Here is a 144,179-nt window from a genome sequence, read left to right on the forward strand (position 1 = left end):
TGCTGTACTGCTGATTGTCTGACTCTGCTGTGCCTGGGAAGATTCTGATAACAGCAATGGCCTTGCACCTGGGCTGGCAGATGGCCAGGGTATTGCTGGTTTTTCTCCTGTGCTGCTGTACTGAATAGGCTGGAACTCCACTGTGAACTCAAGTCGAAGGGACTGTGACCTGTGGGTGAGTCCATGTGGGAGCAGGACACCCCGAAGCGTCTGTGGCTGTGCATAAGCCCATGACAGAAGCAGGTATATCTCGAAGCATCTGTGGCCATGGTTATGTCTGTGCCGCAGCAGGTATACCTCTGATGGGATTGTGGCACAAGGATAAGTCCACGCTGGAGAAGGTACATCTCGAAGCGTCTGTGGCTGTGGATAAGTCTATGTTGCAGCAGGTGCACCTTGAAGCATTATTGGTTGTGCATGAGGTCATGCTTGGAGCACCTCAAAGTGTGTGGCCATGGAGAAGCCCTGGAGGAACTGGAACTATGGGTAAGGCCACGTTGGAACAGATTTATCTCTGGAGGTAGTGTGGCCTGTGGAGACGGCCGTTTTGGAGCAGGTGCACCTCGAAGTGACTGCAACTGTGGATAAGTCTATGCCACAGCAGATATACCCCTGGAGAGACTGTGGCTCATAGAAGGGACTGCAGTCTGTGGATAAGTCCAAGCTGGAGCAGGGGCAAGGGGAGGAGTTCATTGCAATGTTACACCCTATGGTCCAGTACAAAGGGCCCAGGGGTGGAGATTGTAATGGAAGTACCTTTAAACTGTTATAACCCATGATTTGAGTTGCATGTTATAGGAACTACTATAGCAGGAACCACCTGAATGAATGGAGGACAAGCCTTACAAGAAGCAGTGCCAGTGCAGCAGTGACCTGACCTGAGCTGGTACCCAGTAACTCCACGCAACACCCCACCTCGCCTGTCCTGAGTGACCACCATAAGGGATGGAGCCCAAAGTCATGGACTAAATGAACTCAGCAGACTTTTCAGGGACATTTTGGAGGGAAGTCTATAGACTAAGGGGATGATAATCTGTGTATTATATTAAAGGATGGGAAGGGGGGGGGTGGTTAATGAGGTTATATTGGATAGTGTGGTACCTGAGCATAACGTAAATGGTATGGAATAAGGGGTGGATAATGTCCTGGTTTCAGCTAGGGTAGAGTTAATTTTCTTCATAGAAGCTAGCATGAGGCTATGTTTTGGATTTGGGATGAGAAAATGTTGATAAGGTGCTGATGTTTTGAGTTGTTGCTAAGTAGTCAAGGACAGTCCAGCTTCTCATGCTGGCCTGCAGCGAGCAGGCTGGGGGTGCACGGGAAGCTGGGAGGGGACACAGCTGGGACAGCTGACCCAGGCTGGCCAAAGAGATATTCCATACCATATAGCGTCATGCTCAGTATATAAAGCTGGGACAAAGAAGGAGGAAGGGGGTGGAGGGACGTTCGGAGTTATGGCGTCTGTCTTCCCAAGAAACCATTACGCGTGACGGAGCCCTGCTTCCCTGGAGATGGCTGAACACCTGCCTGCCCATGGGGAGTGGTGAACAAATTCCTTGGTTTGCTTTGCTTGCGTGCACGGCTTTTGCTTTACCTATTAAACTGTCTTTATCTCAAACCATGAGTTTCCTCACTTTTACTCTTCCGATTCTCTCCCCCGTGCCACCGTGGGGGAGTGAGCGAGCGGCTGCGTGGTGCGTAGTTGCTGGCTGGGGCTAAACCACGACAACAGGTTATCCATGAATGTGAAACGTGTGCTGCGATCAAACAAGCCAAGCGGTTAAAGCCTCTCTGGTATGAAGGACGATGGTTGAAATATAAATATGGGGAGGCCTGGCAGATTGACTATATCACACTTCCACAAACTCGCCAAGGCAAGCGCTATGTGCTTACCATGGTGGAAGCAACCACCGGATGGCTGGAAACATACCCTGTGCCCCATGCCACCGCCCGGAACACTATCCTGGGCCTTGAAAAGCAAGTCTTATGGCGACATGGCACCCCCGAAAGAATTGAGTCAGACAATGGGACTCATTTCCGAAACAACCTCATAGACACCTGGGCCAAAGAGCACGGCATTGAGTGGGTGTATCACATCCCCTATCATGCACCAGCTTCCGGAAAAATTGAACGATACAACGGACTGTTAAAGACTACACTGAGAGCAATGGGTGATGGGACATTCAAAAATTGGGATAAACATTTAGCCAAAGCCACCTGGTTAGTCAACACTAGGGGATCTACTAATAGAGCCGGCCCTGCCCAATCAAAACTTCTACGTACTGTAGAAGGGGATAAAGTCCCTGTGGTGCATGTGAGAAACATGCTGGGGAAGACAGTCTGGGTTACTCCTGCATTAGGAAAAGGCAAACCCATTCGTGGGATTGCCTTTGCCCAGGGACCTGGGTGCACTTGGTGGGTAATGCGGAAGGATGGGGAAGTCCGATGTGTACCTCAAGGAGACTTGATTTTGGGTGAAAACAGTCAATGATTTGAATTGTATGATGTTAATTGTTCAGAATGACATTACTACTATGGCTGCTATCTACCATATCAATGGTATTATAGTAAGAATCACCCAGACTGATGAAGAATGAGCTTCACTGAAACCAAGCAACATGCAGCAGTGATGAAACCAGAACTGGCTTCAGCAGCTTGCGCCCAACAAATCCCTCGAGATCGACATCTTCGACCTGCAGATCATGGACATGGACCGTGCCAGATGACAATCCAACACCACATACCATCTCCCCTGCCCTGAGAGACTGCTATGATGGATGAAGCCCAGAGTCATGGACTGACTGAACTCCATAGACATTTTAAGTGATGGCCCATGGACTAAGAGAGTGATATCTGTGTGTATATATTAAAGGACAGGAAGAGTAATAATGAATAATTGGAATGTATTGAAAAGTATAGGACCTGGGCATGACGTAAATGGTATGGAATAAGGGGTGGATACTGTCCTGGTTTCAGCCAGGATAGAGCTGGTTTTCCTCACAGAAGCTAGTGTGAGACTGTGTTTTGGATTTGGGATGAGGAACTGTTGATAATGTGCTGATGTTTTGGGTTGTTGCTGAGCCATCAAGGACAGTCCAGCTTCTTGTGCTGGCCTGCCAGCGAGCAGGCTGGGGGTGCACGGGGAGCTGGGAGGGGACACAGCCGGGACAGCTGACCCAGACTGGCCAAAGAGATATTCCCTACCATACGACGTCATGCCCAGTACATAAACTGGAGTTGGCCGGGGGGGCGGAAATCGCTGCTCGGGGACAGGCTGTCGATCACGGGGTGGTGAGCAATTTCTGTATTGGGCATCACTTGTTCTTATACATTCCTTTGTTGGTATTATCATTATTGTTCCCTTCTTTCTTTCTGTCCTATTAAACCGTGTTTATCTCAACCCACGAGGTTTTTCCTAATTCTCTCCCCCGTCCCGCTGTGGGAGGGAGAGTGAGCGAGCGGCTGCGTGGTGCTTAGTTGCCGGCTGGGGCTAAACCACGACAAGGGTCTAAAGTCCAAGTTCATTTTCTGCATGTCACAGTGCTAAGTATATCAGTGTTTAAGCTGTGCATGCTAAGGGTTGCTCAGATCCTCGGGGTGAGGAATCCTGGCTCCTTTTGGAGGAAGGCCTAGGGGAATGATGGGGCCAGACCCATACCAGATCAGCATCTGATAAACCAGCCCAAATATAACACAACAGTGCCTGTGTCCCTGGGGCATCTGGCTTTTGGGGTGCTCTGGGAGCATTCAGCCCATCCTTGCTTGGAAGCAGCTGCACTTTGCATGGGTTAATTAAGTATTTACCGGAGCAGAGAGGCTTTGTGAGGGCCTGGTTAAATATTCACAGAGAAGGGATGCTGTGATGCCATAATCCATGGACAGAGCGAGGAAAAGGCTAGATCCAGGCTCTGGGTCACCGATGTGCGCCCCTTGGCAAGACTCCTTCTCATCACCCCCGGGGCAGCACTCAGGCTGCCAGCTTGGCCAGCGGATGTTTAACACTTTCATGAGACATAAGCCTTGAAGGGCACGAGTTCACAGCCTCAGAGACTCCCTTACCCTGGCGGGATCCATCCCAGGAATCTCAGTTTCATCCTGCTCTGCCTCCAGGTGTGCCAGTGCCTGCTCAGCCCACCAACCACATCTCCCATGTGGTACCTCTCCTCCGCAAGGGGCAGGTCTGGGGTACCAACATGGTGCAGCACCCCACCACGAAAGAGGGAGGAAACCCCAAAACACCCTGGGGACAGGACAGCTTGGCCCAGGAGCCCTGACTTGCTCATATATTGTCTTTCTAGCACTGATCTTCTGCCCTCGGGGTAAACTGAAGGATTCAAAGCAATTGCCAGGGACAGAAATCACATGTGTGTGCATAGAAATCTGGGAAAGTTCCCGCACATCCTTTATTCTTGTAGGGATTTTGGAGTCCTGATGTCCATGCAGGTTTTTTTTAAGGTGCTATTGTTTAATATTTAAAAAAAGAAAAAAGCAAAAGTCCTGTAAAAACTATTTCCCTCTCCCTTTCCCTTCCCTTTTTTCACTCTGGAAAATGGTGGGGCTCATCTTAAAGGAGAGTCCTGTCTCCAGGCTGGCTGGGAGGGCAGAAGGAGGAGGAAAGCTCCAAGGGCAGTAACCGAGGACCGTCCCAGCACATAAAAACATCTTCAAAGTGAAGAGGTGGTTTTGCAAAAACACCAAGGTTTTGCTGGAAACCACCTGAGCTGGAGCTGCAAAGCCATGTCAGGAGCCAGGCCAGCACTGGGGAGGCTGCCAGTTCTGAACACTTTGCAGCTGGCAGAGCACCCCGAGTGCACATGTAACCCAATCTGCTCCCCAAAACTGTCCCTGTCCCAGATCACCATCTCTTTGGGGCAGCAGAAACCTTCCTTCTCTCACCCCCCACCCCAGCCAGGGCTTGCCCGAAAATGCTTTTCTCCACTCCTCACAGCAAAGCCTCGCTCACCCTGAGAGTGCATTAAAAAAACTAACCGATCAGCTCCTTTGGGTGGTTGGGAGGCTGCTGCGATCAATCCTAAACACGGTGAGCTCTGGTATTTGTAATGGCTCCCTGGGAAGTTTATCATCTCTGTGTACTTAGATACTGATGTTAAGGTGGCATGGGTAAATACGCCTGACGTATTGCTGGGCATGGCTCAGATGAGCAAGCTGGCTCTTTTTCCTCCTCTCCATACAGGCTGCTTCTGCAAATTTTCATCCCATCAGATCTCACAGACCCCTGGGATGGGGCCAGGGAAGCTGGGAGCCTGGCTGCACAGAGCGTGTTTGCCTCGTGCCTCCTGCCTCAGTTTCTCCCACCTGTCGTTTTTGTTGGCAGTGGATGCTCTTTTGGATGCTGCAAACTGCACTGTGCCAGCTAGCTTGGTGACGCTTGATGCGGCTGGGACCTGTGTCCTCTTCTTGTGCATTTCTCAGTAAAACAAGGTTTTCACATGGTCCTGGTCTTGCAACAACTTCAGTTTAACACCCCCCATCCCCAAACTCTGTGCCTAAATATTGTCCATCCCCTGACATTGCACTGTAGCCTCTTGCCTGGCATAAGCCAGATGCATGTCCTGGGAGTTACAGGAACTGAGTTAGGATTTAAAAAAATGGAGAAGTGGATGCAGGGAAATATCCTCTTTTTCTCCTACCAAGGCAAGAGGGGCTGTCCCAGGGTGATAGCTCTGGGATGGGCAGCAGGGCAAGCAGCTGAAGGGCTCTGCTGAGCTGCCCTGGAGCAGCTCAGCACCAGTCATAACATGTATGCGTCCCCATGGCCCCACGTCCCTGTGTCCCCATGGCCCCACATCCCCGCTGCAGCTCAGGGAAGGCGTAAAGTGCAGGGAGATAAAACATCCCTTGCCGGCTGCATCCTGGGGATGTGTGTGGGGAATGGCAGGCAGAGGCTGGACACTTCAGCACAGCATTTCCCTGCCTGCATCCCATGCAAAGAAGTCATGGACAGGTGGGGAAATCTGGCAGGGCATATATTTAATGGAAAAACAGATCAGCTTGTGATGTCCAGCTTGACTGTTCAAGTATCGGTCCCCATTCTCTTCTGGTCTCTGGCCTGACTTTCATCCCCTCACCCTCGTTCAGCAGGACGCAGTGGGGTTACAGCAAGAGATGGTCACGGGAATCCTGGCACAGCCTCGCTCCAAAAAATCTCAGCCCAGCTGCCCATGAACAGGCTGCCACCACACAGAGCAAAGCAAGCCAAAGCTGCAGAGCCAGGGAGGCTGCTGGGCTGCAAATGGGAGGAGAGGAGCTACAACTGCTAGGAAGATTTAATTGGGTTTTTGCTGTTTATAACCCACTGTTTCATAAAATAACACTGCAGGTGTGAGTGGTCAGACTTTGGGAAGGAGACTCTGACCACCTTCATGCAGCATCTTGGATTTTCTGTCCACCAGTTGGAGAAAAAAAATTCAGCAGCAAAGTCTCTAACTAGGCGTTGACGCTTCCAAGGAGCCATGGAAATTCTGATTACTCACCACGCCGGAAAACATGGAAACACTCAAAAGGGGGATGCCAAAGAAACCTGTTTGCCCAAAAATGTCACGCTGGTGAAGCAGAAGCCTTCCAAGGAGCCGAGACCCATGCTCGGGGCAAGCAAGGACTAATCGGACATGGAAATTACGTGACCAAGAGCCAGCAATTATGGGACTATCTTGCTCCACATGGGAGAGACCACAGCTGGAAAGTAGCTTGCTCTCTCCTAGGGGCAGCCTGGGAAAAGCTGTGGAAACAATTTGGAGAAAGTATCCCCACGCATGAGGCTATGCCATGCCATAAGCAAGCCAGTGCACTGCGGAAGAATGGGCTCTAACAGCTACAGAGCAATTTTATATGCAAATACTTTCCTGTATGTATAAGAAATAAGACAAAAGTGGTGTCTTGAAGCCCTAAAAATCTCAGTGGTTGATGTTAAGCTAATTCATTTTGGTCTGTATTGACACATCGCTTTTATACTGACCACTTTTCTCCAGGGCTTAAAAATGGCATCGGTTTCTGGGTTAGGCTCTCCTCAGTCTAGCACTAGCGGGGAGTTCAGTGGCAGCCTGAACATCCTGTATCTCATTAAGGGATTGCCAAAGCCAGAAAAAAGGGATTTCCCATTGGATACAGTGTTACGTTGCATCTTCGGATGGCGCAGATCTCTGGATGGAGCAGACCTCCGGTCCAGCACCCCAAGGGAGGACTCTGTGCTGTGGCACCCCTCATCACCCATGAATCCAGCCGGAGGTGATGGCACCAGACCCAGGGGACAGCTGAGTGGAGCTGCTTCAGGGCACCGTGTTGGAAGGGGAGCATCAGCATATGCCCTCTAGAAGAAAAGTTAGAGACTTTTCCTTCCTTTCCTTCCTTTCCTTAGGGCAAGGAAGCGAGCGTGGCTTAAGAGCAGGTGGAAGAGGTTATTTGAAGCAAGAGGATATCCTTCAAAAAGCTGGAATCACACCCTGGTGAAGGAAACAGAGAGGCCCACCTGTGTCGGCAGGTAAAAGGAAATGTGGAAAAATGAAGTGAACTCAGCTGCATTCCCAGTCAAAGACGTTGAGGGAGACCCTGCACCCTGTGCATGTCTCTCTCTGGGGATTGAGATGCGTGCTAGCGAGCCGCCTTCTTAGCACTTCTTTGAAAGAGTCTAAAAGTATGGGAATATGGATGGTCCAGCTGAAATAGTACACCTGGATTTCCTAAAGGCAGAGTTAAAAAGGCCCCAATGGGAGCAAAGGAGACTCAGAATAAGAGGGAAGGTCCTGGCAAGGTTAAATATCTGCAGAATGAAAGGAAGCAGAGGGGACGAGGACATGATCATTCTCTCCACAGAGGTAACAGGGGCTTGCCCAGGGTGAAATCTGAGCTGCCCATCACACAGAGGTAGGAGATCTGCTAAACACACCAGGACTGGGAAATCATGAGCTGAAAATGGCAGGAAAAAAGATGGGGACACACTATTTTCTTAGTTTTCCCTTGGCATCCTCGGATTCAGACCTGAGGGTATACCTGTGGCCTGACCCGGCACAGTCCTTCCCACACTGATACAGAGACATAACTATAATTTAAACCACTTAGATACTGTCTTTTGTTTATTCTTTAAAAACTCACTTACCAAGATTGGCGCTTGTGATGTCTGTTAAGGGTTAAGCTTATCAGGGACTGGTATTTGTCAAGAACAGACTTACTAAAACAAAGAAAGTGATAACTGGAACTGCAAGGTTAACCTTATCACAAAACTGGCTAGAGCTTGTTAAAAACTGTTGAAATCAACAAGTAAGAAGAGAGCATGTATAAAGGACTAAAGTTCATCTAAAGGACAGAAGAGGAATAGGAAGATAAGACCCCTGAAGAAGTAAACGACCACCAGAGACATATCTGAGCCTGCGTATTGATAACATAAACTGCTAACGCAAGCCTTTTGAACTACTCTGCCTCACTTATGCATATGTATGTTTTATGTTATGTCATCATATGAATATGTATGCTTTTGTGTAATAAATATTTTCCTGCTTGCCGAAACGGTGTGCAAGTTAGGAGGAGCGATCCCCCTTGCACCCGGCACCGTAATAAACATACCTGCTTTATAACTCTTTTGAGTTGTGAAGTTTGATTCCGCACGTCAACACTAAAACTGCAGCAAAGATTCCCAAAAGCCCCCTGCCTGGCAGAAGGACGCCTTCCTGGCACATATAGGGAAAGGCTTTCTGGGTGTTAAAAAACAACCACAATCCAGTGGATTGGGAGAAATCTGGGATTTGGGAGCTCAGAGCCAGCCTTCATGGCTTTGGGAGATCACAGCCTCGGTTTCCCTTGTGTGAAATGGATGGAAGGGCCAGGAGGAGAAACACGGGAGATGTACCAGTTCCCAGGGCTGGAGCAGTAGCATGATCTTCGCTGGATATTTGCTGCAACACTCTCCATCCACTGGGGAGACACCTCCACCCCAAGCTCTTCTCTCTTCTCCTCCTCCTCCTCGGGAGAGACATGCTTGCTCAGCAAACGTGGTGGAGAGCGTTTGCATTTTCAACCCCGGGCATGGGGAGGAGAGTTTAACATCTGTGCTTTTTTAAATTAAAAATGCCTGGTATTTAGTGCAACTTGACACATTCCCATGGGGAAAAGTGACCACTAATCCCAAAGAAACCAGTAACACCAGTTGTGCAGTATTTTTCTCAAGCGCAGCACTACAGCCAGACAGGAGCAACATTGCCAGGGCAAGAACTTACCCCAACCTTCCCTGTTCTTTTGCCATATCTGCATCTGCCTGGAAAGAGGCCGGTCTGGTTCGAAGCCAGATACCCACTCTGAGAGGGGGAAAGCTGGGAGCCATCAGCCCAGGGCTGGGCATGGAGGGAACTGCACCTTTGCAAGGCTCTGGCCTGAGCCCGTGCCCTTGCATGGATGCTGGCACCGCACTATTTTAATTTGACAGCTCGGTCGCTAAACGAAGCAGTTCCCAGCTCTCGAATGACTCCTGGTCTCATGGGTAGAGATGTGACACTGGTGCCATCCAGGACTGGACCCCAAAAGTAAATGTGAAGCCATCTTTTTTATTTGTTTTTATGCAACAGAGTTAATGATTGTATTGGGTTTGCATGGCAAGGTTTTGGTAGTGGGGGGGCTACAGGGGTGCTGGCTTCTGCGAGAAGCTGCTAGAAGCTTCCCCTGTGTCCGATAGAGCAAGTGCTAGCTGGCTCCAAGATGGACCTGCCGCTGGCCAAGGCTGAGCCAATCAGCGACAGTGGTAGCACCTCTGGAATAACATATTTAAGAAGGGGGTGAAACAAGGATCTAAAACAATTATAAGGTCAATTTCTCAATATATATACTTTTTGGAAGGTTATTGATTAGATGTTTAGTTTAACTTTGGAAGGTTATTGATTAGGTGATTAGTTTAACTTTTATATAGATTTTTTTAGCCTAATAACTGTGTGGTTATGTTTAACGGCCTGTTCTCATAGTCCTTAGGCTGTATTTGCCTCAATGCTAACATTGTAACTATGTGTAAACAGTTAATCACGAGGAAAGCAGGCCTCATGAAAATTAAAACACAAGTAGAAACGGAGAAGACAGGTGGAGAGAACCAATAGGAGAAGAGTTAAGAGCAAGGACTGAGAAATTAATGAGTACAGAGAAGATATCTTAACCTTGAGCATAGAATCATCCTAGCAGGAATGCTCTAACAAGGATGATGAGAAGGAACTGCTTGGCTGAACAACACAAGGGGCAAACATCCAAGGAGAAGAAATTATCCTCAAGAGACCCGTGACCATAAAAGGGAAAAAGGAGTAGGGGGCTGTCATGGTTTAGCCCCAGCCAGCAACTAAGCACCACGCAGACGCTCACTCACTCCCCCACAGTGGGATGGGGGAGAGAATCGGAAGAGTAAAAGTGAGGAAATTCATGGTTTGAGATAAAGACAGTTTAATAGGGAAAGCAAAAGCCGCGCATGCAAGCAAAGCAAAACAAGGAATTCATTCACTACTCCCCATGGGCAGGCAGGTGTTCAGCCATCTCCAGGGAAGCAGGGCTCCACCACGCATAATGGTTTCTTGGGAAGACAGACGCCATCACTCCAAATGTCCCTCCACCCCTTCCTTCTTCTTCGTCCCAGCTTTATATACTGAGCATGACGTCATATGGTATGGAATATCTCTTTGGCCAGTCTGGGTCAGCTGTCCTGGCTGTGTCCCCTCCCAACTTCCTGTGCACCCCCAGCCTTCTTGTTAGCAGGCCAGCACGAGAAGCTGGACTGTCCTTGACTGCCTAGCAACAACCCAGAACATCAGCATGTTATCAACATTTTCTCATCCCAAATCCACAACATAGCCTCACATCAGCTTGTATGAAGAAAATTAACTCTACCCTGGCTGAAACCAGGACAGGGACTAACTCCCCAAATGACCACTGACAACCACCTGAGAACCCCGCGCATGCGTAGTGTAGTTTTGCAACGCCAGCATTATGTAAATGTAGTAGATAAGCAAGGAGGTGGTGATTTCTTGGAAAATGTGTGAATATTCATGTCTTTAAGGTATATAAAGGATGAACTTTTGTTTCAGCGCGCACATGTTAGGAGGAGATATCCCCCATGCGTCCAGCGCTGCAATAAAGATGTCTGCTTAATAACATTTTGATGTTATTGAGTTTAAATTTCTTAAGCTTGAATTTCTTTCTTTGATTCATTTGGCACCCCAGATGGGACATCCTCTGTTCGGCTGTGGGACCCGATGAGTCTGAGACTCAATTGGGTACCCCCGGAGATCTTTTCCAGAGAGACTCCCGTTCTCAGTCGGATCGCCACAAGAACAGACAAAGATCCTCTGGTAAGAAGACATCTTTAAATCCTAAATTTGGTAACGATCGATTGATTTGGGACCATCTATAAGATGTGCAGACGTGCACGCAGGTTGGCGTATACTGGGTTGCTAGCACCTTATAGGTATACATTTGGGGGACTTATGTCCCATTTGGTAGGGGATTACATCCCCATTTGGAGGAGCTTAGTCCCATTTGGTAGGGGATTACATCCTCATTTGGAGGGGCTGCATCCCCATTTGGAAACAGGATTGGTAAACTGTTATCTGACTTTTGGCTAATGCATTTCGGGTATTGATTATTGGTTAGTCATTTATTGGATTTTGGTTATTAACGGTAAAATTTACATTAGATATGGGAGGGTCACAGAGTGCTGGAATTCTAAAGAGAAGTCCATTGGGTTGTGTTTTACAGCACTGGAAAGATCTGGGGGGGAGTGCCGGGAGGAAGTGTCGATAGAAAAACCTTAATTAAATATTGTAATCAGTGGTGGTCTCTCTATAAATTAGATGATGGAGAAAAATGGCCCTTTAATGGGACATTAAAATATAATATGTTGTTACAGCTAATGTTGTTCCTTTGGAGAGAAGGAAAATGGATGAAGTGGTTTATGCAGATATGTTTTTCACATTGCGAAATCATCCGGAATGGCAGAAAGATTGTGGAATCAATATAGCCCCTTCAGAGCCCTTTGTCCTGGCTCTGGAGAAGGAAAAAGGGAAAGAACTGGGAAAACTGAAATGCTGTTGTTCAGCGTGTAGTATAGGACAAAGATGCCTTAAGTTAAAAGAAAAGGGAGAGTCAGAGGAAAGACTGGAAGATTATATTACACCACCACCCGCTTCGGCACCAGTTTCTCCCTCCCCCTTAAAGAATGCAGATACTTCTGATGAAGAATCTGCTTCTGCCTCTGGGAGTGCTGCTTCAGGTCCCATAACCCCAAGCAGAGTCTGACCGAGGATACAAGCCCCGCTCAGACAAGCTATGGGTCCGGAAGGACCAACTCGAATTAAGGTCCCTTTTTCAATGAGTGATTTGGACATGTGGAAGGAGATAGTGAGAAATTATAGGGACGACTCAATAGGGGTGGCGAAAAGATTTGAATTGATAGTTAAAAATCAGGATCCTGACTGGAAAGATATAGATTTAATGTTAGATGCAATGACGGAAACAGAGAAACAGCTAGTGGTTAAAACTGCTCGAACACATATAGAAGCCCTTATCACTGCAGGAACATATACTGGTAGATAATCATGTTCCTCTCACTGATCCGAACTGGGATCCTAATGATCGTATGGAATATAAACAATTGAAGTCATATCAAAAGTGGATAAAATTTGGACTCGAAAATGAAATTCCAAAATCAGTACATTGGTCAAAAATTGTATGAGGTAAAACAAAGTCAGGATGAAACCCCCTCAGACTTTTTGGAATGGCTAAGGGAAGCCATGCGTAAAAGTACAACCTTAGATCCTACCTCAGATGTGGGACGACAACAATTAGTTTCGTTGTTTTTAGGACAGTCATCGGAGGATATAAGGAGAAAGCTTCAAAAATTAAAAGAGCCAGATGTAAGGGATTTGGAGAAACTAATAGAGGAAGCTTGGAGAGTATAAAGGAATAGAGAAAATACTGAAAGGCAGAAATTAGGCAAAACAATTGCAACGGCTACCATGGCAGTTTTGAACCATCAGACTCAGGGTAATCAAAGATTCACTAGAGGAAGGGGTCGAGGAGGGTCTAGTAGAGGTCAAGTGGGAAATTTCCGGCAATCTTTGAGAAAGGGTCAGTGTGCTTATTGCAAGGAACAGGGACATTGGAAAGGAGAGTGTCCCAAATTGCTGGGAAATAGGCTATCCACTACGATAGCAGAAATGGAGTGACAGAGACCTGGGGAATCTACCCTGGCGGATCCACTGGTTAGACTGAAGCTAGGGGAACAGAAGAAGGAGGTAGAATTTTTTAGTAGATACAGGAGCCTCATATTCTGTTCTGAATCAGCAACTAATACCCATAGATGAGGAATTTGTAAATGTAGCAAGTGCCACAAGTCAGAAGGAAAAGGCTTTTTTTCCTACAACCACTTAAGTATAAATTAGGAAAGCATATTGGAACACACAGATTTTTGTATATGCCTGGGTGTCCTAAGCCGCTTTTAGGAAGGGATTTGCTAGAACAATTAGAAGCTAAGATTATTTTTGAGAAAGGAAAAATCAATTTTAAAATTAAAGAAGGTCAACTGATAGAAATTTTGAACCTAGCTTTGATTCAAATAGAAGAAAAGAACCAGATACCCCAAGAAATTTTGGACCAGGTTTTTCCAGGGGTATGGGCGTCTGGCGTTCCCGGAAGGGCTAAAAATGCTGCTCCAGTAGAAGTTAAACTAAAGCCCGAGGCAAGACCAGTTCGAATCAATCAGTATCCCCTAAAGAGTGTTATAAATGATTTAGTCCCAAAGAGGATTCCAATTCAAATTTACAATTTATTAAGCGAATAGAGGCAAGCAAACAGCACTGGGTGCGCCGGGAGTCTCCGCTCCACGAAGACGCACGCGGTTCAGTTCCTGTTCCTGGTTTATATCCTGTCCGTTAATACATATTCATGAACAGGCGTGTCTTCTTCGGCGCATGCCCTCTTCTCCTGCTAGAGTCTTCTCAAATCTTCCTCGGCGTGCCCCCAGGATGACCCCAAACCTTATGCATGCACTTTCTTTACACAATACTATGCGGTCAGTGGTCAAACTGGTTTGAGCTGATATACCAGCAAAGTAGTTTAACTTTCTCCTGTAAAATACCCCTTTTTATGGTGCAGGAGAAATCCATAAAAGTACAGGTGGTTACACTTCATCACACGAATCAGATGAACATATTTCACAATCCCCCATCTTTTTCTTTATAGTATTGATTCGTGTTTTCATTTCCAATTGAGTATAACCGAGTAGATTAATCTAGTAACAATTCCCCACATATCCCCAGTACAACTATCCCGATTTTAGTAAGCCAATCACCACCCATAAAATCTCCCCAAAATCCTCCTAGATTGATTCCATTCCAAGTTTATCTCTCAGGAGGCCATTCGTTCCCTAATTTATGGGTAACAAGAAAAAAATAGGTTTTATTGTTGATTACAGGTATGCGCTGTACAATTAGAAAAGGTCCTCAGTTTTTCCATTTTTCTGGGGTAAACCCCAGCTGGACTTGTTCCAATATTGACTACAGTTATTTGCCATAGTCAGAGTCAAGGAACTCACCCCAAGTAGAACTAGAAGAGGTCCGGTCAGGGCCATAGTGATCGGCGGTCACAGCCCAAAGGGGTTGCAGCCCTTGGCAGACCCTTTTTAAGCCGCAACACCAGTTCCCCTCTGGTCTTGCCCTCTTCTTTCCTTTAAGGGGGTGCTTTCTTAGTACCCAAATTAATTGAGCACTGCTTGTGAAGGCCAGAGCTTTGATAGATCAGTGGTTTGTCCAGACCTGAGCAGTTGCCCGAGCCTGGCGATCCTCTTTATTTGCAAGGCTTTATGGCTACAGAAAACTGCCAGTTAGCCTGCAACACTAATCTTACAAATACACACCACCTTCTACACAAAGGACAAATTCTAGTTCCAGCTCCTTTTTCCTGTTCTTCTTTTGCCAACAACTCCTTCCGATTATACTCGTTTGGAGTACCCATTGTTGTTTCCTATTACCCTTTCCCATTGTTTTCCAAACTTGGGGATTACTTATATTGCTCTCCATAGCTTCCCATGGCCATCGTTCACCTTGATTTGTTCCACCACAAACGTAACAATTAGTTATATTCAATGACTTAGCAATGTTTTCAGCAAGATTTACAAATCGATTTTTAGCAACTGTGGGAATTTCATGTTTCACTCCTGTTTCTATTACAGGAGTAGCCGCAATAAAATTCCCACAGCAATTTAGTCAGATGTGACCTTCCACTCCTTCACTGGACCTTTCACTCGTGACACATGTGTCCATCCTTTTTCAGCAGTTCTCACAGCTGTTTCTGTAGTTAATAAAACAAGGAAAGGTCCTTCCCAGAGGGGAGATAGGTTTCCTTCTTTCCATGTTTTTATCAGAATTTTATCTCCTGGTTCTAACTGATGAATTGCAAATCCTAAAGGTGGTGTTTGGGCCACCATCCCAATCTCTCTTAATTCTTTTAATCTTTTTCCAATGGTAATTATATATTGTTGGATACTATGATCCTCAATTACATTGTTCCCCAGAGGCGTTCCTTGAAAATAAGGCATGCCATAGAACATTTCATATGGCGATAATCCAGTCTCACTGTATGGCTTAGTTCTTATGTTTAGAAGTGCCAATGGTAAACATTTCGTCCAGGGCATTTGTGTACTTTATCACTATAATTTTCAAGCCATGGTCTACAATATCCTAATAATCCCAGTATTTGCCTAATTTCCATTTTAGTTTGTGGGGGTCTTAAGGATAGAATCCCAGATACCCTATCAGGATCTAACTTCTTCCTTCCCTTACTCAGCCAATGTCCTAAGTATTTTACTTCTTGTTCTACAAACTGTAGCTTTGATCGGGACACCTTTAATCCCTTTTCCCCTAGAAAATTTAACAATTTAATGGTGGCTTTTCGGATCCCCTCTTCAGTTTCTCCCGCTACTAATAAATCGTCCACATATTGCAATAGTTTTACCTCCTTAGGTATTGTGATAGAGCCCCTGACACCCCTAATCTTCTTTGAACATTTTCTCATCTTGTTCCTGCTTACGGCAGTTCTTCTGAACATGTCCCCTCTTGTTACAGTAGTAACAGACGGGAATTGTAAATCTTTCTCGATAAGGCTGTCCCCGGGGTGTCTGCTCTATTCTTTTTTCCCTTTCCTGTTTCGGGGTCCTCCCACTCAAAGGCAAAATAATCTCTGGATCCCTCATCCAGAGGACAGGCCCAAAAAGCATCTTTCAAATCTATTACACTATACCAAGTATGTTTGGGAGATATACTTTATTGAGTCATATAAGGATTTGCCACCACAGGGAATTTAGTGATTGTTCGCTGATTTACAGCTCTTAAGTACATACATGGTTCTAGGGTTCCTTTTTCCAAAAGTCTGTCAACTACAGGTTTTAATCCTTTTCGACCCTCCATAGGTATAGGGTATTGCTTGATTCTAATTGGGCGGTGCAGATCTATTATTTGAACCCTTATGGGGTCCATTTTTATCTTTCCAGTTTCCCCTTCCTTATACCACACTGAGGGGTTAATAGCTTCTTCATCCTCTTGTGTTCTTTGTTCCTCCTGACATAGACTTTCTGGGCTTCTCTAAGTAACTCCTCTAATCCTCTTTCTTGAAATTTCTTACATCTGTGGTATTTAATGGGACTGCCACAAACCTGATGCCTCCCTGATTGCCTCCGAGGGGTACTTCTCGTAAGGGATATAGAGAAGCTCCCTCAGATACAGCAGTCCTACTTCTCGTACATGCAGCCGGAGGTCGATCTAATTCCGGTGCTGTTGGTGATGGAGATAGGGGCAACGGTGGTACAGATAGAGGTACTACGGCCACCGGAGGGGGAGCCGCCGCCGGAGATGGATTATTAGAATATGGAGGCGGTAGGTTATCCAGTGGCTCCCATTTATCATCTTTTTCCTTTTCACTTTTCTCCTCTTCTTCTTCCTCAAACTTTTTATCTGTTTTTAATGTAAGTATTGAGGCTGGAAAAGGACGTAAAGTTCTGTCCCATAATCCTGCATAATCACTTTCCTCCTGACTAAAAGGTTCCTTTGAATTAACATATATATTTAAGGCCTGGCAGACCCAGTCTTCAAAAGATCCAAAAACAGGCCAAAAGACATGTGGTCTCAAAGGTTCTTTTGGCCATTCTACCATACAATATTGAACTAATTTTAATTTACTTTTTCCTTTTCTGGGGCCCCTATCATTCCAATTTTCAATCATTATTCCTAATGGACTCTCCGGAGGTATTTCTAGTAATTTGCTCCCTTTCTTCTGGTCCTGGGTTCTCGATTTCGTCTGACCCATCTAGGAATTTTTACTGTGGCAATTCCTACAGCCCTTGGCTACCAGTAAGAGTGTCTTGCAGGGGGTTTAGGACCTATCACCCACCCACGAATCGTCTAAGAATCGCTTCGGTCCTTCACCGGCCAAGTCCCTCGCGGGAGATTGGAACTGCGGTTAGAAGACCTCCACAATCGCTTCGGAACTAGGTTCCGTCTCAGTCACACTCTTACACACACAGGCAACCGAATCCTACCCAACTGAATGGTATACACCTTAAATACTTACGACTCTGTCGTCTTCGTTCGGATCTTCGTGCGCAGAATTACGGGCAAAATAAACTGCTGCAGCTGGCAAGGGAGCTCATAAAAAAATCAAATTCTTTGCTTGCCCCTATTCAGGTTCAGGATGGCGTTAGTCCCGACCCGACCCGATCAGGAGCCACCAAATGGTGGGGCGCCCCTCCTAGATCAAGTCAGAATTCAGGAACCAAGACCATCCCAGACGAGCCCCCAATTGTTATAAATGATTTAGTCCCAAACAGGATTCCAATTCAAATTTACAATTTATTAAGCGAATAGAGGCAAGCAAACAGCACTGGGTGCGCCGGGAGTCTCCGCTCCACCAAGACGCACGCGGTACAGTTCCTGTTCGTGGTTTATATCCTGTCCGTTAATACATATTCATGAATAGGCGTGTCTTCTTCGGCGCATGCCCTCTTCTCCTTCTAGAATCTTCTTGAATCTTCCTCAGCGTGATCCTGTTCGCTAATACATATTCATGAATAGGCGTGTCTTCTAATACATATTAATGAACAGGCGTGTCTTCTTCAGCGCATGCCCTCTTCTCCTGCTAGAGTCTTCTCGAATCTTCCTCGGCGTGCCCCCAGGATGACCCCAAACCTTATGCATGCACTTTCTTTACACAATACTATGCGGTCAGTGGTCAAACTGGTTTGAGCTGATATACCAGCAAAGTAGTTTAACTTTCTCCTGTAAAATACCCCTTTTTATGGTGCAGGAGAAATCCATAAAAGTACAGAAGATTACACTTCATCACACGAATCAGATGAACATATTTCACAAGAGGGAAGTCAGAGAAGGAATAAAAGGGATAATTAATGATTTTTTGCAATTCAGGTTATTGGTAGAGTGTGAATCCGAGTATAATACTCCTGTCTTGCCAGTGAAAAAGCCAGATGGGAAGAATTACCATTTTAGTACAAGATTTAAGAGCAATAAATAATATAGTTGAGGATTTGCATGCTGTTGTGGCAAATCCATATACGTTACTAACAAAGCTAAAGGAAAACCAAAACTGGTTTACTGTTTATGATTTAAAGGATGCCTTTTTCTGTTTACTGCTTGCCAAAGAGAGCCAGAAAGTTTTTGCCTTTGAGTGGGAAAATCCCAATACCGGGAGAAGAACCCAGCTAACTTGGACAGTGTTATCCCAAGGGTTCAAAAATAGCCCAACAATTTTTGGGAACCAATTAGCTCGGGAACTTGAAGGATGGATTCCACCATCTCCAAATGGGACATTATTACAATATGTGGATGACTTATTAGTTGCTACAACAACTAAAGAAGAATGTATCCAATGGACTGCTAGTTTGCTGAATTTCCTGGGACTGAGTGGTTACAGAGTATCTCAGCAGAAAGCCCAGTTGATCCAGACACAGGTAACCTACCTTGGATGCAGGATTTCGAAAGGACAACGAGAGCTAGGAACAGAGCAAAAGGAATCCATCTGCCAAACACCAAAGCCAACTACGGCAAAAGAATTGCGGACCTTCCTTGGAATGACAAGTTGGTGCAGATTATGGATTTATAATTATGGGATATTGGTGAAACCCTTGTATGATTTGTTAAAAGGAAGTAACTTGGACTGGGGAAGCAGAAAGAGCCTTTAAATTATTAAAAACTGAATTAATGAAAGCACCAGCCCTCGGACTTCCTGATGCGTCCAAACCATTTTGGCTCTTTTCACATGAAAAACAAGGCATTGCTTTGGGCATATTGGCACAGCGATCAGGGCTATATAAGCAGGCAGTTGCATACTTCTTTAAACAGTTAGATGAAGTAAGCAAAGGTTGGCCCAGTTGTTTGAGAGCCATAGCAGCGGTAGTGCTTAACATTGAAGAAGCTCGCAAATTTGCCATGGGCCAGAAGATAACTGTGTTGGTATCACACACAGTTTCAGCAGTGCTGGAACAGAAGGGAGCACATTGGTTATCACCCTCCTGGTTCCTGGAATATCAGGCCCTTTTAGCTGAACAGGAAGATGTAACAACTAATGTTGTGAATCCAGCATCTTTTCTCAGTGGTGAAGTTACCGAACCAGTAGTCCATGACTGGAGACAATGGAAGTGGTTTATTCCAGTCGACCTGACTTAAAGGAAGAACCACTGGAGGACGCCGAAGATAATCTGTTCACCGATGGAAGCAGTTTTGTGAAGCAAGGACTTCGTAAGGCCAGTTACACAGTAACCACTACTTGTAAGGTAATTGAAGCTAACCCTCTACCTGCAGGAACATCAGCTCAAAAGGCAGAAATTATTGCCTTAATCCGAGCACTGGAAATTTCACAAGGAAAGAGGGTCAACATATGGACAGACTCCAAATATGCCTTTGGAGTGGTACATGCTCATGGAGCTATTTGGAAAGAAAGAGGGCTGCTGACTGCTCAAGGAAAGCAAGTGAAACATGCTAAAGAGATCTTACAGTTGTTGAATGCCATGCAACTACCGAAGAAGGTTGCAACTGTGCATTGTAAAGGACACCAAAAGGGTAACACTGATCCAGAGATTGGGAACAGATTGGCTGATTATGAGGCTAAGCTGGCAGCGGAACGGACAGAAATTGTAAAAACTTTTTCTTTGATCCCAGACTGTAAATTCAGTATAATAGAGAATGAGAAATTAGAATATTCTAAAGAAGATAAAGTTATGATAAATGATCTAGGAGGGAGGAAAGACCAACAAACAGGAATGTATTCAATGCCAGATGGTAGAATAATTGTGCCTTATAACATTTTATGGAAACTCCTACGGGAAGAACATAATAAAACTCATTGGGGAGCAGATGCATTGTATAAATATTTAAATAAAAAATAGTGAGTTGAAATTTATATACTACAGTGAAACAAGTCACCCAAAGATGTGAAACATGTTTGAAAAACAATCCGAATACCACGCATAAGATACAAATTGGGAGTATTGGAAAGGGAGATATGCCTGGACAACAATGGCAAATAGACTTTTCTGAACTGCCAAGAAAAGGGGGGTTTCGGTATTAGTATTAACAGATACCTTTTTGGGCTGGCCAGAAGCTTTCCCTTGTAGGACTAATAAGGCTAGGGAAGTGACACGAGTACTTTTAAATGAGATCATTCCTAGATTTGGAGTACCAGCAGTAATATCTTCTGATAGAGGTACTAATTTTTGTGCGCAGATAGTGCAACACGTTAGTAAGTTTTTACGGATTGACTGGCAACTACATACTCTATACCAACCTCAGGCAAGTGGGCAAGTGGAGAAAATGAATCACTTTTAATTAAACAACAGCTAGCTAAAATTAGTTAAGAAGCAAATCTACATTGGTACCAAGCGCTCCCACTAGCCCTATTATGAATCAGGGTAAAACCGAGAACTAAAGAGAATTTAAGTCCATTTGAAATTTTGTTTGGGAGGCTGTACCAATCCCAAAACCAAGGGGAAGAGCTCACCCAGTTAGGTGAAAATAATCTACAGAAATATATAATAATATTAGGAAAACAACTTAATGAGGTAAACAAGAGAGTTTTAGTAACCAGATCTAGAGGTCTGGATTCTCCTATTCGTCCTTTTAAGCCGGGAGACTGGGTTTATATTAAGGCTTTTACAGGTGAACCCTTGGAAGAGAAGTGGTATGGACCCTTCCAGGTGCTGCTAACAACCTTCACTGCAATCAAGATTAAGGAGCAATCGGCGTGGATTCACTATTCAAGGATTAAGAAGGCTTCCCCTCCATGGGTGATAGAACAACAGGACTCTTTGAAGCTAAAGATAAAACGACAAAATGTATAAATACGTTGTGTTTATTGTAAACTTGATAACCATGAGTCCAATTTGTGAAATGATTTACTGGGATCAGAATACACATCTGACATTGACCCAGAGTGTTACCCAAATTCTAAACAAGAGTGATTGTTGGATATGTACCAAAATGCCTAGAGATTCTAGACAGACACTACCTCTAATAGGAGTTCCAGTTATGGATAATATCTCTCTATTTAATAACTCCCACTAGGGGGTAGGTCATGATAAGAGTATCTGGTAGCCAAATCTTTCAAAAAAATGGGAACAGATTGAATTATCGGTCTCTATCATAAATCTTGACTCCAATTCTTCTGTTTGTATATATGGTCCAGGAAACGATTCCATCCCCTCGCATGATTTAAAGTCAGGAGATGATGAATGTGGTGATTATACATATAAATGAACCACTAGATTTATAGGCTGTTTTCCTGGTTGTAATAGAACAGCATCATACTGGAGACCAACACCGCCCCATGTACCTAATTTTTCCGGACTGCCAGTTCCTGAAGGAACAGGATAATTTTGGCAATGTAATGATACAGCTAGGAAAATTCTACCCCCAGACTGGCAGGGAGCATGTACTTTAGGGGTCTTGGTTCCTAATATGACCATAGAAGATAAATTACATCAACAAAAAGGATGGATCAGAACTTTTCTAAGGAGAACAACCAGGACTCGCAATGGAATTGCAGACAGACCCACAAAATGGTGTAAAGGCTGGCACCCCCTGATTCCAGTATCTGCGATTGCTGGGGGCTCAGAGGAGATGGTGTGGTTCATACCCTCTCACCACGGTTCGCTCCAATGACAGTCTGGCAGGCTGGTTTTCATATGTATGCTTTTTAATATTAATTACGTTACACTACACACAACCATTAACAATGATAAATACTGCAATGGAAATGTTAAAAAAAATTATACGTTTCATGTTTTTCAAAAAAACCCCACATTTTAAATTAATGCATAAAACTGATGGTAGAAAAAAGAAAACCCAAAAGAAACCACAACACAACTGATCTGTTTAAGGAAATACTCTACGCAGATGGGAACAGAAGTACAACAGTGTGCTGCTACATGTTCTGAGCAGGAAAAAAGAAAGACACCCCCCCCTCCCCAAGATGCAGATTGATGCTTTGGGAGTGAAAAAACTCACAAACCTAGATAATAAAACCAATGGCCAAGTTAAGTGCAGCATTAATATACTCTGCATGTCAAATGATTAGCAGGTTCCTAACATGGACTAAGGTCAAGCTACAACAAATTTATCTTCCTAATCAAAAGGTTATTCAGGTCAAACCCTACATTTAACTGTACTTTGCATTTAGCTGTTTCAGCTATGTTTCACTATATGCAAGAACAGCTGGAAATTCATCTCCTCTGAGATTAATGCAAAGGTTGGGAGGTCTCTCCTCCTGAAAGATATTTCCATTAAATACATCCAAAAAGGATCTCACTTTCAGCGTCCCCCAAATACCTCCTGCCATCCCCTCTCCTGGGGTGCCAGGCACCACATGGGGAAAGCAGACCTGGGAAGCATTTGCTTGAGTTGAGTTTTTTCCAAGCTGAGGATACGAAATGGAAGTGAAGATTTGATCCAGACTCTGAGGAGTGCTATTTCCCTGTCTGCCAGAAATGTCTATCTGGAGCCTGCTGAAAGCACTTTGCCAGCACAGGAGAAACCCAGCTCGTATCCAGGCTCTGGATACAGCCACGTTGTTTGCTGTTAAGGTTGGTGTGAAGCTCCATACTTGCCTGGACAGCCAATTAACCCCAGTTATTAATGCAGCCCAGAACTTGGCCACTGGAAGGTGGACAGTAATCATAATGCCAAAAAAATCCCCCTCTCCCTCAAAAAAGAAAAGAAAAGGGACAGTAGCCACTTCCTGCCAGTTTCTCCTGGTGGATCCCCATCAGCTGCCACCTACACAAGTTCGGCAGTGCCAGATCTCACCAGCAGTGACCCAGTACATTCCCAGTAAGGTGCATGTCTGCAAGGTGCTGCCAGGGGGCAAAGAAGCTTCACGGGACATGGTTGGAGCCTCCTGTACTGCCCTGCTAGAGTGCGTGGGGAGGAAGCTATGGTACACAAGGAAAGAAACCTAAGTGGAGTTACTAAAAATTAAGACTTATGATGGCCAACAACTGTCCGGACTGCCTTGGGTTCAGGTAGGAGAGGGGGATGCAGAACTGGACCGAGAGTCACTTTGGTGCAACTGCCTCTGATGCTCATCACTAGTGCGGGGGGGGGGAAGATGATAGCTGCTTTGAGAAGAGAGGAGTGGAAGGAGTACGTGTGCAATATAACAAGGGTTGTGATTCTAGAACTAGCCACTGGACACGGATACCGAAGTTTACCTGTGACAACTAGCTATCCTATTGTCGCTGCTGCTTTCTCCCCTTCCTGGTCTGATGCTTCTTCAGTTTGGGAAGCTGTGGCTGTTTGACATGATGGTCAGTGCTGACTCTCCCATCCCAGTCTCCACAGTGCACATGGTGACTCAACTGCAGGATGTACAATGAGGTCTGGAATTTGCATGTTAGGCACAGACCAGCTCTGCATGTAAGTGGTGCCTGCTTTCAGAACCCTTCAGAAAGCTATTTAATGGTGGCTTATTTCCTTCTTTATTAAACTGAAGGTTCAATAACCCCTGTGGAAGGAGTAAAAATGGTTAAAAATGTGCAAAAAGGGGGGAGAAAAAAACCTTTCTGAATTTTCTCCCCTGCAAAGACTTCATCCTCTGCAAGAGTCTTTCTCCCTGCACAACTACAGCCGTACCAGCATGTCTCACAGCACCCTGCCCCAGCATGGCAAGGGCACAGCCAACAGGCTTCCCACCTGTGCCTCTGCTGTGGGTCTCCAGCCTATTTGCACATGGGCTGGCAGGCGTGGGACCTGGTGCTTGGATCCCAGACCTCCCGCAGCGCTGAGCCCAGGAGGGTGAAGGCAGCTGGCTCAGCTTGCTGGATCACACCAAGGTTTTACACTAGCCTGGCTAACCCTCAGCCCCACTGCCTTCAGGTGGGTGAAGAGAAATCCCAGCCTGCTCTCTGTCTCACCCACACGTGTCACTCTCAGTGACATGTCTGAGACAGTCACATTTTAATGAGGCTTCTTTTGTACCTTCCGCTCCCTGATGCAACCCTACCACCTGTATCACCATTTGTTACTATGGAATGGCTCCACAGGCCAGGCACAACCCAGCAAGATGGGCTCCTTCCAGGAGCAAATCTGTCTTTTGCTGGAGCAGCTTTTTACAGAAAGAGAAAGGCTCGGAGCCACCACCAGTTTCTGCTGGCAACTGGATCTGAGAAGCAGCGGGAAGAGCTACTCTCTACAGGCACCAGGGAAAGCTGCAACCTTTCCTGCTGGTGTCCATGCCGCTCTGCGATGTGGCTTGCTGCACGGTTGCATGGGCCACGGTGCTCTGCTCCATGTACTCTCAATTAGTCCTCAGCCTTTGCCTTCTCAGCAAGCTGTCAGAGGAGTGATCAGCCAGGCAGCATTTAGCTGCTGTGATCCTGGGATTTCCACCAATGTCAAGGGAGCCAAAGGAGGGGATGTAGCTGTAATTTTTTGGAAGCAATGCAGCAGCTCAGCTGCACAATACAGGGATTTAAAATACAGATGCCAGCCCCTGTGAGAAACCTGCACCTGGTTAGTCTGGCATTAATCTTCTGTAGGCAATCCCAGGTCACAACCTCTTCCTCTATGCTAAGTTGCTGGCCCTTCTGCTTCAGGGCTTGTGTGGCTCTGTAACAGAGATGGGTTTGTCTGATGAGATGTGTTTCAAGGTTTTGAGCAATCCCTCACACAGGAAAGCCTTGAAAGGAAGTGACAAGGATGCCATGTTCTCCTAGAGGTGAAAAGCACCTTAAAATGAACACCTTCCCATGCCTTCCCCTTAGGCTCAACCTAGCCCAGCTTGCCCTGTGGCATTGCCCATCTGTGCAGATGTCTCTTTTGAGACATGAGAAGTAGAAATAGGAGGGTGATGTGAAGAGTCAGCTCTGAAGGGTGGTAGAGGTCAAAGCCAGGGTATATTTGCAGTGGCACATGCAGCCTTGTGCTTTCTGAGCCAAGCGGCAGTCAGGTGACAAAGCTTGCTTCATCCTAGGTAAGAGTGGCCATACCCCGTGTGAGCTTTAAGGGAGAATTGTATAGTAAAGGAAGAGTCCAGGCAAAAGTGCCAGTTTATACCCTCAGATCATTACATGGATGCTAAAAGTAAGAGCATGAAACTGCTGTGGGAATATCCCAAAGGAGCCCTTCAATGCTCTCTTCCCTCCCATCAGCACTCACTATCCCAGTTGCACTCCTAAGTTCCTTAACTCCACTAGCAGGGGATGGTGCTGTTGGGCCACCAAATCTTCTTACACATTCTCTGTGGTAGCACACAGATTGAGAAGCCAGTTGTGCAAGAGCCAGCTGCCAAATAGCTGGGAAACACATCCTTGCAAAACATCTGTCTGCAAAGCAGTTTAATCTCTCTACTAACCTCCACCCCGCAGCCTTCTGCACATGCAAGCAATATCAGAAGGTGGCAAACAGAAGGAAAGAAGAGTTGTGATGCTGTTCTTTGTAGTACTTTGAAAATACACGTATGTCCTGGTTTCGGCTGGGATAGAGTTACTTTTCTTCCTGATAGATGGTATAGTGCTGTGTTTTGGATTTGGGATGAAAATAATGTTGATAACACACTGATGTTTTTAGTTGTAGCTAAGCAGCCAAGGACTGTTCAGCTTCTCATGCTGGCCTGCCCGTGAGAAGGCTGGGGGTGCACGGGAAGCTGGGAGGGGACACAGCCAGGACAGCTGACCCAAATTGGCCAAAGGGATATTCTGTACCATACGACGTCATGCTCAGTATATAAACTGGGGGAGTTGGCCGGGGAGGGGCCATGGCTCAGGAACTAACTGGGCATCAGTCAGCAGGTGATGAGCAATTGAGCTGTGCATCACTTGTTTTGTATATTCTTTTGCTATTATTTTCTTTTTCCTGGTTTCATGGTTTTCAATTTTTCCTGGTTTTCACTTTTTTTCAAAATTTCATGGTTTTGTAAGATGGTTCCTCCCATGGCTTGGTGTGAGTGAACTGGAAAAGACTCTAGTGAACATTTCAACAGTAAAAGAAATAATAGAAACAGTACAATAGATGCAATTCAAGCCCTACAGAAAGAGGTTTCCAGCCTATCACAGGTGATACGTCAAAACCAAATTGCATTAGATTTGTTATTGGCTTCACAGGGAGGTGTTTCTACCACCATAAACACTATCTGTTGAACAAAGCAGTCGAGTATCAACAGACTTAGAAGAGATTTGGAAACAAACTAACTAAAGTGTTACATAGAATGGCCTTAGATGACACCTCTTGGGGATTTGAAGAAGTTTGGAACAAATTAACCTCTTGGTTACCAAATTTAAAATGGATCAAAGAGATATTTGTACTCATATTAGTTGGTGGCTTGCTTGTTATATGTACTTGTATAATTCAATGTTCAATATGGTGTTGTCAGAAGAATGTGGACGATTACGTTACCTGGAGAAAGAATAAGATCAGACACAAAGTCGCAACAGGGAGATATTTCAATTGATGGACAAATGATAATAGTATGTTATGAGGGCTTGCGAAAGAATTTGCAAGAGTAATAGAAAAGGGGGGAATGAAACAAGGATCTAAAACAGTTATAAGGTCAATTTCTCCATATATATACTTTTTGGAAGGTTATTGATTAGGTGATTAGTTTAACTTTTATATAGATTTTTTTAGCCTAATAACTGTGTGGTTATGTTTAACGGCCTGTTCTCATAGTCCTTAGGCTGTATTTGCCTCAATGCTAACATTGTAACTATGTGTAAACAGTTAATCACGAGGAAAGCAGGCCTCATGAAAATTAAAACACAAGTAGAAACGGAGAAGACAGGTGGAGAGAACCAATAGGAGAAGAGTTAGGAGCAAGGACTGAGAAATTAATGAGTACAGAGAAGATATCTTAACCTTGAGCATAGAATCATCCTAGCAGGAATGCTCTAACAAGGATGATGAGAAGGAACTGCTTGGCTGAACAACACAAGGGGCAAACATCCAAGGAGAAGAAATTATCCTCAAGAGACCCGTGACCATAAAAGGGAAAAAGGAGTAGGGGGTTAACTCCCCAAACGACCACTGACGACCACTCGAGACCCCCGCGCATGCATAGTGTAGTTTTGCAACGCCAGCATTACGTAAATGTAGTAGATAAGCAAGGAGGTGGTGATTTCTTGGAAAATGTGTGAATATTCATGTCTTTAAGGTATATAAAGGATGAACTTTTGTTTCAGCGCACACATGTTAGGAGGAGATATCCCCCATGCGTCCAGCGCTGCAATAAAGATGTCTGCTTAATAACACTTTGATGTTATTGAGTTTAAATTTCTTAAGTTTGAATTTCTTTGAATCATTGGGAAAAAAACTGCTGCGCAACAACAGCAGTGGAGAGAGAGGAGTGAGAATACGTGAGAGAAACAACTCTGCAGACACCAAGGTCAGTGAAGAAGGAGGGGGAGGAGGTGCTCCATGCGCTGGAGCAGATACCCACCTGCAGCCTGTGGAGGACCCCACGCCGGAACAGGTGGATGTGCCTGAAGGAGGCTGGGATCCCATGGAGAGCCTGCATTGGAGCAGACCCCTGGCAGAACCTGTGAACCCATGGAGAGAGAGGAGCCCGCGCTGGAGCAGGTTTGCTGGCAGGACTTGTGACTCCGTGGGGAACCCACACTGGACCAGTCTGTTCCTGAAGAACTGCAGCCCGTGGGAAGGACCCACGCTGGAGTTGGAGGGACCCCACACTGGAGCAGGGGAAGAGAGTTAGGAGGAAGTAGTGGCAGAGACGACGTGTGATGAACTGACCACAACCTCCATTCCCCATCTCCCTGTGTCGCTCAGGGGGAGGAGGTAGAGAAGCCGTGAGTGAAGTTGAGCCCGGGAAGAAAGGAGGGGTGGGGGAGAAGGTGTTTTAAGGTTTGGTTTTATTTCTCATTACCCTACTCTGATTTTGATTGGCAACAAATTAAATTAATTTTCCCGAGTAGAGTCTGTTTTGTCCGTGACAGTAATTGCTGAGTGATTTCCCTGGCCTTATCTCGACCCATGAGCCTTTCGTTATATTTTCTCTCCCTTGTCCAGCTGAAGAGGGGGAGTGATAGAGCAGCTTTGGTGGGCACCTGGCACCCAGCCGGGGTCAACCCACCACAATGATATATCTGTGTGAGAATGACCCCAGCAAGCAGGTGGAACTGACAAGCGCAGAGAGGATGTGGCTGAATGGGAGCACCTTGCTACTAAAATTATATCTCTGGCTTCCCCTGCTGCTGTTTCACCTTACAGCCTTCGCTGCTGTCCCTTGGGGAGGGATATGTGGGTTTTCCCACTGTGCAGAGCCCGAACTGATGTCTGAAAAAAAACAAATTCGCCCTGAGCGACCCTCAGGGCGAGGGTCTGGGCAGACCTGCAGCAGGACCCCCACAGCCAGCCAGGGAGCTCAGCTCCCCCCTCCATCACCCGCCCCAGCTCTGGCTCCGGGGCCCCGCAGCCAGTTTGCAGGGTTTTATCTCTGCCTGTGGTGGGTTGATCTTGGCTGGACACCAGGTGCCACCAAGCCCCTCTATCGCTCCCCTCCTCAGCAGGACAGTAGGGGGAAAAAAAAACATTTAAAAAAACCCCAAACCCAAACACATGGGTCAAGATAAAGGCATTTTAATAAGCAGAAAGCAAAGGCCGCGTACGGAAGCAAAAGAAAACAAAAGATTTACTCTCTACTCCCCATCAGCAGGCAATGTCCAGCCACTTCCCGGGAAGCAGGGCTTCAGTACGCGTAGCGGTTGCTCCGGAAGACAAACATCGGAAAACGAATACCCCCCTCTCCTCCTCCTTTCTCTTAGCTTTTATTGCTGAGCTGACATCATATGGTATGGAATATCCCTTTGGCCGGTTTGGATAAGCTGTCCTGGCTGTGTCCCCTCCCAAGATCTTGCCCACCCCCAGCCTACTGGTGGGGGGAAATGTTGCAGAGACATCCTTGATGCTGTGGAGTGCAAAGTGCAAAGTGCAGCACTATGAGGGCTGCTGTGGGGAAATTTAACTCCATCTCAGCCAGACCCAATACACTGCTGTGACCTGTGACAGCGCTTAAACTCATCTCGGTGGGGATAATTCTCCCTAAAGAGAAAACGAGCCTGTGACGGCATGGCCAAGTGCAGGGTTTCATCAGATGCATCCCACGCCCCTCCAGGCGCTCCTATGGAACTTTGCCTTTCCTTGCCAGGCCAGCCATGCATCCTCCTCCGCCTCCCAGCCCTGTTGAAGGCAGCCCGCCAGCCTGCTTAGCATTCAGTGCTCATTGCTGGGAGCAACTGCAGCTGCTAAGGAGCCAAGCTTGGTGGCTGCGAGCATCTTGGTCCAGTGTCATCCCCCTCATCTTGGCTCGTCATATGATTTCTCCTAAGGGATAGCCGCTGAGCGGGGACCACATCTCCAAGATGATCCTTTGCGGATAAGCCAGCTGCCAAGTCTCAGGAGCCAAGACAAAAGAGTTTTTCTCTTCCCAGCAGGTTTTTCTGCTGTGAATGACAGAGAAAGGAGGAAAAGCAAGCTGCCTGGCACTCCTCAAGGGCAAAAGGTTTCGGGGCTCCCCTCCGTGCAACAGTCAGCAGGTGATGAGCAATTGAGCTGTGCATCACTTGTTTTGTATATTCTTTTATCTTTTTTTTTTTCCTATTGAAATGTCTTTATCTCAGCTCACGAGTTTTACCTTTTTTTTCCGATTCTCCCCCCCCTCCCGCTGGGGGGGATGGGGGTGAGCGAACGGCTGTGTGGTTGTTTTAGCTACCTGCCGGGTTAAACCACAGCAATGTAAAACTTCCATAGCATGCCTTTTGCATCTTGCTTGCAGAGCTATCCTGTCAGTGGTGCCTGCCACACAGTTGGCAACATCCATGCAGGGTGTTGGTAGCATCTTGGGAAGGCAGCTTTCTCCTCTGTGCTGCAGAAGGGAATGGACATCAAGAGGGGATGTGACTTGCCTGAGGTTAGAGCAAACATGTAGTATGTGCCAACAGCAGCAAGGGACCCCAGATCTCATTTCTGTGGTCTAACAGTGCAGCAGACTCTCCACAGTAGTATCTGGCTGCGGTGCCAGCTCAGGGACATGGTGTTTCTGGTGTGTGCATCTGAAAGTGAGCTTTGCTCCCTGCTGTTATCAGCACTGTACCGAGATAGATTAACTCAGACAACTGGGATCTGCCCTAGGCCAAGACAGCACTTGGCAACCTTTCTAGTTACTGCTTGTTTTCCTTTTCCTGTCGTTCCATCTGGTGCCCAGCTGGGTCCTTCCTTTCTTGAAAAGCATCTTCATGTTTCTGTTGAGTCACATACAGGGCGCTGTACTTTTCAAGCCTCCTGCATGCCATTGTACAGCTTGCAGGCCAGCCTGAGGACACACTCTGCATGGAGAGGAAAGGATACTTCTCAGGATCACGGACCAATGTGTCAGCCAGCACACAGCTGAGCAGAGCGGGTGCCTCCTTTTGAGAAAGGAGCCAGAGAGACAAACCAGAAGCAGCTGAAGTCCATCCTGTCTGTGGGGGAGTACAGCGTCCTGAAGTCCCTTTCAAAGTCTGTGCAGCAGGCTTGACCGCCTGCTTTTGCAGTCAGAAGGCATCTGCAGGCAAGACAGTCAGAACAGAATAGCAGACCCAATGGCCAAGCGTACACGTTGGGGATAGGCATGCAGCAACGTCAGATATGATCCAGTGGCTCTTCCAAGGGTCACCTTCAAGATATGTCTGATAAGACATCAAATGAGCCTTTGGGATGGTCATCTGGACATCAGCCTTCTTTCGGCCAAAGGTTATTATACAACCACCAGAAAAGCAGACTAGACCATCCTATCTAGAGACCTTCCTCAACACTAGGAGGATATTCCCCCTCACACAGACATCTGGAAATAGGGAGCTTGCAGACTGACTGCAGAGATAGAGTTGAATGCTGAGACACTGGAGTCCAAAGTCAGCTTGAAACAAGGATCTAAAACAATTATAAGGTTTCAGCATGTGTCACTAATCAACTCAAAGTTTTGCAAATTCCTTAATATATGGAAGGTTATCGATTACATGATTAGTTTGACTTTAGTATAGAATTCTTTAGCCTAATAACTATGTGATTATGTTTAACGGCCTACTCTCATAGTCCTTAGGCTGTATTTGCCTCAATGCTAACATTGTATCTATGTGTAAACGGTTAATCACGACTAAAGCAGGCCTCATGAAAATTAAAACGAAGAAGAGTTAAGAGCAAGGACTGAGAGATTAAAGAGAACAGAGAAGATATCTTAACCTTGAGCATAGAGACAGACTGGCAGGAATGCTCTAACAAGGATGATAAGAAGGAACCACTTGGCTGGACAACAGAAGGGGCAAACATCCAAGGAGAAGCAATTATCCTCAAGAGACCCGTGACCATAAAAGGGAAAAAGGAGTAGGGGGCTAACTCCCCAAACGACCACTGACGACCACTCGAGACCCCCGCGCATGCGTAGTGTAGTTTTGCAACACCAGCATTACGTAAATGTAGTAGATAAGCAAGGAGGCGGTGATTTCTTGGAAAATGTGTGAATATTCATGTCTTTAAGGTATATAAAGGATGAACTTTTGTTTCAGAGCACGCATGTTAGGAGGAGATATCCCCCATGCGTCCAGCGCTGTAATAAACATACCTGCTTTATAACTCTTTTGAGTTGTGAAGTTTGTTTCCGCATGTCAAGCTCACATTAAAGGGCGAAATTAACATCTGATAAAAGGATGATAGGACATTGATAAGACAAGGGGTAATGGTTTTAAACTAAAAGAGGGTAGATTTAGTCTACATATAAGGAAGAAATTTTTCACAATGAGGGTGGTGAAGCACTGGAACAGGGTGCCCAGAGAGATGGTAGATGCCCCATCCCTGGAAACATTCACGGTCAGGTTGGACCGGGCTCTGAGCAACCTGACCTAGTTGAAGATGTCCCTGCTCATTGCAGGGAGGTTGGACTAGAGGACCTTAGAAGGTCCCTTCCAACCCAAAGATTCTATGATTCTCTGAAAAGGAAAGGATTTGCTTAAACTCAGGTAATTTGGTGACTAAAATTACATAAAATCCTAACAAAAAGCCAGTCTGGCTTTAGGAGGCATCAAATGCAAATTCCTTTGTGGAGGCACCAGCATCAATATAAGGAAGCTATCCTATTTGCATGGTAATTTAGATGGACAGTGGTGCAGTCTTTCATACTCCCTGGCTCTCTTCCCCTTGGTATTCTGTACGACTTTGGACAGAAAATGAGGCCTGAGAAGATCATCTGGTTTGGTGCAAAGTCTGGAACAAGGAACAATTTGCTTTATTGCAAGCAATCTGCAGTTAGGAGAGTGCCCAGCAGCTCTGCAGATTTTAGGGCTCTATAATGCTGTGACAGAGAGTCAGGGTCCATGCTCTTTGCTTTTGCCTTCTCCGGGCCATGGCAGCAGAGACTGGTTTAAGGAGAGCAGTGCCGGAACGGCCACATATCTATACACCTTCCTGGGAAGTCACCACAGCATAACCTCCAACAAGGGCACAAGGAAAACCTTCTGGCTGAAGCAAAGGTCTGAACATGAGACCAGATAGGGAGAGCCAGCCCAATCTGCGGTTAATACATACTGCCAGGCCGTCCATCATATTCCATAACAACCCAACAAACATGCCCCATGGTCATAACCTGCTTAAGGGTTCAGAAGGGTTAGTGTTCAATTTTCTATGATAGCCACATGTGCATTGCCTTAATCCATTCAGCCTTCCTGATAATGACCCTACACAGGTAACTACTTTTCCCCACTCTTTCTACTTTATTCCCTTAATAAAATATATGAACACAAAGCATAGAGGAGAAGCCAAAAAATTGCCATTTTATGGTCCTGTACTGTCATGCCAAAACAGCTATTTGTGCAACCAACTCCTTCTGTGTGCAGTGAAAAACACTTGGCTTGTGCTTGTGTCTGTATTTGGAGGAAGCACTGGGTGTAGTTAACGTTTAAATTCATCTCCCTCCCTCCCAGGAACCCTAAAGGGTTGTGCTGGAAGCAGGTGCACATCACACAATGCAAAGGGCTGAGGGAGGTTGCAGGGTTGCAGGGTTGGGGAATGCCTCAGGGCACATGGCAGGCAAAAACCAGCAATAGGAGGCAATAAAAGGACTTGGTCGTGGTGCCATGGGGCAGTGGTTATCAGGGAAGGTCTGTCCTTCAGAGGGGAGGCATTAGCCCTGGGAGATACAGTCTCAGCAAGCTTCATTCTGTCTTTGAACATGATAGCAGCATGACGGAGACCTATGGGACCTGCAGTCTCCCAAGGTTAACCTATGTAAACAGATGCCTCGTTGCTCTAGCAGGCACACTGAAATGCTCCGAGCTCCTGAGCAAGAGCTGTGGGAAAGGCTGGGTGTGTGTAGCCCAGCTGGAAGGCACAGAGACTGACCCAGGAGGATAAATGCAATTAAGATGTTGCATGGTACCAGTGCTGAACTGCAAAGTCCTGCTTTAGAAGAGTGAACATTTAAGGAGACTCGGCTATGTCCTATAGGGTTTGGTTTGACCATGGGGTTTCTGTTAGGTTTTGGCTACATTCTCCATTTAAAAAAAACCCAACTCCTTAAGGAATGCTTTTTCCCTTTTATCTGTTCTCCCTACACAGTGTTGTTAGAGCTCTTCTTCCCCCCCCCCCCCGACAAGTTGCTAACCTCACACCTGAGCTAGCACTGGAGAGGAAAGCAGGCACACGAAGGAAGAAGCGAAAAGCGAAGACTTGAGGACCTGATGCTTTGTGCTTCTTTAGAAACATTTTGGAAATATTCCCTCTCAGCATTACCAGGCGATGAGAAGGGGAGAGAAATTCAATTGAGAAACACTCTTTTCCTAGAGGAGTTGGAAAGTTAACCAGCACTTCTGCATGAGGAGGCAGGGGTGCTCAGTAAACAGCACTGCTCAGTCCTCTTTCTGTGGCCTGGAGCCAGGGTGGCAGTGGGCAAACACAGCTTTAACGGTTGCCCACAGCCAGCTAGTGAATAATAAAGCCCAGGAGTCCTGTGTGCCTGCTCTTTTGCTCATGCTGTGGATGACACCGTGCCTTGCACTGCACAGACTGAAAACCCACAATGTTAAATAAGTGTCCTCCTAATCACAAAGAGGACTTCTTAAAGACTCAGCTCATTACGTGAAGATTTCAGGCGGGGGATCTGTCCTTCGGGGTGGAGCTCAGGCTCTGTCTTGCGACTCAGGGGTATTCTGATGGGAAGCTCAGAATTGCCCTTGCTTTCTCCTTTCCCCAGGCTCTAAAGCAAGCGCTGATGCAAGGCAGGTGGTCCTTCCTCCTGGCAGAGCAGGAAAACACACAGTCGTGCCTGTGGCAAAAGATTTCATCTCTGAGAAAAATGCCAGCCCATCCGTCACCTGAGTCCTCTGTATGCTGAAGCCAGTAAGACCGGCCAGGGAGAGGACATGTTTCCTAATTCCAGAAATAATTTTGCATTCAAAACAGTCTGCTGGTGAACTGGCAATTCAGTCCAGCCATCTAATGTAATGCCAGGTTTCCTGACTATTCCAGCACCAAATAAACACAATTGCTCCTGATGTGGGACATCTCTAACACAGACCAAGCCTGGTTCACAAGTGGGCAGAGATGGAATAAACAGTAGTTTCCTCTCATGGGTTTTTTTCAGCTGAAGCTGTTCATAATCTTGCTGTTGCTGAACCCCCTCCTAAAGTCTGACACTACCACAGAGATGCCTTCAGTGTTAACAAATCTCTCCCACAGGCACCAAGAGAGGCAGTGTCAAGAGAATATCAACAGCCAAGCTCTGTAAAAACGTGCTTTCTTCAATTAGCTTTTCTGGCACTGACCTTCAGACTGCACAGCTCTAGTCCTATCTTGTGCAGGACTCATTTTTTCTTAGTTGAACAATAAGATTTTTGGAAGCAGATGGGTCTCACAGGAATGAAGTATAGGTTGAAGTCAGTATACGTGACTGGACTGAACTCAGTAGTATGGTATTCTCAGGCAAGGACTGAATCCCTGAGGAGCATGGATGGATTGCAGATCGAATCTGATGTGTTTGGTGATAATTTAATGTGGAGCTAAGGATAGATTGCATTGGATATGTGACACGACAGCTCTAGCTAGTACTGACTCACAGTGAAATGCCACCTATTTGTCCTCTTTGCAAGTGAATGAATTGTGTCATGCTAGTCCTGGCTAGCCTTGCCATAAGAAAGGATGCCCTGCTCCATTCCCATTCCTGTGCCCCAGTTATGGTATAATTTTGGTTATGCAAACAAATCAGGTTTAGTGAATGAATTAAGAACTGACCTCCTCCCGACACCTCAGACTCACCCCTGGTCTTGTAGATGGATTGGTTTCAGTGGGCAGGAGTAACTGCAGCCCCATCTGACCCTTCCCATTCTGGAACAGACACCTTACAAAACATCTCCAGTGCCTACACAAACCAAAGAGGTATCTCTGGACCCTCCTGCATTTGCTCTCCAGACCAGTCGGTTCTGCCAGGCACTGCCTGGTACTTTGAGCAACTTCTCTTTTGTTTATCCATAGTTTAAAATAACTTATTAACCAATCATAAAATGAATTTTTTGGTTTCTCCTGGATCCATGAACACAAAGAGGTGCACATCCTGCCATAGGAGGAAGCAATGGCTGTTAAGTTTTACAGTTATAGTGGAAAGCACTGATCACAGCCTGCCAGCCTCACTACTGGATGTGACAGGCGGTGGAGGAGGTGGCTTGGCAACACATACAGGTAGGGTTGACCGATTTAGGGGGGATTAGGTCGAGGTCCTCGTCATCTGGGATCTCATCTAACCGGTACCCATCCTTTAGCAGCTGGATGTTCAAGTCTTGGTTGATCTGCTACAGACAAAGAGACAAACAGTCAAACACTTGAGACTTCTTTCTTCTGATGGTTGGAAGAGGAAGGAGGTCCTTTATTCTGGAATATATTTCCCTATCATTAGCAGCTGCCCCATCAATGAAAGAGTCCCAGGTTTTGACCATAGGTGAGGGCTGCCTTCTGTTGTTCTAACTTCTTCCAGACTAGGAATATCTAGAGTGAGATATTCCAGAGTAGCAAGTCGATACACTAGTTTACTCTGGAATAATCTTTCCATGAAGATGAGTCCTCATTTAAAGTAATGTAATAATACGACAATAAACTGACTGGCAGCTGGGCAGTCCCTCCTCTCAGTCTGGGGCACTACAGCAGTTGAAAGGTGGTAAGGCCTCTTGGCTTTTTGTAATCTCGGAGTCATGTGCTGTCTGGGTGAACAACACTTCATCAGGGCCCAGAGATGGCCCAGATCATTTGATCTGGTCCCTGCTCTTGGCCATTTCTCTGTGTTTCAGGGGTATTTTGCCCAAGGAAGGGATACAAGGGGGAAGAGTTCCCAGTGGCTTGTGTGCAGAATGGCTACTCAAGCACCCTGGATGTAAAATCAGATCCCGCAGAAGCAGTAGCCAGAGTCTGAACAACTAATTCACAAGAGAGCTTGGGAATATATTCAGAAACAATGCAGAGGGATTAACAAGCCTGAGCTTCCCTGCCTTTTCTCTTTGAAAAGGCAAGAGTTCATATCTGCAAGTCCTCCCCGGAATTTCTGGTGCTCCAAGTAAACACGCACTGGGTGACCCTGACCCTCACAAGAACTGGAAATCACAGCACACCCTCAGATTCTTTATTTGTGTCCTTGGCAAGTAGATGGTTGCTGAGTTGCCGCGACAGACAAGTTGATGCTTTTGCACCACATGGGCCAACACTGCAGGACTGAGCAGAACTGGGAAAAGCTTGAGCGAAGCCAAAGGTATCTGTGAAAACAGCCGACGGGCAGATCTGTGTCTGTGCCAGGGAAGCGTGGGGACGGAGCCAACTGGATCATTGGGGAAGAAACATGACATGGTTTCTGCCATGGCCCCTTCCAGGCTCAGAGAGTCTACACCACTGGTAAATTCCTTCTGGCAGCACAAGGCCACTCTAAGTCGTTTCTGGCTGCTCTACTATTAGCATTCATGGCAAGGATGGCAGGAAGGAGTATAACTCACCTCAGCTGATGAGTATCCCGAGGAGGAATATCTGGACATGTCAAAGTCATCATCACTGCAGGGAAGGACAAGATACAGCAAAGAAGGAAACAACAGTTAGAGAGACCTGTATTCCCTGGTTAGCCCTATCTTTCTCATGCTGTGAGGCTGTACTTTAGGCATAGAGAAGTTACATCAAGGGAGTCTGGAGAGCAACTTTCATCTGTGACCCTCAGACCTTTCCATCAAAGCGCTCTTTACTCACGTCTCTTCCTACTTGTTTACACACACAGACTCGTTATGGCATATGCCAAAAGGCACAGCAAGGAAGAGAGCGAGTGGCCTGCGAGAGCAGTTTCAGCAGGAATTAGCTTCGGTGCTGCACTCTGGCATGAAAACTTGCTTGCACCGTAATATATATCATCTTATTAACACTTTGCATACCTGTCCGTATCCAGGGTTACCAGTGGTTTTTCATCTGGACTCTGATCTAATGACGAATAGCCCTTATTGGGAACGACGAGCCTGAAATAATTAAATGCTGTCCGTTAACCACACAGTAAAGCTCAGTACCACACACAGTCTAGAGCAAAGCCATATGATAGTTAGGCTTTCCCTGTTTCACTTCCTTGCAAGTCCTCCCTTATCAGTGGAGACATTTAAATGGGTGCAATTCAGAGGAAGCAGGCTGTGTCTCTGGGTAGTTCAGAGAAGTTTCACAGGGATGAACACTGGACATGCCTTGGGAACACACTCCTCCCTGGAAGAAAAAACAGTTGGGACACTCCACACTTCATTCTGGTGAACCTGTTCGGCTAGCACTGCTTGTCGTATCAGATTGCTCATTTTTGTGTTGCTTCTTTTTCCCTAGCACTGAGTACGTGACACTAGCAATAAATAAATGGGAGAAAGAGGCTAGGGGAAGGCAGAGGTTTGGTGCTCCTACTGTTCTACTATTGGAAATCAGGGATTTGGTCTTTCTGTATGAGTCCCTACCCAGCCCCCATAACACAGCACTTTTGAGGTCTCACTCCTAAATTTAGTAATATGAGAAATATGAGCTGGTGGGTGCAGAGCCCAGTCAGACTAGCACTTTTAAAATCCCATTATTTTATAATGACCCTCACTTCATCAGAAGTATTACAAAGGCTGATGATGACTTTGCACCTTTAATTGCCTGAGAGAGTTTGTGTAATGGAATACAGGCTTCAGAGCTTCTAGGGTAAGGAAAATAATACATTAATTAAATGGTATCCAGTTCACAACAGAGTTCTTTCATCCACAAAACTGCACAAAGACTTTGGTTCATATTTAAAATAAGATCAACCAAACCAAGCAAATGGAAGAAGATTCTACATTCAGCAGGTGGGAACAGTAAGACTGATGAAAATCTCCTTGTTCAGTGGCTTAATTCAGGTTTTCTTCCAAATGAAGAATTGGTCTTTAACAACACACAATGATGCACAATGATGCCTCACTAAGAGTTTAGAAAATATAAATCTAAAGATGATAATCCATCTCATCCATGCTCCAACTGCACTCTAACCACCTGCAATGTTCTTCTGCTTCTGCTCAGAAAATTTCAGGAAGCCATTACAATTTTAGCAATACAAAGGTCTGCAGGCTCAGGGAGAGTAAAACGTATCAAGTGTTATCACAAAGCAGATGTATAGGCTCACGACTAGTTGTATTTTCTTATTATGTTCATTGAAACGCAAGATTAAAGAAATTAATTTTAAAACTGATACAGAATTTCCAACCTGTAGCAACAGGGAACTGGAGAAAATGGGATCCATTTGAAAAATTCAGTACCTCTTCCCATAGCACTGAGACGCTGCTCCTAAAGCACATAGTAAGGAAGTCAAGAAGCAAGATGTCTGGAAATAAAACTGAAGCTGTGATCTGGCAGCAGCAGCTTGCTCACACACATATCATAAGTACTGACTTCCATGCTCACTCTCCAGTTTTCAAGTCAGTGCTCCATATGTACTCACTGACGGTTGTTACTATATCATGAGTGAACAAAGCACTATCAGGGGATCTAGGAGAAGAGCCCTTTGTGGTGCTATTTAATTGATTAAAAAAATCACTACATCTTTTTCTTGAGAAATGTCTTTTTTCTTAATAACACAGAACTTCATTTTTTCTGCAACATAAACAGCGATTAATGTCTTTGCCCCGACCTAAATCTTTCCCTTGCATCCTGATTGTCCTTGTTTTCGCTTCCCACTGTCCTTGGAACAAAACCAGATTGCAGTTGTAGCTTCCTTGATCCACAGGTGTCCTAGTATGAGCTTCTTGTCTTGGGGGTTTTGCTCATGTTCGAGGGCAAAAGGCTTCGGGGCTCCTCCCCTTCCCCGGAGGGGGGTTCGGTGAATGACAGAGGAAGGGGGAAAAGCAAGCTGCCTGGCAGTCCTTTCGGGGCTCCCCCTGCCCCCGTGCTGGCAGACCATGGAGCTTTTCAGGCTGAGCCTGGGCTGTATTTGCCTCCTCCCTTGGCTTGAGGGTATGTTTCTCCTCCTTTGGGGTAGCTGGAAAGCGGGAAGCAAACTGCCTCCTGGGTTTTAACCCAATTTCCTGCTGAAGTGTTACTTGGGCTGCAAAGCTCTGAACCCACCAGCTGTAAAACAAGTGCCTGCAGGTGCATTTCAAGGCAGCATTTAAAATAGGGTTAAACGCAGGGGTACAGGAGAATGAGGGACAGGCTGGCAAGGTGCTGGGATGGCTTGGCCAGGGACACCGTGGCATCATCCCAGCCGCTTTTATAAAGTGGTTTTAAACTGCTAAGAGGAGTGGGTGAATAAATCTGCTCTGGGGGAGAGGCAGGCACTAAGCCACCTCCCGAGTGCTGTGTTTGCTCCCTGCCCCCAGCTGCTACTTCCCTAGCAGGTTTGGTTAGGACCTGGAGGTGACACCATGGTGGGATGCCAGCAGAGCAGGACAGCCTTCGGGCTTGTCCTGGTTTCAGCCAGGATAGAATTGGTTTTCTTCACAGAAGCTAGTGTGAGGCTATGTTTTGGATTTGGGATGAGAAACTGTTGATAACGTGCTGATGTTTTGGGTTGTTGCTAAGTAGCCAAGGACAGTCCAGCTTCTCGTGCTGGCCTGCTAGCAAGAAGGCTGGGGGTGCACGGGAAGCTGGGAGGGGACACAGCCAGGACAGCTGACCCAGACTGGCCAAAGGGATATTCCCTACCATACGACGTCATGCCCAGTACATAAACTGGAGTTAGCCGGGGGGCGGAAATCGCTGCTCGGGGATGGGCTATCGATCGCCAGGTGGTGAACAATTGCTGTATTGGGCATCACTTGTTCTTGTACATTCCTTTGTCGGTATTATTATTGTTGTTATCATTGTTGTTTCCTTCTCTCTTGCTGTCCTATTAAACTGTTTTTATCTCAACCCACGAGTTTTTCCCCAATTCTCTCCCGTCCCACTGGGGGAAGGGGGAGTGAGCGAGCGGCTGCGTGGTGCTTAGTTGCCGGCTGGGGCTAAACCACGACAGGGCTCTTGCTCTTTCTCTTTGCTCTAATAAAGATCTTGTCCAGTGTTAGAAGACAGTGGTTCTTTACTGCTGCCACACAACAGGAGCCCCATGGCTATGTTTTATTAGTAAATTAAGGAGGATCATAGGATGTTTCCCAGCAGACTTCCTTTACTTTCCAGTGAAATGCATTTGGTGCAATTGCACGATCAGCTGCTGCAGTTCAGCTAGACTGCTAATAAAACCACAACTGTTTTGCAAGAAAGGAATTTAGCTCCCCAATACCTGGCAATGCCCAAAGCAAGCTCAAAGAGCAGAGAGCAAATGTGTTCTTTGCTTGAGGCTGATCTCCCTCTGCAGCAGCCTCTCCCCATCCTGTCCTGCCTGGAGCTGCTGAGTTTTAAGGCTGCCAGCAGGACAGAGGTGCTTGCTCTCAACAGACCTTAGAGGGTTCGGTTTCCTGCTGGAAACTGGAAATCCTGGAATTGCCTAAGTTGGTTCTGACAGTGGTTTCTTTGGAAAGTCCCTGCAAGCAGGGAGGGAGCTGAAGTGTCTTCTTAAGAAGTGAAGCCTAACAGCAAGCCAGTGAGGTACGCTGGGTGGTGGGAACCCAGCCTTGGGCACTAGCAGGATCTGTGCACGTACAAGCAGAAAGAAAACTGCTGCAATAATACTGCGTTTAACACTGACTCTTGATTCTCACGCACTGAACGTGAGGCTGGTGGCAGCTCTGCTGGGCAGCCTGTCCTGGATCCCATATCCTGGGGGGCCGTTCTACTCCCCCCCAATCCCATGTGCGCTGCTGGCTGCTCCCTGACCCCTCACACTCCAGTCTCCTAAGGCAGCCCTAAGCATCTCGCATGGAAGAGGCAGAAAGGCCAAGCTCATTGATACTTCTCCTCCTCTATATACTTTTCCAGCCTCCAACTATTTTCTGCTCAAGGGGGTTTCCTGACCCTGGTGTGTTTAACTCTTCAGTGGCTATCAGATCTCCTCCCTTGGTTTGCGCAGGCCTTCCCCGGCAGCAAGGATGCACGGCTGCTATGTGCAGAGCCACCTCCTGCACGCTGTGAGCCTTCCCATGGTGTCCCATCTGGGACCAGTCCCTGACCAGTCAGCCCCTGCCCATCCTCTCCAGGCCTCTCTGGATTTTATAGACCTCCGTCATATCCCCCTCCAGGGACTGATTTTCCCCATATGCAACAGCTTCGTGTTGACCTTACCAACCTCCCCTGCTTCCCACCATTTACCCATGTGTTCTTCCATGCCAAAACCTTTCTTCTTCTCCTATGGCTGCTCTGCTCCCTTGGAGGCCTTTGCTGAGATACTTGGTCAAAAGTGGACCTCGGAGTAACGTAGAAAGCTATGAAGCCTTGTTGGTCAACCAAAAGCAAGATATTCTTAAGAAAACAGCAATGATTGGGAAAAAAACACAGGCCGATGTGGTTGCCAGAAGCAACAGCTGGGAACTACTCTTGGAGAGCCATGCTACTGGAAAGTAATCTGAGTGCCGATCAAGAAGCATTTGCGATTGAGTACTTGCACTGACGAGTTGTTCGCCAGCTAATTACTGGCGGTTACCAGTAGGCTTTGTTGACTTCTCTATAAAAATGACACAGCTTGATAAGAGCTGATCTGTTGTCCAAAGTGATGGAAGTTGTGCTCCCATAAACCCAGAACTCCCAGTTGCCAGGTAGCTTCTCACCCAGCTTCAGTTCTGCCTGTTCTGCTCCCTCCTCTCCATATTGGCCACATCCACTCACCTGTCATGGAAATTTGTGTCCCTGAACTTTACATCCAAGTAAGCACGGTCATAGCCTGAGGGAGGACCAGGGCAAAATAAAGCTAATGTTGGTTCCAGTCAACAGCTTGTTTTGCAAAAAACCCAAATCTCACCTCCTGCCATGCTGGTCTTGGGCATGAAGTCAGGCAAAATAGACTACAGAGTGCCAATCTCACTGCTTCCCCGTGCACATCTGGATTTCCTGCCTTTGACCAAATACATCTGGGTCATCACACCCCTCTTAAAACAGCAAGTGTCTTCCAGCTGTTTTTAATTTCCTCATCCCATGGACCTGGGCTGGTCTCCTGGGCTGGCAGCAGAGAGGGACTTGCTCCCTTGGATGGGGGGAGATCTTTTCATAAGAAGGAATTATTGCTGGGCTGCATTCAAGTCTGCTCCTGCTCACTTATTCAGGGCCTTGTTTGTCCATACCTGACAGCATCTCAAGCTGCTTGTTTTAGTTAGATTCAATGTAATGTTCCTACAAGTGATCTTACCAGGCAACGTCTTGCACCAAGCTCCATCTGCACGGGGAACCCTCCTGCCTTAACTGGGAGCTTCCCTCCTTTTGCCACTGCATCTTCTCATTTCTATCTGGTCCCGACCCTCTGCAGGAGGTAGAAACAGCCTGCCGGGCCCCGGGGCCCAGGTCAGCACAGAAACAGCTTCCCCTCCTGTTCAGAAGAGACATTTGGCTGCATTTTTGCTCATGGCAGGATATGATAACTTCAGGCCATCGCAGTAAATTGCGCCTGTTGCTATGCTAGTCACATGAAAGTCCCTTCTGCCTTCATCCAATGCCTTTCTAGACTGCCTGGTTTTGTAGATGTGCTACAAAAGCCCCACTCTACATTTAGTCCTGAATTTGAATCCCGATAAGGGATCTGGATAGAAAAGGGTGGTAGCTCTGCAGTACCAGCATGAGGCAGCACTGTCGGCAGGGAAGACACTCGGACCATAGTTCAGAGGAGAAGGATTATGGCCTCAGCTTTACTGCCTCCCTCCCATGTAATGTTGAACTAAGCAAGGTTCAGCTAGAACCTCTGTTCCCAAGCTGTAAAACGGTGGTTATACTTTTGGACCTGAGATAGGGTGTAAAGATTAAAAAAAAAACAACTTGGTGTCATACACTACTGAGGAACTATACAAATCTCAAAGGAAAGCACTTCAGTTGCAGTGTTGAGGTTCCTCAGCTCACATGTATTCCCATGGCAGGCAGGCTGCCCTGGACCTTCGGTGGGGTGAGCCTCTGAAAACTGAGACCTGCATAAAACCAAGAAAGCTGATAGAAAGGGGCAACTCAGAAGTGCAAAAGGCTGGTAGATAACATGGGGGCATGCAATGCTTGCTGCTAACGTGCAGGTAACATGGTGATCATGGTGATTCTTTAGAGGGGAACATATACTACCAGGGACTGTACGCAGAGAACAAAACACAAATCTTCTGGCTGGGTTAAACAGTAACGCTCTTTGAAATTAAAAAAAAAAAAAAGGAACTTTCAAATGGACAGTCATTGCCAAGCAAGGAAAAGAAAAAATAGGCACGTTTAATAATAAAATCCATAATAAAACATATGAGAAAAAGATTTAGAGGAGCAACCTAGAGAGAGCATAAAAAACTGCTAACAGAAATTTTCAAATGTGTTTGAAGTAGGAACTCGGTGGGGGGTAAGGAGGCCAATAAATAACTGATGGAAGTGTAAGAAGGACAACCAAGGCAGGGCAGGGTAGAAAGGCTGAATGGATTATTGGTACAGGTGTTCACTTCAGACATGGTCAGGGAGGTCCTCTCATGGCAGCCACTCTTTGCAGTCTGAAGAATGTTATCAAAGTTGTCAAAAGAGGAAATTTTAGAAAAAAACAGCTAAATAATCTGTGGCAAATGACCAGCCCAGATGGCATTCACACTGAGTTAAAGGAAACTAAAGAAGACATTTTATTAAACTTCTAAGGAGTATGTAAACTATTACTTAAAGCAGCCTCAGCACCAAAGGACTGCGTTATGGCAATTATGTCCATCTTAAGAGGGATCCTTGCACAGCCTGGGGAAACACATGTCACTAGGTTTGATTTCGGCATCAGGCAAGTCAGTAGAAACAAAGAACAGAATTTGCAGATGATGTCAGAGACGAATGAAAGATTCTAGGGGGGCAGGTCAGTAGGAGACAACACAATTAAAAAAGATTAATGAACCCAGATTTAGTGGTCAAGAAGATGAAGAAGTAGTTGTACTTAAGCAGTAAACCATGAAGACTGAGTTGTTCTTTTACTCTTGAAAAATGTAACTGTCATGAGATCAGCAGAATCCACAGTAACTAGGGTAGAGGTAAAGGTGGCAGGGGGAGATCGCGACCACCGACTCAGTTGAGGGACTATGCAAATTACCCCCTCCCCTTTCTAGGAGCATGCATGATAATTTAAATATGTGCAACCAATAATAATCACTGTGGCAATTACTAGCCAATGAATGTAAATTTGGGAGGTTCTCTATTGTTTTCGCTAATCGTGCAGTGGGATAAACATGTGGTGATTCCTTTGTGTGGTGTGCTAGCTTTGTGGAATACCACCTCGCACCCATATCTGTGCAAATATGCTATAAGTAAAATACCTCTACTCTGTGTGTATATTGGAGCGTTGCACATCAGGTATACGATCCCACTTTCGGGACAACACAGACACACAGATAAATATGAGAAAAGTCAATACAGCTTTTGTAGTGGGCATGCCTGACATCCGTGATTGATGGCGTCAATAAGCGCATAAATGTAGTGAGCTGGTCTGGACCTTGTGCTTGTGTTTGCAAAAGGCTTTTGATAAGATTCTTGCACCAAGGCCCTTAAGAAACGCCATTCTCATGAGATAAGAGAGATTTCATCCACAGGCTGGAACAAAGAGGTGCAATAAGTTGACAGTGGTCACAGCAGAGTGAAGGTATCAGCAGGCACTGACAAAGATCAGTGCTGTTTGACGCAGTGATCTTGGGAAAAGGGGTGAATAATGAAGTTATAAAGTTTGTCGATGGCACAAAATTACTCAGAATAATAAAAACTGAAGTTGACTGTGTAGAGCTGCAGAAGGAGCTCATGATACTGACTGAGCGATAAAATGGTTTTTGAACTTCAGAGTTGAAAAATACAATGTAGTGTACATGGGAAAAACTATTTTAACCATAAATACCCAGCAATGCTCTCTTAACTAGCTGATACATTTTAGGAAGGAAGCACTGGTGTCCTTGCTGTCATGAGCAAGCTCTTTACTTGTCGGATTCTCATCCTCTTCTAACCACGGGCTGTAAGACCCACAGCACCACTAACCCCAGCAACTTCCCAATTAGGGCATTCGTTTAAAGAGGGTCAATAACATTTAACTGGTCCCTATCACCCCGGCGGTGTCAGGTCTGAACCACGCTGGGGGCCAAGCTCGCGCCGGGGACACGCACCTATTTCCTACGCCGGGATGCCGGGAAACCCTCCCCTCTGGTGCAAGGTGCTGCCGCCTCCTCCCCAAACATCTTGGCAGGAGTCCAGCTAAGGAAACACCGTTGATTTTACCACGAGGTATTTACAACCCCATAAAAGAGCAGGAAATTAGGATGGCAAATTAAGGAGGAAATTATTTCTCTGCAAAACAGCTGCAGGGGGGAAAAAAGCCTCCGCATGCATGGTCCTGGCGCCGCTCCGCAACCCCCACAGGGGACCAGCCCTGCGAAAGGGACTTTGCAAACCGGAGATGGGGGATGAGCAAACCTGTCCCGGGGTTTTAATTTCCCTTGGAGGGGTCTGCAGCAGCACTGGAGTTCTCTGGAGGGCTTTTTGGAGCAATAAAGGGTGAAATCACCGGTCCAGCCGCTTGGCCCTGATGGGAGTGGGTGGGACAGGCGGGGGCATCCAGTGGCAGCGCCGGCATGGCGTGCACAGCTGCTCCCCGCACGCCCCGGCGCCCGTTGCAGATCAGAGACACCGATTCCTCCCCCAGCCCTGCAGAGCTGTTGGGATCACCCTGCAAGGACTCGACCTTGAGGAGAAGGAGCTGTGGCATTGAGAAGCTGGTAAACAGCTGGACACCTGCAGGGCTCAGCCTTGAGGAGAAGGAGCTGTGGTAAACAACTAAGAGGAAGCAAAGGAGCGCATGGACACCTGCAGGCAGTAAATCCTGACTGTGTGAGAGGCGCATGGACTGTGTGTGGTAACCAACCAGGACGCATTTTGTGGCTCGTGAGAGAGCTGTAACTGTATAAAAAGCAAGTACCTGTAGCAATAAACGTCTTTGGCTTGAATCCCTGCCAGAGTCCGTGCCTTAATACTCCACAAATGGCGCCCCGAATCAGGACTTGAATCGTGGTAAGAGAACGACCGGTGGAGTAGCCCAGCTGAACAAAGAAAGAAGCAGCAGGACAGAGAGCTGCAGTCCGGACAAATAATCACCAAAGAGGTGAGCAGCTGGGGATGTGAAGTAATGGGGTCGCAAATATCCTTGGAAGAAAAAGCAATCCTTTGTATTATAGTAAAGATTTTGAAGAAGAGGGGGATTACTTATGATGAAACAACGTTACGATTATTGTTAGCATTTTTGAAAAGCCAGGGGATAGCAGCAGACTCTGCAACAGTTTTTGAGCTAGATATACTTGGGAGAAAGCAGGGAAATTGGTGTTTGAGGCAGCCTCTAAAGGGGATCATACGGCTGCGAAAGTGTTAACAACCTGGAGATTAGTCAGAGACTCTATAAAGGCGATAAAATCAGAGCAGACAGCGGCGGCAGCAGCTGCTGCTGCCACAGCCCCGGGAGAGAAAGAAAGCCAAGCTGGGGACGATGAGAACGAGCGGCCTGAGCCCAGTGCCCCCCTGCTAACGCAACCAACGGAGGTGGCGAGTCCTTCTTGGCCCCCGCCTCCTGACCTGGAACATGAGCGCTGGTCGCCCGTGTTGCAACAGGAGGGGGCTGCCTGGGGCGATCCTTCCCCCAAGTCAAGATACGACCCTGCCCAACATTGGCAAAGTATGAGACAACAGGCCTTGGCAGAGGGGGAGGTGGAGATCGCCACTCGCATCGCATGCCCTGTTGTACCGCGACAAAATGGACCAAATACCTGGGAGCCGATGCGGTGGGAGATGGTCAAGGAGGTACGAAAGACAGTCATGCAGCACGGGCTGACTTCGCCTTTTGCACAAGGACTGTTAAACACTGTGCTGAGAGGGCAGCTGTTAACTCCCTTTGACATCAAGCAGCTGACGGACCTTATACTCACCCCTACACAGAGAGTACTTTTTATGTCCCAGACCTGTGTGACAGGGCAGCGGTAGGTAACCTGGGGTCGAGGGTATGCTTGTGTCTCAACAGGGGACAGAGCGAAGTGGGTACCGGCCAGGTTGGTACGGCCGGCAGTAAGACCAGAAGATCCTGTCACACATCCCATGGACACGGAGTCTGACTCCGACGTATCGCCAGCTGACACTTTCGCTCTTCTGTATGGGAAATGACGGCTCGTTGACCGTCTCAGCGGCACTCCCTGGACGCTCAAGAGCAGGAACTTCAATATGCCCTATTTGTAAAACGGTGTTGTGGGTTTGTTCTATGTTGTTGTAATTATCGTCATAAATATATCATTTCTTTTACAGGAAATCAAAGTGTATACCTGAACCAGACACTCTCCCCACGGTGTATACAGTGCAACAGAGTTGGGAGGATAGAGAATTTTGGGTATATTCGATATTTTTGTTGTAACACAGAACGATATATCAGGCAAAGATAATGGGGAGGGGTAGCAAAACCATGGTGCCGGAGTTGCTTGGGCTGATAGCTGTGAGCAGTGTCCATGTGGTCTTTACAGCAAATACGTTTGTGTCGCTTTTACAAAGCGCGGTTAATCACACTAATATCACCAACTGTTGGGTTTGTGGGACCGCGGAGCAAATCCAGGGCCCGTTGTTGGGCATTCCTCTGAGCAATTGGATGGAGAAAAATCCCTATGAGCTGTTTAATACAAGTTATCAGTGCAAACACCACTTTGTACCATATCAAGATCAACACTATGCTCTGACATTAATCAATATAACAGTAGTGTATGTTAATTATACGGCTGAAAATGGTATGAGCCTGGGAAAGTTTAATCAGACCGAGGGAAACTGGACAGCCATTGCACTGAAGGTATCTCACAGCAGCAACAGCAACAGCGCTTCGAATTATTCACAGGGACGTAAGGCGCAGCAATGGGCAGACTATTTTTGGGGAAGGAGCACCACCAATAGCGGTCTTGCAATAAATGCCACCTGTAACTTACCGGAGGGGTTATGGTGGCTGTGTGGAGATCACTTGGCCAGGAAACAGCTGCCCAGAAACTGGACAGGGGAATGCACCATGGGCCTCCTGGTTCCTAATTTGCGGCTGATTAGTCATACTGAAATTAGTGGTATCATTAGGGGCACATGGAAAACCTTTAGAGCTAAGCAAAGTGCAAATCCTTTGGTAAGATATAATACTGGTTTTCATAGCTTTGTGCGGGCGCTTTTTCCATCATTAGGAATAGTACAGTTAGAAAAGGCGATAGTTAATCTGTCAGCAGAAATGGAAATTATTGCTAATCGCACTGTAGATGCTATTTTAGGCTTGCAGCAAGAGATTCAATCTCTTAGAACTATAGTATGGCAAAACCATAAAACATTAGACATCCTCACTGCTCAAGCAGGTGGAGTCTGTACTCTGATAAACGAGACCTGTTGTGCTTATGTGGATAATGCCGGAAAAATACTCACAGACGTTAATGATATTTGGCGGCATGCCAAGGTATTACATGCCGTGGCGTCTGACGACACCTCTTGGGTTGACAAGTTATTGAATGGCTGGAGCATAACAAGATGGCTAAAGTCTTTGTGTAAAACGGCATTATTAACATTGGCCATCTTTTGTTGTATTTTGTTAATTGTTCCTTGTTTGCTTTCATGTCTGCGCACCATGCTTCAGCGAATGATCCATTAGGTTTTGTTTATAGACAAACAAAAAGGGGGAGATGTTGGGATCACCCTGCAAGGACTCAACCTTGAGGAGAAGGAGCTGTGGCATTGAGAAGCTGGTAAACAGCTGGACACCTGCAGGGCTCAGCCTTGAGGAGAAGGAGCTGTGGTAAACAACTAAGAGGAAGCAAAGGAGCGCGTGGACACCTGCAGGCAGTAAATCCTGACTGTGTGAGAGGCGCGTGGACTGTGTGTGGTAACCAACCAGGACGCATTTTGTGGCTCGTGAGAGAGCTGTAACTGTATAAAAAGCAAGTACCTGTAGCAATAAATGTCTTTGGCTTGAATCCCCGCCAGAGTCCGTGCCTTAATACTCCACACAGAGCCACCCGTAAAGATCCCCCCGAATACCGCACCGGATCACCTCGGGGCCCTCGGTTTATCCTCGCGGCGCACAAGCCACCCCCAGGCGACTGTGGGCGGCACAGACCCCCAAGCCAAGGCAGCGGCTCTGCCTTAGCAGGACAGGGACAGCCGGGGGGACCCGGCGCCTCCTCTCTGGGAGACACCCACCTTCGCCGTCCCCGCTGAGGTTGCAGCAGCGACAGACAATCTGCCCAACCCGAGGGGCTCAGGGACGGGATGCAGGGGTGGGGTGGGATGATGGTGTCTCTGCGCCTCCTGCAAAGCGACAGCTGTCCGCCGTTGGGGATGCCACAAGACACGGCAGCAAATTCCCTGTAGCATCTGGCTGTCGGATATGGACAGCCCCAGCCGGGAGGCAGCTCATCCCGCCGGGGGGCATGGTGCCGGTACTTATCCGTCCATCGCCTCCCGGGAATCCGCGCCTGTCCCCCGGCTCCGCCGCAGATGGATTTTTAAGCACATAAACAACAAGCGCTGCTATGTCTCCACATCCCCGGCAGCTTCGTCCTCTCCATCGCGCGGGGGTGTTTCTTGGAGCTGGCTGCGCTCCAAGCAGCATGTGTCCGCGGGCAGGAGGAGGGGACCCAGTGCGTCACCGGCGTGTTTTCTCAGGCACCGTGACGTAAGCATGTGCAACCAACCCTCTGGCCGGGGCGTGCCGAGGCAGCGGGGGCCTGGCCAAGAGGCAGCTGCCGCAGGCATCGCAGTGGTGCGAAGGGCACGAGCTTCGCCGAGCCTCGGCTCCCGAGTCGCGGGATTCGGGCTGGCGTCTCGCCTCCCTGCCAGGGGGAGCAGGAAGGGACGGCGAAGGCTTGTCCCCACCTGCATTCGCAGCCTCTCCAGAATCAGAAAGCAAAATAAAAAACAATCCAGGATTATTTTTTTCCTCCCCAAGTCTCGTGATTTTAAGCAGAGTCGTGATTTAACAGAGTAACGAGGCTGCCTTGAGCAAAAGGAAACAAGCAGCCCCGCTGATGCCGGCTGGTTCATAAACCAGGATTAAACAGCACTGAGCACCCAGAGGATGAACCCCAAATCCGGGGGGGGGGCACACGAATACGGAGCTCATCTGCAAAGCGCAGATGTCCTACAGCCCCTGGGGGAGCAGGAGGCAGCCTGGCCCTGAAGCCGCGGTCCATGGGGTAACCCAGAGCCCAGCAGCCAGCTCCTCGGCACCTGCCGGGGCCAGCGGTTCTCGGAGAGGCATCCTCTAAAACCACCCAGCTCATGCCCAACTGCGGCGAAAGCAAAACATCAAATACAAGCGGATCCACGTGCCAGCACGCTGGGATGATATAAATCTCTGACAAAAAAAAAGAAACGAGAGTGATAACTACAATTTCATCGCTCCCACCAAGGGAGCCAGCATCAGACAGGGATGTGGCCCAGCATGGCTGATCCAGCGGGCGGGCGTACAAAACCCCAGCATGAGGCATCAGTCCATGAACAACTTATTTCGCTTGCCACATATGATGTATAAGATACACAGTTAGCCATTAAAGATTTCGGCATCTTTGCCGCTGTCTTTTTGGTCCCACAGCCCAATTCCTGCCTGGTACAAGACGTGCTTCATCTACCACCCTATCATCCCAACAGCCTCTCTCCTCAATGCTCCCGCAGGTGTTAATCTCACTCCTGCTCATCTCCATCCTCCGAGACAAACCGCCCGACAGCGGGACCCAGCGCCCCGTTTCGCCCCCCCCCAATCCTCTCTTAATAGAGCCTATTCAGTGCTTTGGGAGCGCTCAGCATTTCAGATGCTGAGGCAGGCTGAAACCTGAGCCCACCCCAACACCCAAGTGCTACAACGCGACACAGGGAAGAAATAGGAAGAAACTTAAGCATAGCCCTCTGGCACAGCCCCTGTGATTTTCCAGCCATTGAGTCACCATGAAACTCCAGGTACTGGCAGCTCCAGAGAGCGGCGGATGGCTCACGGAGCCGGGCTGCTGACTCGGGACCACAAATTTCCATCTGTATCCAACAGTGCCAGCGATGCTGGACACCCTTGGGCCAAACAGTATGGCACTGACTGAGTGTATCACATCCCCTATCATGCTCCAGCCTCTGGGAAAATTTAATGATATAATAGACTGCTAAAAACTACACTGAGAGCAATGGGTGCTGAGACATTCAAGCACTGGGATACACATTTAGCTGAAGCCACTTGGCTAGTTAACACTAGAGGATCTGCCAGTCGACCTGGCCCTGCCCAATCAAAACCCCTGCGCACTGTAGAAGGAGAGAAGATCCCCGTAGTACATATAAGGAAATACTTGGGAAAAACAGTCTGGGTTATTCCTTCCTCAGGAAAGGGTAAACTTACTCGTGGGATTGTTTTTGCTCAGGGACCTGGGTGCACTTGGTGGGTAATGCAGAAGGATAGGGGAGTCCAATGTGTACCTCAAGGTGATTTAATTCTGGGTGAAAATAATCCATGATTTCAGTTGTATGATGTCAGTGTTACATGATGCTGTATGTCACCACTGCTGTGACTGCTGTATATCAAAGGTATTATAGCAGGAACCTCTTGCTGCCAAGTTAGAGGCAAGAGGAGGAATTCATTGCAATGTTAAACCCTATGGCCTAGTCCAAAGGGGCCAGGGGTGGAGATTGTAATGGAAGTACCTCTAAATTGTTGTAACCCATGATTTGAGTTGCATGTTATAGGAATTACTATAGCAGAAGCAGGAAGCACCTGAACCACGGAGGAAAAGCCTCACAACAAGCAGTGCAAGTGCAGCAGTGTCCCAACCTGAGTTGCCTTGGTGCCCGATAACTCTATGCAACACACCACCTCTCCTGTGACCACACTAAGAGGTGGAGACCAAAGTCATGGACTAAATGAACTCAGTGGACATTTGTGGACATTTTACAGACATTTCACAGGGGTGGTCCATAGACTAAGGGAATGATATCTGTGTATTATATCAAAGGATGGGAAGGGGGGTGGTGGTTAATGAGGTTGTATTGGATAGTGTAGGACCTGAGCATGATGCAAATGATATGGAATAAGGGGTGGAGAATGTGCTGGTTTTGTCTGGGATAGAGTTAATTGTCTTCATAGTAGCTAGTATGGGGCTATGTTTTGGATTTGTGCTGGAAACAGCGTTGATAATATAGAGATGTTTTCGTTATTGCTGAGCAGTGCTTACACAGAGTCAAGGCCTTTTCTGCTTCTCACACCGCCCTGCCAGCGAGTAGGCTGGGGATGCACAAGAAGCTGGGAGGGAGCTGTCGTGGTTTAGCCTCAGCTGGCAACTAAGCACCACACAGCCGCTCGCTCACTCCCCCTCCCACAGTGGGACGGGGGAGAGAATTAGGAAAAACCTCGTGGGTTGAGATAAACACGGTTTAATAGGACAGAAAGAAAGAAGGGAACAATAATGATAATACCAACAAAGGAATGTACAAGAACAAGTGAGGCCCAATACAGAAATTGCTCACCACCCCGTGATCGACAGCCCGTCCCCGAGCAGCGATTTCCGCCCCCCCGGCCAACTCCACTTTATGTACTGGGCATGACGTCGTATGGTAGGGAATATCTCTTTGGCCAGTCTGGGTCAGCTGTCCCGGCTGTGTCCCCTCCCAGCTCCCCATGCACCCCCAGCCTGCTTGCTGGCAGGCCAGCACAAGAAGCTGGACTGTCCTTGACGGCTCAGCAACAACCCAAAACATCAGCACATTATCAACAGTTCCTCATCCCAAATCCAAAACACAGTCTCACACTAGCTTCTGTGAGGAAAACCAGCTCTATCCTGGCTGAAACCAGGACAGGAGCATAGCCAGGACAGCTGACCCCAACTGGCCAAAGGGATATTCCATACCATAAGACGTCATGCTCAGCATATAAGGCTGGGGGAAGAAGAAGGAAGGGGTGGTCGTTCAGAGTTATGGTGTGTGTCTTCCCAAGTAACTGTTATGCGTGATGGAGCCCTGCTTTCCTGGAGATGGCTGAACACCTGTGTGCTGATGGGAAGTAGTGAATGAATCCCTTGCTTTGCTTACGTTTGCAGCTTTTGCTTTACCTATTAAACTGTTTTTATTTCAGCCCATGAGTTTTCTCACTTTTACTCTTCTGATTCTCTCCCCCATCCCCCGGGGGAGGGAATGAGTGAGCGGCTGTGTGGTTCTTAGTTGCTGGATGGGGATAAAGTATGACATATGTTATGCCAAAATATTAGTTTAGGTTATCCTACAATATCTGTCTGTGTGGAAGTGATGCGGATGGTGTTGTAGGGTCTGCCTGTGCTCACAGTGAGTATGCCAGCATCACCCCAACCTTGTTCACATTTTATTTGCCCTTAGGGAGACTGAGCATGTTATGGATTCAGATCCTTTTACCTCTAAGGCTGTCTGTGCCCCTGCCCCAGGAGAAGACCGAATAGTGAAGGCAACCTGGTACTAGAGGCTGGATGTCAGAAATTCATACAGATAATACAGAAGAACAGAAGTCTTGGGGAAGGAGGAGGAGGTGGAGTAGAGACTAGGAGAGGCAATGGGGTTTGTCTGAATGAAGGAAAACATGTTTGATGAGGTGAAGAGCAGAACTGTTAAAAAAATGGAAATGGCTTTAAGCTTATTCTCCTCCTGCAGAGACCAGAGGAAGCCAACAGGTCAGACTTACTTAAAGAACTACCATAACCTGGACATTTTGCAGTGTATCCCACTGGAGTATCTCCCATTGTACTGCAGCCATTATCTTGTGAAAGGAGCTGCTTGAACAAGCTTGTGGCATTTCTGCCTTCCCGGGGTTGCCCTGTCTGTGGCAAAACAGATCAAACCATTCTGAGGTATTACTAGGGCTGTGCTTGTGGTGCTGCTTGGTTCCCAGAAAGCCAAGGGAGCTGGGAGATGAAAAGACATGGGCCAGTGAGACCCTGTGCCAGACACTTCCCAGCCATATGGGAACAATGGAGCTTGGCTACATCTGCTATTAAAGCAATGGATGCAAACCTCTGTTTTGCAGATACCAAGGGATGCTTCTAAAAGCTGTGTGAAAAGTAACTAAGAAAAGCAAGTCTACTGCCAGCAGGCTTTGCTTGGCTGTGGAGGCATCCACATGTCCTCTGAACAGTGCTCAGGTGTCCACAAATAGAATAAAATTGAGCTGGCTGTTGGAAAGCTTTTGTCACTGCTCTGCCCTTCCCCACCTAAATCACTCTTCTTTCCATCAGCAGCTTGGAAACAGCAGCCTCTCCAAGGAGAAGTCACTAATCGTACAGGTAGGCACCTGTACTTATCCCATCTTCTTTCCCTTAGCATCTTCCTCCACTAATTTCAGTGTTTCTAAATTTCTCAAGCAGCAAATCTGCTATCATTCCTCTTGGGAAGCTAGCGTGCAGCCTATTGCCAAAAGAAACCAAGTTTTTCCAGCTTGTATTTGGAAGACAAGGAGAAGCATGGAAAAGCCATCTGAGAGCATTTGCTGAATTTCTTGCTGACACTAAGGGCCTGGCTCCTTTATATGGTCTCAACAACCAAACACAGAGCAGTGAGCAATGCTGTGTATTTCAACAACATTGCAGGGGCTTACAAATAAAACTTGACAAAGTCCTGGCATGATTTATGACTACTATTGTGGGTTTTGGGAATTAATGTGAACAAAGAACCTCATCTGTCAGATGTGTTGCATAGAGAGGCTCTGACCTGCAGCTCCTGTTCTACTTAATATATGGTAATCCATGCAACTTTCTCATTCATCAATAAACATCCAGCATTTCATGCAGATTTTGTTGTCATTCTAAGTGAGGTCCTCCAATAAAAACTGCCACCTTTCTAGTAGCATGCAAAGCATGCAATCCCATGAACTTGGGGGGTTCCTTCCTCCTGAATGCAGGTAAGTGATACATTGGTGTACTGAATCTTGGAAAAAATAGAAATACTCTAAAAGAAAGTATTCAGCTAAGAACATCTTTTCTTTACAGCAGTTTGTAGCACTGTCTAATACTGTCATACAGGGATGTGCCAAAGCAGCTCCAGCAAAGTATGACCATGCTGTTCAAAGTGCAGAGGAGGATAGCAAAGCACAGAGAGATGGATTATTCACAAGCCTTTGTTAAGTCAATCAGTATGGGGAAGGGGTCATCATCAAAAAGGAACAGGGGAACTACTGGGATAAAAGCAGCCAAGGCAGAACTAAGCTCTAAACCAGATTGCATTACATGAAGCAGCATCGTACACTCTCCTGCTGGCGGGATTATGTGTTATGTGAGGTTACCCAGAACATGCAAGACAGCCATATCAAACCCCCACTTTTGACCAGGCTGGGCTGCCTCTGCCTCCTTCAGGCTGCACTGTCACCAGTCCTGAGCCCAGCTGGGGCCTCAGCCCCAGTCCTCAGCCCACCCTGAGTCCCTGCATCTCCCCAGGAGATGGGATGCAACACAGCACAGTGTCTGGGCCTGCCAGCTCTGGGAAGGGCCATCACTGCTCTCACAGCGCGTTTGGCAGTAGGCGAATAGCAATGAACATCATCCTTGCCCATCCTAAGGTCATTAGGGATTGCATCTTAGAGCACAGCTAAGTGCTTTTCCAGTCCTTTACCTTGTTCGTGCCATCACATTGTTCTTCTTGGGCTGCTGATTAACTGGGCTTCCCATGTTGCCATTCTTCAGGGAGCCCTTCCAAGCCAGCTCCCTCTGCTTCTCTGCATATGGGATACAAAGGGGAAAAGCAAAATTAGGGCAACAGCCTGGCTGGCCACCATACGGCTGCAGAAACCTGGATTTGATAGCAGCAAAAGGTATAGCAGAATTAATAGCTCTCCATCTCCCAAGCAGGGACACTGCAAAGGCTGGACAAGCTGTGTCCCATTGCCTCCAAGGTTACCAGGGGCTAAAGCTAGCATATCCTGACTCGCGGCAGCTTGTTGACAACACCACACTAAGATGGTCATGGAGCTTCTGGATGAGAACCAGCTGGGGCAGAGAAAGGGCAGAGACCTTGCCTCTATCTGCACCTGGTTGCTGCATGGACTCTAAGACCGTGCTTTGTGCTGGGCAAGGGAATTTATCCTTTTACTTTTCTCCTCCTACTGAGGCTGCCACTGAGGGGCCCAGTGGGGATAGAAAAGTATTATCTCCATCAAAGCAGCACCACCATTTAATGTTAGTCCAGCCTAGCTTGACACCAAAAGCCTGTGTTATTACCGTTTCCCTGGACAGCAACTCAACAGACTAACACACCCCACAGCAGAAAATGTTGCTGCCTCCCTGCTTCTCTTCCTGGCAACCTGTGATGTCCCCTGTGTGCCTTTCTCTTTTATCTCACATTGATTCTTGGGAGCTTGCTTCCTTTATTTAAAAAAAAGTGAAACATTTTGCAGCTGTATTTTTAAATAGTATATTGTTTGCCTAAATTTTCAGAGCTTGTTCTACTTGTTGCTGAAATGTACCTTAAAACTTGGACAGTACATGGAGCTTTCTTTGTGTATTCAGTGCAAGAGGGGATTTAAATTAGCTTCTCATTTAGGAGAGACTCTCAATAACTTCTTACCACAGGATCACAACTAGAATTCAGGTCCAAAAGCTAAGCCTTCCACAGGTATGCAGTGTTTGTCCTGTATTAATACATCCCTGCCTCCAGTAGGGATAGGAGCCCATGTATGATGTGTTATCATATAAACTGACATTCAGTTTTATGATTCAAAGTCCTTCCTTGTTTCTTGTGGGAAATCAATTGGGTTGAGTTAGCAATTATCCACAGAAGTTGAGCTAACTGCCACAATCTCATCCTGCAAAGCCAGGCAAGGCTTGTAGGGAAAAGCCGAGCATGGGGCCAGTAAGGCAGGAAAGGGCCTGTGTTGGGATCACTCTGTATGGCTCGACCTTAAGAAGGAGCTGTGGCATTGAGAAGCTGGTAAACAGCTGGATATCTGCACGGCTCGGCCTTGAGGAGAAGGAGCTGTGGTAAACACCTAAGAGGAAGCAAAGGAGCGCATGGACACCTGCAGGCAGCGAATCCTGACTGTGTGAGAGGCGCATGGACAGCGCGTGATATTTTGTATATAGCCAATTGCAATAATGTGTGTAACAAGCTGTAACCAATCATGAGTGTGTGCGCAGTGGCTAAGCAAAAATTATGATATATATTGGATTCAGACAAGACAATAAACGGCTTCGGAATATAACTCTCATAGAGCTGTGAAGTCCATCCTTCTCCCGCAACTGGTGACCCTGACATGATATGATCTATGGGATCTCATCGTTGAACACCAGTCGAGCGCAGAGGACGCTGCGGGAGAAGCCCAGTTGGAAGAATTGCAGTCAGCAGGACTGATGCAAGGAAAAAGAAAAATTAATACGTTGCAATGGAAAAGCACCCAGCGAGGTGAGGTGGGCAACTGGGGTGGCATGGGGCAGAACACATCGCATGAAGAAGGGGCGATAGTCAGACTCCTGCTGCACATGCTCTCTAAGAGAAGACTGAAATATGATGAATATACAGTTAGAAGGCTTCTAATTTGGAGCCGAAAGAAAGGGTACCCCCCCGATCCGTCTGTGGCATTTAAGGCAGAGATGTGGGAGGAGATAGGAAAAATGTTATGGGAACATATTGGGAACGGAGATAAAACCGCCGCAGAGTTAGTGATGGCGTGGAAATTGATATTAACCACATTAAAAGCCTTGAAGGCAGAGAGAAAAGCCGCAGCTGATATGGAGGAGGCTGTTAAACCATCTTCAACCAATCCCTTTTTAACCGAGCCAGAGGGTCCAGGACCTTCAGCGACTCCGACTGCACCTCCTGAGGTGCCAGATGCACCGGGTGAACCGGCTGCATTAGATAAGTCAGAGAAACAGATCTACGATGATGTATGTGAGGGCAAGACGGGACAACGTTGCCCAGAACAATGTACTCAAGGTTCCCCTGTGTGCCCGTGTGAAAGATCAATGGGGCAGGTCTCAAAAGGAGATGGGCAAGCAGCGGAGCTAGCAACAACGTGGCAATTGCTATTCGAGACTGTTTTGAAGAGCCAGGGGCTAGCAGCAGACTCTGCAACAGCTTTTGAGTTACCTACCTGGGAGAAAGCAGGGAAATTGGTGTTTGACGCAGCCTCCAAAGGGGATCATACGGCTGCGAAAGTGTTAACAACCTGGCGATTAGTCAGAGACTCTATAAAGGCGATAAAATCAGAGCGGACAGTGGCAGCGGCAGCAGCTGCTGCTGCCACAGCCCCAGGAGAGAAGGGACGCCGAGCTGGGGATGAGGAGAACGAGCGACCCCCGCTCCCACCCCCCACCCGTGCCCCCACCCCACCGCTAAAGACCAGAAGATCCTGTCACATGTCCCACGGACGCAGAGTCCAACTCCAACATATTGCTAGCTGATGCTTTCGCTCTTTTGTATGGGGAATGACGGCTCATTGACTGTTTCGGCGGCACTCCCTGGACAGTCAAGAGCAGGAACTTCAATATGCCATATTTGTAAAACGGTGTTCTCGGTTTGTTCTATGTCGTTGTAATTATTGTCACAAATGTATAATTTCTTTTGCAGGGAATCAAAGAGTATATTTGAATAAGACACTCTCCCCACGGTGTATACGGTGTAACAGAGTTGGGGGGATAGAGAATTTTGGGTAACTTGCAATCTGCCAGAAGTTTTTTGGGCACTTGAAATAGGGCAATGAAAACCTACCTTAAAAATGACTTTTTGCAACAATCAAGCAGACCCAAAAGAATGGAGTTGTCATATGCTAATAGATACGGGAGCAGATGTAACCATTATTTCCAGCAGGGACTGGCCTGCAACCTGGCCAACACATAATCCAGCCCATGGGTTGATTGGGGTTGGAGGCGTCTCTAATACCATGCAAAGTTCAGTACACTTGCAATGTAAGAACCCAGATGGGTATACAGTAACAGTAAAACCATATGTAGCTCCGATCCCAATCAATTTGCTAGGGAGAGACGTTTTGGGACAAATGAGTTGTGTTCTAAGTAGCACTCCTGAACACTTTGTGGAGCGGTCATTGAGGAGCGACCGACATTCAAATTGACATGGAAAACTGATACACCGGTTTGGGTGGATCAATGGCCGCTATCTCAAGAAAAGGTCGCTAAGCTACAGGAATTGGCAAAAGAGCAATTAGAAAAGAAACATATTAAACCCACTACAAGTCCATGGAATACACCTGTATTTGTAATTCCTAAAAAAACAAACAAACAAAAAAAATTTTCCACAGAATGTGATGGTGAGAACCGAAATCAGAACATTGAACGATGTTCAAAAATTAGTGGGAGACTTGAATTGGATTTGTAATATTTGTGGAATAACAAATGTAGAAATGACACCATTGTTGAATCTGTTATCAGGACTTTGGAAGATTTAAATATGTTCATGTTTCAATTGATTGCTATTCTGCAGTAGTTTGGGCCACTGCACAAACAGGAGAAACTAGTAGGCATGGACAAAAGCATTTGCGAGCTGCATTTGCAGCCCATGGTATACCCCTACAAATTAAAACCGATAATGGTCCTGGTTACGTAGCCCAGTCAACCCAATGATTTTTTGCTCAATGGGGAGTGACGCATGTTACTGGAATACTGCATTCCACAACTGGACAAGCTATTGTTGAACGAATGAATCATCCCCTGAAGTGTTTATTGCAAAAACAAAAAGGGGGAGAGGCTGCCACACCACCCCAAGAACGTTTGAATAAAGCCTTATATGTGTTAAATTATTTGCGTCTAGCAGAAGGAGAAACAGTACCTCCCATAATAAAACATGTAAAAGGAATGACAGGAAGTCTGTTTGAGTTAACACAAAATGTGCAAGTAAAAGTTAAAAATTTGGAAAAGAATATGTGGGAAGGACCTTTTCAACTGCTAACCTGGGGACGAGGTTATGCTTGTGTCATTACAGATTCTGGAACTCACTGGGTACCCGCAAAATGGGTAAAACCATGGGCGAAACAGTCACCATCGTCATTGTCGGACACATCTTGACACTATCAGGTGTCATCACAATCTGGATGCCACCACAGCCAAAAGAAAATGTATGGGTAACATTAGCAAATCAAACAGGACAGGACACCATCTGTCTGTCTCTTTCCTCCCCGGGCAATCCCTTTTCAATCTGCCAGAAGGGTTATGGTGGCTGTGTGGAGATCAATGGGCTGGGAAACAGCTGCCTGGGAACTGGTCAGGGGACTGTACCATGGGCGTCCCAGTTCCTAATTTGCAAATAATTAATCACACTGAAATTAGCGGTATCATTAGAGGAACATGGTAAGCTTTTAGGGCAAAGCGCTCTATAACTACAAATCCTTTGGTAAGATATAATATTGGTTTTCATAGCTTTGTGCAGGCGCTTTTTCCATCGCTAGGAGTAGTTTCCATCGCTAGGAGTAGTACAGCTAGAATTGTTTGCCTTGTAACATTCTGCTATTGGCTTAAGCATAGTTGATATGTGACTGCTGGATTATGGTAATATGCCGTGTGAACAAAGCCTATGAACCAATAGACAGGATGGCTGTGGTGCGTGCAGCACGTCTGGCCAGCGGGCGCATACGCCATAGGCCCCCTGTGTTGAGAGGTGGCAACCGAGTCATATTCCGACACTCGCTGGCCACGTGTGTTGAAACTTGTTCCTTGGCAAATGTATAAATACCGGGATTTCCCGAAGGGCAGTGGGACGGTGTACGACAAGGCCATCGTTGCCTCCGTGGGGACGCCCACGTAAAGCTGGCACCTACTGACTGCTGGGCTGAGTTCGCGGCACAGGACGATACAAGAATGTACAGATGGTCCATCTTCCTCACAGTCCTCGGGTTGCGAATGATCCATCAGGTTTTTTTTATAGATAAACAAAAAGGGGGAGATGTTGGGATCACTCTGCATGGCTCGACCTTAAGGAGAAGGAGCTGTGGCATTGAGAAGCTGGTAAACAGCTGGATATCTGCACGGCTCGGCCTTGAGGAGAAGGAGCTGTGGTAAACACCTAAGAGGAAGCAAAGGAGCGCATGGACACCTGCAGGCAGCGAATCCTGACTGTGTGAGAGGCGCATGGACAGCACATGATATTTTGTATATAGCCAATTGCAATAATGTGTGTAACAAGCTGTAACCAATTATGAGTGTGTGCGCGGTGACTAAACAAAAATTATGATATATATTGGAGTCAGACAAGACAATAAATGGCTTTGGAATATATCTCTCATAGAGTTGTGAAGTCCATCTTTCTCCCGCAGGCCTGGTTAAAAACATTCTCCAGAGTGTGAGAAAATGTTGGGAACTATTTTTGTGCCATGCCTGAATAACAGGGGTTTACCAGACTGCTGTCTGGGGAACCTGAATGGTGAATTTTTTTTGCTTCTGCTTCCCCTGTGGTGTGTGAAACGTGCTGATATATTTTTTTTCTCTTGCAGATTTTATTCCTCTTGGAGAGAAAAGCGCCTTTTCCCACTTGTCTTGGGAAAGTGGCATGCCTACCAGGGTGTGTAAGTGCAAGGTGGGCCAATTCTGTCCTTTCCACACAGGTAAGAGCAGGGGGATACATGTCCAAGGCCACCTTTCCTGAGGGACAAAGAAGCAGCAGAGATGCCTAGAGACTGTGGTGATGAGCGTGGCTGAGGAACCTGCAGAGAAGAGTATATACTCATATAAACCATGCCCAGCCCTGCTCCTGCTGATGGCAGAGGAGAATAAATGCTCATTGAACTTGGCAGGAAAAGGATGAGACTAATAACTCTCTCTAACGAGCAACAAAGAGACTGATACAGGATCAAAGTCAAAACCTTAATTCAGAGTAATTTCTCAGGACTGGAACTTGCAAATGCATTGGTTATATTTGTCTCCAGAATAAAAGGCTGGTATTGTGCAGGCCACATGAATTTTGCTATTCAGACAGAGGGAAAAAGCAGGGTTTAATGGAGGCAAATATTTACAACCCTAAATACAAACCGACTTCCACCCATCTACACCAGAAACTCCAGCGCTGACCACAAATACACAGCACTGAGACAAGCTGCCAATAGTTTAAGACGCTTTAGAATTCACAAAAGGCACCTGACTCAGAAACAAGGTTACAGGTTTAATTTTTTGTCACAGAATCACAGAATCGTTAAGGTTTGAAAAGACCTTTAAGATCATCAAGTCCAACCATCAACTCAACACCACCAAGCCCACTAAACTATGTCCTGGAGTGCCACGTCTACACGTTTTTTGAACACCTCCAGTGATGGTGACTCCACCACCTCCCTGGGCAGCTTGTTCCAATGCTTAGACCAATCTCTCAATAAAGAAATTTTCCTAATGTCTAGTCTAAAGCTCCCCTGGCACAACTTGAGGCCATTTCCGCTCATTCTATTGCTAGTTACTTGGGAGAAGAGACCAACACCCTCGTCGCCACAACCCCCTTTCAGGTAGTTGTAGAGAACAATAAGGTCTCTTCGCAGCCTCCTCTTCACCAGACTAAACAGCCCCAGTTCCCTCAGCTCCTCCTCATAAGACTTGTGCTCCAGACCCTTCACCAGCTTCGTTGCCCTTCTCTGGACACGCTCCAGCAACTAAACGTCCTTCTTGTAGCGAGGGGCCCAAAACTGAACACAGGATTCGAGGTGCGGCCTCACCAGGGCCGAGTACAGGGGCACAATCACTTCCCTACTCCTGCTGGCCACACTATTTCTGATACAGGCAAGGATGCTGTTGGCCTTCTTGGCCACCTGGGCACACTGCCGGCTCATATTCAGCCGGCTGTCAACCAGCACCCCCAGGTCCCTTTCCGCTGGGCAGCTCTCCAGCCACTCCTCCCCAAGCCTGTAGCGTTGCATGGGGCTGTTATGATCGAAGTGCAGGACCCTGCACTTGGCCTTATTAAACCTCATACAGTTGACCTCTGCCCATCGATCCAGCCTGTCCAGATCCCTCTGCAGAGCCCTCCTACCCTCCAGCAGATCAACACTCCCACCCAACTTGGTGTCATCTGCAATCTTACTGAGGGAGCACTCGATCCCCTCATCCAGATCATCAATAAAGATATTGAATAAGACCGGCCCCAGAACCGAGCCCTGGGGAACACCGCTTGTGACCGGCTGCCAGCCGGATTTAACGCCGTTCACCACAACTCTCTGGGCTCGGCCATCCAGCCAGTTCCTCACCCAGCGAAGAGTAAACCTGTCTAAGCCACGAGCCACCAGTTTCTCCAGGAGAATGCTGTGGGAGACGCTGTCAAAGGCTTTACTAAAGTCCAGGTACACAACATCCACAGCCTTTCCCTCATCCACTAGGCGGGTCACCTGGTCATAGAAGGAGATCAGGTTAGTCAAGCAGGACCTGCCTTTCATGAACCCATGCTGGCTGGGACTGATCCCTTGGTTGTCCTGCAGATGCCCTGTGAGCACTCTCAAGACCAACTGCTCCATAATCTTCCCCAGTACAGAGGTCAGGCTGACAGGCCTGTAGTTCCCAGGATCCTCCTTCCGGCCTTTCTTGTAGACGGATGTCACGTTGGCAAGCCTCCAGTCATCTGGGACCTCCCCTGTTAACCAGGACTGCTGATAAATGATGGAGAGTGGCTTGGCAAGCTCTTCCGCCAGCTCTCTCAGTACTCTCGGGTGGATCCCATCAGGCCCCATAGACTTGTGGGTGTCCAGGTGGTTTAACATGTCCTTGACTGCTTCCTCCTGGATTATGAGGAGTACATTGTGCTCTCCATCCCCATCTTCCAGCTCAGGGGGCTGAATACCCTGTGGATACCTGGACTGGCTATTAAAGACTGAGGCAAAGAAGGCATTAAGTACCTCAGCCTTGTCCTCATCCTTGGAGACAATGTTCCCCGCCATATCCAGTAAGGGATGGAGATTCTCCTTGCCTCTCTTTTTATTGTTAATATATTTGTAAAAACATTTTTTATTATCCCTAACGACTGTAGCCAGACTGAGCTCTAGCTGGGCTTTTGCCTTTCTAATTTACTCTCTGCATGACCTAACGAGATCCTTGTACTCTTCATGAGTTGCCTGCCCCTTCTTCCAAAGATCATAAACTCTCCTTTTTTTCCTGAGTCACAGCAAGACCTCCCTGTTCGGCCAGGCCGGTTGTCTTTCCCACCAGCTCGTGTTACGGCACATGGGGACTGCCTGCTCCTGCACCTTTAAGACTTCCTTCTTGAAGACTGTCCAGCCTTCCTGGACCCCTTTGTCCTTCAGGACTGTCTTCCAAGGGACTCTCTCAACCAGTAACCTGAACAGGCCAAGCTCTAGCCTCCAGAAGTCCATGTCAGTGGTTTTGCTGATCCCCCTCCTTACTTCACCAAGAATCGAGAATTCTATCATTTCATGGTCGCTAAGCCCAAGACGGCCTCCGGCCACCACATCTCCCATCAGTCCTTCTCTGTTTGTAAACAGCAGGTCAAGCAAGGCACCTCCCCTTGTATGCTCACTTACCGTCTGTGTCAGGAAGTTATCTTCCACACACTCCAGGAACCTCCCAGGTTGTTTCCTCTCTTCTGTGGTATATTTCCAGCAGACGTCCAGTAAGTTGAAATCCCCCACAAGAAAAAGGGCTAGCAATTGTGAGACTTCTGCCATTTGCTTGTAGAATGCTTTGTCTGCCTCTTCGCCCTGGTTGGGTGATCTATAACAGACTCCCAGCAGGATATCTGACTCATTGGCTTTTCCCCTCGTCCTTACCCATAAGCACTCGACCTTGTCATCACAATCGTTGAGCTCTATATAATCAAAACACTCCTTAACATACAGAGCCACCCCACCGCCTCTCCTTCCTTGCCTATCCCTTCTTAAGAGCTTATAGCCATCCATTGCAGCACTCCAGTCATGAGAAGCACCCCACCATGTTTCTGTGATGGCAACGAAATCATAGCTGTCCCGCTGCACAATGGCTTTCAGCTCCCCCTGTTTGCTGCCCATGCTGCGTGCATTGGTGTAGATGCACTTGAGCTGGGCTATCGATTTCACCCCCAACTCCGGCATGCCACCCCTAGGCTCATCTCTAGTGAGCCTGGTTTTATCCGCTTCCCCCTTTGAATCTAGTTTAAAGCCCTCTCAATGAGCCCAGCCAACTCATAAGCAAGAATCCTTTTCCCCCTTGGAGGTAGTTGAACTCCATCTGCTGCCAGCAGGCCCGGTGCTGTGTAGACCATCCCATGGTCTAAAAAAAAAAATTCCTTCCATGGCACCAGTCTCTGAGCCACATGTTAACCAGGTGTGTTTTCCTGTTCCTTTCAGTGTTCCTCCCTGTCACTGAAGCGATTGATGAAAACACTACCTGTGCTCCTGCTCCATCACCCAGTGGCCCCAGCACTCTGAAGTCACTTTTTATCACTTTTAGATTTCTTTGCGCATCCTTGTCATTGCCAACCTGCATAACCAACAGGGGGTAGTAATCAGTGGGCCAAACCAGACCAGGGTTTTTCCTGGTGACATCTCTCACCTGGGCCCCAGGCAGGCAGCAGACTTCCCTGTGGGTTGGGTCTGGTCAGCATATTGGGCCCTCTGTTCCCCTCAGAAGGGAGTCACCTATGACAATTACCCTGTCAAGACAGTTAAGGCCTGCCTGAGCCTTTTAAATGGACTGGCACTCTCTGCTTTCTTTTGAATGCTCAGCACAAGCACTAATGCTCTTCTCCAACTCAGATTACTCATTCGGTTGATGAATCTGGACTTTTGCTAATTGTCTTCCTCCTCCAGTAGGTCTCCCCATGACTATTTCTATGGTCTTACTGAGGGCTATTGCAATGTGTATGTCTGAACAATACAAGATTTCCTATTTAACCCCTTCTTTCACTTATTTAGTGGCTTGGAGTGAACATTCCCAAAGACATGTAAGTGCAGTAGGAACATCCATGCCTGTGTCCCCAGCCAAATTTCTTAAGCATGAATCAACAGTCCAGCTCCCTCTTGGATGCTATGAATCCTGAGTCCCTGGTGGCCAACAAGCAAGGCCTAGCAGGAGGAATGGGAAGTCTACCCAGCCCTGGGGTGTTAGGACAAGCTCCTAGAAGGTGGTGGAGATGCGCATGAGTCACTTGAGGCTTTGAGGTGAGGAAACCTGCTTTCTGAGCCTTACAAGTATTATGAACTACTGCTACTTCCACCATCACCCAAAGGAGCTGTTTGGGTGCCAATCTCCCAAAGTAATTCTGGGCTATAAAATCTAGCACACCAACCATCAGGTCCATCAGAATAGGGGAATGAAGTTTTCAGTGCCCATTTTCTGCTCAGTGCTTCCTCCTGGTGTAACGGGTGGAGTTTGTGAACTCCATTTCTAGATAGTGAGCTCTTTCCCAGGCTTCCACCTCTTTTGGTTTTGGCCCCCAGATGTTTCTTTGAAGGCCAGGGCCCCAAACTCTAAGTACCTAAGTTCCTTCTAGAAATGTGACTGATTTAGGCACTTATGAAGATGTTGCTTTTGGGGTCCAACATTTTAACAAAAATCTGTAATTTCACAAATTAAAGTAGTTCTCATAGAAGCTGCGATCAAACACATAAAGCAGCACAGTAAAGAGAAGGAACCATAACCTAGACTCCATAAGTAAATGGCATTTTTCTTTAAAATCTTCCCCATACTGGCTGATGCTACACCCGAAGGAGCATGAATTCCAAGATCACAACCCTCCGCTGACCCAACTTTGCTAACCTTTGTGTGAAACCTGGGAACTATGCACCTGGGCAATTCTCAGGGCATGAAAAGCTACGATGCTCTTTCCTTCTGAGTCATCCCAGACTCTCCAATATGGTAGTCAATACATTCCCCACTGGACTTAGATGAGAACTGCATTCCTGCATGTCTTCCCCAGCCTCAAGGCCACTGCTTAGCTTGAGACTCTGGGCGCATGGTCCCACCAGAGAGGATAGGCATAGTTTGTCCTCAGCACTTGTCAGTTTCTGGTGCTGGCTATGAAAAGGCTTTCCATGTCCAGGACTGCCTGTGCTGCCTGCAGCATTCCAGTACGTGCAATGAACTTCCAGGAAGGCAACACAGCTTGATGGAAAATCAATGTCGACCCTACGAAACTACCTAATTCTGGGCAACTCTCGGGCACCAGAAGAATGAGGAAGGGTTGTTAACAGGCACTCCCACCAAATACAGAGAAAATGGAACATACAAGAACAAATGAAGAAACGGAAGACCATGATTTCCAGCCATTGGTTATTTTGTGTCTGGTGAGTTTGCTGTTTGATGAACAATGAAAAGCTAATATAGCAGAGATACAAGGTGAAGGACAGAGACTTGGAGATGGGGAAGCCAGAATGAAACAAGGCTGCTCTCCAGCTACTTCAGAGAAATCACTAACTACTGGCAGTAAAAGAGCAGTATAATAGCAGAGCTCCAATGATGCTCTTTACTTGGCATTTGCAAGTATATGAAATAAGTTGTTTAGCTTTTGGCCATTCTACTTTTTATCATTGTACCTAGCAAAATACTCACACCCATGTAGTTTGATGTTCTCCTTCCCATGGAGGGGTTATAGGTGACTGAGCACATTGTGAGTACAGGTGTGATGGCTTGCAGACCCAACAGGCAATCATTAGCGATACCAGCAGGGCTGGTACAGTTTGGGGAGACAGCTTTACCCAAATCCTGGTTCCTGCTGGCTTTTCACAAATTTTCCAGACAGACTTTTCCTTGAAGAAGCAGGATAGAGCAGAGGAGGCTGGAAGGGCATGAAGCAGCCTTTGACATTAAGAAGTATGATCAATTAGGAGTCTGAAGATCCTTTCTGGTCATTAGCAGGGCTGCTGTGTTGGGTAATCTACCTGGCTCCATGCTTGAGTGGAGCCAAGCAGGATTAGCTTCTGTTTCAGTGGAGAGCTCAGAGAACACGGACAGCTGTGCTATCAGCCTGACACACTGGGGAATTTGGCTGCACCAGTTCCATTTAAGTTAATGCTGGACATCATTGCATCAGAAGATGAACTGTGTGTTCGTGTGTGTGTGTGTATGTGGGGAGGGGGTCCAGGATCCTTTCGACACCACTATACTACTATGAACAGTATGAGGGATGTCTCTTTGTCTGGACCTGCCAACCACCACATCACATCTTGCCCCTCCTTTCTTGTCCACCTTGTCACTCCATCTTTAAGGCACTTTGTCCCCTTATGACATTAAAATCATTTCAAGAAAGAAGATAAATCCATTCAACAAGCAAGCTGTTACCTTTGTGCTAGCCTCACACTAGCCTGTTCTGCTTGCTGATCCCATCTGGGCCATTCAGCATCTGCTCCAAGTGCTGCTTCAAGGTAAGCTCTACTGGTGACAAGACAACAGCCAAAGAAGCCCACAGAGCTTTCAATAAGGCAGGAATAACACCAAAGTATAAAGGAGAAAATGAAATACATGCTGCAGACACAATCAGGTTCATAATTGTCCCAGCCCTGCGTCCTGTCTGGCAATGGTCTCATGTTATAGCTGCACGCAAAGGTCCTCAGTAAGATGGTGCCCCAGCATGCTAAGCATTCAGCAAACCATTCTTGCCCTGGTATGCTTTTACCTGCCTGATTTAGGATGTGTCAAAGGATGGGCAAATAACTGCATGTTGACAAATGGAGGACACACTCCCATGGGGAACCTCAATTAAAGTCACGTGTAAGACAAGAGGGGCTGAACTCCCCCTTGACTACTAGGAACAGCTACAGACCTAACGAATTATTTCAAGCAATACTGTATTACTCAGTGCAATTTAAAATGGTTACCTGTTCAGCTGGCTGGATGTGTCTAGCTGCTTTATGATGAGGGAAGATAGTAATGGAGCATGTGAAGCAGAATGGACTTAACGTGAACGTGTCTATGTTAAAAATCGGATTTGAATATATCCTTACAATTATTCCTCTGGTTTCAGTCTTTAAACAAAATTGTAAACAGTTTTAATAATGTTTTCCTGGTTTTTAAAAATGAAATGCTGAACAGCTTCTTTGGTACATGTTGCTATGCGTGGCATTGGTTTTGCCTACACGCTGCCCAAAACCAGAAATCACAAAAGTAGCTATACGCTTTGGTCTCCTGCAGAACTGCTTCTTTTGTGATTTCAGGCAAAGCAGAGAAGCCAGGAATTTGGTGAACATTACTCTGTGCTATGCTGAAGAGCTATTTGGAGAGTCAGACAGCCCCCCAAATCCATAGTTTCCCTTTCTCCCAATAGTGAGTGACTGGCTATTGTCGGACAGTGGTGGGTGGAGAGTGCTTTAGGATGCCATCGCCTCTCACTGCCACCATGCTTGACCATGTACATCCCCCTCATTTGAGGCAGCCTGACCGGCACAAAGGCCATTTGGTGGCAGACTAGGCTGATTTGCTTCCTGTGTACTGTGGGTTGGAATCATGCAGATGCTGAATGCTCCTGTCTCTTTGCTGAGAGCCACTGGCTGAATCTCACTAACTCAATTGCTTTTGAACCTGTCTGACTAGGAGGAGACGGAGCTTCCTGCTATGGGAACATTGTGGTGTGGGTCCATGGGATTTGCTGCAGTGGGAAGACAAAGAGAAATTAATCCGGTGTGACAAAGTTGTATTTTTCCATAAGGTCTATGAGATGAGATTTTGGGATGTATTTGCCTCTTTGTCCCCCACCGCCAGCCAAGACCATTTCAGAGTCTGAGGACTGCAGCAATTCCCTAATGAAATCTACCTTCTCAAGCAAGCTGAGAATTTAAATTACAGAGTAAACAAAACCTGTCTGTTCACATCCCGATGAGCGATCAACCGTCTTGAGCAAACGGAGGGAGAAAGAACGAAGTGCTGACTACAACTTCCAATTTGAGCTCAAGTCCCAATTTCAGCTCGCTTGCATCATTTAGCTTGGGGACATTAGCATGCTTCTAGTTAACACTGAAACCTTCACTACCTTTCACCTCTGAAAGAGAGTATTTGTCAGCAAGGACTGTGACACTTCTTGGAGGGATTTCAGGGTACATACATCAATAAGGGCTTTCCCTGCAGGCTGTATAGAAAGGAAGGTATAAGAACGCTGTGTGCTGTGGCCACGCTGATCCCAATGAGGGCTGTGCTCCCTGGGGAGATTTGGAGCGCATAAGTGCAACCACGTGAGTGGCATTAGTGCAGCTGATAGCTGTGTCTCCCTGCATCAGAAAGAAAGGCAAAAGAAAAGCAATTTTTACTAAACAGGGGTAGCAGAAATGAAAAGGATCTGTCTGCAGCCAGCCCCCTGCTCTGAATACAGGGCATATGGTTTAAAGCTGATACGCACTAGGTGCCAGTGTTGATCATTCAAGACAGGCCATCTGAATCAGGATTGTTTCACCCAGCTTCAGAAAAGACTCTTCAGATAAACAAGGGTGTAGTGGTTTAACCCCATCTGGCAACTAAGCACCATGTAGCCGCTTGCTCACTCCCCCCCCCCCCCATTTCAATTCGAGGAGAATCAGAAAAAAAAAGGTAAAACTCAGGGGTTGAGATAAAGACAGTTTAATAGGACAGCAAGGGAAGAGAAAATAATAACGATGAAAGAATATACAAAGTAAGTGATGCACAATACAATTGCTCACCACCTGCTGACCGATGCCCAGCCAGATCCTGAGCCACAGTCACCACTCATCCACCAACTCCCCCAGTTTATATACTGAGTATGACGTTATATGGTATGGAATATCCCTTTGGCCAGTTTGGGTCAGCTGTCCTGGCTATGCTCCCTCCCAGCTTCTTGTGCACCTCCTCACTGGCAGAGCATGGGAATCTGAAAAGTCCTTGACTTAGTATAAACACTACTTAGCAACAACCAAAACCGTGAGTGTATCAACATTATTTTCATACTAAATCCAAAACACAGCACTATACCAGCTACTAGGAAGAAAATTAACTCTATCCCAGCTGAAAGCAGGACAAAGGGTCAGATAGCTGTGTCATCCAACTACTGACTTGAGCAAGTTGTGCAAGACACTATTTTTAGCTGAAGTATGTTGTTTTTGCTGACCCAGTCAAACTTGGGGAAATTAGTGAACTATGTTAATTGTGAGAACTGGCTAGCAAAAGCAGGTGTATAAATCTGTCTTCCAAGGTCTCTCTTAGATGAGGTTTTAAGCATCCAGGTAGCTGCATTTTCTTATGTTTTGCTGATCTGGCTGCTGCTGCTCTGTCCCTTTGGCATGTCTGAGAGCTGTTATTAAAACACCGATGGGCTTTGAGTGGTTTTAAGCTCACCTGAAGGCCTGACCAGACACAGAACTGGTAAATGACCTAGGGAGGTCAAGACAATGTTTGCATCTCTTTTCCAAGGATACAGCTCTTAACTTCTTGTACAGCAGCTACTGCAACAAGCAGTCAATGAATTGCATGCAGAGCAATGCAGGGCTCATTCTGGGGTAATGCTCAGAAAGAGTGCTGGCTGCACAAGTTACAGAGAGGTTTCTGATGGCCAGGCTGATGTTACTATTTGCGTTTCCCTTCAGAAAGCACACAGCAAACAGAAGCGCCACGCTATTCCTTAGCACAGAGGAGGACAGGTAAATGACTGCTCTGGGCCTGACCAAAGCTATCATCCACTTACACCACAAGCCTCTCCAAACGTGGCTTTATGTTCTACCAGCATGACCCCGTCCCCTAGACACACTGTCTCAGCCCCAAAGCTCATTTATCTGACCTTCAGGCGATTATAAGAAGGAAAGACTTCTCTGTTTATATCCACTATTGGGCTTTGACATGTAGGAGAGCAGGGCATCCAATGTAGTTCGCCATCTAGCAAAGAAAACCTTATGGCTGTAAACTTTAGGGAAAAAAAATTATTGTTTTGAACACAGAGCATTTTACTTCTTCATGGCATGGTATAATCGCGAATTGTCTTTGTGAAACAGTAAGCTATATTTTACTGATGGGAGAAACTATTTAACTGGTTTACCTTAAAGCCACGCAAAACACCTGTGGCAGCAGGGGAGGAGAGAACCATGATTCCCAGCTCCCAGTCCTCTGCCTGAGCTGTCTCTACAGCCATTTTATTTAGACAAGTTGTGGCTATGTAGCAGCAGGCAGCATCTCTCTTCATCTTTGAACATCTTTCTGAACTCATTTCAAAGGCATCTATTGTCGCAGTTCTCCTCTCACAAAGGCATCATGTTGCGATTCAGCCTGTGTTTTTTCACTTAATTTTTAAGGATTGAGACTTTTATTTGTAATGGCTGCAAAATACTGAATATAAAGACTTCATTCATCGCTGTCAAAATGGGAATATATGAATAGCATCAATTATATTTAAATGTGGGTTTTTTCATCTTTCACATTTACCTTCAGAAAGGGATTTATTTGGTATTTTCATGTACTTTACTTTTCAAAGAATATTTTTCCTGTCAGCCAGAAGAACAAAGTTAGATATCCAGGGAAGTGTTTGCAACTGTCCTGGTTTCAGCCAGGATAGAGCTGTTTTTCTTCACAGAAGCTAGTGTGAGACTGTGTTTTGGATTTGGGATGAGAAAATGTTGATAATGTGCTGATGTTTTGGGTTGTTGCTAAGCAGTCAAGGACAGTCCAGCTTCTCGTGCTGGCCTGCTAGCAAGAAGGCTGGGGGTGCACGGGAAGCTGGGAGGGGACACAGCCAGGACAGCTGACCCAGGCTGGCCAAAGGGATATTCCCTACCATCCGACGTCATGCCCAGTACATAAATCGGAGTTAGCCGGGGGGCGGAAATCGCTGCTCGGGGACGGGCTGTCGATCACTGGGTGGTGAGAAATTGCTGTATTTGGCATCACTTGTTCTTGTAAATTCCTTTGTTGGTATTATCATTGTTTCCTTCTCTCTTTCTGTCCTATTAAACTGTGTTTATCTCAACCCACGAGATTTTTTTTTTCCCAATTCTCTCCCCCATCCCACTGCGGGAGGGGGAGTGAGCGAGCGGCTGTGTGGTGCTTAGTTGCCGGCTGGGGCTAAACCATGACAGCAACCTAACAAGCCCAGCTAAAACGTTTCAGTTTATAAACTGAAGTCTACAAAATATAATCCATAAAACTGAGCTACTCTCTCCCTTAACATATTTTAAAGGGACAGAGAAAATTAAGTTATTTCACCTGGAAAGATCTTCTGCAAATGGTCCCTCATCATTTCTACTCAACTGAACACAGGTTTAAGACAAAACCATTTGCTTGACCCTGCTGTATGGTGTATCAGACAAAAAAAAAAAAAAAAGGAGTCTATTAAATGCAATTTAACACTCTTCATTTAAATAGCTCTCTTCATTTAAAGCATCACTTATGCTAAAGGCATAATCTACCAGGTAAACAGAGTTAATATTAGTGCCCACATCACATTTGTTATGGGTCCTGATGTTCTGTGAAGAAGCATTAACGTCACAGAGGCATATAGTGTGTGTGATGTGTATTCAGGAGAGTAACAGTACAAACGTGCTTAGCTGAATACTCTGAAACTTCACTTATACAGATCATCATATAGTGCATATTTGTATAAAAAACCACTTGAATAGAGCCTGACATAAGTAGGCATGAACTGCATACACAATCAAATGCCCATGCTTGCATGAGTCTCAAATACACACTAAATGATTGGTCTATGGCAGAGAGCATGTGTTTTATAGCCTATATAAACTACAGATTTAATTTATTTTTAATATGTTATAACTGGGAAAGCTTTCACTGGCTGGCAGATACCACTGCTTAGAGTGACTTGTTGAGTTCCCATCTAGTAGCCAAAACAAATAAGGACAGAAGTGTTAATGCCACAGGTAGTACGCAAGCTTGGAAGGGACTCACAGCTTGCTGACTCGAGCATCCTGCTTGGAAAGGACCCTTGGACTTTTCCTGTTCCCAGGACTGGACTGCAGCTGACAGTCCCAGACATGTTTTGGGCCTTGATTTAGCAGCAAAATGTCATCTATTTGATCCATTCTGTTTTATTATCTGCTGCATTGGGTGTCTACAACCCTATGCATTTCAAACAAAATTCTGTATTTTCAATCTAATAAAATGAAAGCAGATGGAAAAAGGCAACCAGGCTGGTTAACATGCTGAATGGATGGATACTCCTCACTCCATCATACCTTGGGAAATCCCTGCTCTGCAGTATGATACCTACTGTTTTCTTCCCGAGGAAAGGGAAAGAAAGAGCATTACTAACTTAGCATACCACCCAACAAATATTCTGCTCACTAGAAGAGGACTTTAAGGCATTGTTTCACTAGAGAGAGCTTTGGTACCTAAAAATGTCTCAAAACATTGCTGGGCTGTATTGGGTCTGGCTAAGATGGAGTTAATTTTCCCCATAGCAGCCCTCAAAGTGCTGTGCTGTGTATTGGTAGCTAGAAAGGTGTTGATAACACACCAGTGTCTTGGCTACTGCTGAGCAGTGCTCCCACAGCATCAAGGCTGTCTCTCCAACATTCCGCCTCCCACCACCAGCAGGCTGGGGCTGGGAAAGATCTTGGGGGAGGGGACACAGCCAGGACAGCTGACCCAGGCTGGCCAAAGGGATATTCCATACCATACAATGTTATGCCCAGTATATAAACTGGGGGGTTGGCTGGGGGAGGGCCGCTGCTCAGGAAGGTCCTAGGCATTGGTCAGCGGATGGTGAGCCATCACTTGTTTTATATATCCTTTTATAATAATTATTAATTATTTTCCTTCCTTTTCTGTCCTATTAAACTATCTTTATCTCAATCCACAAATTTTACTTTTTTTCTCTTCGATTCTCTCCCCCATCCTGCCAGGGAGGGGGTGGTGAGTGAATGGCTGTGTGGTGTTTAGTTGCCTGCTGTGTTAAACTACAACACCCCCTTCTTAACTATGTTATCACAGAGGTGCTACCACCGTCGCTGATTGGCTAGGCCTTGGCCAGCAGCGGGTCTGTCTTGGAGCTGGCTGGCACTGGCTGTATCGGTGTCCTGGTTTCAGCTGGGCTAGAGTTAATTATTTTCTTCATAGAAGCTAGTGTGAGGCTATGTTTTGGATTTGGGATGAGAAAATGTTGATAACGTGCTGATGTTTTGAGTTGTTCCTAAGCAGTCAAGGACAGTCCAGCTTCTCGTGCTGGCCGGCTAGCAAGGAGGCTGGGGGTGCATGGGGAGCTGGGAGGGGACACAGCCAGGACAGCTGACCCAGGCTGACCAAAGGGGTATTCCATACCATATGACATCGTGCTCGGTATATAAAGTTGGGATGAACAAGAAGGAGGGGGGGGAGGGACGTTTGGAGTTATGGCGTCTGTCTTCCCAAGAAACCATTACACGTGATGGAGCCCTGCTTCCCTGGAGATGGCTGAACACCTGCCTGCCCGCCCATGGGAAGTAGTGAATGAATTCCTTGTTTTGCTCTGCTTGCGTGCACAGCTTTTGCTTTACCTATTAAACTGTCTTTATCTCAACCCACAAGTTTCCTCACTTTTACCCTTCTGATTCTCTCCCCCATCCCACCGTGGGGGAGTGAGCGAGCGGCTGCGTGGTGCTTAGTTGCTGGCTGGGGCTAAACCACGACAATCGGACACAAGGGAAGCTTCTAGCAGCTTCTCACAGAAGTCACCCCTGCAGCCCTCCCACTACCCATACCTTGCCACGCAAACCCAATGCAACATAGCTCTAAAGGTACGTCATGTAGATGCTCATATGCCCAAAAGCTGTGCCACTGAAGAACATAGAAACAATCAACAGGTAGACAAGGCTGCCAAAACTGAAGTAGCTCAGGTTGACCTGGACTGGGAGCGTAAGGGTGAGCTATTTGTAGCTTGATGGGCCCACGAGACATCGGGACACCTAGGAAGAGATGCAACATACAGATGGGCTCGTGATCAAGGGGTGGACCTGACCATGGAGGCCATCACACACGTCACTCATGAATGTGAAACATGTGCTGCAATCAAGCGAGCCACATGAATAAAATCTCCCTGGAACAGAGGGCAGTGGCTGGGTTTTCGATATGGCGAGGCTTGGCAAATTGACTATATTGGACCACTGCCACGAACATGCCAAGGCAAGTGCTACATACTCACCATGGTGGAAGCAACTACTAGTTGGCTAGGAACATACCTGGTACACCATGCCACTGCCTAAAACACTATCATCTTAGGCCTTGAAAGGCAAATTTTATGGTGACATGGTACTCCAGAAAGAATTGAATCAGACAATGGAACTCATTTCCGAAATAGCCTCATAAACTCCTGGGCCAAGAAACATGGCATTGAGTGGGTGTATCACATCCCCTATCACCCACAAGCCTCTGGGAAGATTGAGAGATATAATGGACTGTTAAAAACTGTGTTGAGAGCATTGGGCAATGGGGCATGGAAGCATTGGGGTACAACTTTAGCAGAAGCCACTTGGCTGGTTAACACCAGAGGATCTGATAACCATCCTGGTCCTGCTCAAACAAAGCCCTTACATACTGTGGGAGGAGATAAGGTCCCTGTAGTGCACTTGGGGAAGTGGCTGGGGAAGGTGGTGTGGATTGCTCCTCCCATGGGAAAAGGCAAACCCATTTGTGAGATTGTCTTTGCTCAAGGACCTGGGTGTACTTGGTGGGTAATGCAGAAAGATGGGGAGACTTGGTGTGTGCCTCAAGGGTGTTTAACCTTGGGGGAAAAATAATCTGTGATGTGAGTTGTATGTTGTAGGAAGTAATGGAGCAGGAACGACATGAACCGACGAAGAGCGAGTTTCGCAAGGAACCAGACGAGTGCAGCGATGACCCAAAAAAAGCCGATGCTGGTGCCCAACAATTGAACACACTGCTTCTCCTGTCCTGAGCACCCATCTTGACAGATGGGGCCCAAGTCATACTCTATTCTTGTGAACATCTGGAATAGTAGAGGAAGCCCATGGAATGGGAGAGTGACATTTCTCTGTTAAAGGACAGCAGATAACAGTTAATAAGAATGTATAAATCTGTATGTTGGGTATAGAGATGATTTAAGTACGTAGTTGTCCTGGTTTCAGCCAGGATAGAGTTAATTTTCTTCATAGAAGCTAGTGTGAGGCTATGTTTTGGATTTAGGATGAGAAAATGTTGATAATGTGCTGATGTTTTGAGTTGTTGCTAAGCAGTCAAGGACAGTCCAGCTTCTCATGCTGGCCGGCTAGCAAGAAGGCTGGGGGTGCACAGGAAGCTGGGAGGGGACACAGCCAGGACAGCTGACCCAGGCTGGCCAAAGAGATATTCCATACCATATGACGTCATGCTCAGTATATAAAGCTGGGACTGTTGAAGGCATGTAAGAAATGAAGCTGGGGGTATTGTTTAGTCTCTGTGAGCAGTTAACAAGGTGCAACCTTCAGGGAAGGAACAAGATAATCACAAAAGAAACACAGCTACTGAACCTTGAGTGAACTATCCTAATTAACATCTAATTAACATATAATTGGCATAATAGAAACCTGCCCCTGGGCAGGGAAAGTCCCCTCCTCACAAAAGCCCCTTCCTCACTGAGCATGCCTAAAAAAAAGGACGCTGTGACTTTAAGTGGAGACGAGGCTTGCGAGAACCAATGGGAACAAGGGTAACGGAGCCAAATTGTAAAAAAATAATGATAACTGTTGCTCGAAGTGTATAAATATTTTCCATGTGTTAACTGAGGTGTGCTAGCTTTGTGGACCTACCACCTAGCACCCAACTCTGCGCAGATTTGGAATAAAAGCAAATATCTCGGCTCTGTGTGTTTTTCAGCTCTCTGCAAATCGGGTGGAAGAACCCATATTTAGGACAACAGGATGAAGAAGAAGGAAGGGGTGGGGGGATGTTCGGAGTGATGGCGTCTGTCTTGCCAAGAAACCATTACACGTGATGGAGCCCTGCTTCCCTGGAGATGGCTGAACACCTGCCTGCCCATGGGAAGTAGTGAATGAATTCCTTGTTTTGCTTGCTTGCGTGCACAGCTTTTGCTTTACCTATTAAACTGTCTTTATCTCAACCCACAAGTTTCCTCACTTTTACCCTTCTGATTCTCTCCCCCATCCCACCATGGGGGAGTGAGCGAGCGGCTGCGTGGTGCTTAGTTACCGGCTGGGGCTAAACCACGACCATAGTATAAGTTGTAAGTGTTGGTCAGAAGGGATTTCAGTAATGAGAATTAGATACAATGGGATGGTTAGAAGATATATATATATGTATTAAATTATAGGGGACCTGAGCATGACACAAATGTTATGGAATAAGGGGTGGATACTGTATTGGGTCTGGCTGAGATGGAGTGAATTTTCCCCATAGCAGCCCTCATAGCACTGTGTTTTCTATTGGTAGCTAGAAAGGTGTTGATAACACACCAGTGTTTTGGCTACTGCTGAGCAGTGCTCACACAGCATCAAGGCTGTCTCTCCAACATTCCCCCTCACACACCACACACATCAGTAGGCTGGGGGTGAGCAAGATGGGTGCAAGTGGCACAGGCAAGGTGGGAGGGGACACAGCCAGGACAGCTGACCCAAACTGGCCAAAGGGATATTCCATACCATATGATATCTGCTCAGCAATAAAAGCTAAGAGAAGGGAGGAAGAGAGAGGGGCATTCGTTTTTTAACAACATTTGTCTTCTGGAGCAACCGCTACACGTACTGAAGCCATGATTCCCAGGAAGTGGCTGGACATCGCCTGCTGATGGGAAGTAGACAATAAATCTTTTGTTTTCCTTTGCTTCCACACATGGCCTTTGCTTTTGCTTTATTAAACTGCTTTCATCTTGACCCATGTGTTTGGGGTTTTTTTCCATCTTAATTTTTCCCCACCTGTCCCGCTGAGGAGGGGAGTGATAGAGCAACTTGGTGGTACCTGGCATCCAGCCAAGGTCAACCCACCGCATGGGCCAAAGGAACAAAGCAAAAGTCAGTGCTTGGGCAGATGGTGCACACGGGGCACTCTCCCTCTGGAAATCTCTGAGGACCAAGGCCACCAGACTTGGGTGACTTCAAGACTGCTGGACAGGCAGAGGGTTCTGTATGTAGCAAACCCTAGAGGCTTTAAAGAACTGCCCCAAAGAACATGTTTTACAGTAATGGCCATTTACAAATAAGGACATATCACTACATACCCTTTTTTTCCACCTAAAATACCATGCTTCCTCCACAGAGCACAGCTCAGAGTACTCAGCCTTTCAATAACCTTGTTTGTTAACTACTGCTAAGGGCCCTCTTGAGTGCCAACTACATGATGAGTACTCAGGAAGCAAGAGTAAATAATTTGATGAGGTGAGGTACCACAAGAAATGTACTCACAAATCATTTTTAGATCCCTAAATATTCTCTGCTTAATTTTTCACAATTCTGTGATTCTGCCTCTGGTTTGTAGAGTTGGTCTGTGAGGTCTGACGTTGCTTTTCTGTTGTATCCCACGTTTGAAAAGGTTTAGTATTGTTCTGTAACCTTGTTAGATGTAACAATCAGCTTTTCATAAGCATCTCTCTGTTCCAAACTCCAAGACCATAAAAGTTCTTTTTTTGGGGCTACAGGCAACACATCAGTTTGCTCCAGACCAGCATTCATTTTTTCCCAAGTCAACCTCCACACTTTTAACTGTCTTGAACATTTGCCCACTGCCTCCACTCCTCTCCTAAATTCCTCATAAGAAGATCAAAACAGTGTTTTTCAAGATATTAAAATAGTAGACCTCATTCTTCAGGATGGATTTTAACTTTCTCCACTTAAAAACTGTTCCCCTGTCCTACAGAAAAAAATGCATGGGATGCAAATAGGAAATAAACATGGGATGGGAAGATTCACCCACTTTTTTATTTTCTTCTGTACTTTCTCTTAATTATTTATGGCATGCAGCAGGTAGGGACCTGTGTGTGACAGCCAGCTTCTGGGTCATGATCTTTTCCTGCAAAGTCCCCTTAAAAATCCAAATTACAGCAGAAAAAAATCCCTCTGTCAATCTGAGACTGAACCGCCTTTTCCAGTGGCTGCCTGAGACATTGCCAATGCCAAGAACTCAAATTGATTTACAAAACGGAGCTGTTATACAGCTGCCTTAGTGGCTGCTTGTTTGTCACCTGTGCCGCACCTCACATGAACACTTACACAAGCATCTTGAATTTGGTTCTGCTTTGAAATATTCCATTGCAACACTCCGTAAATGCCCTTGTTTTGCTATGACATCATGGGTACAAGAAATCAGCTGCTTGATGATATTAAAAGATAACTCAGCATTGAGAACCACGGATAACATGCAAGTCAGGAAAAACATCTGTAAAAGAGTAAACTTCCCTGTCCGTGCACTGGAGTCAGTAAGAGGTACAAGCAAAGGAGAAAATTAATTCTAATATGTTCTTAAATTCAACCACTGTACAATCAAGGAGGTTTGGTGAATTAAAGAGAAAGAATAGAGCACAATAATTAAAATTTAAAAAGAAAAATATTTGTAATGGAGTAAAAATCAAGTAGCAACTGGGTTTCTCTTGTTTACCAATAGATAAACCAGTGCTTACAAAAGAGGACTACTCTGTGCCAGTGCATGCAAGTTACCTAAGTCTACCTCTGCAAATCCTCCCGTGTTTCTGTTGGGATCCCAAGAGAATAACTAGGTCACAGAATCACAGAATCATAGAATCTTTGGGTTGGAAAGGACCTTTAGAGGTCATCTAGTCCAACCCCCCTGCAAGGAGCAGGGACATCTTCAACTAGGTCAGGTTGCTCAGAGCCTCATCCAACCTGACCTTGAATGTTTCGAGGGGTGAGGCATCTACCACCTCTCTGGGCAACCTGTTCCAGTGTTTCAGCACCCTGACTGTAAAATATTTCTTCCTTATATCAAGTCTAAATCTACCTTCTTTTAGGTTAAAACCATTATCCCTTGTCCTATCGTTACAGGCCCTGCTAAAAAGTCTGTCCCCATCTTTCCTATAGGCCCCCTTTAAGTACTGGAAGGCTGCAATAAGGTCTCCTCGGAGCCTTCTCTTCTCCAGGCTGAACAACCCCAACTCTCTCAGCCTGTCCTCATAGGAGAGGGGTTCCATCCCTCTGATCATTTTCCTGGCCCTCCTCTGGATCCGCTCCAACAGGTCTTTCCTGTGCTGAGGGCTCCAGAGCTGGACACAGTACTCCAGGTGGGATCTCACCAGAGCGGAGTAGAGGGGCAGAATCACCTCCCTCAAACTGCTGGCCACGCTTCTTTTGATGCAGCCTGGGATACGGTTAGCTTTCTGGGCTGTGAGCACACATTGCTGGCTCATACAATCATAGAATCATTAAGGTTGGAAAAGACCTCTAAAATCATCAAGTCCAACCATCAAACCAACAGCTCCAGGCCTACTAAACCATATCCTGAAGTGACACGTCTACACGTTTTTTGAACACCTCCAGTGATGGTGAATCCACCACCTCCCTGGGCAGCCTGTACCAACGCTTGACCCCTCTTTCTTTTTTCCTAATATCCAATCTAAACCTCCCCTGGCGCAACTTGAGGCCATTTCTTCTTGTCCTATCACTAGTTACTTGGGAGAAGAGACCAACACCCACCTCACCACAACCCCCTTTCAGGTAGCTGTAGAGAACAATGAGGTCTCCCCTCAGCCTCCTCTTCTCCAGACTAAACAACCCCAGTTCCCTCAGCCGCTTCTCATAAGACTTGTGCTCCAGACCCCTCACCAGCTTCGTTGCCCTTCTTTGGACACGCTCCAGCACCTCAGCATCCTTCTTGTAGTGAGGGGCCCAAAACTGAACACAGGATTCAAGGTGCGGCCTCACCAGTGCCAAGCACAGGGGTACAATCATCTCCCTACTCCTGCTGGCCACACTATTTCTGATACAGGCCAGGATGCTGTTGGCCTTCTTGGCCACCTGGGCACACTGCTGGCTCAGGTTGAGACTGGCTGTCAACCAGCAACCCCAGGTCCTTTTCCACCAGGCAGCTCTCCAGCCACTCTTCCCCAAGTCTGTAGCGTTGCATGGGGTTGTTGTGGCCGAAGTGCAGGACCCTGCACTTGGCCTTATTAAACCTCATGCAGTTGACCTCTGCCCATCGATCCAGCTTGTCCAGATCCCTCTGCAGAGCCCTCCTACCCTCCAGCAGATCAAAACTCCCACCCGACTTGGTGTCATCTGCAATCTTACTGAGGGAGCACTAAATCCCCTCATCCAGATCATCAATAAAGATATTGAACAAGACTGGCCCCAGAACCGAGCCCTGGGGAACACCACTTGTGACCGGCCGCCAGCTGGATTTAATGCCATTCACCACAACTCTCTGGGCTCGGCCTTCCAGACAGTTCTTTACCCAGCAAAGAGGAAACCTGTCTAAGCCACGAGACGCCAGTTTCTCCAGGAGAATGCTGTGGGAAACGGTGTCAAAGGCTTTACTAAAGTCCAGGTAGACAACATCCACAGCCTTTCCCTCGTCCACTAGGCGGGTCACCTGGTCATAGAAGGAGATCAGGTTGGTCAAGCAGGACCTGCCTTTCATGAACCCATGCTGGCTGGGCCTGATCCCTTGGTTGTCCTGCACATGCCCTGTGAGCGCCCTCAAGATCAACCACTCCATGATCTTCCCTGGCACGGAGGTCAGGCTGACAGGCCTGTAGCTCCCGGGATCCTCCTTCCGGCCTTTCTTGTAGATGGGTGTCACATTGGCAAGCCTCCAGTCATCTGGGACCTCCCCTGTTAACCAGGGCTGCTGATAAATGATGGAGAGTGGCTTGGCAACCTCTTCCGCCAGTTCCCTCAGTACTCTCGGGTGGATCCCATCAGGCCCCATGGACTTGTGGGTATCCAGGTGGCATAGCACGTCGTTAACTGCTTCCTCTTGGATTATGTGGAGTTTATTTTGCTCTCCATCCCTGTCTTCCAGCTCAGGGGGCTGAATACCCTGTGGATACCTGGTCTGGCTATTAAAGGCTGAGGCAAAGAAGGCATTAAGTACCTCAGCCTTTTCCTCATCCTTGGTGACAGTGTTCCCCCCGCATCCAATAAAGGATGGAGATTCTCCTTGCCTCTCTTTTTGTTAATATATTTGTAAAAACATTTTCTGTTATCCCTAACGACTGTGGCCAGATTGAGTTCTAGCTGGGCTTTTGTCTTTCTAATTTACTCTCTGCATGACCTAACGAGATCCTTGTACTCTTCTTGAGTTGCCTGCTCCTTCTTCCAAAGATCATAAACTCTCCTTTTTTTCCTGAGTCCCAGCAACAGCTCCCTGTTCGGCCAGGCTGGTTGTCTTCCCTGCCAGCTCGTGTTACGGCACATGGGGACCGCCTACTCCTGCACCTTTAAGACTTCCTTCTTGAAGAATGTCCAGCCTTTCTGGACCCCTTTGCCCTTCAGGACTGCCTCCCAAGGGACTCTGTCAGCCAGACCCCTAAACAGGCTGTCCTGGTTTCGGCTGGGATGGAGTTGCTTTTTCTTCCCGATAGCTGGTATAGTGCTGTGCTTTGGATTTGGTATGAGAATGATGTTGATAACATACTGAAGTTTTAGTTTTTGCTAAGTAGTTGTAGTGCTTATACTAAGTCAAGGACTTTTCAGCTTCCCATGCTCTGCCAGTGAGGAGGTGCACAAGAAGCTGGGAGGGGGCATGGCCGGGACAGCTGACCCAGACTGGCCAAAGAGATATTCCCTACCATATAACATCGTGCTCAGGACATAAACTGGAGTTAGTTGGGGGGCAGGAATTGCTGCTCGGGGACGGGCTGTCGATCACCAGGTGGTGAGCAATTGCTGCACTGGGCATCACTTGTTCTTGTACATTCCTTTGTCGGTATTATTATTCTTATCATTGTTGTGGTCTCCTGTCTTGTTGTCCTATTAAACTGTTTTTATCTCAACCCATGAGTTTTTCCCGATTCTCTCCCCCATCCCACTTGGGGGGGGAGGAAGTAAGTGAGCGGCTGTGTGGTGCTTAATTGCTGGCTAGAGCTAAACCACAACACAGGCCAAAGTCTGCCCTCCATAAGTCCAAGGTAGCAGTTCTGCTGACCCCTCTCCTTACTTCTCTGAGAATAAAACACTCTATCATTTCATGATCGCTATGCCCAAGACAGCCTCCAGCTGTCACATCACCCACAAGTCCTTCTCTGTTTGCAAACAACAGGTCCAGTGGGGCGCCATCCTAGTTGGCACCTCCCCTTGTGTGTCAGGAAGTTATCTTCCACACACTCCAGGAACCTCCTAGACTGTTTCCTCTCTGCTGTATTTTATTTCCAGAAGACATCTAGTAAGTTGAAGTCCCCCATGAGAACAAGGGCTAGCAATTGTGAGACTTCTCCCAGCTGCTTGTAGAATATATCATCTGCCTCTTCCTCCTGGTTGAGTGCTCTATAACAGACTCCCAACAGGGTATCTGCCTTGTTGGCCTTCCCCCTGATTTTTACCCATAAACACTCAACCCTATTGTCACCATCATCAAGCTCTAGACAGTCAAAACACTCCCTGACTCCCCCACCACCTCTCCCTCCTTGCCTATCCCTTCTGAAGACTTTATAACCATCCATTACAGCACTCCAGTTGTGTGAGTCATCCCATCATGTTTCTGTGATGGCAACTATATCGTAGTTTTCCACCTGCACAATGGCTTCCAGCTCCTCCTGTTTGTTGCCCATGCTGTGTGCATTGGTATAGATGCACTTTGGTTGGGCTGTTGATCCTGCCACCTTTTTGGGGGGAGAAGCCCTAATTCCTATGTGACCATTCTCAGGTGCTTCTGTGGTTTTTAACATCAATAACCCTTGCATCTTTGCTGCCGCATGGATCTTGATCCCCTACCCCCACTGAGATGGCTAAGGTGCTGCATGCATTAGTATAGAGACATTTTAAATGCGCTCCAGTGTACTCAGCACATTGTGGAGTAGACTGAAGGACCTCACTAGCACACCGTCCCTTAAACATTGTCATGCAGCCCCCATCCTTATCTCTAAATGAGTCTGGTTTTATCCCTTTCCCCCTTCAAACCTAGTTTAAAGCTCTTTCAATGATCCATGCTAACTCCTGCACACAGATCCTTTTCCCCCTTTGAGATAGGTGTACCCCATCTGTCACCAGCAGGCCTGGTGTCATGTAGATTGACCTATGATCAAAAAACCCCAAATTCTGACAGTGACATCAGGCTCGGATCCAGGTGCTGATCAGCTGGGTCTTCCTGTTTCTTCCAACATCATTCCCTGCAACTGGAAGAATAGAGGAAAAAACTACTTGTGCTCCTGATCCTTTCACTAGTCATCCCAAGGCCCTGAAGTCTCTTTTGATCACTCTTAGACTTCTTATTGCAACTTTCTCACTGCTGTTATGATTAGATTTTCTTTGTCAACTCTTGCTTTTTGTGTCAAAGAAGTCATTAATGAACGTATAAGTGAATTGGCTGTTGAAGAACTCCATTAGAAATCTCCTTTCTTCTGATCCTTTCTCCTTCAATGCTACCTGATGTGTTTTGAATTCCTGGGCATCTCAATCTACTGGCTTTGCTTAAGCACTTAGTTTATAAAACTGAAATTTGTTATAGATCTACCTTGAATTACCTTTTCATTCCATTTGCATAAATTGAACTTGTTATCCCTGAATCCAAATCTATTTCCTATGATCAGGTCTTCTACAACATCCTCATGACTTACCAAAGCCAAGTCTAAAATAGTACCATTTCCTGTCATGTTAGTGAATCTCTGGAAGATATTTTTATTGCCTAGAAATGCAAGAATATCTCAGACTTAGCAATAATAATATCAGTTGCTCTCCAACCTGATTCCTGATGTTAAATTATCCAAAACAACTATTGCAGTAGTAATTATCTCTCTAATAACATTACAGAACTCTCTCGGCAGTGAAAAAGGATTCTGGTGGCATATGGGATGCTAGCAGTGCTAATCTTTTACTAAATTGTGAGTTGTGCTGTCATTAACATATACTGCTGCTCCTTGCCTTTTCCTGAAAAGCAGCCACTGGTTTTAGAGTGCTCATGACAGCGACTGCAGGACAGATCTACTATTCCAATGCACTTGTTCATATCCTGTATCAGCAAAAGGTCCTCCACTTTGCTGCATAATCTTGCTACATTTGCATAGCCAACTTTCTGTCTTCTCTCTAATCACTCTTTCAGTGAGATCTTGCCTATTCAACCACTTTCTTTTCCTTTGCCATCCATGGGTCTACTCTGTGACATTCCTTTCTGCACTGCCATGACTAGATTTGTCTGATTATTCAGTTTACCATGTACTCAGGTAGAGCCTTGAGACTGCACAAGTGCTTCCCAGCCTTTTCCTGGTGTTTCTTTAAGGTTCCTCTTATAAATGAGGCCAACACCAGTGTTTGCAGTAGTACTGCAGGTCCTTGGGTAAAACCTATCTATCAGAGAACATCTCTCAATAATCATACACCAATGCCAAAACTTCCCCAAATCTTCTTCAAACCTTAGCTGTTTGCTGACCTTCCCTGTCACTCATTTGGTAGGGGCCAGAGCTATTCCACCGAACATCTGGGCACCCACTTCTTTCAGAGCCTTTTCCAGCATGGCAAAGAATCATAGAATGGTTTGGGTTGGAAGGGACTACTAAAGGTCATCTAGTCCAACTCCCCCACAAGGAGCAGGGACATCTTCAACTAGATGAGGTTGCTCAGAGCCTCATCCAATCTGACCTTGAATGTTTCCAGGGGCGAGGCATCTACCACCTCTCTGGGCAACCTGTTCCAGTGTTTCACCACCCTGACTGTAAAATATTTCTTCCTTATATCAAGTCTAAATCTACTCTCTTTTAGGTTAAAAACATTATCCCTTGTCCTATTGCTACAGGCCCTGCTAAAAAGTCTGTCCCCATCTTTCCTATAGGCCCCCTTTAAGTACTGAAAGGCTGCAATAAGGTCTCCCCGGAGCCTTCTCTTCTCCAGGCTGAACAACCCCAACTCTATCAGTCTTCTCTCATGGGAGAGGTGTTCCACCCCTCTGACCATTTTTGTGTCCCTCCTCTGGACCTGCTCCAACAGGTCAAGCTCAACCAGCTCCAGCAGCATCCTGTCAATGTCATTTGTTCTGATGTGAAGGACAACCAGGGGACTGCTTTCTGCTCCTCTGGGAAATTTTCCAGACTTAGATTCCCATTTTTTTTTATCCATGCTCTGAGCAAAACGCACACTATTCCTTTGACCTGTCTCTTGTCAGGTTCTTGAATCTGTGTGGCACAATAGTGTCTCAGGTTTTAGAGGCAGGACAGCCATGTGTGGATTGCTGTCCTCCTTTAAGCATTAGCCTTGTGAGGAAGCAGAGTATTGTGCTAATATGATGATTCTGCTTCCAGAACTTAAAAAATATTGCTCAGAAATAGCACAAGTATTTCTATGTGAACCTTTACAAACCTACTGAAACAAGGATCTAAAACAATTATAAGGTTTCAGCATGTGTCACTAATCAACTCTAAGTTTTCCAGATTTCTTAATATATGGAAGGTTATTGATTACACGATTAGTTTAAATTCAGTATAGAATTCTTTAGCCTAATAACTATGTGATTATGTTTAACGGCCTACTCATAGTCCTTAGGCTGTATTTGCCTCAATGCTAACATTGTAACTATGTGTAAACGGTTAATCATGAGGAAAGCAGACCTCATGAAAATTAAAACAAAGAAGAGTTAAGAGCAAGGACTGAGAGATTAAAGAGAACAGAGAAGATATCTTAACCTTGAGCGTAGAGACAGACTGGCAGGAGTGCTCTAACAAGGATGATAAGAAGGAACCGCTTGGCTGGACAACAGAAGGGGCAAACATCCAAGGAGAAGACCCGTAACCATAAAAGGGAAAAAGGAGTAGGGGGCTAACTCCCCAAACGACCACCGACGACCACCCGAGACCCCCGCGCATGCGTAGTGTAGTTTTGCAACACCAGCATTACGTAAATGTAGTAGATAAGCAAGGAGGCGGTGATTTCTTGGAAAATGTGTGAATATTCATGTCTTTAAGGTATATAAAGGATGAACTTTTGTTTCAGCTCACGCTGAAAACATTAGGAGGTGATATCCCCCATGCGTCCAGCGCTGCAATAAAGATGTCTGCTTAATAACACTTTGATGTTATTGAGTTTAAATTTCTTTAACTTTTTTGAATCACTACAAACCCTCCACCTCACAGTAACACAGCTCTATATTTTCCTGGTAGTCCAAGTCTCTAATCCTTTCCCTTTTGTTTGCAGTTATCCTCTCTTATCTTCTTTTTACAATCCCTCTATATTATATTCATTCTTTTTCTGGACAAGCCTTAATCTTAGCTTGATAAAAATCTGTAGGTTTAAAAGGCTATGCCTTCCTTTCAAGGCACAGCTTCCTTCCTCTATCGCAGCTCAAGATAAAGGGTCCTTGCATGTTTGCAGGTCAGTTCCCTTGAGCAGCATAATCACTGATAAACTGCTCTGTGAGTTGTCTAAGCTGACCTGGCATGCTCAGCCACATGCAAGGAGAACTGCATATGATCCCACAAGCACCTCACCATATTTCAGACCTTGGAGTCAGCCTTTTCACTTTCCATCAGCAAAGACTCACCTAATTTCACTTGAAGTGGGGACGGCTTATAGTTCACAGCTACAGTCTCTCCCTCCCTTGTAGCACAATCTCTGTCTGACATAGATGCAGCTGTTGTATCCTGTTAAGAAGAAAAAAAAAAAAAAAGGTTTAGCTAAAAGTTAAGCAGTTTCTTCTCTATCTGTTAGATGAGTCCATTCCCACCTGCATTCAGGGGAAACAGAGAACAAGCTAGTATTTTGAATGGCTGAAACCTAGAGGGAAAACACAGAACTTCGGAAGCACGTTTAGTATGCCAAAAGCACCTCTGGAAACACCAGATTTCAACATCTGATTTATATGATGGATAATAATATGGAGGGTGGGTCACCAGTTCAAATTCAGCCTAGGCTGGCAGTAGTCCTAAATCACTTTCATGTGATGACTCTTCAGGGTGTTAAAACCACCGAGGAGAAGTGCTCCGGAGGGGAGGATCGCGCTGGGGGAGCCCTCCTAAAGCGGCAAAACAGCAAAAGGGCAGAGAGAGAGAGGGTGCCCCAGCGCACCCCCCCGCCCACAGCCAGCAGAACGAGCTCGTGACAAGCGGCACCTCTGACTCAGCGTGGACAGGGACAAGAGCAGCGTCGGCCAAAGACCATCAGGCACAAAAGCAGCCCCAGAAAGTACAAAGAACCCAGCATACAGCACGTGAAAACGGCATTCCATGGCTGAAGGGTGCGGCGCGGCAATTAAAAGGGCGGGCAAACAGGACGTAGTGCGTCAGAAGGGCGCCGTGTGGCAGTTCCCGTAGGGAAGGTGTGTGGGTAGGCTGCGGTCTCATTTCCTGGCTCAAAAGGCTCTCTCTCTGGTAACAGAGCTGAAAGAGGAAGTGGAGAGGCTAAGGAGTATCAGGGAGGGTTAGAGGGAGATAGATTGTTGGGGCCACATTCTGCTATCCCTGAGGCTCCACAAGCAGCAGAGGATCCCCTACTCTCTGGCCATCAAACAGAAGGAGGGGACCTAAGAGATGGGGGGGGGGAATGTAAATAGGTCCCTGCTCGAGGCAGCAGACGAATTCCCTCCTGGCCTCCCTCACCTTCCCAGCTGCCCTTACACAAAAGATATGGGGTTCTAGAACTTGAGGGCTTGGCAAATGAAGATGTAGATGAAGGTCCATGTAGGTGGTTGCCTAGGATGAGTCACTCAGCTCCATGCATTATGACTTCCTCTGTTAAGAAAAAAAGGAGGGTAATTGTTGTAGGTGACTCCCTTCTGAGGGGAACAGAAGGCCCAATATGCTGACCAGACCCTACTCACAGGGAAGTCTGCTGCCTCCCTGGGATGTGGGTGAGAGATGAAACTAGGAAACTCCCTGGTCTGGTAGGGTCCACTGATTACTACCCGCTGTTGGTTATGCAGGTTGGCAGTGATGAGGTTGCAGAGAGAAGTCCAAAAACGATTAAAAGAGACTTCAGAGCACTGGGGAAATTGGGTGATGGATCAAGAGCACAGGTAGTGTTTTCATCAATCCCTTCAGTGACAGGGAGGAACGCCGAAAGGAATAGGAAAGCACACCTGGTCAACACATGGCTCAGAGGCTGGTGCTGTTGGGGGAATTTTGGTTTTTAAGACCATGGGGAGGTTTACATGGCACCGGGCCTGCTGGCAGCAAATGGAGTTCAACTATCTCAAACGGGGAAAAGGATTCTCACTTATGAGTTGGCAGGCCTCATCAAGAGGGCTTTAAACTAGATTCAAATGGGGAAAGGGATAAAACCAGGCTCACTAGGGATAAGCCTATGGGTGGCATGCCGCTGCTGGGGGTGAAGTCGATAGCCAGGCGCATCTACACCAATGCACGCAGCATGGGCACCAAACAGGAGGAGCTGGAAGCCATTGTGCAGCGGGACGGCTATGACTTAGTCGCCATCACAGAAACATGGTGGGATGACTCACATGACTGGAGTGCTGCAATGGATGGCTATAAGCTCTTCCGAAGGGATAGGCAAGGAAGGAGAGGCGGTGGGGTGGCTCTGTATGTTAAGGAGTGTTTTGATTGTATAGAGTTCAACGATTGTGATGACAAGGTCAAATGCTTGTGAATGAGGGTGAGGGGGAAAGCAAACAAGGCAGATATCCTGCTGGGAGACTGTTACAGACCACCCAACCAGGATGAAGAGGCAGATGAGACATTCTATAAGCGACTGGCAGAAGACTCACAATCGCTAGCCCTTGTTCTTGTGGGTGATTTCAACTTACCGGACATCTGCTGGAAATAGAGCAGAGAGGAAACAGCCTGGGAGGTTCCTGGAGTGTGTGGAAGATAACTTCCTGACACAGCTGGTAAGTGAGCATACAAGGGGAGGTGCCTCTCTTGACCTGCTGTTTACAAACAGAGAAGGACTGGTGGGAGACGTGGTAGTCAGAGCTCGTCTTGGGCTTAGCGACCATGAAATGATAGAATTCTCGATTCTTGGTGAAATAAGGAGGGGGTCAGCAAAATCACTACCATGGACTTCCAGAAGGCAGACTTTGGCCTGTTCAGGACACTGGTCGAGAGAGTCCTTTGGAAGACAGTCCTGAAGGGCAAAAGGGTCCAGAAAGGCTGGACATTCTTCAAGAAGGAAGTCTTAAAGGTGCAGGAGTAGGCGGTCCCCATGTGCCGTAACACGAGCTGGCAGGGAAGACAACCAGCCTGGCCGAACAGGGAGCTGTTGCTGGGACTCAGGAAAAAAAGGAGAGTTTATGATCTTTGGAAGAAGGAGCAGGCAACTCAAGAAGAGTACAAGGATCTCGTTAGGTCATGCAGAGAGTAAATTAGAAAGACAAAAGCCCAGCTAGAACTCAATCTGGCCACAGTCGTTAGGGATAACAGAAAATGTTTTTACAAATATATTAACAAAAAGAGAGGCAAGGAGAATCTCCATCCTTTATTGGATGCGGGGGGAACACTGTCACCAAGGATGAGGAAAAGGCTGAGGTACTTAATGCCTTCTTTGCCTCAGCCTTTAATAGCCAGTCCAGGTATCCACAGGGTATTCAGCCCCCTGAGCTGGAAGACAGGGATGGAGAGCACAATAACCCGCCCATAATCTAGGAGGAAGCAGTCAAGGACATGTTAAACCACCTGGACACCCACAAGTCTATGGGGCCTGATGGGATCCACCCGAGAGTACTGAGAGAGCTGGCGGAGGAGCTTGCCAAGCCACTCTCCATCATTTATCAGCAGTCCTGGTTAACAGGGGAGGTCCCAGATGACTGGAGGCTTGCCAATGTGACACCCATCTACAAGAAGGGCCGGAAGGAGGATCCTGGGAACTACAGGCCTGTCAGCCTGACCCCCATGCCAGGGAAGATCATAGAGCGGTTCATCTTGAGGGTGCTCACAGGGCATGTGCAGGACAACCAGGGTATCAGGCCCAGCCAGCATGGGTTCATGAAAGGCAGGTCCTGCTTGACCAACCTGATCTCCTTCTATGACCAGGTGACTCGCCTAGTGGATGAGGGAAAGGCTGTGGTTGTTGTCTACCTGAACTTTAGTAAAGCCTTTGACAGCATCTCCCACAGCATTCTCCTGGAGAAACTGGCGTCTCGTGGCTTAGACAGGTGTACACTTCGCTGGTTAAAAACCTGGCTGGACAGCTGAGCCCAGAGATTTGTGGTGAACAGCGTTAAACCCAGTTGGTGGCCGGTCACAAGCGGTGTTCCCCAGGGCTCAGTACTGGAGGCAGTCTTGTTTAATATCTTTATTGATGATGATGAAACAAGGACCTGGGACAGTTATGAATTTATTTTAGCATGTGTAATTAGTCAGCTGTGGGCTTTATAAATGTCCTTTTTTAGTTGTGTGTACTTTCTGGAAGGTTGTTGATTGCATGATTGGTTTGGCTTTTGTACAGATTTCTTTGGCCTAATGACTGTGTGCTTGTGTTTAACAGCCTACTCTCATAGTCCTTAGCCTATACTTGCCTCAAGGCTAACATTTCAGCTATGTGTACATAGTTAATCACAAGGAAATGCGTGCCTGTAGAACCAAGAGGCCTCATGAAATCAAAACAAAGAAGAGTTAAGAGCAAGGACTGAGAGGTTAATGAGTATAGAGAAGATATCTTAACCTGAAGAATAGAAACATCCTAGCAGGAGTGCTCAAACAAGGATGATGAGAAAGAATCACTTGGCTGGACAACAGAAGGGGCAAACATCCAAGGAGAAGAAACTATCCTCAGGAGACCCATGACCATAAAAGGGAAAAAGGAGTAGGGGACTAACTCCCCAAACGACCACCGATGTCCACCCAAGACCCCACGCATGCGTAGTGTACTTTTGCAACGCCAGCATTATGTAAATGTAGTAGATAGGCAGGGAGGTGGAGATTTCTCAGAAGTATCATGAATATGCTAACAATTGTAATGAATATAAATGTATGTACTCTATATAATTCAGATGCTGATAACATGAGGCATGCATGTTAGGAGGAGATATCCCCTATGCGTACAGCGCTGTAATAAAGATGTCTGCTTAATACCACTTTAACGTTATTAAGTTTGAATTTATTTGAATTTCTTTGAATCAGTGATTTGGATGAGGGGATTGAGTGCTCCCTCAGTAAGTTTGCAGATGACACCAAGTCGGGTGGGAGTGTTGATCTGCTGGAGGGTAGGAGGGCTCTGCAGAGGGATCTGGACAGGCTGAATCGATGGGCAGAGGTCAACTGCATGAGGCTTAACAAGGCCAAGTGCCGGGTTGTGCACTTAGGTCACAACAACTCCATGCAACGCTACAGGCTTGGGGAGGAGTGGCTGATGGAAAAGGACCTGGGGTTGCTGGCTGACAGCCAGGCTGAATCTGAGCCAGCAGTGTGCCCAGGTGGCCAAGACCAACAGCATCCCGGTCTGTATCAGAAATAGTGTGGCCAGCAGGAGTAGGGAAGCGATTGTGCCCCTGTACTCGGCACTGGTGAGGCCGCAGCTTGAATCCTGTGTTCAGTTTTGGGCCCCTCACTACAAAAAGGACATTGAGGTGCTGGAGCATGTCCAAAGAAGGGCAACGAAGGTGGTGAGGGGTCTGGAGCACAAGTCTTATGAGGAGCGGCTGAGGGAACTGGGGTTGTTTAGTCTGGAGAAGAGGCTGAGGGGAGACCTTATCGCTCTCTACAACTACGTGAAAGGAAGTTGTAGTGAGGTGGGTGGTGGTCTCTTCTCCCAAGTAACTAGTGATAGAACGAGGGGAAATGGCCTCAAGTTGCGCCAGGGGAGGTTCAGACTAAATATTAGGAAAAATTTATTTCAGTAAAGAGTGGTCAAGCATTGGAACAGGCTGCCCAGGGAGGTGGTGGATTCACCATCACTGGAGGTGTTCAAAAAAGCTGTAGACGTGGCACTTCAGGATATGGTTTAGTGGGCATGGTGGTGTCAGGTTGATGGTTGGACTTGGTGATCTTAAAGGTATTTTCCAACCTTAATGATTCTGTGATTCTAAACACATTTACAGTTTCAGCTGAGTTTCAAGTGGAACAATCAACCTCATGATGAAAACTAAAAAGCTCATGACTACCTGTGTGAAAGTCCAGCTCAGAAGACATGAGGACTGAATGAGTAGGAGAATTCAATCTCCAATCCCTCTTGGAGAAGAATGAAGAAATCTGTGTTTCTCAATCTGGACCTATTTTGTGGCTAACTGCAAAGATTTAATTTCAGTATCTGTCAACACAGCACCTTTCACTGTCACTGAAATCCCCCTGTGTCCTGGTTTCAGCCAGGATAGAGCTGGTTTTCTTCACAGAAGCTAGTGTGAGACTGTGTTTTGGATTTGGGATGAGAAAATGTTGATAACATGCTGATGCTTTGGGTTGTTGCTAGGCAGTCAAGGACAGTCCAGCTTCTTGCGCTAGCTTGCCAGCAAGGAGGCTGGGGGTGCACGGGGAGCTGGGAGGGGACACAGCCAGGACAGCTGACCCAGACTGGCGAAAGAGATATACCCTACCCTACGATGTCATGCCAGTACATAAACTGGAATTAGCCGGGTGGCGGAAATCGCTGCTCAGGGACGGGCTGTCAATCGCCGGGTGCTGAGCAATTGCTGTATTGGGCATCACTTGTTCTTGTACATTCCTTTGTTGGTATTATCATTGTTGTTCCCTTCTCTCTTGCTGTCCTATTAAACTGCATTTATCTCAATGCACAATGTTTTTTTTTCTAATTCCCTCCCCTGTCCCACTGTGGGAGGGGGAGTGAGTGAGCGGCTGTGTGGTGCTTAGTTGCCGGCTGGGGCTAAACCACGACAGTCCTTTTTGGCGCCCAACGTGGGACAAAAGGCTTGAGATAATGGTTGCAGGTCACAATATCAGTTTATTTGATTTGCATGATGCTCTCGTCTTTGCCGTACATGTTAAGGATCGGTGTTGATTTCTGTGGGCTGCTGTACTCTGTGATGATTAATAATGTCTCGCCTGCGAGATTTGTTTTTAGAACATTGACCTTGAGCTTAAGGTGGTATCATCTGAGCTCTGTACTAAAGCCGTTACTGTATTTTGGCTACTGTCTTGTGGAGACGATTAGCAATTATACTTCTGCCTCTGAAAGGCTTTTTATGGAGGAAATGCAGAATGGTACCTTTGCTACCCTCTGTCATAATGTTTCCTCCTTCATCACAATAATTTTTCTGTATTTTGAACACCCTTGGGTAGTTAAAATACCTCTTTTGCTACTTCTGGGGAACATTGTTTCGGTTTTGTCTAAAGTTGGCAAGCAATTTAAGAATATAACTCGGAGACCTACCCCAAGGCTGGATAGTTATGAATGTCAGGGTGTGTGGAACGGCATGGGCAAATGCCTAGGGCGGTGGGCACCTCCGGTGTTTTGGAACTTCACTCCCGAACAAGTGCAGAATCCTGATAAACTAGCAGAATATTTGGAAGAAGTATGCTGTCGGCCTGGCAGTTCCAAGGAGACACAAATCATTGCAACGTGCTGGGGCCTGGCCCATGCCTACCGAGCTCTATTTAACACTACGCAAAGGGGAGAGAGGCTCTCTGGATCTGATGACAATGTGACAGGCACTGTGACTACTCCAACCCCCGTGGCGGGCACTGTACCTACTCAGACTGTTGCAGCTGAACCAGAGAACCAGCCCATCCCGGTATCAGTTGCCCCTGTACAAAAGAAGAAATCTTGGAAGCGGAAGTCAGCTCGTTTAGTAAGGGAGGAGGAAGATTCTGCTAAGAAGGAGCCAGAGGAAGAGAGTGAGGAGGCAGAGTGCTCTGAAGCAGGGCCATCACAAGTACGGAAGAGGGAAGAGAGCGAGTCATCGCTTGAAGTGGAGGAAGAGGAAGAACTCATAAAAGAGACGGTAACTACCCGATCTCTATCCCTGAGTGAATTGCGAGATATGCGAAAGGATTTCAGCTGTCGTCCAGGTGAGCACATTGTCACCTGGCTGCTCCGATGCTGGGATAATGGGGCCAGTAGCCTGGAATTAGAGGGTAGGGAAGCCAAGCAGCTGGGATCCCTTTCTAGGGAAGGGGGCATTGACAAAGCTATTGGAAAAGGTGCACAAGTCCTCAGCCTCTGGAGACGACTCCTGTCAGGTGTGAAGGAAAGCGATCCCTTCAAGGAAGATGTTCTATGTCACCCAGGCAAGTGGACCACCATGGAGAAAGGTATCCAGTACCTGAGGGAGCTAGCTGTGCTGGAAGTGATTTATGGTGACTTGGACAATGGACAATCATCCAAAGATCCAGATGAAGGCAATTGCACTTGAAACTGTGCAAACTGTCCCGGGAGTTCCGGCAATTCAAAGAGGATATGCCCTACCCTCCACCCGTACAGACCAGTGTCTCAGCCATTAGGAGGAAGCGCTCTTCTGTTCAAGAGAGAGGATATAGAGAATACACACCACGAGCCACCCTGTGGTTTCAATTGCGTGACTACGGAGAGGACATGAGGAGGTGGGATGGAAAAACTACCTCGACCCTAGAGGCACGAGTACGCGAGCTGCAAGGAAAGACAATTACAAAAGGGGGGTTCAGGTTCCTCCAGAAAAATCGTCACTCCACTTTCCAGTGGGCAGTTCCCCAGGAAGAATAGAAGGGCTGATCTCACCTCTGATCCTCTTGGAGGGACTTCTGATTCCTATTTACAAGAAGTGGGTAACGAGTACTATGAGCAGGACTAGAGGGGCCCTGCCTCCAGCCAGGCAGAGGAGAGGGACAACCGAGTTTATTGGACTGTGTGGATTAGATGGCCTGGCACATCAGACCCACAGGAATATAAGGCTTTAGTGGACACCGGTGCACAATGTACCCTGATGCCATCAGGCCATATAGGGGCAGAACCCACCTGTATTTCTGGAGTGACAGGGGGATCCCAACAGCTGACTGTACTGGAGGACGAAGTGAGCCTAACTGGGAAGGAGTGGCAGAAGCACCCCATTGTGACTGGCCCAGAGGCTCCATGCATCCTGGGCATAGACTACCTCAGGAGAGGGTATTTCAAAGATCCAAAAGGGTACCGGTGGGCTTTTGGTATAGCTGCCTTGGAGACGGAAGAAATTAAACAGCTGTCCCCCTTGCCTGGTCTCTCAGAGGACCCTTCTGTGGTGGGGTTGCTCAGGGTCAAAGAACAACAGGTGCCGATCGCTACCACAACAGTGCACCGGCAGCAATATCGCACCAACAGAGACTCCCTGATCCCCATCCATGAGCTGATTCGTCGGCTGGAGAGCCAAGGAGTGATCAGCAAGACTCGCTCACCCTTTAACAGCCCCATATGGCCAGTGCGAAAGTCTAATGGAGAGTGGAGACTGACAGTAGACTATCGTGGCCTGAATGAAGTCACGCCGCCACTGAGTGCTGCTGTGCCGGACATGCTAGAACTTCAATATGAACTGGAGTCAAAGGCAGCCAAGTGGTACGCCACCATTGATATTGCTAATGGGTTTTTCTCAATCCCTTTGGTGGCAGAATGCAGGCCACAGTTTGCTTTCACTTGGAGGGGTGTCCAATACACCTGGAACCGACTTCCCCAGGGGTGGAAACACAGCCCTACCATTTGCCATGGGCTGATCCAGACTGCACTGGAACAGGGTGAAACTCCAGAGCATCTGCAATACATTGATGACATCATCGTATGGGGCAACACAGCAGAAGATGTTTTCGAGAAAGGGAAGAAAATAATTCAAATCCTTCTGAAAGCTGGTTTTGCTATAAAAAAAAGTAAGGTCAAAGGACCTGCACAAGAGATCCAGTTTTTAGGAATAAAATGGCAAGATGGACGTCGACAGATCCCAACGGATGTGATCAACTAAATAACAGCTATGTCTCCACCAACTAGCAAAAAAGAAACACAAGCCTTTTTGGGTGTTGTGGGTTTCTGGAGAATGCATATTCCAAATTACAGTCTGATTGTAAGCCCTCTTTATCAAGTGACCCGGAAGAAGAACGATTTTAAATGGGGCCCTGAGCAACGACAAGCCTTCGAATAAATCGAACAGGAGATAGTTCATACCGTAGCCCTCGGGCCAGTCCGGGCAGGACAAGATGTTAAAAATGTGCTCTACACGGCAGCTGGGGAGAATGGCCCTACCTGGAGTCTCTGGCAGAAGGCACCAGGAGAGACTCGAGGTCGACCTCTAGGGTTTTGGAGTCAAGGATATAGGGGATCTGAGTCCCGCTATACTCCAACTGAAAAGGAGATATTGGCAGCATATGAAGGAGTTCGAGCTGCCTCAGAAGTGGTTGGTACTGAAGCACAGCTCCTCCTGGCACCCCGACTGCCGGTGCTGGGCTGGATGTTCAAAGGGAGGGTCCCCTCTACACATCATGCAACTGATGCTACGTGGAGTAAGTGGGTCGTGCTTATTACACAGCAGGCTCGAATAGGAAACCTTAATCGCCCGGGAATCTTGGAAGTGATCATGGACTGGCCAGAAGGGAAATGTTTTGGAATATCACCAGAAGAGGAGGTGGCGCGTGCTGAAGAGGCTCCACCGTATAATGAACTGCCAGAGAACGAAAGGCAATATGCCCTGTTTACTGATGGGTCCTGTCGTATTGTAGGCAACCATCGAAGGTGGAAAGCTGCTGTATGGAGCCCTATACGACGAGTTGCAGAAGTGGCTGAAGGACAAGGTGAATCAAGTCAGTTTGCAGAGGTGAAAGCCATCCAGCTGGCTTTAGATATTGCTGAACGAGAAAAATGGCCAATACTCTTATCTTTATACTGACTCGTGGATGGTGGCAAATGCTCTATGGGGGTGGCTACAGCAATGGAAGCAGAGCCACTGGCAACGCAGAGGCAAGCCCATTTGGGCTGCTGAATTGTGGCAAGATATTGCTGCCCGACTAGAGAATCTGGTCATAAAAGTACGCCATGTAGATGCTCACGTACCCAAGAGTCGGGCCACCGAAGAACATCAAAACAACCATCAGGTGGATCAGGCTGCTAAGATTGAAGTGGCTCAGGTGGATCTGGACTGGCAACATAAGGGTGAATTATTTATAGCTTGGTGGGCCCATGACACCTCAGGCCATCAGGGAAGAGATGCAACATATAGATGGGCTCGGGATCGAGGGGTGGACTTGACCATGGACGCTATTGCACAGGTTATCCATGAATGTGCAACGTGTGCTGCGATCAAACAAGCCAAGCGGTTAAAGCCCCTCTGGTATGAAGGACTATGGTTGAAATATAAATATGGGGAGGCCTGGCAGATTGACTATATCACACTTCCACAAACTCGCCAAGGCAAGCACTATGTGCTTACCATGGTGGAAGCAACCACCGGATGGCCGGAAACATATCCCGTGCCCCATGCCACCGCCCGGAACACTATCCTGGGCCTTGAAAAGCAAGTCTTATGGCGACATGGCACCCCCAAAAGAATTGAGTCAGACAATGGGACTCATTTCTGAAACAACCTCATAGACACCTGGGCCAAAGAGCACAGCACTAAGTGGGTATATCACATCCCCTATCATGCACCATCTCCTGGAAAAATTGAACGATACAACGGACTGTTAAAGACTACATTGAGAGCAATGGGTGACGGAACATTCAAATATTGGGATAAACATTTAGCAAAAGCCACCTGGTTAGTCAACACTAGGGGATCTACTAATAGAGCCGGCCCTGCCCAATCAAAACTTTTACGTACTGTAGAAGGGGATAAAGTCCCTGTGGTGCATGTGAAAAATATGCTGGGGAAGACAGTCTGGGTTACTCCTGCCTCAGGCAAAGGCAAACCCATTCGTGGGATTGCCTTTGCCCAGGGACCTGGGTGCACTTGGTGGGTAACACGGAAGGATGGGGAAGTCCGATGTGTACCTCAAGACGACGTCATGCCCAGTACATAAACTGGAGTTAGCCGGGGGGCAGAAATCGCTGCTCGGGGACGGGCTATCGATCACTGGGTGGTGAGCAATTGCTTTATTGGGCATCACTTATTCTTGTACATTCCTTTGTTGGTATTATTATTGTTGTTATCACTGTTGTTTCTTTCTCTCTTTCTGTCTTATTAAACTGTGTTTATCTCAACCCACGAGATTTTTTTTTTCTAATTCTCTCCCCTGTCCCACTGGGGGAGGGGGAGTGAGCGAGTGGCTGCGTGGTGCTTAGTTGCCGGCTGGGGCTAAACCACGACAAGCATGAAGCACAGCCTGACCCTGTGTCTGGTCAGTGTCCTGTGACATTTCCTGGCACGTATGGCCACAAACTCATCTCTGGCTATAACACTCAAAACTGTGACCATACAACTTGCTGTAGAACAAGTGACAGAAGCATGCAGCAACGTCGCATGAGGCACAAGGCAGCTAAGTTTACACATCTGTGTAAACGGAGCTTAACCACATGCTGAAGACTTTACCGAAGACTGGCCATTGCACTGCAAGTTTACAACCTGGTGTTCCTTAAAGTGAAAAGTGTGCATGCCAATAATGCTAGCCAATGTACTATAAAACCCTTTTTGTTTTATCAGAGCAATGTCACACAATCATTTCTTTTAACACTTATATTGACACTTATAGTTCTAATATTTCAGGTACTACAGTTACTACTGGAAAGGAAACATCTAGTAGCCAATGAAAGCTTGGTACAGTACCAAAACCAGCATCTAGTATCTGAGACGGAGTAAAAACTAGAGGGATGCTCAGCATCTCAAGTAAAAGCTAATCACAGGAATATCCTTCTTAAAAGGAGAAGTTACTGGGCTTCAACAACCCAAAGTAACATGTAAGACTAATTTTCTTTCCACTGGCAGCTGTAAGAATCTCAACCATTCCTTCATACCAATCTGGTAATAATGCAGATTTCGAGGAAAGATGCTGCTCATCCCATAAACCTACCGACGTTTGGAACAAAACCAAAAGATACAGGTTTCTCCTTTATCTCTTCTCTCTGTCGTTTCCTCCACTCCTGCCCCTGAAGTCAGATTGAGAACGAAAAGTTGAAAGAAAAACTTCCATACAACAGCTAGTGGGATAATTGTATTAACAACAGAGAGGAGAGTCCTCTGTACAAGAAGCGATAAAAGCAAAAGGGTTCTTTGGAATAACAAACAATTATACCAAAGCTAGGACAGTTGGTCAAAACACTGACACATCAGCTTGCAACAGCAGAGCAAGATAGTCTTAACAGTTCACAAACACAACTCTGTACAGCTAGTAGGAAGTCCCCTGCAATGGCAAGTATCTAAGAGACTGTCACAATATGTTACCTTGCACATGCACAGTATTTTTCCCACAGAGCTAACCAAGTTTGATTAGAGCCCCTTGAAGGTGTTACACTTTCCAGCATGCTAATAACCCATGTCTTATTTACATACAGACTCTGCCTACTAATGACAGTTATCTCTGAAGCTACAGCTATGACAAGGTAAGAAAATAAAACTAAAATTAATACAGATTAATTACACAGCAGCATTTTCACTATCATAGCACTGAGAAAAAAATAAAAATCTGGTTTTGACCCATCATTTCTACAGAGCTCCTGAGGAGCAGACCTAAGCTGCCATTTCCCTTGCTCCGTTTTAGTACAAGAAGGCAGTATACAGAGTTGTTATATTTAACCAGCACGCCCCACTCAGATTTCAAAGCTACAAGACTGTCCATCTTCAAAAAGTGTCCAATTGTCATTATCACAGGTAACGATGCATGGCGATATTAATTTGTTCCTTTAAGAAAGTATGGCTGAAAAGACAGCTAGAATAATTGATTTATTTACACTAGTGTATTCCAAAAGAAAAAGGTGCATAAGTACATCACTGATGGTGCATCACTTTTTAAAGCCTCTATTTAAAGGCTGAAAACAGGACTTAAGACTTTGACACTTGTACTTAGCATATAGAAACACACAAGTCTATGGGGCTGGATGGGATACTGAGGGAACTGGCAGAAGTGCTCACACCAAGTCACTCTCCATCATTTATCAGCAGTTCTGGCTAACTAGGAAGATCACAGTCAACTGGAGGTTAGCAAATGTGACACCAATCTACAAGAAGGGCCAGAAGGAGGATCCCGGGAACTACAGGCCTGTCAGCCTGACTTCAGTGCCTGGGAAGGTTATGGAGCAGATCATCTCGAGGACAATCACGCGGCACATACAGGACAACTAGGTGATGAGGCCCAGTCAACATGGGTTCATGAAAGGCAGGTCCTGCTTGACTAACCTGATCTCCTTCTATAACAAGGTGACCCACCTAGTGGATGAGGAAAAGGCTGTGGATGTTGTCTAGCTGGACTTTAGTAAAGCCTTTGACAGCATCTCCCACAGCATTCTCCTGGAGAAACTGGCAACTCATGGCTTGGACATGTGTACTCTTCACTGGGTAAAAAACGGGCTGGATGGCCAGAACCAAAGGTGAACGGCGTTAAATCCAGTTGGTGGCTGGTCACAAGTGGTGTTCCCCAGGGCTCAGTTTTGGGGCCAGTTATATTTAATATCTTCATCAAAGATCTAGACGCAGGGATCAGTAAGCACCCTCAGTAAGTTTGCAGAGGACACCAAGTTGGGCGGGAGTGTTGATCTGCTGGAGGGTAGGAGGGCTCTGCAGAGGGATCTGGACAGGCTGGATCGATGGGCTGAGGTCAACTGTATGAGGTTTAAGAAGGCCAAGTGCCGGGTCCTGCACTTCAGTCACAACAACCCCATGCAATGCTACAGGCTTAGGGAAGAACAGCTGGAAAGCTGCCCGGTAGAAAAGGACCTGGGGGTGCTGGTTGACAGACAGCTGAACATGAGCCAGCAGTGTGCCCAGGTGGCCAAGAAGGCCAACAGCATCCTGGCCTGTATCAGAAATAGCGTGGCCAGCAGGAGTAGGGAAGTGATTGTGCCCCTGTACTCGGCACTGGTGAGGCCGCAGCTTGAATCCTGTGTTCAGTTTTGGGCCCCTCGCTACAAGAAGGGCTTTTAGTTGCTGGAGCATGTCCAGAGAAGGGCAACGAAGCTGGTGAGGGGTCTGGAGAACAAGTCTTATGAGGAACGGCTGAGGGAACTGGGGTTGTTTAGTCTGGAGAAGAGGAGGCTGAGGGGAGACCTTATCGCTCTCTACAACTACCTGAAAGGGGGTTGTAGCGAGGTGGGTGTTGGTCTCTTCTCCCAAGTAACAAGCAATAGGACAAGAGGAAGCAACCTCAAGCTGTGCCAGGGGAGGTTTAGATTGGATATTAAGAAAAATTTCTTCACTGAAAGGGTTGTCAAACACTGGATCAGGCTTCCCAGGGAAGTTCAGGTTGAGTCACCATCCCTGGAGGCATTTAAAAGACATGTAGACGTGGCACTTAGGGACATGGTTTAGTGGTGGACTTGGCAGTGTTAAGTTAACGGTTAGACTCAATCCTCTTAAGGATCTTTTCCAACCTAAATGATTGTATATTACAGATTGAAACATGTTAAGCCCTCTGCTTTGCCTCATAATTACACTCACCACTTACTGTTGCATTGGTCTTCTTCCTGGAGGACTATACCTGCATCCTTCTTCCAACTCACTCTCCCCTTACATGACCTTTCAGTTCCTCACCTTCACCTAGAGTATTCCCCTGTCCCAGTCTCACTATGCTCATACCATCCTACTTATAACCTTGAAAAAATCTGCCACTTGTAGGTTTGTACGGTCCTCCTTTGTGGTTCTAAGAGAGAACATGGCGCATGGGGGGGTTTCCTGAGGCAGGGAAACACTGGGGCAGCAGAGAGATACAACAGCTCTTGTGGGAGACGATGCTGAGGCCTGGATGTTTCTAGAGCAATAGCGGCCCACCCCCACGCCTATAAAAAGCGGCCTAGGGAGCTCTAGCAAACAGGAGCACTGTGAACACAGTGGGCAAACAGATGGTGGTGCAGCAGTTTGCACAGAAGGGTGCGCAGGAAGGGCATAGTCACCCCACCAGCTCAAGAGGTGAGCTCAATTGGTGGTCATCACCCTCTCAGGAGAAGTTTAGATATGGTATCCATCCAGCGGAAAGCCATGTCCCCTGCACTCGCCAGAATGGATGTGACAATCCAGACGGAGTTCCCACAGAAACATGCAGCCATACAAGTATCAGGAAGTAGAAAGGTTAAGGAGAATCAGGGAGTCTGAGAAAGAGATGGATTTGGGGAACCATGTTCTGCCCTCCCTGAGACAGAAACAGGAACAGCCACCAGAAAAAAAAAAAAAAAAAAAAAAAAAGATCAAGGGGGGTCCTGTATCTTCCCCCTGACAGGCTGAAGGCAGTAGCTTAAAGGAAAGGAGCAAATGGAGGCAAGTCCATGCTCGGTGTGGCAGGCAAACCCACCTTGCCCACCTCGCCTCCTCAGGTGCCTCTGTACAACAGGTATGAGGCTCTAGACGTGGACGACGGTCCAGCTACACCAGCAGTGTTGTCAAGGTCAGAAAGGCCTACACCCCACATCACAACCACCCCAACTAGGAAGAAAAGATGGGTTATAGTTGTAGGTGACTCCCTTCTGAGGGGAACAGAGGGTCCAATATTCCAGACAGACCCTCCTCTTCAGGAAGTCTGCTGCCTCCCTGGGGCACAGCTTAAAGACATCACTAGGAAACTTCCTAGTCTGGTGTGGCCTGTTGGGATCACCCTGCATGGCTCGACCTTAAGGAGAAGGAGCTGTGGCGTTGATCTGCATGGCTCGACCTTAAGGAGAAGGAGCTGTGGCGTTGATCTGCACGGCTCGACCTTAAGGAGAAGGAGCTGTGGCACTGAGAAGCTGGTAAACAGCTGGATATCTGCACGGCTCGGCCTTGAGGAGAAGGAGCTGTGATAAACAACTAAGAAGAAGCGAGGAAAACAGGAACACCTGCAAGCAGCGAATCCTGACTGTGTGAGGGGCGCGTGGACAGCGCGTGATATTTTGTGCACAGCCAACTGCAATAGTGTGTGTAACAAGCTGTAACCAATCATGAGTGTGTGCACAGTGACTAAGCGAAAATTATGATATATATTGGAGTCAGACAAGACAATAAATGGCTTCGGAATATAACTCTCATAGAGTTGTGAAGTCCATCCTTCTCCCGCAACTGGTGACCCCGACGTGATACGATCTCTGGGATCTCATCGTTGAACACCAGTCGAGCGCAGAGGATGCCGTGGGAGAAGCCCGGTTGGAAGAATTGCAGTCAGCGGGACTGACGCAAGGAAAAAGAAAAAGGAATACGTTGCAACGGAGAAGCACCCAGCGAGGTGAGGTGAGCAACCGGGGCCGCATGGGGCAGAACACATCGCATGAAGAAGGGGCAATAGTCAGACTCCTGCTGCACATGCTCTCTAAGAGAGGACTGAAATATGATGAATATACACTTAGAAGGCTTCTAATTTGGAGCCGAAAGAAAGGGTACCCCCCCCCCGATCCGTCTGTGGCATTTAAGGCAGAGACGTGGGAGGAGATAGGAAAAATGTTATGGGAGCATATTGAGAAAACCGCCGCAGAGTTAGTGACAGCGTGGAAGTTGATATTAACCACATTAAAAGCCTTAAAGGCAGAGAGAAAAGCTGCAGCTGATGTGGAGGAGGCTGTTAAACTGCTTTCAACCAATCCCTTCTTAACTGAGTCAGAGGATCCAGGACCTTCAGCGTCTCCGAATGCACCGCCTGAGGTGCCAGATGCACCGGGTGAACTGGCCGCATTAGATAAGTCAGAGAAACAGATCTACGATGATATATGTGAGGGCAAGACGGGACAAAGCTGCCCAGAACAATGTACTCGATGTTCCCCTGTGTGCCCATGTGAAAGATTGATGGGGCAGGCTTCACCACCCCCAAAACCACCCAGACTTAACCGATTGAAAGCCATAGTTTTGAAGCCCTCAGCTGAGCCCCTGCCACCTTTACAGCCCCCGTTGCCTGATAGCAGCGACAAAGAAGAGCCTGTTCTAGAGACTATAGGGAGGCAAGAGCCTAGAATGAAAGGCGACCCTAGAGAGCGGTGGAAAGACGTTTTTTTAGGAGCAATGAAAGACGAGGAAACGGAGTTACCGATGGCATTTCCTGTTAGTGTACAGCCTCATGTGCCCAATCGCTGGGACCCATTTCACTGGGACTTGATTAAGAAAGTGCGGAAGGCAGTACAAAATTATGGCTTGCAATCACCTTTCACGCAAGCTCTATTAGATAACATATTCACGGGAATGGTTCTTACACCATGGGATTGTCGGCAGATGATAGATATGTTGTTGACACCAACCCAAAGGTTATTGTGGGCAGACAGATGGTATAAACTCTGTATGCAAGAAGCCCTGAGAAACCTGGAGCGTCAAGACGGCGATCCACTCCAGAACATTACTATGGAACAAATGACAGGCCAGGGACTGTTTGTGGATGTTAGATTGCAAGCTCGGCTGCCCTTATAAGCCTTGCAATTAGTTGGGCGACTAGCGTTGAATGCGTTGCGAACAGTCCCTGAGGAGGGAAAGAGGCAACCATCTTACACTCAAAGTAGACAAGGGAGAGATGAACCATATATGTCTTTTGTTGATCGTCTGAGAGATGCTTTGAATAAGGTGTATACCAATGAAGACGCAAAACTAGCAGTGTTGTTGAATTTAGCAGTAGAAAATGCCAATGTAGATTGTAAAAGAATTTTGTTAACTTTGCCAAAAGAAGCAACGTTAGTACAAATGGTAGAAGCCTGCAACAGAGTAGGCTCTGCCACACATCAGGCAGAAACACTCGCAAGTGCCTTTGCAGCAGCAATTAAGCCATTTATAAATGAAAAAGGGGAGAAAAAATGTTTTAATTGTGGAAAAACAGGCCATTTTAGAGCTCAGTGCAAGGCCACAAGGAAAGGACCTAGGCAGATTGAGACAGGTCATAAATCCTTCCAACAAGGACCCTTTCAGCAAGGAATAGGCCCAGCAGGAGCACCATGTGGTCGATGTCAAAAATTTGGTCATGAAGCCTCAGAATGCTGTTCAAAGTATCATCGGCATGGTATGAAATTGGGAAACGGGTGACCGAGCACGAAGGCACCCCACACGACGACACAAATGGGGAAGCACCACCAGGCTGCTTGGCAAGCCTCAGCGCCCAAACCAGAGGGAGCGCCGGAATGGACGTGGAAACAACAGTAGAAGTTACCTTATGGAACATGTCGGTTTATGATGTCCCGACTAACACAAATGGACCATTAGGATATGGATTGAGTGCTTTGTTATTAGGACGATCTTCAGCAACAAAGCAGGGACTTTTTGTTCTCCCTGGAGTCAATGACGAAAAAGGCCATATTGTGCCAACCACTAGTCCTTGGAACACACCTGGTTTTGTGATTCCAAAGAAAAGTGGAAAATGGAGACTATTACATGACTTGCGAGAAGTCAATAAGGTATAGTGGACATGGGAGCCTTGCAACCAGGGCTACCATCTCCCTGTATGATACCGAAGTATTGGAAGCTTTTGATCATAGATCTCAAAGATTGCTTTTTTACAATCCCTCTGCATGAAGATGATGCCAAACATTTTGCATTCTCAGTCCCAAGAACAAACAAGGCGCAACCCATGCAAAGATATCATTGGACAGTATTGCCACAAGGCATGAAAATTCACCCACGATGTGTCAAATTTATGTAAATTGGGCTTTACAGCCAATCAGAAAAAGGTGGCCTCAATATTTCATCTATCATTATATGGATGACATATTGTTGGCTGGTGATCAATTAAATCCGGAAGAAATGATTGGGGAGCTCGTTGAGCTTTTGAGACAAAGTGGGCTGCAAGTGGTGCCGGAAAAGATACAAGCTGAAGCGCCTTGGAGGTACTTGGGGTGGATGATCACTGAAACGTCGGTGACCCCCCAGAAGGTTGAATTAAGAATTCAGATTAAAACATTAAATGATGTACAAAAATTGGTAGGAGACGTTAACTGGATTCGACCTATTTGTGGGATCACAAACCAAGATATGGAGCCTTTGGTTCAGCTCTTGCGAGGGTATAGCAGGTTAAACTCTCCTCGGCAATTGACCAAGGAAGCCTGGGAAGTAGTAGCAAACATTTCTGAAAAGGTGACTCAAGCATTTAGTTCTAGGATAGACCCCTCGATAAGGATCACTTTGGCAGTAATCAATCACGAGTGACATCCCTATGCGCTTATAATACAGTGGATAACAAAGCTAGAATCAAAAGCGGACCCATTGAGAATTTTAGAGTGGGTCTTTTTACCTCAGTAGCACAGAAAAACCATCACCATGAAAGTAGAGTGTTTTGCAAATTTGATTATGAAAGGGCGCAACAGAATTATTGATATATCGGCAAAGGACCCGAAAACGATTTTAATACCATTACTACAAGAATATTTGACTTGGGCTTTGCAGCACTCTGTTCCCTTCCAAACTGCATTAGCAGGATTTGAAGGTGACATTTAGATTCATTATCCATCACACAAAATGTTTACCTTAAAAAAAAAAAAAAAACCAAAAAAACCCCCCAAAAAAACCCCAAAAAACAACCCAAACATGAAGTAGAAGAAAAATCAAAGTGTAGTCAATATCCAGTTCAAGGTGCTACAGTATTTATGGATGGTGGTGGGAAAACAGGCAAGGCAGCAATAGTATGGCAAGAGCACGGAGAATGGAAAGAACGGGTACTTGTCGTGCCAGGATCAGTTCAAAAGGTAGAACTACAGGCAGTAATTGAAGCCTTTAAATTATGGTCTGAAGAACCTGTGAATATAATTACTGATTCTTTATATGTAGTTGGAGTACTCCAAAGATTGGAAGGTTCAATCCTGAGACAGGTACAGCAGGAACAGCTATATCAACAATTTAGAACGCTTTGGTTTTTATTGCAGAAAAGACGACAACCTTATTACGTTATGCATATATGCAGCCATACCAACCTACCAGGGGAATTGGTGGAAGGAAATGCAAGAGCTGATCGGCTGACTGCCGCAGTATGGGCTGGACCTGCCCCGGACCGTTTAGGTCAAGCACAAGCCTCTCATGCCTTTTGCCATCAATCTGCCAAAGTTTTAGCGAGACAATTTAATCTAAGTGCAGGTGACGCTAGAGCTATCATACAGACTTGTGCTGATTGTCAACAAATAGGCCCAGGAATCCCGATTACAGTAAGTCCCCGAGGATTGCATTCGCTACAACTATGGCAGATGGATGTGACACATGTCGCTGACTTTGGAAGATTTAAATATGTTCATGTTTCAATTGATTGCTATTCTGCAGTAGTTTGGGCCACTGCACAAACAGGAGAAACTAGTAGGCATGGACAAAAGCATTTGCGAGCTGCATTCGCAGCCCATGGTATACCCCTACAAATTAAAACCGATAATGGTCCTTGTTATGTAGCCCTGTCAACCCAACGATTTTTTGCTCAATGGGGAGTGACGCATGTTACTGGAATACCGCATTCCCCAACTGCACAAGCTATTGTTGAACGAATGAATCATTCCCTGAAGTGTTTATTGCAAAAACAAAAAGAGGGAGAGGCTACCACACCACCCCAAGAACGTTTGAATAAAGCCTTATATGTGTTAAATTATTTGCGTCTAGCAGAAGGAGAAACATGTAAAAGGAATGACAGGAAGTCTGTTTGAGTTAACACAAAATGTGCAAGTAAAAGTTAAAAATTTGGAAAAGACTATGTGGGAAGGACCTTTTCAACTGCTAACCTGGGGACGAGGTTATGCTTGTGTCATTACAGATTCTGGAACTTGTTGGGTACCCGCAAAATGGGTAAAACCATGGGTGAAACAGTCACCGTCGTCGTCGTCGGACACATCTTGACACTATCAGGTGTCATCGCAATCTGGATGCCACCTCAGCCAAAAGAAAATGTATGGGTAAATCACACTGAAATTAGCAGTATCATGAGAGGAACATGGAAAGCTTTTAGGGCAAACCGCTCTATAACTACAAATCCTTTGGTAAGATATAATATTGGTTTTCATAGCTTTATACAAGCACTTTTTCCATCACTAGAAGTAGCTTCTATCGCTAGGAGTAGTACAGCTAGAATTGTTTGCCTTGTAACATTCTGCTATTGGCTTAAGCATAGTTGATATGTGACTGCTGGATTATGGTAAGATGCCGTGTGAACAAAACCTACGAACCAATGGACGGGGTGGCTGTGGCGCGTGCAGCACGTCTGGCCAGCGGGCACATGCGCCATAGGTTCCCTATGTTGAAAGGTGACAACCGAGGCGTGTTCCGACACTCGCTGGCCACGTGTGTTGAAACTCGTTCCTTGGCAAATGTATAAATACCGGGATTTCCCGAAGAGCAGGGGGATCGGTGTATGGCAAGGCCATCGTTGCCTCCGTGGGGACGCCCACACAAAGCTGGCACCTACCGACTGCTGGGCTGAGTTCGTGGCACAGGATGATACAAGAATGTACAGATAGTCCATCTTCCTCACAGTCCTTAGGTTACAAATGATCCATCAGGTTTTGTTTTTAGATAAAAAAAAAGGGGGAGATGTTGGGATCACCCTGCATGGCTCAACCTTAAGGAGAAGGAGCTGTGGCGTTGATCTGCATGGCTCGACCTTAAGGAGAAGGAGCTGTGGCACTGAGAAGCTGGTAAACAGCTGGATATCTGCACGGCTCGGCCTTGAGGAGAAGGAGCTGTGATAAACAACTAAGAAGAAGCGAGGAAAACAGGAACACCTGCAAGCAGCGAATCCTGACTGTGTGAGAGGCGCGTGGACAGCGCGTGATATTTTGTGCACAACCAATTGCAATAGTGCGTGTAACAAGCTGTAACCAATCGTGAGTGTGTGCGCAGTGACTAAGCGAAAATTATGATATATATTGGAGTCAGACAAGACAATAAATGGCTTCGGAATATAACTCTCAGAGTTGTGAAGTCCATCCTTCTCCCGCAGTGGCCCTCGGACTATTACCCACTACGGCTCTTCCATGTGGGTGGAGATGAAACTGCAATGCATAGTCCAAGGGCAATCAAAAGAGACTTCAGGGCCAATTCTCCTTGCCTCTCTTTTTGTTGTTAATATATTTGTGAAAATGTTTTTTATTATCCTTTACGACTGTGGCCAGACTGAGCTCTAGCTGGGCTTTTGCCTTCCTAATTTTGTCCCTGCTTGACCTAACGAGATCCTTGTACTCTTCGTGAGTTGCCTGCCCCTTCTTCCAGAGGTGATAAACTCTCCTCTTTTCCCTGAGTCCCAGCAAAATCTCCCTGTTCAGCCAGGCCAGTCGTCTTCCCCACCAGCTCGTCTTATGGAAGGAGTTGCGGGCAACAAAAAGTTGAGGGCAACGACACAGAAAGAAACAGATGGGCCCAGTCTATTAATACGTGGCTCTGGGACTGATGTCCACCACCACAATTTCATGTTTTTTGATAATAGAATGGCCTACACGGCACCTGGCTTGCTGCCATCAGATGGAATTCACCTTTCTCAAAGGGAGAAAAGGATCTTTGCTCGCAAGCTAGCGGGGCTTACTGACAGGGCTGCAAACTAGACGCGAACGGGGAGGGGAACAATATCTGACTTGCCCACAAAAAGCTGTGGGATGACACACCAAGGTTAGAGGGACAGGGTGCTAGCGAGGCCACTCAGCCTCTTAAACCAGTGAAAGACCTCAAAGGAACTAAAGTGTGTTCCTCTAAAAAGGTGACATGGCCAACAGCCCAGCTGAAGTGCCTCTACACCATTGCACGCAGCATGGACAACAAACAGGAGGAGTAGGAAGTCACCATGCTGCTAGAAAGCTACAACCTGGTTGCCATTACTGAAACTTGGTGGGACGAGTCCCACGACTGGAGTGCGGCTATTGACGGCTACAGGCTGTTCAGAAGGGACAGGCGAGGAAGGAAGGGCAGAGGCGTTGCCCTCTACGTCAAGAAATGGATAGAATGTGAAGAGCTGTCTCTGAAGAAGAGCCATGAGCAGGTCGAAAGCTTATGGGTAAAAATCAGGGACCAAGGCAACAAAGGGAACCTTGTGGTCAGTGTCTACTACAGGCCACCCAATCAAGGGGAGTCTATTGACAAAGCCTTCTTACCCCAACTACAGGAGGCATTGCGCTTGCAGGCTCTCGTCCTGCTGGGGGACTTCAACCACTCTGAAATCTGGTGGAAAAGTATCATGGCAAGCTGTAGGCAATCCAGGAGACTCCTGGAGTGCATTGAGGATAACTTCTTAAGCCAGGTAATAGACAGCCCTACCAAAAGGGATGCCATACTGGACCGGATGGTCACCAACACATGCGAGCTAATTGGTGACATCAAAATTGGAGGCAGCCTGGGCTGCAATGATCATGCACTGGTGGAGCTTGCAGTCCTGAGGGATATGGGGCCGGCAAAGAGTAAGGTCAGGACCCTGAATTTTAGGAAAGCAAACTTCCAGCTCTTCAGGGACTTAGTCAATAGGACCCCCTGGGAAACTGCCCTCAAGGACAAGGGAGCAGAACAGAGCTGGCAGATCTTTAAGGACGCTTTCCATAGAGTGCAAGAGCTCTCGATCCCCAGGTATAAGAAATCAGGAAAGGAAGGCAAGAGACCAGCATGGCTGAGTCAAGACCTGCTGGTCAAACTAAAGGGCAAGAAGGAAATGCACAAGCAGTGGAAGCAGGGACAGGGATCCTGGGATGAGTACAGGAATGCTGCCCGGTTGTGTAGGGATGGAGTCGGTAAGGCCAAGGCGTGGCTGGAGCTGAACTTGTCAAGGGATGCAAAGAATGATAAGAGGGGCTTCTACAGGTATGTCAGGCAGAAAAGGAAGGACAAAGAAAGCATATCCCCCCACCGATGAGCAAGACTGGCAGACTGGTAACAAGAGATGAGGAGAAGGCTGATGTACTCAACGACTTCTTTGCCTCAGTCTTCACTGGCAATCTCTCTTCCCACACCTCTCGAGGGAATGGACTGCAAGATGGGGACTGGAAGAGCAAAGTCCCTCCCACTGTAAGAGAAGATCAGGTTTGAGACCACCTGAGGAACCTGAACATGCACAAGTCTATTGGACCTGATGAGATGCATCCCAGAGTCCTGAGGGAATTGACTGATGGAGTTGCCAAGCCACTCTCCATGATATCTGAAAAGTCATGGCAGTCAGGGGAAGTCCCTGGAGACTGGAAAAAGGGAAACATTGCACCCATTTTTAAAAAAGGTAGCAAGGAGGACCCTGGGAACTGTCAACCTGTCAGCCTCACCTCTGTGCCTGGGAAGATCATGGAACAGATCCCCCTAGAAGCTATGGTAGGCACATGGAGGACAGGGAGGTGATTCGAGACAGCCAGCATGGCTTCACCAAGGGCAAGTCCTGCCTGATCAACCTAGTGGCCTTCTGTGATGGAGTGACCACATCAGTGGACAAAGGAAGAGCTACCGATGTCATCTATCTGGACTTCTGTAAGGCCTTTAACACAGTCCCCCCCCGCCCCAGCACCCTTCTCTCTAAATTGGAGATGTGGATTTGATGGGACTATTCAGTGGATGAGGAACTGGTTGGATGGTAACACCCAGAGGGTAGTGGTCAACAGCTCAATGTCCAGATGGAGATCAGTGACGAGCGGTGTCCCTCAGGGGTCAATATTGGGACCAGTACTCTTTAATATCTTCATCACTGACAAAGACAGTGGGATTGAGTGCACCCTCAGCAAGGTTGCAGATGACACCAAACTGAGTGGTGCAGTTCACATGCATGAGGGACAGGATGCGATCCAGAGGGAGCTGGACAAGCTCAAGGAATGGGCCAGTATTAACCTCACGAGGTTCAACAAGGCCAAGTGCAGGGTCCTGCACCTGAGTCAGGGCAACCCCCAGTATCAATACAGGCTGGGGGATGAAGGGATGGAGAGCAGCCCTACTGAGAAGGACTTGGGGGTGCTGGTGGATGAAAAGATGGACATGAGCTGGCAATGTGCACTCGCAGTCCAGAAGGCCAACTGTATCCTGGGCTGCATCAAAAGCAGCATGGCCAGCAGGTCGAGTGATTGTGCCCTTCTCCACTCTGGTGAGACCCCACCTGGAATACTGTGTCCAGCTCTGGGGCCCTCAGCACAGGAAAGACATGGACCTGTTGGAGTGGGTCCAGAGGACGGCCAGGAAAATGATCAGAGGGCTGGAACACCTCTCCTATGAGGACAGGCTGAGAGAGTTGGGGTTGTTCAGCCTGGAGAAGAGAAGGCTCCGAGGAGACCTTATTGCAGCCTTCCACTACTTAAAGGGGGCTTATAAGAAAGATGCGGACACACTTTTTAGCAGGGCCTGTTGCGATAGGACAAGGGGTAATGGTTTTAAACTAAAAGAGGGTAGATTCAGACTGGATATAAGGAAGAAATTTGTCACAGTGAGAGTGGTGAAACACTGGAACAGGTTGCCCAGAGAGATGGCAGATGCCCCATCCCTGGAAACATTCAAGGTCAGGTTGGATGGGTCTCTGAGCAACCTGACCTAGTTGAAGATGTCCCTGCTCATTGCCGGGAGGTTGAACTAGATGACCGTAAAAGGTGCCTTCCAACCCAAACTATTCTATGTTTCTGTCCTGGTTTCAGCCAGGATAGAGTTAATTTTCTTCACAGAAGCTAGCGTGAGGCTATGTTTTAGATTTGGGATGAGAAAATGTTGATAACGTGCTGATGTTTTGAGTTGTTGCTAAGTAGTCAAGGACAGTCCAGCTTCTCATGCTGGCCTGCAACGAGCAGGCTGGGGGTGCACAGGAAGCTGGGAGGGGACACAGCTGGGACAGCTGACCCAGGCTGGCCAAAGAGATATTCCATACCATATAACGTCATGCTCAGTATATAAAGCTGGGACAAAGAAGAAGGAGGGGGTGGAGGGACGTTTGGAGTTATGGCGTCTGTCTTCCCAAGAAACCATTACGAGTGACGGAGCCCTGCTTCCCTGGAGATGGCTGAACACCTGCCTGCCCATGGGGAGTAGCGAATGAATTCCTTGTTTTGCTTTGCTTGCGTGCGCGGCTTTTGCTTTACCTATTAAACTGTCTTTATCTCAAACCATGAGTTTCATAACTTTTACTCTTCCGATTCTCTCCCCCGTCCCACTGTGGGGGAGTGAGCGAGCGGCTGCGTGGGGCTTAGCTGCCAGCTGGGGCTAAACCACGACAGTCCTTTTTGGCGCCCAACGTAAGGCTCAAAGGGTTTGAGATAATGACAAGTTTGATTGGAATGTGCTAGGTGATAGAATTTATAGCTGTTATTGCTGCTTAGCCATTAATTGCTAGGCCCCTCTGCTTGCCATGGGTTTGCCTTCATTGCATACATTAGAGTCCAGTGCTCGTTAGTGGCTGCTTTTTGCTTTCGCTGCTGCTGTACTGCTGATCATCTAACTCTGCTGTGCCTGGGAAGATTCCGATAACAGCAATGGCCTTGCACCTGGGCTGGCAGATAGCCAGGGTATTGCTGTTTTTTTTCCCTGTGCTGCTGTACTGAATAGGCTGGAACTCCACTGTGAACTCAAGTCGAAGGGACTGTGACCTGTGGGTGAGGCCATGTGGGAGCAGGACACCCCGAAGCGTCTGTGGCTGTGCATAAGCCCATGCCAGGAGCAGGTCTATCTCGAAGCATCTGTGGCTGTGGATAAGTCTATGTTGCAGCAGGTGCACCTTGAAGCATTATCGGTTGTGCATGAGGTCATGCTTGGAGCACCTCAAAGTGTGTGGCCATGGAGAAGCCCTCAACAGTGCAGGTATATTGCTAGAGGAACTGGAACTATGGGTAAGGCCACATTGGAGCAGATTTATCTCTGGAGGTAGTGTGGCCCGTGGAGACGGCCATTTTGGAGCAGATGCACCTCAAAGTGACTGCAACTGTGGATAAGTCTATGCCGCAGCAGACATACCCCTGGAGAGACTGTGGCTCATAGAAGGGACTGCAGTCTGTGGATAAGTCCAAGCTGGAGCAGGGGCAAGGGGAGGAGTTCATTGCAATGTTAAACCCTATGGTCCAGTCCAAAGGGCCCAGGGGTGGAGACTGTAATGGAAGTACCTTTAAACTGTTATAACCCATGATTTGAGTTGCATGTTATAGGAATTACTATAGCAGGAACCACCTGAACGAATGGAGGACAAGCCTTACAAGAAGCAGTGCAAGTGCAGCAGTGACCTGACCTGAGCTGGCTTTGGTGCCCAGTAACTCCATGCAACACCCCACCTCGCCTGTCCTGAGTGACCACCATGAGAGATGGAGTCCAAAGTCATGGACTAAATAAACTCAGCAGACATTTCATGGACATTTTGGAGGGAAGCCTATGGACTAAGGGGATGATAATCTGTGTATTATATTAAAGGATGGGAAGGGGGATGGTGGTTAATGAGGTTATATTGGATAGTGTGGTACCTGAGCATGACGTAAATGGTATAGAATAAGGGGTGGATAATGTCCTGGTTTCAGCCAGGGTAGAGTTAATTTTCTTCACAGAAGCTGGCGTGAGGCTATGTTTTGGATTTGGGATGAGAAAATGTTGCTAAGGTGCTGATGTTTTGAGTTGTTGCTAAGTAGTCAAGGACAGTCCAGCTTCTCGTGCTGGCCTGCAACGAGCAGGCTGGGGGTGCACGGGAAGCTGGGAGGGGACACAGCTGGGACAGCTGACCCAGGCTGGCCAAAGAGATATTCCATACCATATAACGTCATGCTCAGTATATAAAGCTGGGACAAAGAAGAAGGAAGGGGTGGAGGGACGTTCGGAGTTATGGCGTGTCTTCCCAAGAAACCATTATGAGTGACGGAGCTCTGCTTCCCTGGAGATGGCTTAACACCTGCCTGCCCATGGGGAGTAGTGAATGAATTCTTTGTTTTGCTTTGCTTGCGTGGCTTTTGCTTTACCTATTAAACTGTCTTTATCTCAACCCATGAGTTTCCTCACTTTTACTCTTCCGAGTCTCTCCCCTGTCCCACCGTGGGGGAGTGAGCGCGCGGCTGCATGGGGCTTAGCTGCCAGCTGGGGCTAAACCACGACAGTTTCTATGACTCAAAAGTCCGCATGCTGGTCAAGAACACAAAGTTTTTAAGGATTTCAAAAAAAGCCTAGGTTCACAAACCTCACGTCAGGACCCTGCTCACACTGCCAGGCAATGGCCAGACTCAGAGGTAACTACTCTCCTACGACACCCTCCAGCCTAAACAGGATCAAAAAACATCTCTTATAGTGTATGCACTTCAGACCGGTCAAGAGGCTTTCTCTTCTCTATTTGCTTTTAGCAGGGGATTATGTTTCAGAAAAGTTTTTGATAGCTTTAGTGGCAGTTCACAACAGCTCTCAGGTTACACCTAGAAAACAAACTTCTACCTCAGCCCTTTCGATGGGGAAAACACTGCCAGACCCCTTTGGCCTTCAACATCAGATGACCCATCTGTCCCTAAGACCATATGGAACTGAAAGCTTTTACACTGTGAAGAGAAGGGAAAAAAAAGTCCCAATATGGTAAGGTTATTCTATAATTGGAAAGGTGGGATGGAGGGGGCGGGGAGAGGGAAGGGACAAATGCTAACTCTAGTAGAACAAAGCAGCAGTACTGGGCAGAATTGTGTTACCCAAGTAAACTACTACAATAAACCCCAGCCAGCTTCTGAACTGCAGTGATTCTTGCAAGCATCCAGTCCCTACTTGCAAGATACAGACCAGGAGCTACAAAGCAAAGCCACTGGAAATGTTGTGCCAGACTGGTTCTGTCCCACTTATGAGCCTGATGCCAGCATTTCCAGGCATGGGGGAGAATCCCACACATCCAGTCACAGCAACAGCCCCTCACATACACAAGGTTTCACTATGAACTCCATTAGTTAAAAATCAACTGAAACTCCAAAGCAAAGGTTCAGAGTATTCTTTTAATGCAAGTGTTAAATCCCTTTGTGAAAATTTCCTAATTCTTGGCTGCTGAAACAGGGAAGGAAACCCACTTCCTAAGCTTACTACCACAGCTGCACAATATACCATCCTACCCTGCAACAGCAGGGCTGGACCAGACAACCTCTTTGGGTTCTGGTCACTCCATGGCCATGCAAACGTACATGTGCATGCCAATTCCATTCCTCTGCTATTATCATGGGGTTTCTAGAAAATACTTACGTGTGTGCTTTTGTCTGCCAACAGCTTTTCCAAACTTGCTAATCTCACTACCAGGCCTACTGCCCTCAAGATGAATAAAGAGGGCCAGCCTTGTCATGTCTGCTGCCTCTGCTTGACAAAAACTACACACACACAACAAGTAGGGCACACAAGTCTACATCACCTTTTATGGAAAGTTTTCTTCCCCACCACAAAGGTTAGAAGCTAAAAAAACCAAACAACAGCCACTACCACCAAGCTAAAAAAAATATTTTCACAATTTTTCAACACTCCCACCATAAGAGAAGTGGTTTTCTTGCCACTGAGGGGTAATTTGAGTTTGTAGACCTTCATATGAGAGTCTTTCTGTTCACAAGACAATTATTTTTTTCTCAACTTTTTGCAAACACTAGCTGCAACAAGAAACCAAGGACTGGTACATCAACTCTAAATAATGTACAGTTTGATATACTGGAAGTCTCAGTAGTATCTTCAGTGCTAACATGAACCTGCCAATACCCTATCCTCATCTGCTGTCAAAAGGATCTGTACAAGTATTTCATTCAAGTTCTTTACATTTCGCCAAATATTTCATATCACCATCTCACAATCGGGTGCAGAGATGGAATTTGCTTACTCCAGGTGCCAAAGGGAATCAACATCTTGATTAAGTCAGCCCATTATCCAGCTTTCACTTTAATGACAAGGTAAACTGTATTTTAAGAGGTCCCAGGTTACACATAACAATGCGCCTTCAAGTAGAGAGTGAGGCAGACTAGAGTAAGCAGAGAGGAACACACAAGGGAACCTTTCCTAGAGGGGAACATAAACAGATCAACACATTCAAGTGTTCTGCAGAATGCAGCTGGGCCACAACACACACAAGCAAGCCTGTAGCATCAAAGCAAAGCAGTTACACGCTCATAAGAGGTCTTGTACTACTTGGTGATGATCTAGCATCTCCCATGGCTGCCAACCAGTTGGCCTTCCTTCGTATGCATTATTTCAGAAGCAACCAAAAGCCCAGGACCACTCTACCTGCCCATTTATGCAGCCGCAAAGTCCCATAAGCCTGTATGCTTCCTTCTCTGGCAAGATTTCCCAGGGTCCCATGTAGTGGTGTAACAATTATGTCAACTTCTTCAGAGCTCTGAGTATAATTGTGTCTATGAAGTGAAAAAACATCCTGAAATGAAAAATACATGCCCTGGTATAGGGAGAGGAAAAAAAAAAAAAAAAACACCCACACACAACCCCTCACAGATTGCTTTTTTACACAAAGAATTTTGTGTGAACAAAACTGTAATTTGACAGAGATATTTCTTTGCAAAACACCTGGATTTTTCACACGAGTATCTAGTAGCAGTTTTGCACTAAGAGTAATGGCTATAAAATCAGCCACAGAGGGCATCCTACAGCTTGATACCACAACTCACGCCACACACGTATTTAACACCCATCCTGTGCAGGTAACCCGTCCCTGGGGAGCACCTCTCAGGCCGGACTGCGCACACACACTAATTCTTCCCCTAGATCTCACGTATGTTGTAAGAGTCAACTAAAACCCCACCAGTCCTTTGTGCCTCCAGCTGCTCAGATGCTCTGACTGCCCGGTCCTTCCCCGAACGGGCTCCTCAGGCTTATCGCCACTTCCCACCCGCTCGGAGCACTCCCCTCCCCAGCGTTGGAGCCCACCGGCCGAGGCGGTGGGAAACACCCGCCCCATGCGCCAGCCAGGCCGGGGCGCTCCGGGACGCCACTGCGTTTAGAGAAGCTATGTTTCAACCAAAGCAGGAGCAGAGCCGCTGCCACCCGCCTGCTCCCACCCTCCCCACGGGCGGTTTTTGCCGTTGCTACCGACAGCACCCAGGGAGATGCCGGGGAAGAAGAGTAGGACGGAAAAGCCGAAAGGACTGCCGTGACCACGGATACCCTGAGATGATACAGCAGCCGCCGCTAGGCACAGCCCGGGTGAGGGTGCTGAGGGGGCGACCGTTACATAACGATCGCGGCGCGCGGGCCCGACCTCAGCGCCGCCGACCCCCACAGCACTGCCCCCCTCCCCAGTGAGGCGGCGACTCCCAGGGACAGCGCAGCCCCACGCGCCCCTCACCAGCGGCTGCATCCCCCACAGCACTGCCCCCCTCCCCAGTGAGGCGGCGACTCCCAGGGACAGCGCAGCCCCACGCGCCCCTCACCAGCGGCTGCATCTCAGCGCGAACGACGGGCACCTGGAACCGGTCTATCTCCTCCATCGTGATGGTGGAGACAAAGCGGAAAGAAAGAGCAAACACAGGGAGACTCCTCAAACGCCGAAAAACGACGACGCCCACCACAAACGCTGCCTCATCATCGCTACCGAAGTAACTAAGCCGCACCACTTCCACACACGACCGCCACGACCCCGCCCTATATTTGCATATTCATGACGAAGGGCGGGGCCTCTGTCAATCATTCTGGGGCCCGGATGCTCGGTTCCCCGCGGCCCTTGTCCCACTACCGCCGGAACGTACCATTCCTTCCCTCAGGGGGAAGCAGAGACACTTCAGGGGAGGTGGGGGGGAAGGAATAGCCAATGCTGACGGCCTATAGGAAAGATGGGGACAGACTTTTTAGCAGGGCCTGTAACGATAGGACAAGGGATAATGGTTTTAACCTAAAAGAAGGTAGATTTAGACTTGATATAAGGAAGAAATATTTTACAGTCAGGGTGCTGAAACACTGGAACAGGTTGCCCAGAGAGGTGGTAGATGCCTCACCCCTCGAAACATTCAAGGTCAGGTTGGATGAGGCTCTGAGCAACCTGACCTAGTTGAAGATGTCCCTGCTCCTTGCAGGGGGGTTGGACTAGATGACCTCTAAAGGTCCTTTCCAACCCAAAGATTCTATGATTCTGTGATTCTGTGACCTAGTTATTCTCTTGGGATCCCAACAGAAACACGGGAGGATTTGCAGAGGTAGACTTAGGTAACTTGCATGCACTGGCACAGAGTAGTCCTCTTTTGTAAGCACTGGTTTATCTATTGATAAACAAGAGAAACCCAGTTGCTACTTGATTTTTACTCCATTACAAATATTTTTCTTTTTAAATTTTAATTATTGTGCTCTATTCTTTCTCTTTAATTCACCAAACCTCCTTGATTGTACAGTGGTTGAATTTAAGAACATATTAGAATTAATTTTCTCCTTTGCTTGTACCTCTTACTGACTCCAGTGCACGGACAGGGAAGTTTACTCTTTTACAGATGTTTTTCCTGACTTGCATGTTATCCGTGGTTCTCAATGCTGAGTTCCAATGCTTGACCACTCTTTACTCGAATTTTTCCTAATATTTAGTCTAAACCTCCCCTGGTGCAACTTGAGGCCATTTCCTTTCGTTCTGTCGCTAGTTACTTGGGAGAAGAGACCAACACCCACCTCACCACAAGCCCCTTTCAGGTAGTTGTAGAGAGCAATAAGGTCTCCCTGCAAATTCTTTCGCAGTCCCTCATAACATACCATTATCATATGTCTGTCGATTAAAATACTTCCCTGTTGCGACTTCATGCTTGATCTAATTTTTCCTCCAGGTAGCATAATCATCCATATTCTTTTGACAATACCACATTGAACGCCGAATTATATAACAAGTACACAAAATGAATAGGCTACTAATTAATATGAGCACAAACAGTTCTTTAATCCATTTAAAATTTGGTAACCAAGAGGTTAATCTGTTCCAGACTTCCTCAAATCCCCAAGAGGTGTCATCTAAAGTCACTCCATGTAATACCTTAGTCTGTTTCCAAATTTCTTCCAAATCAGTAGATATCCTACTGTTTTGATCCACATACATGCAACAGCTAGTGGTTATGACGGTACAAACACCTCCCTGTGAGGCCAATAATAAATCCAATGCCATTCTATTTTGTAATGTTAGCTGTGATAAACTATCAACTTCAGCTTGCAAAGCTTGAATTGTGTCAATAGTTCGGTTCTCAATACTTTCCAATACAGCAGAGATGTTTACTCTTGATTTTTCTAATTCAGTGACTCCTAACCATGGTAAGAACCACCTTACAAAGCTATGAAAAGCACTCGGCCTTTGTGCAAGGGGCTTTGAAGACTTCTGGGGATGTGTGTTAAAGTATTTCGAATCCAACTTCCTCCGTGATAGGTGTGATTTAAAATTGTGACCTTGGGTACAACTGCCCCTAATGTACATAGACCCATCCAATTAGAAGGGAGGCTTTTCCTGGCATATGTCCCCCACAACCAAAACCATCCTTTGCCTTTGGGTACTGGCCAGGAGGTATGCTTGAAAGTTCCACTAGATAAATTAGTGACTACTTCTGTTTTTCCTTCAATAGTGTCCTGGTTTCAGCTAGGGTAGAGTTAATTTTCTTCATAGAAGCTAGCATGAGGCTATGTTTTGGATTTGGGATGAGAAAATGTTGATAAGGTGCTGATGTTTTGAGTTGTTGCTAAGTAGTCAAGGACAGTCCAGCTTCTCATGCTGGCCTGCAGCGAGCAGGCTGGGGGTGCACGGGAAGCTGGGAGGGGACACAGCTGGGACAGCTGACCCAGGCTGGCCAAAGAGATATTCCATACCATATAACGTCATGCTCAGTATATAAAGCTGGGACAAAGAAGAAGGAGGGGGTGGAGGGACGTTCGGAGTTATGGCGTCTGTCTTCCCAAGAAACCATTACGCGTGACGGAGCCCTGCTTCCCTGGAGATGGCTGAACACCTGCCTGCCCATGGGGAGCGGTGAACAAATTCCTTGTTTTGCTTTGCTTGCGTGCGCGGCTTTTGCTTTACTTATTAAACTGTCTTTATCTCAAACCATGAGTTTCCTAACTTTTACTCTTCCAATTCTCTCCCCCGTGCCACCGTGGGGGAGTGAGCGAGCGGCTGCGTGGTGCGTAGTTGCTGGCTGGGGCTAAACCACGACAAATAGTAATTGTCCGATTGCACTTCTCTTCAGGCAACTTTCCAACAAAAATTCCATCTTTCTTCTCACCCTCTAGTTTCCTTTCATAACATAACCAGAAGGGCTCACTATCTTGACTGGGAATTTGGACTTTCAAGATTAAATCTGAAGAACTCGGATTTAAATATGAAGTTTTGATCCACCAATTATCAACTATGTTGTCATTATTGGTTTCCTTTGTAGGTAGAGGGAGCCCTACCAAGGAGATTCCTTCTCCCAGTGCCTTAGGCAAATGTGTACAAACCCAACAATCAGAAAAGTTCCAAACAATAGTAATATTTCCTATTAATTGTCCAGTTTATTCCTAAAATTTTACTAACCTGTTGTACTACTTGTGCACAAAAATGGGTACCTCCGTCTGAGGATATTACTGCCAGAACTCCAAACCTAGGGATGATTTCGTTTAAAAGTATTTGTGCTACCTCTCTAGCCTTATTGGTCCTACAAGGGAAAGCTTCTGGCCAGCCCGAAAAGGTGTCTGTGAATACTAACAAATACCGAAACCCCCCTTTTCTTGGGAGTTCAGAAAAGTCTATTTGCCCTTGTTGTCCGGGCACATTTCCCTTTCCAATACTCCCAATTTGTATCTTATGCGTGGTATTTGGCTTGTTTTTCAAACATGTTTCACACCTCTGGGTAACTTGTTTCACTGTAGTATATAAATTTCGACTCACTATTTTTTATTTAAATATTTATACAATGCATCTGCTCCCCAATGAGTTTTATTATGTTCTTCCCATAGGAGTTTCCATAAAATGTTATAAGGCACTATTATTCTACCATCTGGTATTGTATATATTCCTGTTTGCTGATTTTCCTTTCCTCCTAGGTCCTCTATCATAACCTTATCCTCTTTAGAGTATTCTAATTTTTCATTCTCTATTATACTGAATTTACCATCTGGGATCAAAGAAAAAATTTTTACACTTTCTGTCCGTTCCGCTGCCAGCTTAGCCTCATAGTCCACCAATTTGTTTCCAACCTCTGGATCAGTGTTACCCTTTTGGTGTCCTTTACAATGCACAGTTGCAACCTTCTTCGGTAGTTGCATGGCATTCAACAATTGTAAGATCTCTTTAGCATGTTTCACTTGCTTTCCTTGAGCAGTCAGCAGCCCTCTTTCTTTCCAAATAGCTCCATGAGCATGTACCACTCCAAAGGCATATTTGGAGTCTGTCCATATGTTGACCCTCTTTCCTTGTGAAATTTCCAGTGCTCGGATTAAGGCAATAATTTCTGCCTTTTGAGCCGATGTTCCTGCAGGTAGAGGGTTCGCTTCAATTACCTTACAAGTAATGGTTACCATGTAACTGGCCTTACGAAGCCCTTGTCTCACAAAACTGCTTCCATCAGTGAACAGATTATCTTAAGCATCCTCCAGCGGTTCTTCCTTTAAGTCAGGTCGACTGGAATAAACCGATTCCATTGTCTCCAGACAGTCATGGACTACTGGTTTGGTAACTTCACCACTGAGAAAAGATGCTGGGTTCACAATATTAGTTGTTACTATATTGACATCATCCTGTTCAGCTAAGAGGGCCTGATATTCCAGGAACCAGGAGGGTGATAACCAATGTGCTCCCTTCTGTTCCAGCACTGCTGAAACTGTGTATGACACCAACACAGTTATCTTCTGGCCCATGGCAAATTTGCGAGCTTCTTCAATGTTAAGCACTACCGCTGCTATGGCTCTCAAACAACTGGGCCAACCTTTGCTTACTTCATCTAACTGTTTAAAGAAGTATGCAACTGCCCACTTATATGGCCCCAATTGCTGTGCCAATATGCCCAAAGCAATGCCTTGTTTTTCATGTGAAAAGAGCCAAAACAGTTTGGACATATTGGGAAGTCCGAGGGCTGGTGCTCTTATTAATTCAGCTTTTAATAATTTAAAGGCTCTTTCTGCTTCTCTAGTCCAAGCTAACATAGAAGAGCTTCCTTTCAATAAATCATACAAGGGTTTCACCAATATCCCCTAATTATAAATCCATAATCTGCACCAACCTGTCATCCCAAGGAAGGTCTGCAATTCTTTTGCCATAGTTGGCTTTGGTGTTTGGCAGATGGCTTCCTTTTGCTCTGTTCCTAGCTCTCGTTGTCCTTTCGAAATCCTGTATCCAAGGTAGGTTACTTGTGTCTGGATCAGCTGGGCTTTCTGCTGAGATACTCTGCAACCACTCAGTCCCAGGAAATTTAGCAAACTAATAGTCCATTGAATACATTCTTCTTTAGTAGTCGTAGCAACTAATAAATCATCTACATATTGTAATAATGTCCCATTTGGAGATGGTGGATTCCATCCTTCAAGCTCCCGAGCTAATTGGTTCCCAAAAATTGTTGGGCTATTTTTGAACCCTTGTGGTAACACTGTCCAAGTTAACTGGGTTCTTCTCCTGGTATCGGGATTCTCCCATTCAAATCCAAAAATTTTCTGGCTCTCTTTGGCAAGCGGTAAACAGAAAAAGGCATCCTTTAGATCCAAAATGGTAAACCAGTTTTGAGTTTCTTTTAACCTAGTCAGTAGTGTATATGAATTTCCCACCACAGGATGTAAGTCCTCAACTACCTTATTTATGGCTCTTAAATCTTGCACTAAATGGTAACTTTTCCTGTCTGGCTTTTTTTCACTGTCAAGATAGGAGTTTTATATTCAGATTCACATTCTATCAATAACCTGAACTGTAAAAAGTCATTTATTATCCCTTTTATTCCTTCTCTATCTTCCCCTTTTAGGGGATATTGCTGTTCCCTAACAGGTCGTGCTCCCTTTTTGAGTTTAACAACAACCAATTCTGCATTTCTAACCTTCCCAGGTATTCCTGAGGCCCATACTCCTGGGTATACCTGCCCTTTTATTTCTTATATAATTTCTTCTTCCCCAATTTGGGGTTCAGTAAAAGCCAAACTTAAAATTTCATCATAGTTCTCTTCTGGTAATTTAAATTCAATTTCTTTATCTCTAAATCCTATTTTGGCATTCAATTGTTCTAAGAAGTCCCTTCCTAAAAGTGATTTAGGAGCCTCAGGCAGGTAGAGGAATTTATGAATCCCTACACTTTTCCCAATTTTGAATTTTAGTGGTTCCAAAAAGAACACCTTCTCAGCCTGTCCCGTTGCTCCCACAATATTAACAGCTTGCCTGCTCACAGGTAATAAGGTCTGATTTAATACTGAAAATGTGGCACCTGTATCTATTAAAAATTCTACATGTTTCTCTTCTTTCCCTAGCTGAACTTTTACCAAGGGTTCCGTTAGGGAAGATTCCCCTGGTCCCTGTCAATTATCTTCCAGGTCAATAATCATCACCGACTTGCCCAATCCCCCGCGCTCCTTTTTACAATGCCCCCTTTGCTTGCAATAGGCACACTGATCTTTCGGGAGGGTTTGATTTCCCTTAGATGGGGCACTTAGGCTACTTCTCGTGGCTCCTCTCCTCCCATTAGTGTTGTTTCCTGGTGTGTTCCCAGAGGTTACCTGGCCCCCTGTGGTGCGCAAAGCAGCCACTAGCATTGGCAATTGTTTTGCCCATTACTCTCTCTTTCAGATTATCCCTATTCCGATACACTTGCCAAGCAGTCTCCAGCAATTTCTCTAAATCTCTCACATCTGTTCCTTGCACTTTCTGTAACTTTCTCCTAATATCATCCACCGACTGTCCCAAAACCAGGAATACCAATTTACTGATTTTGGGACAGCATTTCTTATTCCGTGAGCAATCCACTCCCTGTACTGCACTAATAAATCCCGGGCCCCCGTTTGGTTAGGGTCCCAACCAGGATTGGTAATCGGAACATGGTTATCCAATGTTCCCAGCAGAGTTCCAGCCAAAATCATAGCCTATACCTGGGCTCTGGCCGCTCTCACAAAAAGATACTGCTTTATCTTTTATCTGCTTTTCTGACTCACTAAACACCACATCGAACATTGCATCCTGTCCTGGTTTCAGCCCGGATAGAGCTGGTTTTCTTCACAGAAGCTAGTGTGAGACTGTGTTTTGGATTTGGGATGAGAAACTGTTGATAACGTGCTGATGTTTTGGGTTGTTGCTGAGCAGTCAAGGACAGTCCAGCTTCTTGTGCTGGCCTGCCAGCAAGCAGGCTGGGGGTGCACGGGGAGCTGGGAGGGGACACAGCCGGGACAGCTGACCCAGGCTGACCAAAGAGATATTCCCTACCACACAACGTCATGCCCAGTACATAAACTGGAGTTGGCCGGGGGGGCGGAAATCGCTGCTCGGGGATGGGCTGTCGATCGCTGGGTGGTGAGCAATCGCTGTATTGAGCATCACTTGTTCTTGTACATTCCTTTGTTGGTATTATCATTGTTGTTTCCTTCTCTCTTGCTGTCCTATTAAACCGTGTTTATCTCAACCCACGAGTTTTTTTTTTTCCTAATTCTCTCCCCCATCCCACTGCGGGAGGGGGAGTGAGTGAGCGGCTGCGTGGTGCTTAGTTGCCGGCTGGGGCTAAACCACAACAGTCCTTTTTGGCGCCCAACGTGGGGCACGAGGCTTGAGATAATAACGGTTGCAGGTCACAATATCAGTTTATTTGATTTGCATGATGCTCTCGTCTTTGTCGTACATGTTAAGGATCGGTGTTGATTTCTGCGGGCTGCTGTACTCTGTGATGATTAGTAATGTCTCGCTGCGAGATTTGTTTTTAGAACATTGACCTTGAGCTTAATGTGGTATCATCTGAGATCTGTACTAAAGCCATTACAGTATTTTGGCTTCTGTCTTGTGGAGACGATTAGCAATTATACTTCTGCCTCTGAAAGGTTTTTTATGGAGGAAATGCAGAATGGTACCTTTGTTACCCTCTATCATAATGTTTCCTCCTTCATCACAATAATTTTTCCGTATTTTGAACACCCTTGGGTAGTTTAAATACCTCTATTGCTACTTCTGGGGAACATTGTTTCGGTTTTGTCTAAGGTTGGCAAGCAATTTAAGAATATCACCCGGAGACCTACCCCAAGGCTGGATAGTTATGAATGGCAGGGTGTGTGGAACAGCATGGGCAAATGCCTGGGGTGGTGGGCACCTCCGGTGTTTTGGAACTTCACTCCCGAACAAGTGCAGAATCCTGATAAACTAGCAGAATATTTGGAAGAAGTATGCTGTCGCCCTGGCAGTTCCAAGGAGACAAAAATCATTGCAATGTGCTGGGGCCTGGCCCATGCCTACTGAGCTCTATTTAACACTATGCAAAGGGGAGAGAGGCTCTCTGGGTCTGATGGCAATGTGGCAGGCACTGTGACTACTCCAACCCCTGCGGCAGGCACTGTGACTACTCCAACCCCCATGGCAGGCACTGCCACTACTCCAACCCCCGTGGCGGGCACTGTACCTACTCAGACTGTTGCAGCTGAACCAGAGAACCAGCCCATCCTGGTATCAGTTGCCCCTGTACAAAAGAAGAAATCTTGGAAGCGGAAGTCAGCTCGTTTAGTAAGGGAGGAGGAAGATTCTGCTAAGAAGGAGCCAGAGGAAGAGAGTGAGGAGGCAGAGTGCTCTGAAGCAGGGCCATCACAAGTACGGAAGAGGGAAGAGAGCGAGTCATCGCTTGAAGAGGAGGAAGAGGAAGAACTCATAAAAGAGACGGTAACTAACCGCTCTCTATCACTGAGTGAATTGCGAGATATGCGAAAGGATTTCAGCCGTCGTCCAGGTGAGCACATTGTCACCTGGCTGCTCCGATGCTGGGATAATGGGGCCAGTAGCCTGGAATTAGAGGGTAGGGAAACCAAGCAGCTGGGATCCCTTTCTAGGGAAGGGGGCATTGACAAAGCAATTGGAAAAACTGCACGAGTCCTCAGCCTCTGAGGCGACTCCTGTCGGGTGTGAATTCTCTCCCCCGTCCCGCTGTGGGGGTTGGAGTAGTGACAGTGCCTGCTACAGACGTTGGAGTAGTCACAGTGCCTGCCACATTGCCATCAGACCCAGAGAGCCCCTCTCCCCTTTGCACAGTGTTAAATAGAGCTCGGTAGGCATGGGCCAGGCCCCAGCACATGGCAATGATTTGTGTCTCCTTGGAGCTGCCAGGCTGACAGCATACTTCTTCCAGATATTCTGCTAGTTTATCAGGATTCTGCACTTGTTCGGGAGTGAAGCTCCAAAACACCGGAGGTGCCCACCGCCCCAGGCATTTGCCCATGCTGTTCCACACACCCTGCCATTCATAACTATCCAGCCTTGGGGCAGATCTCCGGGTGATATTCTTAAATTGCTTGCCAACCTTAGACAAAACTGAAACCATGTTCCCCAGAAGTAGCAATAGAGGTATTTTAACCAGCCAAGGGTGTTCAAAATACTGAAAAATTATTGTGATGAAGGAGGAAATGTTATGATAGAGGGTATCAAAGGTACCATTCTGCATTTCCTCCATAAAAAACCTTTCAGAGGCAGAAGTATAATTGCTAATCGTCTCCACAAGACTGTAGCCAAAATACAGTAACGGCTTTAGTACAGAGCTCAGATGATACCACATTAAGCTCAAGGTCAGTGCTCTAAAAACAAAATTCACAGGCGAGACATTACTAATCATTGCAGAGTACAGCAGCCCGCAGAAACCAACACCGATCCTTAACATGTACAGCAAAGACGAGAGCATGATGCAAATCAAACTGATATTGTGACCTGCAACCGTTATTATCTCAAGCCTCGGGCCCCACGTTGGGCGCCAAAAAGGACTGTCGTGGTTTAGCCCCAGCCGGCAACTAAGCACCACGCAGCCGCTCGCTCACTCTCCCTCCCACAGCGGGACGGGGGAGAGAATTAGGAAAAACCTCGTGGGTTGAGATAAACACGGTTTAATAGGACAGAAAGAAAGAAGGGAACAATAATGATAATACCAACAAAGGAATGTACAAGAACAAGTGATGCCCAATACAGAAATTGCTCACCACCCCGTGATCGACAGCCCGTCCCCGAGCAGCGATTTCCGCCCCCCCGGCCAACTCCAGTTTATGTACTGGGCATGACGTCGTATGGTAGGGAATATCTCTTTGGCCAGTCTGGGTCAGCTGTCCCGGCTGTGTCCCCTCCCAGCTCCCCGTGCACCCCCAGCCTGCTCGCTGGCAGGCCAGCACAAGAAGCTGGACTGTCCTTGACGGCTCAGCAACAACCCAAAACATCAGCACATTATCAACAGTTCCTCATCCCAAATCCAAAACACAGTCTCACACTAGCTTCTGTGAGGAAAACCAGCTCTATCCTGGCTGAAACCAGGACAGTCACCCAGGCAAGTGGACCACCATGGAGAAAGGTATCCAGTACCTGAGGGAGCTAGCGGTGCTGGAAGTGATTTATGGTGACTTGGACAATGGACAATCATCCAAAGATCCAGATGAAGTCAATTGCACGCAACCTATGTGGCGGAAGTTTGTACGGAGTGCACCATCATCATATGCCAACTCATTAGCAGTAATGGCCTGGAAAGACGGAGAGAGACCAACGGTGGATGAATTGGCTGGCCAACTCCGGCAATAGGAAGAAAGTCTCTCTTCCTCCCTACGGGCCTGCATCTCTGCTGTAGAGAAACTGTCCCGGGAGTTCCGGCAATTCAAAGAGGATATGCCCTACCCTCCACCCGTACGGACCAGTGTCTCAGCCATTAGGAGTAAGCACTCTTCTGCTCAAGAGAGAAGATATAGAGGATACACACCGCAAGCCACCCTGTGGTTTCAATTGCGTGACTACGGAGAGGACATGAGGAGGTGGGATGGAAAACCTACCTCGACCCTAGAGGCACGAGTACGCGAGCTGCAAGGAAAGACAATTACAAAAGGGGGGTTCAGGTTCCTCCAGAAAAATCGTCACTCCACTTTCCAGTGGGCAGTTTCCCAGAAAGAATAGAAGGGCTGATCTCACCTCTGATCCTCTTGGAGGGACTTCTCATTCATATTTACAAGAAGTGGGTAACGAGTACTATGACCAGGACTAGAGGGGCCCTGCCTCCAGCCAGGCGGAGGAGAGGGACAACCGACTTTATTGGACTGTGTGGATTAGATGGCCTGGCACATCAGACCCACAGGAATATAATTTTTAGTGGACACCGGTGCACAATGTACCCTGATGCCATCAGGCCATATAGGGGCAGAACCCATCTGTATTTCTGGAGTGACAGGGGGATCCCAACAGCTGACTGTGCTGGAGGCCGAAGTGAGCCTAACTGGGAAGGAGTGGCAGAAGCACCCCATTGTGACTGGCCCAGAGGCTCCGTGCATCCTGGGCATAGACTACCTCAGGAGAGGGTATTTCAAGGACCCAAAAGGGTACCGGTGGGCTTTTGGTATAGCTGCCTTGGAGACGGAAGAAATTAAACAGCTGTCCACCTTGCCTGGTCTCTCAGAGGACCCTTCTGTGGTGGGGTTGCTCGGGGTCAAAGAACAACAGGTGCCGATCGCTACCACAACAGTGCACCGGCGGCAATATCGCACCAACAGAGGCTCCCTGATCCCCATCCATGAGCTGATTCGTCGGCTGGAGAGCCAAGGAGTGATCAGCAAGACTCGCTCACCCTTTAACAGCCCCATATGGCCAGTGCAAAAGTCTAATGGAGAGTGGAGACTGACAGTAGACTATCGTGGCCTGAATGAAGTCACGCCGCCACTGAGCGCTGCCGTGCCGGACATGCTAGAACTTCAATATGAACTGGAGTCAAAGGCAGCCAAGTGGTACACCACCACTGATATTCCTAACGTGTTTTTCTCAATCCCTTTGGCGGCGGAGTGCAGGCCACAGTTTGCTTTCACTTGGAGGGGTGTCCAATACACCTGGAATCCACTTCCCCAGGGGTGGAAACACAGCCCTACCATTTGCCATGGGCTGATCCAGACTGCACTGGAACAGGGTGAAGCTCCAGAGCATCTGCAATACATTGATGGCATCATCGTATGGGGCAACACAGCAGAAGAAGTTTTCGAGAAAGGGAAGAAAATAGTTCAAATCCTTCTGAAAGCTGGTTTTGCCATCAAACAAAGTAAGGTCAAAGGACCTGCACAAGAGATCCAGTTTTTAGGACTAAAATGGCAAGATGGACATCAACAGATCCCAATGGATGTGATCAATAAAATAACAGCTAAGTCTCCACCAACTAGCAAAAAAGACACACAAGCATTTTTGGGTGTTGTGGGTTTCTGGAGAATGCATATTCCAAATTACAGTCTCATTGTAAGCCCTCTTTATCAAGTGACCCGGAAGAAGAACGATTTTAAATGGGGCCCTGAGCAACGACAAGCCTTCGAACAAATCGAACAGGAGATAGTTCATGCTGTAGCCCTCGGGCCAGTCCGGGCAGGACAAGATGTTAAAAATGTGCTCTACACGGCAGCCAGGGAGAGTGGCCCTACCTGGAGTCTCTGGCAGAAGGCACCAGGAGAGACCCGAGGTCAACCTCTAGGGTTTTGGAGTCAAGGATATAGGGGATCTGAGTCCTGCTATACTCCAACTGAAAAGGAGATATTGGCAACATATGAAGGAGTTCGAGCTGCCTCAGAAGTGATTGGTACTGAAGCACAGCTCCTCCTGGCACTCCGACTGCCGGTGCTGGGCTGGATGTTCAAAGGGAGGGTCCCCTCTACACACCATGCGACCGATGCTACGTGGAGTAAGCGGGTCACGCTTATCACACAGCGGGCCCGAATAGGAAAACCCAGTCACCCAGGAATCTTGGAAGTGATCATGGACTGGCCAGAAGGCAAAGATTTTGGAATATCACCAGAAGAGGAGGTGGTGCGTGCTGAAGAGGCTCCACCATATAATGAACTGCCAGAGAACGAAAGGCAATATGCCCTGTTTACTGATGGGTCCTGTCGTATTGTAGGCAAACATTGAAGGTGGAAAGCTGCTGTATGGAGCCCTATACGACGAGTCGCAGAAGCTGCTGAAGGACAAGGTGAATCAAGTCAGTTTGCAGAGGTGAAAGCCATCCAGCTGGCTTTATATATTGCTGAACGAGAAAAATGGCCAATACTCTTATCTCTATACTGACTCATGGATGGTGGCAAATGCTCTATGGGGGTGGCTACAGCAATGGAAGCAGAGCCACTGGCAATGCAGAGGCAAGCCCATCTGGGCTGCTGAATTGTGGCAAGATATTGCTGCCCGACTAGAGAATCTGGTCATAAAAGTACGCCATGTAGATGCTCACGTACCCAAGAGTCGGGCCACTGAAGAACATCAAAACAACCATCAGGTGGATCAGGCTGCTAAGATTGATGTGGCTCAGGTGGATCTGGACTGGCAACATAAGGGTGAATTATTTATAGCTCAGTGGGCCCATGACACCTCAGGCCATCAGGGAAGAGATGCAACATATAGATGGGCTCGGGATCGAGGGGTGGACCTGACCATGGATGCTATTGCACAGGTTATCCATGAATGTGAAACGTGCGCTGCCATCAAACAAGCCAAGCGGTTAAAGCCCCTCTGGTATGAAGGACGATGGTTGAAATATAAATATGGGGAGGCCTGGCAGATTGACTATATCACGCTTCCACAAACTCGCCAAGGCAAGCGCTATGTGCTTACCATGGTAGAAGCAACCACCGGATGGCTGGAAACATACCCTGTGCCCCATGCCACCGCCCGGAACACTATCCTGGGCCTTGAAAAGCAAGTCTTATGGTGACATGGCACCCCCGAAAGAATTGAGTCAGACAATGGGACTCATTTCCGAAACAACCTCATAGACACCTGGGCCAAAGAGCACGGCATTGAGTGAGTGTATCACATCCCCTATCATCACAGAATCACAGAATCACTAGGTTGGAAAGGACCTTCAAGATCATCAAGTCCAACCAGTAATCCAGCGCCACCATGTCCCCTAAACCATGTCCTGAAGCGCCACATCCACACGTTTTTTGAACACTTCCAGAGATGGCGACTCCACCACCTCCCTGGGCAGCCTGTTCCAATGCCTGACCACCCTCTCAGTGAAGAAATTTTTCCTAATATCCAATCTAAACCTCCCCTGGCGCAACTTGAGGCCATTTCCTCTTGTCCTATCACTAGTTACTTGGGAGAAGAGACCAACACCCTCGTCGCCACAACCCCCTTTCAGGTAGTTGTAGAGAGTGATAAGGTCTCCCCTCAGCCTCCTCTTCTTCAGACTAAACAACCCCAGTTCCCTCAGCCGCTCCTCACTTGTGCTCCAGACCCCTCACCAGCTTCGTTGCCCTTCTTTGGACATGCTCAAGCACCTCAGCATCCTTCTTGTAGCGAGGGGCCCAAAACTGAACACAGTATTCAAGCTGCGGCCTCACCAGGGCCGAGTACAGGGGCACAATCACTTCCCTACTCCTGCTGGCCACACTATTTCTGATACAGGCCAGGACGCTGTTGGCCTTCATAGCCACTTGGGCACACTGTCGGCTCATGTTCAGCCGGCTGTCAACCAGCACCCCCAGGTCCCTTTCCGCCGGGCAGCTCTCTAGCCACTCCTCCCCAAGCCTGTAGCGTTGCATGGGGTTGTTGTGACCAAAGTGCAGGACCCTGCATTTGGCCTTATTAAACCTCATACAGTTGACCTCTGCCCATCGATCCAGCCTGTCCAGATCCCTCTGCAGAGCCCTCCTACCCTCCAGCAGATCAACACTCCCGCCCAACTTGGTGTCATCTGCAAACTTACTGAGGGATCACTCGATCCCCTCATCCAGATCATCTATAAAGATATTGAACAAGACCGGCCCCAGAACCGAGCCCTGGGGAACACTGCTTGTGACCGGCCGCCAGCCAGATTTAACGCCTTTCACCACAACTCTCTGGGCTCGGCGATCCAGCCAGTTCCTCACCCAGCGAAGAGTAAACCTGTCTAAGCCACGAGCCACCAGTTTCTCCAGGAGAAAGCTGTGGGAGACACTGTCAAAGGCTTTACTAAAGTCCAGGTAGACAACGTCCACAGTCTTTCCCTCATCCACTAGGCAGGTCACCTGGTCATAGAAGGAGATCAGGTTGGTCAAGCAGGACCTGCCTTTCATGAACCCATGCTGGCTGGGCCTGAGCCCTTGGTTGTCCTGCAGATGCCCTGTGAGCACTCTCAACACCAACCGCTCCATAATCTTCCCTGGTACAGAGGTCAGGCTGACAGGCCTGTAGTTCCCAGGATCCTCCTTCCGGCCTTTCTTGTAGATGGGCGTCACATTGGCAAGCCTCCAGTCTTCTGGGACCTCCCCTGTTAACCAGGACTGCTGATAAATGATGGAGAGAGGCTTGGCAAGCTCCTCCGCCAGCTCTCTCAGTACTCTCGGGTGGATCCCATCAGGCCCCATAGACTTATGGGTGTCCAGGTGCTTTAGCATGTCCTTGACTGCTTCCTCCTGGAATTATGAGGAGTACATTGTGCTCTCCATCCCCATCTTCCAGTTCAGGGGGCTGAATACCCTGCGGATACCTGGACTGGCTATTAAAGACTGAGGCAAAGGCGGCATTAAGTACCTCAGCCTTGTCCTCGTCCTTGGAGACAATGTTCCATGCCATATCCAGTAGGGGATGCAGATTCTCCTTGCCTCTCTTTTTGTTGTTAATATATTTGTTAAAACGTTTTTTATTATCCTTTACAACTGTGGCCAGACTGAGCTCCAGCTGGGCTTTTGCCTTTCTAATTTTGTCCCTGCTTAACCTAACGAGATCCTTGTACACTTTGTGAGTTGCCTGCCCCTTCTTCCAGAGGTGATAAACTCTCCTCTTTTCCCTGCGTCCCAGCAAAATCTCCCCGTTCAGCCAGGCCGGTCGCCTTCCCCGCCAGCTCTTCTTACGGCACATGGGGACCGCCTGCTCCTGCGCCTTTAAGATTTCCTTCTTGAAGACTGTCCAACATTCCTGGACCCCTTTGTCCTTCAGGACTGTCTCCCAAGGGACTCTCTCAACCAGTGACCTGAACTGGCCAAAGTCTGCCCTCCAGAAGTCCATGATAGCAGTTTTGCTGACCCCTCTCCTTACTTCGCTCACAGTTGAGAATTCTATCATGTCGTGGTCGCTAAGCCCAAGACGGCCTCCGACCACCACATCTCTCACCAGTCCTTCTCTGTTTGTAAACAGCAGGTCCAGTAAGGCACCTCCCCTGGTGGGCTCACTCACGAGCTGCGTCAGGAAGTTATCCTCCACACACTCCATGTCGTGGTTTAGCCCCAGCCGGCAACTAAGCACCACGCAGCCGCTCGCTCACTCTCCCTCCCACAGCGGGACGGGGGAGAGAATTAGGAAAAACCTCGTGGGTTGAGATAAACACGGTTTAATAGGACAGAAAGAAAGAAGGGAACAATAATGATAATACCAACAAAGGAATGTATAAGAACAAGTGATGCCCAATACAGAAATTGCTCACCACCCCGTGATCGACAGCCCGTCCCCGAGCAGCGATTTCCGCCCCCCCGGCCAACTCCAGTTTATGTACTGGGCATGACGTCGTATGGTAGGGAATATCTCTTTGGCCAGTCTGGGTCAGCTGTCCCGGCTGTGTCCCCTCCCAGCTCCCCGTGCACCCCCAGCCTGCTCGCTGGCAGGCCAGCACAAGAAGCTGGACTGTCCTTGACGGCTCAGCAACAACCCAAAACATCAGCACATTATCAACAGTTCCTCATCCCAAATCCAAAACACAGTCTCACACTAGCTTCTGTGAGGAAAACCAGCTCTATCCTGGCTGAAACCAGGACACTCCAGGAACCTCCCAGATTGTTTCCTCTCTGCCGTGTTCTACTTCCAGCAGATGTCCGGTAGGTTGAAGTCCCCCGCAAGAACAAGGGCCAGCGAATGCGAGACCTCCGCCAGTCGCTTATAGAATGTCTCACCTGTCTCTTCATCCTGGTTGGGTGGTTTGTAACAGACTCCCAGCAGGATATCTGCCTCATTGGCCTTCCCCCTCATCCTTACCCACAAGCACTCTACTTGGTCTTCACAATCTTTGATTTCTATGCAATCAAAACTCTCCTTAACATACAGAGACACCCCACCGCCTCTCCTTCCCTGCCTATCCCTTCGGAAGAGCTTATAGCCATCCATTGCAGCACTCCAGTCATGAGAAGCATCCCTCCATGTTTCTGTGATGGCAACTACGTCATAGCTGTCCCGCTGCACAGTGGCTTCCAGCTCCTCCTGTTTGGTGCCCATGCTGCGTGCATTGGTGTAGATGCACCTGAGCTGGGCTATCGATTTCAACTCTGGCACGTTGAACCTACCCCTAGGTTCAACTCTAGTGAGCCCGGTTTTATCCCCTCCCCCCTCCAAATCTAGTTTAAAGCCCTCTCAATGAGGCCTACCAGCTCATGAGCAAGAATCCTTTTGCCCCTTGGCGTCAGTTGCACTCCATCAGCTGCGAGCAGGCCCGGTGCACCAACTTCCGGAAAAATTGAACAATACAACGGACTGTTAAAGACTACACTGAGAGCAATGGGTGACGGGACATTCAAACTTTGGGATAAACATTTAGCAAAAGCCACCTGGTTAGTCAACACTAGGGGATCTACTAATAGAGCCGGCCCTGCCCAATCAAAACTTTTACGTACTGTAGAAGGGGATAAAGTCCCTGTGGTGCATGTGAGAAATATGCTGGGGAAGACAGTCTGGGTTACTCCTGCCTCAGGCAAAGGCAAACCCCTTCGTGGGATTGCCTTTGCCCAGGGACCTGGGTGCACTTTGGTGGGTAATGCGGAAGGATGGGGAAGTCCGATGTGTACCTCAAGGAGACTTGATTTTGGGTGAAAATAGTCAATGATTTGAATTGTATTATGTTAATTGTTACACAATACAGTATGACATTACTACTATGGCTGCTATCTACCATATCAATGGTATTACAGTAAGAATCACTCAGACTGATGAAGAATGAGCTTCACTGAAACTAAGCAACGTGCAGCAGTGATGGAACCAGAACTGGCTTCAGCAGCTTGCGCCCAACAATTCCCTCGAGACCGACATCTTCGACCTGCAGATCATGGACATGGACCGTGCCAGATGACAATCCAACACCACATACCATCTCCCCTGCCCTGAGAGACTGCTATGATGGATGAAGCCCAGAGTCATGGACCGAATGAACTCCACAGACATTTTGAAGTGATGGCCCATGGACTAAGAAAGTGATATCTGTGTGTATATATTAAAAGACAGGAAGAGTAATAATGAATAATTGGAATGTATTGAAAAGTATAGGACCCGGGCATGACGTAAATGGTATGGAATAAGGGGTGGATACTGTCCTGGTTTCAGCCAGGATAGAGCTGGTTTTCTTCACAGAAGCCAGTGTGAGACTGTGTTTTGGATTTGGGATGAGAAACTGTTGATAATGTGCTGATGTTTTGGGTTGTTGCTGGGCCGTCAAGGACAGTCCAGCTTCTTGTGCTGGCCTGCCAGCGAGCAGGCTGGGGGTGCACGGGAAGCTGGGAGGGGACACAACCAGGACAGCTGACCCAGACTGACCAAAGAGATATTCCCTACCACACGACGTCATGCCCAGTACATAAACTGGAGTTAGCCGGGGGGCGGAAATCGCTGCTCGGAGACGGGCTGTCGATCACTGGGTGGTGAGCAATCGCTGTATTGGGCATCACTCGTTCTTGTACATTCCTTTGTTGGTATTATCATTGTTGTTTCCTTCTCTCTTGCTGTCCTATTAAACTGTTTTTATCTCAACCCATGAGGGTTTTTTTTCCTAATTCTCTCCCCTGTCCCACTGTGGGAGGGGGAGTGAGTGAGCGGCTGCGTGGTGCTTAGTTGCCGGCTGGGGCTAAACCACGATACTTGGTCATACCAAGCGCCTCCCCGGGAAACTTAGAAATCTCTATAGAGTCACTTTACATCTTTTAACGCGTTTGTAGCCAAGCGGTGTTACTCATACTTTTGGCATTTGCACGTGCTTTGTAGGCAATGAATTTATCACCGGCAATCCAAAGAACCTGTGTGTCTGTTGCTTTAATAAACTGCACTACTCATTAATCTGGCCGTGATAGTTCTCATTGAACGCGACCAAACCCTTTACAAGGCGGCCGTGGTAGTTCATGGAACGCGACTAGACTGAGGAGGTGTATCACGTTATTTGTGCATCCGTAATTGTGATAGTTCAGTGTACTGAACGCGACCGGACTTATAACGGCAACTTGGGCTACTTTAGGCTTTAACGCAACACCAAGCATTGGCCTTTCCCTGCTCAAAGGAAAGAGCACCATGGGAGCATGCCACGTGCCACCCTGTGGTTCTATCTGTGTGACCATGGGGAAGAGATGAGGAAGGACAGTGCACCTATCTCGGTCCTGGAAGCCTGTGTACAAGAATTATGGGAAAAAACAGTGGCTAAAAAGGCTCCATCCAGGAAGATTACTGCTCTGGTTGCTGTCAAGCAATTCCCCAGATGTCATAGATGGGCTGAGGATATCTCTCCTCTTTCTAATACTGATCCAATGGATGTATGTCCACATGGGTCTGAACCCCACATCTGGTACCCTGGAAGGTCCATACTTGTCCGTAGTAAGATTGCACCTGTGAATAGTCCTTGCAGCATAGCCTGGACAACTGAGAGAGATGCAGGCTCCTTTCATGGTGAAAAGGCTTCTGGCTTGCAATTATAGGAGCCAGGTGATGAATGCTCTGATTACATATAGGGGGGCCCTGCCTCTGGCTAGAAGGAGGAAAAGGACAATTGGATGTACTGGACTGTGTGGATTCAATGGCCTGGCACATCAGATCCACAGAAGAATAAGGCTTTGGTGGACACTGGTGCACAGTGTACCCTAATGCCATCAAGATACAATGGGGCAGAACACATCTGGATTTGTGGAGTGACAAGAGGATCCCAACAGTTGCCTGTGTTAGAAGCTGAGATGAGCCTAACAGGAAACAAGTGGCAGAAGCATCCTATTGTGACGGGAGTCCCCATATATCCTTGGCATTGACTATCTCAAAAGAGGGTATTTCAAGGATCCGAAGGGTTACCAGTGGGCCTTTGGAGTAGCTGCTGTAGATACAAAGTTTAACAGTTGCCTAGCTTGCCTGGTTCCTCAGAGTATCCTTTGGCTTACCTGCCTACTGGGGTTAGCCCACATCATTAATAAAAAGCAGTAAATGTTGGGGTGGGGAGGAAAAGAACAAGAAGTCCAGAGCAGGAGAGAGGAGACAGAAGAAAAGAAAAAGACCATGCTGAAGCAGGAGAAGGAAAGAGAAGACCAGCCCAAGCTGGGCCAGAGGCAGAGTGGCAGCCTAAGCAGGGGCTGAGGGGTACAACTCTAAAGGGGCTGCTACCAGTAGAGGAATCACAATGTGCTGACCCCCAGCTATTATGCCAAGAGCATTGTCTAATGTTCTCAGGAAAGAGCAGCACTGGGCCATGAGGAAGGAGAAAGAGTTGCCATTTCTTGAAGACACAGAGAATACAGTGGTTGAGGGGAACAATAACCCCAGATGCCTCATTTGCTCTGTTGCTCTGTTCTTATCTAAGACAGCAAGATGCCTAGGAGGAGGGACAGCAGTCCTAAGTAGCGGAGAGAAGACAGCTGCAGATACTCTCATCAAAGTCTGACCATCTGAAATGGCATCAACTGAAACTACCACAATACACCTAAACAGGACTCTGGAGAGCTGAACACACTCATTCTCTGCAGCTCTGTGGAAGTAGTTTGTGCTCAGTATCTCCAGACAGAAGCCAGGCCCCTTCACTTCAGCTGTTCACCTCTGCCACTCTGTAGTGATTCTGACTGGAAGACCACTGTACATCGAGGAGTTAGCGATCCACATAACAGTTAACCTGAGTGGGCCCAGACGCTGTGCTGCGCTGCACTATGCTGCACATACAGCTTGCCCTTCAGGCCTGTGTTGTGTTGCACAAACTCCTTGGCCACAGGATAAACTTAGCCAGCTCATTGTAACAGAGGAGCCTGCAGGCAGCTCCCACTTGGTATCGGTGATAATGCCATCTACATGTCCGTGCCTTTATCAAAAAGTGCAACAAGAAGTTCTTATGTGAACATCCTTTCTGTTTGACAGTAGAAATGCTGAATAGAGTTGTTTTCCTGTGTATTTGGTTTACATGGAAAGGTTTTGATAGTGAGGGAGGACTGCAGGGGTGGAATCAGAGATGAGAGACCATGGACTGCCCATGTGCCAGACAAAGCCAGTTCCAAAATGGACCTTTTTGCTGGACAAAGCTCAGCCAATCAGAGAAGCTGGTGGTGCCTCTGTGAAAACATTTTTTAAAATGCTGCACAGCAGTGTGTGAGTGCACTGGTTTTGGTTTGGATAGAGTTAATTATTTTCTTCATAATAGCTAATATGGGGTAGCCCATATTTTAGCCATCCATATTTTGGATTTGTGATGAAAACAGTGTTGATAACTTAGGGATGCTTTAGTTATTGCTGAACGGTGCTTGCACAGTGTCAGGGCCGTTTCTGCTTCTCACACTGCCCCACCAATGAGCAGGATTCACAATATGCTGACCAGACCCAACCCACAGGGAAGTCTGCTGCCTCCCTGGGATCCGGGTGAGAGATGTTACTAGGAAACTCCCTGGTCTGGTACGGCCCACTGATTACTACCCGCTGTTGGTCATACAGGTTGGCAACGATGAGGTTGTGTGAAGAAGCCCAAAGGCAATTAAAAGGGACTTCAGAGTGCTGGGGCGACTGATCGATGGAGCAAGAGCACAGGTAGTGTAGTGTTTTTGTCAATCCCTTCAGTGACAGGGAGGAACGCTGAAAGGAACAGGAAAACATACCTGGTTAACACGTGGCTCAGAGGCTGGTGCCATTGGCAGAATTCTTTTTTTTTGACCATGGGGCACTTTACACACCAACGGGCCTGCTGACAGCAGATGGAGTTCAACTATCTCCAAGGGGGAAAAGGATTCTCGCTTATGAGTTGGCTGGGCTCATTGAGAGGGCTTTAAACTAGGTTCAAAGGGGGAAGGAGATAAAACCAGGCTCACTAGAGATGAGCCTAGGGGTGGCATGCCGGAGTTGGGGGTGAAATCGATAGCCCAGCTCAAGTGCATCTACACCAATGCATGCAGCATGGGCAGCAAACAGGAGGAGCTGGAAGCCATTGTGCAGCGGGACAGCTATGACTTAGTCGCCATCAGAGAAACATAGTGGGATGACTCATGACTGGAGTGCTGCAATGGATGGCTATAAGCTCTTGAGAAGGGATAGGCAAGGAAGGAGAGGTGGTGGGGTGGCTCTGTATGTTAGGGAGTGTTTCGACTGTATAGTGCTCAACGATTGTGATGACAAGGTCGAGTGCTTATGGGTAAGGATGAGGGGGAAGGTCAACGAGTCAGATATCCTGCTGGGAGTCTGTTATAGACCACCCAACAAGGATGAAGAGGCAGACAAAGCATTCTACAAGCGACTGGCAGAAGTCTCACAATCGCTAGCCCTTGTTCTTGTAGGGGACTTCAATTTACCGGATGTCGTGGTTTAGCCCCAGCTGGCAACTAAGCACTACGCAGCCACTCACTCACTCCCCCACGGTGAGATGGGGGAGAGAATCGGAAGAGTAAAAATGAGGAAATTCATGGTTTGTGATAAAGACAGTTTAATAAGTAAAGCAAAAGCCGCGCACGGAAGCAAAGCAAAGCAAGGAATTCATTCACTACTCCCCATGGGCAGGCAGGTGTTCAGCCATCTCCAGGAAAGCAGGGCTCCATTGCGCATAATGGTTTCTTGGGAAGACAGACGCCATCACTCCGAATGTCCCTCCACCCCTTCCTTCTTCTTCATCCCAACTTTATATACTGAGCATGACGTCATATGGTATGGAATATCTCTTTGGCCAGCCTGGGTCAGCTGTCCTGGCTGTGTCCCCTCCCAGCTTCCCATGCCCCCAGCCTCCTTGCTAGCAGGCCAGTACGAGGAGCTGGACTGTCCTTGACTGCTTAGCAACAACTGAAAACATCAGCACGTTATCAACATTTTCTCATCCCAAATCCAAAACATATCCTCACACTAGCTTCTGTGAAGAAAATTAATTCTATCCTGGCTGAAACCAGGACAATGACTATAGAGACATGTCCCTTCAGATAGATTCTATAACCTGGCTGGTGTAACAGAAATAAGGTACCTATTTGTTTTTGTCATTATATTATTACTAGTGACTGTAAATGTAAGGTTCTGTATTAGCTTTCCCATTGTTCCTGTGTTTCCATCAACTCTGATCACATGTGGTGTAGAGTGTCTGATTAGCAGTAAAAGCAAGAGTATCTTCATTAATATTCTTCTTGTCATTGTGATTTAGTTTGAAAAGATCAGTGTTACCATAAACCATATTATAACTATAAACATTTCATTAGCCCATCGAGTTTTTAGAAAGTCTTAGCTT

At 47.1% G+C, this 144,179-nt stretch overlaps 1 protein-coding gene across 1 annotated transcript; it reads right to left on the bottom strand.

Annotated features, from left to right (window-relative positions):
- Positions 1 to 36,190: 36,190 nt before the first annotated feature.
- On the bottom strand, positions 36,191 to 121,158 carry LOC309415052 (protein FAM219A-like; the record flags this gene model as incomplete). The annotated part of the gene is made up of 6 exons (XM_082012443.1): positions 36,191 to 36,346; positions 37,535 to 37,589; positions 37,958 to 38,038; positions 56,700 to 56,802; positions 89,489 to 89,588; positions 121,102 to 121,158. 6 exons carry the CDS (start codon positions 121,156 to 121,158, stop codon positions 36,191 to 36,193), a joined length of 552 nt encoding a protein of 183 aa, XP_081868569.1.
- Positions 121,159 to 144,179: the final 23,021 nt, after the last annotated feature.

This window comes from Phaethon aethereus, assembly GCF_964289735.1.
Source record: "Phaethon aethereus genome assembly, chromosome: W".
NCBI classification, from domain to species: domain Eukaryota; kingdom Metazoa; phylum Chordata; class Aves; order Phaethontiformes; family Phaethontidae; genus Phaethon; species Phaethon aethereus.